Source organism: Magallana gigas, chromosome 4, assembly GCF_963853765.1.
Source record: "Magallana gigas chromosome 4, xbMagGiga1.1, whole genome shotgun sequence".
In the NCBI taxonomy this organism is placed as follows: Eukaryota; Metazoa; Mollusca; class Bivalvia; order Ostreida; family Ostreidae; genus Magallana; species Magallana gigas.
The window spans coordinates 14,145,191-14,289,369 of record NC_088856.1 but is presented as its reverse complement, the minus strand read 5'-3'; the positions used below and the strand labels follow the sequence as shown (position 1 = coordinate 14,289,369).

Below are 144,179 nucleotides of genomic sequence, written 5' to 3'. Positions count from 1 at the left end.
ATTGCAGTTATAGGGCCTATCAGCCACTGAAGCGGGCCAGTATCCCTTGAATTCACATAAAATATCGAGAATTATTTTGCCTCAGTCATGTTTTGACTAGAACCTTCAAAAACATGGAGTGAAAACTTCGATGTTTCCGAGCCCAACGTTTAACATCTCATTATAATAATGAATAGTGCCACTTGACTGTACTATAATTAAGGGCCATAATCCCAAAAACTAGAAAAGACCACATTACCATATTTTCATAATGGTAGTGGTATACCACTATTAGATGACCCTGAAAATTTCAGCCCCCACGGTGGGGGCCTCCATGTTTCCGAGCCCGATGTTTAAAATCCCATTATAATGATAGTGTACCATAAGTACGGTCTGAATCTCATAAACTAGAGATGGCCACATTTTCACACTGGTAGAGGTAGGCCATCGATGTTTCCGAGCCCGCTGTTTAAAATCCCATTACATTCTAATATGTTTTACGGTGTGACCGTTGGGGCGAGCGCAGAAGGAACCACACATCTGTCATCATTGTTAAATGCAACCCGTGGACTTGCCCTAACCAAAAAACTTTGGCTTTGTCTCGAAAACTTTTACCACCGCAAGGAACCCGAAGTTATCCAATGGCCCCTTCCTAGTCTTATACACTTAAACAAACTACCACTGAGCATTAATAAAATGTTAAACAGACTTACATTGTATTAAAATATTTTGATAAACACAACGCCGTTTTTTTATGTAGATACAATTATGTTTTATCTTTTCTTTACCTTTTAATAATGATCATTAAAATCAGTAAAAAATAAATTTTGTCTGTTATTTCTCATTTTGTTCCTTGTTGTAACCTGTGTTTTAATTATTTTCCCTCACCCCTTTCTTAGTGTGTGATATCCAATATTATTTGACCACATATGCAACTATATAACAAATACATGTACCGGTAGATATTTTAACAGTTTAATTCTTTTCTTTTATCTATTCATTACAAAATGACGTGGCTGCACGTAGATCTAATAATGATTAGACTTTTCTTTCTTAATAATTTTTTGTCACCTACCTAACGTATGCATATATGATTGGATCAATATGACAATAAATTTAGCATGGAACTTGCATGTGTATTTACTAAGCAAAAAAAAATCATCAAAACAAAACTAATTAGCCAAAGAGTCACCGTTAACACTGATACTGTGTACTTCCTACATGATCCAGTACATATGCTTGATCCACCTCTAAATGTATCGCGGGAAATTAAAACGCGAGATTTTTGTGACGTCATAGTTAACATTCTTTTGCGCTCGACAGTTTTCGTAAATTGTCGGACAAATTCGGAGAAGGAAATGACGTCATATAAAGTTCAGTTTTTTTTTACGTAAGCTTATTTGTTTACTGTAATGTTTTTAGAAGGATTTTTTTATTGTTAAATGAAAGTGATGTATGCGATGTAGAGGTAAGAATTTTCCGTAGAAACACTTCCTGTTCCACGATGTTGCTATGCACCGCAAAGGATCACTGGGATAGTAGAACGTTTTCACGCGGGTCCACAAAATTTTCTTTGAACAATGTGCAGATTTTAACTCGAATTTCCTCCGTTCGTACACGTTGTCTATGGAGCTCGCTATGCGAGCGGCGCTTCGCGCCGCCTCGCTGCGCTCGCTATAATGACTAATGAACTACAAGTAGGGACCCGAAACTCAAAAACTAGAGATGACCACACCACCATATTTCACAGTGGTACTGGTATACCACTAGTAGATGATTCTGAAAATTTCAGCCCCGAAATATTAATAATAAATTTTGATTATCAAACAGCGTTCTAGAAGGCAGATAACATTTGAATTTCGAATAACGAACTGCAAACTCCAAAAACCAATTGCCTCCAGGGCATGTTCTGGAGACTATTGTATTACATATGACTGTGTATTCATGTTTTCCTCAGAGATAATATGCTGACTTTCTTATTTTCAAAAAAAAGCTTAAATACTTTGTATAATTTCATTTGGGTTAAGAAATAGTAAAAAGGCAATCGCAGCTTCTCGTGTCTCTCCGTCAAGCGAAATGTATTGCGTCGGCAACCATGATAGCCCCCCTCTTTTCTTTAAATATAAAACTTGATATCATTGCAGAGCTCTTTTTCATGTGTTAAGATTTCAGTTAAACATTATTAGATTCAATGACATGTTCTAAAAATAACACAAACAAAGGCATAAAGTTTTCCTAGCCGATATTTAAATTGATGGAAAACAACTCCATTTTGTATAATAACATCCCAGGCAAAATTTTTGATCGGTAATTTTGACGAGCGGTCAGACGCGAGCACCCGCTTTGATTGACACGCCTCTGGATCCGGTTCTCAGTATAAATGATTTAAGTTTAAGTATTGATATGTGTAAAAGTGTGTGTTTCGCGAATGTAATTGATTCCTTATGCTCGCGTTTTTTTTTTGTATTCTCCCCCTATAACCCGGAATGTATTTGCCCCGATTGTGTAATAACGGCGGTAGATAGATGTACGAGGTGCTGAGATAAAAGAGATAAAACCCCGTGCACCTCTGAATAGACCTGACATTTCATTGATTTCTTAACACATTTTACCCATGTCAAAACATGAGTAAGTACTAGTAATTTGTTTTTATCCAAATCCATGTTAACTGAATTTTATTTGGCATATAAGTTAATTTCTTACACTTCATCAGAATGTTTTCATATATAGTTATATCACATACAATAGCAATTCAGTTTTCGAAAAGATTTTTCATGTTCTTTATTTGAATAAACTTAAACCAGTCCGACCCAAATTTAATTTGAAAATGTCATTATCTTTAAATCATTCAGATTTTTTAATCACATTACGAATGACTGTAATGTGAAACATGTAATACCTAAATTATTTTGGCAATAAATAACCTTTAATAATATGAAACTTTGTCATATTCATTGCTGTTTAGCTAAAAAGATATTAATGAACATAAAAGAAATGAATCTTATATTCATAATATATATGCTGATTTGAAAGCGTAAAGAGAGACAATAAAGTTGAGGTGAATATATAATCACACAACATGCATATAGGAAGGCTTTTGAGTCAAAAGTACATGCATACATTTACCAATGTATAGATAACGCAGATAGTGATATAAGAAAACTTACAATGATAATGCATCAAAGTAATACAACGTACCGGATTATGCGACTTTATTATTATCCTAAATGCAAAACATAAAGATATTTTATTTAAACATTGGCCATGAGATCAAGGGTACATTGTATATAATGTTCAGTTGTTATCAACAAATAAGTACTCTGATGCCACAGTTATCTTTTCTGAGAATGCTAAGTGCGTGGACCCTGAGTAAATATATAAGCGAGGTTAAACCGGATGCTATAGGGAAAATTCAGCCTGCGCATGTGCTAGCCTGGTTCCTGTGCGTAACGGATAGCTCAGGGAACCAGGCAAACAATCGCAACTTCTCGGGCCTTTCCGGCAAGCGCGGAAAAAACCTCGAATGTATTAACATCACCGGATGTTAGAATTTTATATAGAATGGAGTCGCTTCCCATTAAAATAACTATCGGCTAGACAGCCTTGTATGTCGCTTCTGTGTTCTATTTGAGGGTATATAGTTGACTTAAGGATATGTGAACCTGACAAAAACAAGTTCATTTCGCAACGTGGACTGTCGTCTGGCGATGAGCTGTCGTATTTCCACATCGACGGTTTATTTGCTTAATTTAAGGTTTAAAACAGTGATATAAAATGTGTTAGTTTATGAATATGCATAAACTATCATTTCTATCAACATTTACATCAAAAGGTTTTACTATTTTATTCATTTATAAACTTAAAGTTTACGACATACTTGCTCCGATTTCCGGTAATTTCCCAAATCTCGATGTAAACAACAAGTGGGAATGACAAAAACTGATTGATATATTATTAGTGTATGACGAATATTGCGAAAACAAACTGATGTCGGGTCTCATAAAAAGGGAATGGAAAAAAAGGACGAGACCATACACCAGTTCCCTGTGATCTAAACCTGTCATTTGCAAGCAGTAAGCATCGTAGGTGTCTTATCTGTTATCATGACATGTGCTATTGTATTATGTTAACGTTAACGTTAACGTAACGGGATGAGCGGAGGCTACTCCAAACAACAACAAGACATCTTAAATTTAACAAAATTTAATAACAAAAAAAATAAGAGAAAGAAAGAAAAGATAGAAATATAAACACTAAACCACACAAACACTCACACACCTTTCACTCAACAAGAAAAAAATATGATGTTTATACAAATGACCAAAAATAAATTAGAAGAGTGTCCGAATCTCCGGGGCTGTAGTCCTGGACCAACTACGGACAACCACAACTAGAGTAGTTTCGTCACCACAATCATCATCATCACCATCGCCATCATAATCATCGACACTATCGTCAACATCATCGCCTACAACACCATAATCATAAAAGACATCATCGTCATCACCATAATCATCTACTTCATAATCATCACCGACGTCACCATGAACGACATCATCTACATCATCATCATCGACATGACCATCATCATCGTCGTCATCACCATAACATCATCGTCGTCATCAACATGAACATCGCATCGTCATCGACTTCACCATGAACGACATCATCTACACCATCATCATCGACATGACCATCATCATCATCGTAGTCATCGACATCATAACATCATCGTCGTCATCAACATCAACAATATGACACTACAATAAGTGTACAAGTGACACCATAACACCATAATAAAAACAATATTGTATAATACATCATATAAGTATCTCACTGATAGTATCAAACTATGATAATGTATAAATAGTATTATATTAAAGGCAACATCTCAAAATATTGTAAGTATATGGTAACTAAGTTATTTGTTTACAGTAAACAATATGGCGTCTGAGACTTCCGGTGACGCACTTCCGCCCAAGTAGTTAGTGGAAAAAGTGACAATAAATTGTAAAACTAGACCTATTTTCGTCTCCAACAAAAAGGAAGGGCTTTTCGACAGCCCTTAAAATCCCTTATTTAAATTTATCATATTTTCTCTCAGAATCTGTATATTCAAAATGAGGAAAATATCATGAGCATATACCCACACGTTAACATTTAAGAAATTAAATGCCCAAAGAAAGACAACTTCAGAATTTTTTATCCAACTATATCGTTTGTTTCCTGAAATAAAAGTTCTAAAAATTCTTATATAAGAAAGTACGCATTTAAGATTCAAGAGTTTTGGTATGCCAAAAGCTCTAATGCTAATCATTCATTGAGCAAAGCGAGATAACTCTTGAATTTTAATTTTTTTAAAATGTGATAAAGTTATCATTTTCAGGCCCTTAAAACCCCTATAAGGAGTCAAAATTGGCCCTTTGCACCATAATTTTTAAATTGAACTCCTTATTTTAAACTAATAACTGAAAAGAGTTTGAAAATTGGGTGAATAATAAAAAAGTTATAGCTAAAGGGCTGTTTTTAATATTGACCCCTTCAGGTGCCTTATTTTTCAAAATTCTTTTCCTCAGACCTTTTCCAGTCTGCGCATTAGGTCCCTCATTACAAGTACAAAATATAAAAATTTTTGCTTAAAAACTGTTCGAGAAAACGTTACATGCGTGAATTCAATTTAACATAGAAACTCCCATAGACAATTTTCATCGGCTCATAAAACCGGAAGTACTCTATACCATCCAATGAAACTTTGAATATATCTTAATAACGTCTATTTAAACAATATCTATCCTAATCATTTATTGAGCAAAGCGAGATAACTCTTGAAATTGAATTGTGATAAAGTTATCAGTTTCAGACCCTTTAAACCCTTATAAGGAGTCAAAAAGTGCACCCTCGGACCATATTTTTTAAATTGTACTCTTTATTCTGAACTATAAACCGAAAAGATTTTGAAAATCGGATAAACAATAAAAAAGTTACAGCTGAAGAGCCGTTTTTAATATTGACCCCTTGAGCTCCCTTATTTTTCGGATTTTTTTTCCCAAGACCTTTTCCGGTCTGCGCATTAGGTCCTTAATTGCAAATACAAAATATAAAAATATTTGCTTGAAAACTGTTTGAGAACACGTTACATGCGTGAATTCAATTTAACATAGAAACTCCCATAGACAATTTTCATCGGCTCATAAAACCGGAAGTACTCATTACTATTCAATGAACGGAAGTCCAAAACCTTACATACTGGTGACATTTAAAAATGCTATAAGACTATTGTATAGTTATTTCTGAAATCCTTTCCGTTTTAAAAAAATCGATGACGGAAATTCTGTCGAGAAAAAGAATAATAATAATAATAATAATAATAATAATAATAATAAAACAACAGAATAACAATAGGTCTTTTCGACCGAAAGTCGAAAAGCCCTAATAAAATAACGCATAGAAAATAGCCCTTTAAATCACCGTTTCTTTATACAGCAATAGCAAAAACTGTACTATAGAAAAAGACGAATTCCATTTAAACACTCTCGCTAAAGTCACACATCAGTGAACACACAGGTAACTCTACAGTGAACAATGGTCAAGGTGACTTTATAGGACGACTGCGTAATACTAATAAAAAGGCAAAAATTTACAAATAAACTACACCAAACTAAATAAATACTTACCACGGTCAGCTATCCGTGTCCGCGTCAAATGCTGAACTTGTGAAACTAAAACATGCCACACAGGCTTCTAACACGATACCCCCTTCACACACTAAGCACGTCTTTATTGCTGGACAGCTCGGCCGGGTATAACTTAGCGCCTATTGTTAGCGTCGGCCAAGCACGTTGCAAAGAATTATGGGAAAAATAAAATCGGGTGTGTTCGATATGAACAGTGATTGTCACACACCTCCCCCCTTAAAAAATTGTCCTGCAATTTCAAATAAACAATCACTGAATTTTGAAAATTCTCACGTATTTACAATAAAACCTATATACATACCTGTACTGTCTACTATACATCTCACTGACGACTCAGGTAATCCGCACCCACATTGTCGCTTCCTTTGATTGCAATGATCCTAAAGCAGTATGGCTGAAGCTGCAAAGCCCAACGCATCAGTCTGGAGTTCTCTGTCTTTGCTTTGTTAAGGTAGGTCAGGGGTTGGTGATCAGTTTCAAGTAGAAACTCGCGTCCATAAAGGTACTGGTGGAACTTCTGTATTCCCCACACTACCGCCAAACACTCCTTCTCGATAACAGCGTATGCCTTTTCTCTTGGTTGAAGTTTCCTACTGGCGTACGCTACGGGTAGTTTCTCGTCATCCTCCATCTGTAACAGCACAGCACCTATCCCATCATCTGCAGCGTCCGTGCGTAAAATGAAGGTTTCATTAAATTCTGGCAACTTCAATATTGGCCTTTCTGATAACATGTGTTTCAATGTATCAAAAGCTCGTTGCTGACTTTCAGTCCAAATAACTTTATTTGGTTGGCCCTTCTTCGTAAGATCAGAAAGTGGAATGGCTATCGCAGAGAAATTCGGAATAAACTTTCTGTAGAATCCTGCTAAGCCTAGGAAGGCACGAACCTGTTTCTTGGTTTGTGGTATTGGCGCATTTCTGACTGCATCAATCTTGTCCTGTTCTGGTTCTAGAAACTTGTTGCCAACCATATGTCCCAAACAGTCAATCTTGTCAAATCCGATGAAACATTTTGTCGGTCTGGCCGCAAGTCCCGCATCTCTGAGTCGTTCGAACACAGTCTTCAGTATGTGTAGATGTTCTTCAAAGGTATCTGTAAAAACAATGACATCATCGATAAAGTTTTCTACGCCGTTCATACCTTGAAGTAGTTTTCTCATCATACGACTAAATGTTGCCGGCGCGTTTACAAGACCAAACGGCATTGTCCTGAATTGGTACAATCCGGATGGTGTGGAAAAGGCTGTAAGCGGCTTACTCTCGTCAGCCATCGGTACTTGCCAGTATCCTTTGCTTAAGTCTATCTTTGACACAAACTTCTTTCCGGTCATTTTGGAAAATATGCTTTCTGGACTGGGCATTGGTTCTGCATCAAATACCGTAGCACAGTTCAGTCGTCTATAATCAATGCAAAATCGATTCGTTCCATCTTTCTTCCGAGCTATGACAACTGGAGCTGAATAAGGGGAAGATGATGGCTCAATCCAATCAACTGTAGCATTTTCTGAACTTCTTCTGTAATTGTTTTCTCTGTACTGAACGGAATTGGATATGGTTTCACACGCACAGGTTCAGACGATGTCACAACAATCTTATGCTCCACTAAGTTCGTCATTCCAGGTATATCCGTAAATACATCTGAGAACGAATCACACAGTGATTTAGCAGTTTCCAACTGATCTGGTGTTAGTCTGTCTGCAAACTTTATGTCCTTTGCTGTTTCGGTTTGAGTAACAGGTGGCATAAGAATAGAGTCCTGTTGTTCATCATCATCTAGGTCACTAAAGTCTATGAGTGAAATTGCACATGTTGACAAAACACCACAGTTCAATGTATCTCGTTCAACATACTTCTTAAGAAGATTTGCGTGGAAAGTTTTCAGCTTGCCTCCCATATCGATTTTGTAGTCCATATGTCCTATCTTCTGTATTACACTATAAGGTCCCTTCCATTGCATGAGGAGTTTGTTTGACTTTGTCGGTAGAAGAACCAGTACTGTGTCTCCCTCTTTCATCTGACGACCTTGCGTTTTCCTGTTGTAGTACTTGCGCTGACGTTTTGAAGCTTTCTCCAAGTTTTGGCGAGCTATGTCACATGTTTCTTCCAATCGTGTGCGTAAGTCAAGTACGTATTGATACGTTGTCTTAACGTCCTCGTCAGGAATTTCCTTTGTCCAAAGTTCTTTAAGAATTGTCATCGGACCACGAACAGTACGTCCATAGAGAAGATCAAACGGCGAAAAACCAAGGCTCTCCTGTGGTACTTCACGGTATGCAAAGAGTAATGGGTTGATGTACTTATCCCAGTCTCTTGGTCGCTCAGCACACATCCTCTTTAGCATCTGTTTCAACGTACCATTGAACTTCTCGACGAGTCCATTACACATGGGGTGATACGGAGTAGTAGTAATCCGTTTAAATGACAACAGACGGCTCACTTCTTTCATTACGTCCGATGTGAATTGCGATCCTTGATCTGTTAGCATCTCGATCGGAACTCCTAATCTACTAAAGATGTCTACCAGTGCCTCCGCTACTCGCTCTGTCTCAATTCCAGGAAGTGGAATAGCCTCGGGATAACGGGTTGCGTAATCGACAAGCGTCAGAATGTAACGATTCCCTTTGTCGGTAACTGGTTGCAGAGGGCCTATAAGATCAACTGCTACTCGTTGAAACGCTTCTGTAATTAGCGGCATTTGTCCTAACGGTACTGCAGGTACTTTTCCTTTTGGAATAGTCCGCTGACACACGTCACATGATCTGCAAAACCGTCTAATGTCTGACTGAATACCTGGCCAGTAAAATTCGGACACTACTCTGTCGGTTGTTTTCTTTGATCCCAGATGACCACCCATCAGCGTTTCATGTGCTATCTTCATGACGATAGTTCTGTATTTCCGAGGAACGATTAACTGTCGGAAAAGTTTTCCACTGGACACTTTGGGACTGCAAAATTCTCTGAACAACATTTGCTTCCGTTCACACATTTTTGAAAATCCGCCGTCACTGAAATGTTTAAGCTGTCCACTCTCAGCTAAGCTCCATAACTTTTTTCAGTGTCTCGTCGTTTCGTTGTTCTTGTAAGATATCCTCCGGCGATACATCCCGTATTGCTTCCGGTACTTTCAATGGTTTGTATGGAGACTGTTTCTTTTTCAGTTGCGCACGCGTTTCAACAGCTGCTATGTTTTCAACGGAATGAATCCAGGCTGGATTTGGTTCATGTGGTTTCCTTACTCCACGAATATTACCAAGAATAAGATCGTACGAAGGCGAATCAAAGCACCAAGCATCAACACTTCCGGTAAAGTAAGGAGTATCGACATCAATTCTAGCCACATCTGAATCAATAATACGACCGTCTGCTAACTTGCATCGTTGAGATGTCCCTGTTAGTTGATCATCGTTTACCAGTTCTCTACGAATAACGGCACCACTACAACCTGTGTCTCTTAGCACAGTCACTAGTTTATTGCCAACACATCCCTTCACAACTGGCATTTCCGTTTCACAGAAAGCAACCAAATCACCAACACACGGTAAGTTTCCATGTTTCTCGACGACACTCGCGGCTCCTTGGCGACCTCTACCGCGTCCTGGATATCCATGGTTCCCATTATTGTACGACCCACGTTGAAAATCACTAGGGTAAGTATGTTTCGGTGTTGTTTCTTGTTTCTCGCTCGAATTAAACGGCCTGTTATTCGGACTTTTGCGGAAGTTGCAGTTAAAGGCTTTATGTCCTTGTCGTCCGCACTCATAACACTTCACTGCATTTCCAGATTGGTTTTGTTGCACGGAATCTTTGTACGGCGGTTGTCTATCGGACTGCTGTCGTCTGTCAAAGAGCGGTTTTTGCGTAAGTGAAGAAGATGTCACTGTTCTGGCCTCAGCAAACTGGTCCGCGTATCGCGCCATGTCTTGGATCGAAGTAGGAATCCTCTCCTTTAGGAATAAGGCAAGTTCTTTCGAGCAACACAATAAAAACTGTTCACGTAAGAACAAGTCCTTCAGATCATCGAATGTCTTGTTAGTCTTAGACAGCTGAATCCACCGCTCAAGGTAACTGTCCAGTCTGGCAGAAAATTGCATAAAAGTTTCACTTCCGTCTGGTTTTGAAAATCGGAACTTCTTGCGGAAACCGTCCTCCGTCATGTCAAATCGTTTCAACAGGGCGTTCTTCAACTCGTTGAAATCAAGTGCTGTTTCGGGTGAGAGTCTTGCGAACACATCCAGTGCCTTTCCTTTGAGTAATGCGCTAAGATGAGTCCCCCACGTGTCTTTATTCCATTTCTGCGTTGTTGCGTATATCTCAAATCTTTGAATGTACGCGTCAATGTTGTCTTTCGAATCCTCAAACGGAGGAAGTTTTGGTCCTTTTATCACTTGAGAAGTTTCTTTCTCCTCTTTAGTCACAACACTCGGATTCATGTGAGATCTCTCGAGTTGCAGTTTGTGATCAAGTTCCAGTTCTTCTAGTTTTTGCTGATGTCTCTTTTCTTCTATCAATCGGGCGTGCTCTCGCTCATCATGTTCTCTTGCGGCGCGCTCTTTCTCCATCTGTAGTTTGAAGTCGCGGTCTTTCTCCTCCATCTGTAGTTTGAAGTCGCGGTCTCTCTCCTCCTGTCTCTCGACTCTATGTTTCTCACGTTCGTCCCGCATTCTGGCCTGTTCGTCCTTCACGAATTGTTGAAGGTCTTCATCCTTCATCCCCATCTTGGTCCCCACTTCAAGTAGCTCCAGCATCTCCTTGACAGTAGACATGGTGCATTGACTGACAGACCAACTTACCTCAAAATTATCTCATAAAGGGACTAACTTCTCAACTTTTAACAAAACAATCTGCCTAACGTAATGTACTCACCAAGGGAAAAGGAAACAACGACCTACACTTGCTCTTACATGTACTACAAAAAAGATCAAAAAATGAAAAATAAAATAAACCTTGGCAACTGTTCACTTATAAAGATATCTTGTAGTATCTGGAGGAGTCAACTCATCCCACCGCTGCCACCAATTGTAACGGGATGAGCGGAGGCTACTCCAAACAACAACAAGACATCTTAAATTTAACAAAATTTAATAACAAAAAAAATAAGAGAAAGAAAGAAAAGATAGAAATATAAACACTAAACCACACAAACACTCACACACCTTTCACTCAACAAGAAAAAAATATGATGTTTATACAAATGACCAAAAATAAATTAGAAGAGTGTCCGAATCTCCGGGGCTGTAGTCCTGGACCAACTACGGACAACCACAACTAGAGTAGTTTCGTCACCACAATCATCATCATCACCATCGCCATCATAATCATCGACACTATCGTCAACATCATCGCCTACAACACCATAATCATAAAAGACATCATCGTCATCACCATAATCATCTACTTCATAATCATCACCGACGTCACCATGAACGACATCATCTACATCATCATCATCGACATGACCATCATCATCGTCGTCATCACCATAACATCATCGTCGTCATCAACATGAACATCGCATCGTCATCGACTTCACCATGAACGACATCATCTACACCATCATCATCGACATGACCATCATCATCATCGTAGTCATCGACATCATAACATCATCGTCGTCATCAACATCAACAATATGACACTACAATAAGTGTACAAGTGACACCATAACACCATAATAAAAACAATATTGTATAATACATCATATAAGTATCTCACTGATAGTATCAGACTATGATAATGTATAAATAGTATTATATTAAAGGCAACATCTCAAAATATTGTAAGTATATGGTAACTAAGTTATTTGTTTACAGTAAACAATATGGCGTCTGAGACTTCCGGTGACACACTTCCGCCCAAGTAGTTAGTGGAAAAAGTGACAATAAATTGTAAAATAAAATAACGCATAGAAAATAGCCCTTTAAATCACCGTTTCTTTATACAGCAATAGCAAAAACTGTACTGTAGAAAAAGACGAATTCCATTTAAACACTCTCGCTAAAGTCACACATCAGTGAACACACAGGTAACTCTACAGTGAACAATGGTCAAGGTGACTTTATAGGACGACTGCGTAATACTAATAAAAAGGCAAAAATTTACAAATAAACTACACCAAACTAAATAAATACTTACCACGGTCAGCTATCCGTGTCCGCGTCAAATGCTGAACTTGTGAAACTAAAACATGCCACACAGGCTTCTAACACGATACCCCCTTCACACACTAAGCACGTCTTTATTGCTGGACAGCTCGGCCGGGTATAACTTAGCGCCTATTGTTAGCGTCGGCCAAGCACGTTGCAAAGAATTATGGGAAAAATAAAATCGGGTGTGTTCGATATGAACAGTGATTGTCACAATTATGCTCGTATATTATCCACGTGAAAACAATATCCCCTAGCTTATATGCAGAATAGCTACACAATAATCCTAATTTGTTCAAACATAAAAATTATTCATTGTTAATTCAGTCAGTGTTTGTAATGAAAATAATCACAATTTTAGTTCGAATTTTCTCAAATGAAATTACCATGATAAAGGGTAAGGTTAACCGCATAGAGGGCCCTAAGTTAACACTCTAGCATATGACAAGCTTATTTACCAACATTTACTCACAAAATGATTTTTAGTGTAACACTTTCATGCACATTAGCTGGAACAGTATATTTGTAAGGAAATAGGTTATATGTATGTATTGATGATTTTTTTTCGCACATATAGTTCATAACATGAAGAATTAATCTTTTATTCACTATCAATAACTGATAATGTTGATTCTCTGTACTGTGAAAACATTTGAACAGCTGACTGATATTCACCTTTATTGAACTGTAAAAATCAAAGTACAGTTGAAAGAAAAATTAGTATATCATGGTTTATCAGTTGATATAATTGCTCACATCATATTTAGATTTCATGTGATGTGTTCATTATTATTACAAATTCTTATTTTCCCCCATTATTTTCAAATCATGAAAACGTAAGATTTCTAAATACACACAGTTATATAAGATATGAAATTGTCAAGTTAAGTTACATTAATTTGAATTTTCAAGATTAGAATAAAATGTTGACAAGTTTCACCTGATATCAAATTTTTATATAGAATAATCCATTTATATGAGGTTCTGTCTGTCTATGTTGCATACACTTTCATAATATGCCTATATGAATTTTATTTTTCTACATGTAGCTTCTTAAAATCATCCTTTCATATGAGTCCTTCTTATATGTTTTAAGTAATAGTACCAGTAATATCAGTGTTTTTTTTAATACAGACTTTTCAAACCTCCAAGAGATGAGAACATCACTGATATGTGTTAACGAGGTCATTCCTAATACAAGACACAATGTGGAAAATATATGACTAATGTAAAGAGCTGAAACCATGAGTGATGAAGAGAAGAGCTGATAATCAGATTATTGTTTCTCTTATGTTCATCCTGATAAAGCCTTACCCCATTGATGACCTGGATCGTTTTTTTGGTAATTTAATGGATGACAATATTTATTTGAACATTTATGATATAATATTAAGACAATTAATAAGCAACACAACATATCATAAGATATGAAACTGGACTAAACCAGTGATAATCTACCATTTATGATTTATTACATTTACTTGGATTTGAAAACCATTTCTGAAACTCCAAAAGTCATGAATAACTTGGACATATAATGCATACAATTAAGAATTAGTATTGTAAAAGAATATATATTATGATAATGCATATGCTATAAGAAATACAATTGATAGATATCAAAAGTTGTTTATACTGACCAAGCATAAACCAAGTATAATGAAATTTGTAATGACTATATACTGTTTACTGTTCATGTGTAGAAACTGGTTTTTAAAATATATGTCTTATGTTTAAAATTATGTTTAATTTGATGATTGCATAGTACATCAAATCATCATTTCTCTCTATTAGTGTCTGTCTATTTTGAGGTTCGCGGCTGTTAAGGCTGTCCGAAGCTAAATATATATCGAAAAATGATACTATTTTAATTATCGAAAAATGCTTTAACCGAGTGAGTTTCTTTAAACTTTTATTACATAAGTTAACAGTGGCATCCAACACTATATTTGATGTATTTTTGTGACGTCATATATTTTTCTTAAGCACGTGACGGATGTATTCTAACACGGTAAATAATCTATAAAAATCGCATCGGCACAAGTGAATAATGACATTAAATCAAAACTATTTTTATGAAAAATCCTTCGATAAGTAATGTATTTTGCAGTTCTTGCTGGGGGTTCATATAAATATTTCGTTTATTTGAAATATTGTCAAAACATTTCGCACCGCCATCGAAATTAGGCACATTTTTACCTTTTAGGCTCGATTTACACAAAATCGGGTCAATCGGTAGGTTTCCCCCAGCAAGATTCACAGTGGTACTTATTTTCTCTCCCGATTTTACGTAAAATATACTAAGATTGTTTTTATCTTTCACTTGTGCCAAGCCGTTTTTTATATGCACATACATATCACCATTCATTAGATTACACGTAGCAGGGGGAGTCTCAAAACCATTAGTTTATGAATAGTTATTTACCTATTACGAAGCTTTAAAACTTTTGATTTTTTTATACTCCGTATCGGTGATATTGAATTAAGTATCACTAGTATTTACAACAGTGTCTATGTAAAGAAATGAATCGGTTTTATTATGCACAATGAATATCACTTATTACGTTACGATACATTCCCTAAGAACGATCGAAAGGAATGCAGATCGTGACGTCAAAGTTAACTATGTTGAAGTTTCATGTATAGTTTCCGCAATGCGGAAACCATTATATCGATTCAGCAAGTATCCGTTAGGTTTCAGTCAGCAGAAACTTTAGTCTAAGATTCCTGATGGTTTCCGCAATACAGAAACTAAATTTGAATCGTGTGAATAGTTGTGTAAATTATTATGGAAATATCAATCTGTTTCAGAACATTTCCGCTAGGTTTCAGTATGCTGAAACTTTAAGTTAAGATTCCTGATGGTTTCCGCAATGCGGAAACTAAATTTGAATCATGTGAAAAGTTGTGTAAATTATTATGGAAATATCAATCAGTTTCAGAACATTTCCGCTAGGTTTCAGTATGCTGAAACTTTAAGTTAAGATTCCAAATGGTTTACGCATTGCTGAAACTATTACTAAAATTGATTTGAGTTTAATAGTGATATCATTTATTTTCAACAGGTTTAAGTTTAATTCTAGCCTAATGATAATGAATCCGTACATACTAAAATGTATAGTAAGGTTTCAGCGTGACTGAAACTATATGTATACATGTAACTATCTTCAAATGTGGCAAATAAGGCGTTAAGAACCTAACAAAATTAAAGTAGTTAATTGAATTTGAAAAGAAAAACTGATGTCTGATCTTGTTTAATGCATATGATGAAATCATTAATCTTAGGTACTCGGGCACGTGTATACATGTGTATACATTCTTTGTCCAGGTGACCTCCTCTGTGATTTTCCTGTATATTCTGTGTGGATTGCAGGGTTTTTTCTGTCAGGAGTGAACAAAAGACTGTTACATAACATATACACAGTACGAAGCGAGAGTGTATAACTGGAGCCCGGCGGGAATTTTTTTCCAATATGTGTGTACCTGAGTTAGTAAAACTGATAAGTAAATTATAATTATTTAATAAAATAAATTAATATACCTATTTTGTAAGACTCCTTCTTAAATCATTTAGTTATCATTTGAATGAACCTTGAGGTACATGTACAGTAACTAATTAAGCAAACAAACTAAGGTAAAGTCGTTGTAATTTTTTTCAAATCGTACCAAATATTCGTACAACCTGAAGTTTAGAGCTAATTCATTTCTTTTTTAGTACCACGCCAACACATGTACACAGGAATTTTTTTTTTTAAATTACTGCATGTATGACTGTATCATGATTCACTGGCGTCGGAAGCAAATTGAAAGTGGTGGGGGGGGGGGGGGCTAGACTAATCCTCAGAAATATTGAGGAAAACCCCTAAAAAACCCTAATTCCCAAAATCATGAAAATCCTAATCCGTGGGGGGGGGGGGGGGGGGGGGGGTGTATACCTATACTATATACTTCCGAAAATAAATTTCCCTACCCAAATTTTTTTCTCCCAAAATCATGAAATTCCTCATCCGTGTCGGGGGTGGGGGGGCTAGTATGCCTAATACTCCAACTTCTCAATCTTTCAAGGTAAATTTAGGAACAATTACATTTCCGGCGCCCCCCCCCCCCCCCCGGTTCGACGCCTATGTGATTCATGCATTTCTATACTTTGTATTTACTTTCTGTACTGTGAACACAGAAACACAGATATTGATACATGTTTATGAAACATGCACATGTTTCTGTTATAAGATATAATAAGCATTATTTATAATTTTACAGAAGTTATACGTTATATTACAAAATCAGTTAAAAATCCAGCACTAGCCATGTGGTGCACGTGATTTTAATCCCATATTTAAAATTTGATTATACATTCCTATACATTTGATGTAGAAAGTATACCAAATAATTAAAATTATATTTTGTTTATATATCAGTCCGACGTGTACGTCTTACTTCCCGGCTTGTTTAACGCGTTTGTATTTTAATTTCATAAGTATTCTTAACGTACTGTTCATCGCATGACCAATCAGTGCACATGTGTAACTGTAAAATAATTGCCATCAATTCATCGTAGTTGTAAATTCACCGCACGGGTGAACGCTGTTAACCGGACCGCGTTAATTGATCGGCATCTAATTATATTTGTGATTTCTGTGTGTTCATGCAGAACCTGCTCTGTGATGAACATAATATTTTCACACCTCTATATTTTGAATAAGAATATGACCGTGTCAAGACTAACTTGTCAGTAAACTATATATGGCTCTATCATGTTTAGTTTGGCAAAATCATCAGTACATGTAAATAAAATATAGTTAAAGACAAAATCTGATACATATGTCTCATTAAAACTTGTTTAATTTCATTAGACATTTGTAAACAAACGGTCGGCCATTTTTTTTTTTTTGGTTAATCACGTGTTACAAATACAATTGTAACAAACACACGCCAATACTTTGTCGTATTTAACCAGGAAATACTGACTCCGACAGTTCTTATTTAAATTAAATTTACATGTAAAAAGTATACTATTCGGTAAAAAATGATAATTCTGATTAAACATTATTCATTTTAAACTATCCCAAGATGCACTTTTCCAAGATTTAGCGGGTTCTGATTGGTCAGTATTGGCGCACTTTATGATTCCGAGCGAAGGTTAAAATGGACAAGAAGGTGCTGTTGTAAAATGGAGAATTGAGAAGCATTAATAGCCTCTACAACAAGGAGATAATGCAGGAACGAAGAACTCATGTCAGGGTAACTTAATTCACAATATAGATACTCCCAATAACATTTTCAAGGCTCTAATTTATCTCTCATTTGTAAACGAGATCTCGCGCCATCACTGAATCAAGATGGCGTCATTTTTTCAAACTTGGTTCGGCGTTTTAATTTTTATTACCGTATCTCTTTTAAATATACGTTTTGACCAAGTTAACCATTAACCAACTCTATATGCATGATAATCAAGATTATCCAGGGTATACACATATATAATTATATAAACGTCCCTAATATATGAATGCTTGGTTGGTAAACAAGACGAACAATGAATCTTTCGCACATTAAACAGTTTACAAACTCTAAATGTAACTGTAATGATGGTGTTATTGTAGACAGATTAAGACAACAACTCCAACGTAGGGTTCTTGATTATTACTTTATATTATATTATATCATAAGCTCTATGTGTGACGCAAAGCCTAATTGATCTGCATCTGCATGATCCTGATATATTCTTCAGGTATGGAATAGTCTATAGATTTCTTCTTGGTCTTAAGCTAAACACATCTGGTCAGTATGAAGATCAGATCAAAAAGGACAAAGCAAAGAGAGGGAATTTAAAGGACCAATGAAATTGAGAATTCAAAAATAGAATTGACCATGTGATATATAATTAACTAAAACAGGTTTACACTGACCATAATGACCATTGTGATGTCATACTATATAAATAACTATGTAGCTATTTACATACTGTTAGGTTGTACATAAAGTTGTTTATATTGACAACTTTTATAGTAAATACTGTAAACTTATAATTTATAGAACTATTAATTAATAATTTCATGATAATGAAATTATTACTTAATTAATATGAAATATCACCCTATCACATGCTTCCCCTCTTTGTGAAATGACGTCCTCGTCATTTATTACTTATCAAAACAAATATCTACGAGTAATTTGAATTACTTTTAAACCTTCATGACTGCAAGAAAACTGAAAATAAAATATCTTAAAAACTATAAAAACGCACTATATCTCTCTTCGTAATTCTATAGATTTTATCACTAATTTAGCTGATTGAACTGACTGGTTAATACTGATGTCGTTAAAATTGTAAATACTAATGTCTACCAGAAATGATCTGTAGTAGAGTCTTTTCTATTAGTTCTTTGCTATTTTCAGAGTGAAAAACATCACTAGAGACTAATGTCTGAAGGTAGTCTGCTCTTATCTTCCAATCTGGTTGTTTTGTTAATACCTGTTGATTTACTATATAATCGCCACTTGTAATCCATGATGTTGTTTTCTTTGCTCTCTGAGATCTCCTTGGTAATGATTCTGTCTGCTGTTCGTAAGCTGGATTTTCTCTAGAATTGGTATTATCCAAATCATTATCATCATCATCTTCTTCTGCATCATCTTCAGTATCATCATCAGCATCATTACCATCAATAGATGTATCTACTTCCTTTATCTGAGTATCTTCTTCAATATCTGTTGTAGCTGTAGCTCTAGCCATAGCTGCATCTGTAGCTCTAGTTGTATCTCTAGTTCTAGTTGCTGAAGCACCTGAGTCATGCATATCATCTTCAAGTAAAGGTGTACCGGTTTCACCTTCATCTTCAGCGCTATCTTCTTCATTGTTGTTATCTTCTTCATTGGCCAATGAATTCTCTATTCTCAAAGCAACAGTATCGTCGTTGCTATGTGCAATGGAATCTGCTTCATGCACCATTATCTCCTCACTGTTGGTATCTGAGTCAGAATCTTCATATTTTGAAGCATTCAATTGAGATCTTCTTTTCATTTTGATTGATTTCCTTGGTGCTGGCTTTGGTTTTTCTTCTAGCAAATCAACATGTCCAATTGGAAGTAGCAAATTTCTATGTAAAGTTCTTGATTTTGAAAAGTTATTTTCCTTTTTAACTATGTATACAGGAATGTCCTTGTTAGGTTGACTAATTACAATGTATGGGTCTTCTTCCCACTTGTCTGACAACTTATGTGGGCCATCGAAAGCAACTATCTTCACCAGTACTTTATCCCCGGGCTGAATGACAGCACCTCTTGCCTTGATATCATAGTTTTTCTTCTGCTTTTCCTGAGAAATTTTGATAGATTTCTTTGCCAAATTGTACGATTGTTCTAATTTAGATTTTAAAGATTTTATATAAGCGTTGAGATTTTCTGGTTGATTTTGTTCTTCTGTTCTGAACAGTAAATCTATTGGAAGTCTTGCTTCTCTGCCAAACATTAGAAAGAAAGGTGATTGACCTGTTGTCTCTTGCTTCATAGAATTATATGCATGGACTAAACTTGAAATATGTGACTTCCAGTCTTGTTTTTGTGAATTCTCAAGAGTTCCCAACATCTTTATTAAAGTCCGGTTAAAGCGTTCTGTCAATCCATTGCCCATTGGATGGTATGGCGTTGTTCTAGACTTGTTAATGCCCAATATATGACAGAGTTCCTGTATAATCTTAGACTCAAAATTGGCACCCTGATCACTATGAAGCCGCAAAGGTATTCCATAGTGGACTATGAAATGGTTAAACAATGCCTCGGCTGTAGTTTTGGCAGTTTGATTTCTCGTAGCTATAGCCTGAGCATAACGAGTGAAGTGATCAGTGATGACCAACACATTTTCATATCCTCCTTTTGATTTCTCTAGTTTTAAGTAGTCCACACATACAAGTTCCAAAGGCTGTGATGTTTTGATATTGGTAAGTGGAGCTCTTTCTGTAGTTGGTGTTTTTCTGAGAAGACATCTCTTGCAGTTGGATATGAAGTGTTCAATATCTTTCGTCATGCCATACCAGTAAAATCGATCTCTGATTAGACTGATAGTCTTCTCTCGGCCAGGGTGTCCCATGTCTGTATGAAGGTGGTACAGTACTGTTGGAATACAAGATCTCGGTATAATGATCTGTGTCTTCTTATTTTCATTGACAACTGTCTCTCTGATCAATACTCCATCTCGTAGTCTTAGCTTTTCAAAATTCTTGTGAAGTAAAGCATGGTACTGTACATTGTTGTATGGTAGATGATGTTTTTCTGGCTTATACCCATCTCTTACATATGGTATCCAGAATCTTAGAACTGGGTCATTGTACTGATGGCGACAAACATCAATCTCTGTTTGATCACTCAAATCTGGTTGGTTGTCAACTGCTGATGAAGATATGGATAAGCATTGTACATATGGATCATTGCTTCTAATTGAGTTGCATATGGTCTTTATGGAATCAGATGTAATGATTTCCTGGTTTGGTATTCTGCTTAATCCATCTGCATCTGCGTTAAGTTTTCCAGGTCGATATAGAATCTCAAAATTAAAGCTGGCTAGATCTGCGATCCATCTCTGGCTCGCTGCATCTAGTTTTGCTGATGTTAATACATAAGTGAGCGGATTGTTGTCTGTGTACACTTTAAATGTGCCTCCATATAGATAATCTCGGAATTTTTCACATGCAGCCCACTTTAATGCCAAAAACTCCAATTTATGAACAGGATAATTCTTTTCAGATTTTGACAAACTCCTGCTTGCATAAGCAATAACTCTCTTGAAATTATCTTGCGTCTGATATAATACAGCGCCAATGCTTGATGATGAGGCATCTGTATGTAACTCGAATGGTAATGAGTAATCTGGGAATCCTAAAATTGGATAAGTAGTGAGTTTCTCCTTTAGTTTTCTGAATGACTGTTCTTGTTCATCTCCCCATTTCCATTTGTCATCTACTTTTAATGTCCTAACACCTGTTCTTGTTTTCTTCTTAGTATTAGGAAGGAGGTCATTTAATGGACGAGCTATTGTTGAAAATCCCTCAATGAATCTTCGGTAGTATCCAACAAAACCCAAGAATTGGCGAACTTCATCTGAATTTCTTGGTTTCGGCCAATTCTGTACCTTGCTGATCTTATCTGGGTCTGGCTCTATCCCCTCCTCACTGACAATATTTCCTACATATTTGACTTTCTTTTTAAAGAATTCGCATTTCTTTGGTGAAAGCTTCAAATTTACTTCCCTAAGTCGCTGAAAAATCTTTTCCAAACGTTCTACATGCTCTTCATAGGTTTTGGAGAAAATTATCAAGTCATCAAGATAGATGAAACATATGTCTAGGTGAAGTCCATCAAAGCATTCTTCCATAAGCCTTTGATAAGTGGCAGGAGCATTGACAAGACCAAATGGCATGCGATGGTATTCATAAAAGCCTAGAGGTCCAACAGTAAATGCCGTTCTCTCTTTGTGCTTTTCATGTAACTCAACTTGATGGTAACCACTCTTCATGTCCAATATGGTAAAGAATCTATTTCCTGCCAATGCATCCAAAATTTCCTCTATACGTGGCAATGCGTAGGAATCTTTCTTTGTTCTCAAGTTCAGTTGTCGATAGTCTACGCACATGCGCAATTCATTATTCTTCTTTCGACAAAGGACAACATTACTCGACCATGGCGACTTAGATTTCTTTATAATTCCTCCTTCTAACAGCTTTCTTAAGTGATCTTTAACCTCTTCAAACATAGCAGGTGGAATACGTCTTGGACGTTGTTTGAATGGTGTGTCGTCATGAAGATCAATCCTATGTTTTACAATGCTAGTATGTCCAATATCTATATCTGACTTGGAAAAAACATCCTCATACTTCCTCAATAAATTCTCTGCTTGTTGTTTCTCTAAAGTTGTGAGTCCCTCATCTTCAATTGTAACTAAGCTCAGGACATCTTTTGCTTGTTGGAGATTAACACAAGGTATAGCTCTTTGTTCTGGTTCAAGTTTTACAGGCTGCAACTCACACAAGATAGATTTTGGTGGAACTTGTACTGTCCTGGTAGTGATATTATCAATGTCCACTCTTATCACATGATTTGCTGGATAGCAGTAGTCTGTAAGTGATGGTACAATATCCAGGTCTGATGGAATAACAGAGCGAGATGTAGCTTGTAGAACTGCTGTTGTAGATTGATATGGTATTGCTTTATCAATGTATCCAGATATTGAGACTGTTGAATTTGGTGGTATAGAAATACAAAAGTTTTCAGCTGATTTTACAATTCCAAGTCTATTGTTGTTGCGAGCAAGTTCTTTATCTCGTATGGTCATGCCTCTAAAAGCTAAATACCAAGGCGTAAACAATGCAGCTTCCTGCAGATATCTGTCTCCGTATTTGTCTTTGACAACATCTAGCATGTGTTGTAATATGTTGGTCCCAATAAGAAGTGGTACTTGGCTGTTGTAATTGCTGGTGGATACAACAAGTAATGGAAAATTAAGTGGCTGTTTCAGTGATTGTGGTATTCCAGTACTTTGGATATTAGCCTCGATGTAACCATAATATGGCAACTGTTGACCATCAGCGCATTCCACTTCTAAAAGTTCTCTTATTGGGTGGAGTTCTAAATGACGAAGGTGGTTTGTATAAAAATCATTGCTGACTGTTGAAACAGTAGATCCAGTGTCAATCAATGCTCGAACTAAGTGTCCTTCTATACTTGCTTCAACTTCAGAGGTATTTCCTACTAGTTCAACTGGTCTACTCTGATAAGGGCGTTTCTTGTAATGACCTATCGTCTGCCCCGCAACGAAGGTCTTCTGATGTTTAAATTTCTCCGGCTGTGATCCATACGCACAGTACATCTACGTGCTATATGGCCAGGTTGTTTGCATCTATAGCATATTGGTTGTCCATCTTCGGTCTCTTGTAGATTAGATTCTTGGTCACCATAGCCATACTCATATTGGCGGTAATATCCTTGATTATATCTTGGACTACGGCTATAGTTACCATATGAACTTCTGGATTGGTAGTTTCCTCTACGGTATTGTTGTTGCTGATCCTTATGATCCCAACTTGTTGGTTGTTGTTCGAATCTCTTGAACGTACTTCCTTGTTCAATAGCACTGACTTTGGTGGTAAGCTGTTGAATCATTCCTTTGAGTTCCTTGATCTCATCTTGTGTCTCAGGTTCACTCGATGTTACAGCCATGTTTGATTGTGCTCTTTTCGTTACATGTTCTTTTTCTACAAGTCTGATTTCCTTCCTAAGTTCATCAAAATTTGTGAGTGCATCAAACTTGTATCCTGTGATATCCTTAATCCATTGATGCAATCCATTCCAGAATTTGGATCTTAATTTCTCATTAGCATCTGCCTGTGTCGCAACTCCTTTAATGACCGCTTTTCTATAAATCTCTTCTAACCTACAACTCCAACTCATGCTATCCTCGTCTTTCTGTTGTCGAGCACTGTAAAATTGTTCCATAATGGTTTCTCCTCGTTCTATTGTTCCAAATACACTCTCCATCTTGTCCAGTATCTGAGTTACAGTGGCTCCAGAACCAAGTCTCATTGCAACTTTTCCAGCATCTCCTCTTAGTGATCTTCTAATTGATTGAGCGATAGATTCCTCTTTGTATTTCTCTTTAATTAAACAATCCACTTCATATCGCCAAAGATCATAAGTAGTGTCGTTCTTGCTGCCGTCTCCAGAAAAGCAAGAGATCTTTGGGATATAGGAGCTAGTGTTGCTTCCTGATGCTGCTGATTTAACAATTTCAGTTTGTTGTTCTGTTTTAACATTAACAAACTCCTCTTCATTCATTTGTGTGACATATTGAGTCATCCATTGTTTGAAATCTTGAGCAGAATCAGCTTTTGGTTTTACATTCAGTTCTTTAAAAACTGACGCAATTTGATTGAGTTCGTCTGGGGATAATTCTGCCATGCTGAATTGTTTATGTTTCGATTTCGGAACACGGTTTGCTAGCTATTTTCAAAGGATTAAATTCAGAATCGGTGTTTCGGATATTTATAACTTAATATTCTAAATTAAATTTCTAATTAAATATCTATGACTACTACTAACTGATAACTTAGCTAATAACTGAAAATAAACTATCTTAATAAAATCTTAATGTTAATTTAAGTGAATAACTAGATTAATAAATTGATTGACTTGTAATAAACCTTAATTGAATATACTGCTAAATAAATATTCTAGCTTATAAGAATAACTACTGGGTAATAATATCTAAATAAATACCTTAATGTACTAAATGATTATAAAATTATAAAAAAAAATGAAAAATATCTAGTACTGTAGTACTTAAATTAAATAAAAGATACAAAAATTTAATTTACTTTATAAAAAAATAATTACTTTCAATGAAAGATAACTCTCAAGAAAATGGCAATATTTGGCTTGTGCACTCAAGCGTGACAAAAATTTAAACAGGAAAATATTACTTGTATCTCAATATAGTTCTTAAATGATAGTGTTTTAAATAATTTCAATGCTCAAAAAGAAAATCTTTCAAATAGAAAAAATTATGATTACCAAATAAATAATGAATATGAAATGAAAAATGAAATGACAAATTTGCTGAAAATAAGTGCTAATTATAACACCTAAAAAATAACTGTGATGTTTATGAAAAAAATGAATATATATTACAAAGTAATCTAGTCTAAGTCTCTAAGATGACAAGAATCTAAATTAAATACCAATAAATACTTATTACAACTCAAGGGGAATTCAGACGTCTGAAACTAATTATAAGGTAGACAAAAAATGTGCTAAGTAATCTTAAAGATTAACTTAAAAAATGTTACATGCACCAAAAAATTCTACCTTACCGTGCTGGCAAATCTTGAAACAATGAAAAACACATGCAGTTCAATAAATTGACTGTCAGAGGTTCAATGGATAACACTGAAGTCACTATCTTCACAATGTGGATGATCCTGGTTCTTGACAGGAGTCCTAGTCCTGGGGTTGATCCTCAGTCCTGGTCCTGATAGGTCCCTCCTGGTCCAGTTGATGGCTCCTCCTGGGGTTCCTCCTGATCCGTCCTGGGGTTCCTCCTGATCCGTCCTGGGGCTCCTCCTGATCCGTCCTGGGGCTCCTCCTGGTCCGTCCTGGGGTCCTCCGAGTTACGCATCCATCGTAGGGCGCATCTGCTTCAGTATGTATGTCCAGCCAGTCCCAACGTGGGCGCCATTGTAATGATGGTGTTATTGTAGACAGATTAAGACAACAACTCCAACGTAGGGTTCTTGATTATTACTTTATATTATATTATATCATAAGCTCTATGTGTGACGCAAAGCCTAATTGATCTGCATCTGCATGATCCTGATATATTCTTCAGGTATGGAATAGTCTATAGATTTCTTCTTGGTCTTAAGCTAAACACATCTGGTCAGTATGAAGATCAGATCAAAAAGGACAAAGCAAAGAGAGGGAATTTAAAGGACCAATGAAATTGAGAATTCAAAAATAGAATTGACCATGTGATATATAATTAACTAAAACAGGTTTACACTGACCATAATGACCATTGTGATGTCATACTATATAAATAACTATGTAGCTATTTACATACTGTTAGGTTGTACATAAAGTTGTTTATATTGACAACTTTTATAGTAAATACTGTAAACTTATAATTTATAGAACTATTAATTAATAATTTCATGATAATGAAATTATTACTTAATTAATATGAAATATCACCCTATCACATAACGAAAAAAAATTATTAATTAAATCCGGAAAATGAAATCTTTCACGTTTTTCTTTTTCAGCATTGACAGCATACAAAGTCAATGTTTCCGGTGATTAGTTGCATCCTCTGTTCGGTGATTCGGGTGAGTGTTTTGACCAGCTGGACGATGTGAACGCAAGGTATTGCTTTGAAATTGATTATTTTCACCATTAACTTATACATGTGTTGGATGTTTATAATTTACTATAGAAATTTTTGGGAAATCCAGGTCTAAGTTCTTGAAAAGGAGGTTGATGGGGGGAAGGGGGGGGGGGGGGTGAAACACACTTATTGTTGATAAGTTTTTCCATTGTTCAACAAACAATAAATGAATCAAAATGAAAATAACGTAGCATCAAACATAAAATGAAACATTTTAGACCAGATACTACTGTAGTCATTATATGACATAGTTTAAACAGCAACTGGCAACTGCATAGTAGCTTCTGTATTCAGAATTTTATTCAGAATGCCTTTATTACATGTTAGGCTGAATGACTTATGTTTATTGTTTAAAAATCTAAATGAATTTTTATTATTTATGTTTAAGATAAATAGAACAGACATAAAGTACAGCACAGTGAAAGGAACAAGTTCTTCGCAAGAAGAAGAATTTTAATGCTACCACTGTCCAGAACTACTAAGTCTGCTGTAGCCATGATGTGATCATATGAGTGCTTCACCGGTCTGGACAATGCTCGAAAGTCCCCCAAAAAGGCCTATTTCCATAAACTACGACTCGGGTTACATCAACAACAGCCAAGGACACTCCTTATTGATTCGAATGGACACATCTCTATGACCCGACTAAACCTCTGCAGAACAAGACTTTTAAACTGTAAAGTATTCTCATTTCAAAAAACCTATAAACTATAAAAGTACTTTTTTTATATGATCAAATACCAGTATATTACAATGTCTGTCTGTAAGCTAGAATCTTAGAAAATCACATGGTTTTGACTTATTAAATGATTGATTAGACCTTGCAGGTATTAACTTTCATTTTCTTAAATAATTTGTTATACTTGCAAATATTGCATAAAATATTAGACTCCTTGTAACATATATCCTCACACCTCCAAGTTGATAAGTGTTAACTACTTTTTTTCCCATTTTCTTTGTTTAAACATTTATTGATAACTTAGTTTTTATTTGCAGCAATATATGAAAAATTAAGAAACCAATCTTAAATGTAAAAACACTGCATTAGGAGATGAATGCATGGGTCATAGAAATGATAAAATACACCAAACAATATTCAATTATGTCGTATATGAAAATATATAAAGACAACATATACCCCATGTATTACAATTTTTATATAACAAAATTACTTGGATGGAAAGCTGTTTCCATGTGGGTTTTATTTTAATCTGTGTTATGTAACTAATATATAATTGGAATTAGCTTTTATATCATAAGTAAAATGCTGGTATTGATGAGAATAGTAAGGTGAATGATCTTTGTGATACTTTCTATTTTATACATTCATGCTACAAAAAGCAAGTACATGTACATGTAGTAATACTTGTCATATATAAACAATGTATATTTTACTTCATGTCTTGGATTTAAAAATATTAATGTAGTGAAATGTAGGAAGGTAAACCGTGTGTAAAGAAGAATATTCATCAGGAATGAAGTGTGTTGCAATCAGCATAATTAATTAAATGTGTACATCATATTTTTGCACATGATTTGACAGACTGCTCCATTGTTAGCTTTTTATTGAACGACAAGCTTTTCATATCTCCCTCTGGGTCATCTATTAAATACTGACAGGCTTATGATATTAAAATCTGATCAGTTGGTACATCATGGGTGGAAATGAAAAGTTCACTTTGGACTTAATGGATTATCAAAAAAATGATATCAAATCCTGTTCTATTGTAAAACATTAGATTATATTACTAACAAAGAAAAGGTTTATCCCAACTTGTATGTGGGTCACTTTGACCTCATTTTGGAATTTATTGACATATTCAAATCAAATCTGGGTCATACCTCTATAGTCAACTACTATCTTGTAGTGTTGTTTTTTTTTTTTTTAAAGATGGATACTTTAACGGCTGAACTGAGGAAGAATCTGAGTGAACGAATCGAGTGTTGACATCCCCTGCACCATCTGCATGAGCACGTTTTTGAAAAAGTAAGTTTAGCAATAAAATTATATTCATTGAATGGCAGTTTAAACATGTTTGTTATAAGAATATAAACCGAAAGACTGCGATCTCCTATTATACCAATGGGTTTAACACTGTTTAAGAACTATCGGCGGATCTAGAATTTTTTTCCGGGGGGGGGGGGGGGGGGGGGGGTCCGACGGTTATTTGAGTTTGCCAGGGGAAGGGGGTCCGAGGCATATTTTTGGTAATTTTATAATGTCATTTAAAAAATTTTGAAGGGGGAGGGGGTCTGGACCCCCCTGACCCCCCCCCCCCCCCTTGAAACTGCTTAAAATCTGAAAACAATTGCCAATGTGCTTATATGAAATCCATTTATCTTCCCAGTAGGTCTGACCTGGGTTACACAGACCTGAAGAAAACCATGAAAAAGTCACCTTACTGATTAAATGAATGGTGCAACTGGCAACCAAAAAAGAACGATGACGTAATTTGTTTAAGATTATGGAGAGGAACATATACACAACAGTGCTGAATTCCAATGTGGATATTGTTGTGATATTCTGATAGCTGTTTTTGTGATTGTTTATGTGTGAAATCAGAATGCTCACGAGACTGTCAAAAAAGGACATTTGGAATGCCTAGGACTTGATCAATCGTAATACAGCAAGTGGTTGTGCAGGAATTGTGAACTATATGGTTTGAGCTTTGCTTACGGTAAACAGTGATCATGAACTTTTGTCCATATCCGTCTGTGCGCGTTGTGTCAATCCGTCTGTGCGCGTTGTGTCAATCAAACTGCAATACATGTTATTCTGCAGCAATAAATTGTCACTGATTGGCTGAGTACTTTTAGTCAAGTTTCATCATGATTTGTTCATCATATTTCTGTTTATTGTATTTATAAAATGTATTTAATTTACAGATTATTAATTTTAACTGGTGTCCTCTATAACCATGTTGAAATTCCAGTTTCAGGTCTCTAATATTATACATTAAATTTTTAATTCAATACTTATTTTGTGCATGTTACAATGAATAAAATATTTTTTTTACTTCTTTAATATTGTGTAATTACAAACTGTTTTTTATTTTTTTTATTTTTGAAAAAGTCCAAATTCAATGTAATGCAAAATGTTAGTCTTCTTGTAACCTTTTTGCATCTTTAAAAAAATAAAACTGTAATGGCAATTAAAGATTTTTTTCCTTTTGGTTGTAGATCATAAAATATACATGACTGCTTTACTGTATACATTTATAATTTATAAACATTGCATATATTGTACCATTTATGCCAGAGCACAGAAAATGCATTGAACCAAATTGAATATTTCTGCAATGTCATTTTTTTTATGCAAATGTATTGCCAGAAAGGTTAAAATATTATCACAACAGTATCCACATTTTTGCCGTAATACTTTTCTGGCAATACATGTATTGCTGCAATCTCAAGTATTGCCAGAAAGGTGTTGTTGCAACAATGTGTTGCAGCAAAACATTTGCGGCAACATCTTTCTGGCAATATTGCCGCAATCTCATTTGCATACGAAAAACGTTACTGCAGCAACATTGCCGCAAAGAATTGCCAGAAAGGTGTTGTGGCAACAATATGTTGCAGCAAAACTTTTGCGGCAACATCTTTCTGGCAATGTTGCCGCAATCTCATTTGCATACGAAAAACGTAACTGCAGCAACATTGCCGCAATGAATTGCCAGAAAGGTGTTGTGGCAACAATATGTTGCAGCAAAGCTTTTGCGGCAACATCTTTCTAGAATATTGCCTCAGTCTCATTTGCATACGAAAAACGTTACTGCAGCAACATTGCCGCAATGTATTGCCAGAAAGGTGTTGTCGCAACAATATGTTGCAGCCAAACTTTTGCGGCAACATCTTTCTAGCAATATTGCCGCAATCTCATTTGCATACGAAAAACGCTACTTCAGCAACATTGCCGCAATGTATTGCCAGAATGTTGCTGCAGTATTGCTGCAATGATGCCAGAATGAGTTTTTGAACGAGTTATGAATGTATGGTTGAGTAAAATTTTATTTTAAAATATTTTTTGAAACGATTTTTGTGAATAAGAATATTTTTGTTATATACAGGTATAGATAATTTATCTATATTTTTATCATTTTTGCATGAAAAAAAAAATACATATTTTATTAGGCCACACCAATATAATTTTTTGCTTGTCGGACATTAAGAGGAAAAGGGTACAAGCGGGCGAGCGATAAAATAATAATAATAAAACTAGAGCAAAGCTCGTTGCAAAGCAACGAGTGGGTTTTCCGCTAATGTCGAAAGCAACGCTAGAAGTACGTCTAAGAAGCAGAGTTCTTAATCTAGTAACAAAGAAACCTAAGTACAAAAAGATAAAGAAAACGAATGATTTTTGGTACAACTTAACATAATCCGAATGGTTTTAAGCACGACTTAACCAAAAACCCTTAACCATTTCAAGAACGACTTAACAAAAAAAACAATATGTTTAAGTACGACTTAACAAATTTGACTTCATTTTAGGTACAAGTTAACTTTACCTTGAACTAACATCTTTTTTCTTAACCCAGAATGCAAAATTATAATTTACGTAAAAAATCAATTTTGTTTAAAACATAATTCTGAGCAACTTTTCCTCTTCACTGCTTTTCAAAGGGTTGACCTTTCGTACTGTGTGCTCGTTGCGTCATTAATTGTCAGAAACTTATCGATGTAAAGTTTACTTTACTGTACCTCTGTGAATATTTTCTATGTAAAATTACTATGAACCAGACAACATTGAAATGGTGAACATTTCAAAGGGCCCCGCTTATGTTATTTCAGAGAATTTTGCTTTGACCTTGACCTTTAACTTGAAATTTTTCCAGCTGGCATAGAACTTTTAATTCAATTTCATTCCCCCTAACATACATGCATTTTTGTTCAATCTGACCAAGATTAAGCATATTTGGAAAATAATCTACTGTCTAAAACTAATTTTAAAAAGGTCTGCTATGACCTTCACATTGACAGACTTGGTTCAAGGTCACTGCAAGCCATTAACCAATAAACTCTGTAAAGGTAAAATATTAGCCAAATAGGGGCTAAAAGGAGAGTATATCTATGCTCTTAAAATATGGATTTTTGTGTGTTCTGATATGACCTTGACTCTTCATCTACAAATATCATTCGAGGTCATTGCATATATTTTGATCAAAGGCATCATGTGGGTGAAGTATGAGGCTGAATGGAGCAAAGGGAGAGAAGATATACTCCAGACAAGGATTTTTAAAAATAAAATTCTGCTATGACCTTCACAGTTTCTTTTCACTGAAAATAGGTTCAAGGTCACTACACACCCTTTACTCAAATGCTCTGCTTATGTGAAGTCTGAGCCAAATAGGGGTTAGTAGAAAGTATATATGCTCTCAAAAAAGGATTTTTGCATGATCCGATATGATCTTCACCCGTTACCTAGAAATTTCATGCAAGGTCACTGCACATCGTTTAACCATCGAGACACTCTGCGAGTATTAGCCAGATTGGACCAAAGGGAAAAAAGATATGCCTCAGACAAGGATTTTATATATATAATTCTGCTATGACCTTAACCTTATACCTAAAAACATGGTTCAAGGTCACTGCACATCCTTCAACCAAAGGAACCCTGTGGATGAGGTATGAGCCAGATTGGGCCAAGGGGAGAGAAGCTATGCTCCAGTCAAGCAATCTCGGATGGACAGACGGACAAATTGATCACTAGAAGGAGCCCGCATAAACATGCCTTTTTATCTAATTTAAAATAGTATCCATGCTATCTGCCCTTGGTGAATAGTCATCAAAACCATTCATCAGCAGAATTTGATTTCCCTCCTTTTTAAGGTGGTATGGGACATCTGTCGATATTAATTTGGATTAAAGTACTATATAATTGAAAAATTTTCAACGGTTTAGAATTTTCAAATTTTACAATATTTAACCAAAAAATAGCTTTTAAAAATATTTGAAAAGGTAAAAATTGTAAAAACCCCAGCGGGATTCGAACTCATGACTTACAGGTTCCTAATAAACCCTCTAACCCACTGCGTTAAGGAGTTAGGTGACCATTTTTGAAAAGAAACTACATGTACTTATATAATTACACTTTATTTTATTGTCTATTTCTATAAACAATACGTCACAACATGGTAGTGTCCCATATCACCTTAAACTCGGAACACCTCTGACCTAATAAGATCGCCGCATTAAATACAAAGTTTGATTTAACTCTTATTTGTTTATCATCAAGAAATTCTGCATCGCTGACAAATAAAGTTTTCTTCTGTATAATGAAATACCAATTAACTGACTATTCGGACAATAGCAAGTTTATTGTCCCACTCCACAGCAACTATTTCCCTTGGCTTTGCCTCATTAAATAGTTGCTGTCTTGGGGGACAATAAACTTGCTATTGTCCTCATACCCAGTAAATACTAAATAGGCATATAATATCCCATCCACCTACATTTCATGTTATATAACCTCCCGTTTGTAACCTTCAATTTCACTGTAAAGTCAACACATCTGTCATAGCCGCAAGTTTCACAATTTATTTCTGCTTCTCATGTACTTAAAATTAGGGGCCTTAATATTGCTTACCAATTCCAACAAGAGACATCCCTCTAACTATTGATAATCATTAAAATTCATTTCATGAATCTACGCAACAATGATAAACCTTCAAGTACAGTCACTCTCAATTTTACAAAAATATTGACGGTACTTTATCCGAAACTGTTCCTTGTATCTTTAACTTAGTACACTAACATTTTTATGAAAAGACAGTTTGTTTTAGAATAAAAAAGCTAATGCAATTCTGAGAAAAAGAATACCACATATTGCCAATTCCATTGAGGTTTAATAAAAATATGGCCATTTAAGTGAACCCACCATTTCCAATTTCCTTTAGTAAACACAGATTTACAGGGTTCTCCATAGTAAAACATCTTTATCTGACCTTTTAGAGGTCAACTTTTGTTCAACCACCTTTAAAAAGAAACCTTATTCAATACAACATATGCCTACATGATATAATCATGATAAAAGCTTCACATCACTTAGAAATACCCTTACATGTATACCCCCACCCCCCAATCTTTTGATTTTCATAAAAAGTCATGGTTTGAAATGTTTTACCTAATTTTATGAAACATGTGGCAATTTCCTTGAGTCATTTCTCGCACATATTTGAAAACAATCATCAATGATTCTAAAATGTGATCTTTATTTGTTTATTGTATGATTTGTACCATTTTAATTAACAAATAGACAGCTGTCCTGCTTGTGATTTCTTGTTTTCATGAAAAAAGTAAGCTAACAATCATATTTAGTGAATATCTAATCTATTCTGATTTCTAGTCTTCTTCTAACCATGCTAAAACAGTAAGTTACAACCTACAAGTTAGACATCTGCCTTAAATTAGAATTAAATTCAAACACACCCAGGTAGCTGGAGACAGAGTTGATTTCAATGAAAAATGTTCAAATTTGACATGTTTTTCTACTTTTTTATGCATATATACCTTAGAAAGGTAGAAATAGGTTGTTTCTTGTTCATTTCAAAAGTAATTATCATAGCAGATGTTATTTCAAAGTCAAATGTACATTTACATATCCTACATGTAATCTTAATGCAGACAATTAAATAGAGGGGGGGGGGGGGTTTCAATTATGTAAACACATCTAAATATCTTTATGAAATAAAAAATTAAGGAAACATAATTGTATACTTTTATTGAAAAACAAATTTTCACAGCAATTATGAATTTCTTTAAACAGCCTTCATTTTGTTTTCATAATTTCTTATCAAACACAAACCACAACATGGCATGATGCTTTCTTCAAGTTCCATTATTGTTCATGCATTATCGGATTTAATTTGAATTACCAGTAAATAGTCTGTAGAACACAAGGAATATGCATGTGGATAGAGGTGACAGGTTAATCTCAGGAGCTGACCCACAAGAATTAACAGGTACCGGTAAAAGCCATGTGGTAACAAGAGTCTGTTTTGAGCTGAAATAAATAAAAAAAATAATTAGCTGTGTTTACATACATGTACTAGTAATAGCTGTGTTTACATTAACATATGCATAGTATTTCTGTAAAAAATACACTGACCATGCAGTGTAATAAGTATGACATATCCGAATGCATGACATAACATTTAGGCAGTACAAGATCAAAAATTTGCATATCAAGTCATAATATAATATTAAAAAATTTTCATACGTATAAACACTTATCAAATTGAGAAAGAGAGAGAGTTTGAGAGAGAGAGAGTTTATTACCATACTTGTAGTGCAACAGTCAATATTTCAATTCGTAAATTACAAACGAATATTACCCACCGAACAGGGTCAAAGTACATGTACTGGTATTAGCTTCTGGTATACCATTTTTTATCAATTCTACTGTGTTTTTTTTGTTTGCAAATAAATTTAGCGAGGGTTTTTGTTTATTTTCTTATAAATTACATGTTTTAAAAACAATACTACGTGTAATAAGCATAAAACATGTATGAGTAAACTTAATGAAGAATTTTTATTAGATTATTTTTCAAAGAATGTGGTACATTACATGTATGTCAATCTTTATAAAACTAGCGTATATTTCGTGCGCCATAAATTGCAAGTTTTTTGTAAATATCATTTACTTGCATGATAGGTATATATGGTCTAACCAAAATTTTCTTCATAAAGCTACAGCTGTATGTACCACATATATGTTTTGTCACAAGTATACATTTTAAAAAAAAATACCCAAATTCCAACAGTTTAAACTAGAAAACTGACCAGTCAGGAAGGGCCCCGCTATGACAATTAATATAGAGAAGTGAAAAAAACTTTGAATTCCATCCTCTTTATATTAACAATGATGAGAAATAAATGCCCAGCATAAGATGTAAAGAACTGCAATATATAGGATCTCATGATTTGTAGTTGGATATGATTTTCATCCAACAATTAAAGTGTTTTTTTCTTGAGCCTTAGTGAGGGGATAAAACACACAAGTTGGATAAAAATTATATTATACTACAAATCATATGAGATTCTATTTATCCCATGTTTTATACACCACAATCAATGTTTACACTGTTTATTAAACTCCACATTATTTTACTTCATTATGCCTACGCAAATCCCGTTGTAAAGTCACAACTGTGGGATATCCAAAAAATATCCAATGAGTCATATCCATGGGATAAAGGAGGTTAACATGGGATGAAATAAAATTTGTTAGAAAAACAAAGAATTGATACCAATGCAATGATACCTAGGCTTTGCCTCAACTTCAAACATCACTTGCACACACATGTGTACGGTAATACATATAACAGATAAAGACAGACCTTAGATTTTCTGAAACAGGCAAGATAATTAATCTCAGGGGATTAATTATCCTGCTCTCATCCATTTATTGAATTTAATCAGGGCTTACAGAAGGAACATTTTCAGGTACTATTGTTAAGTTTCCTTTAATATAAACATAGCAACCAAAAACAACAACACCAAAACATCCATTAAAAAGAGAAGAAAAAAAAGAATCAAAAAACTGATATCTAATAAATTTTTTTTTTTTTAAATTTATGTAATTCATATATTTTTTTTCATTTTACAAAATATAAGTATTTGGACTAGAATGAAATATATTCTTTATCAAATACCATCCTTTAAACTGAGGGGTAAAAATATTAGGGTGCAGCTCATGGAATGAGAGTTGAATTTGCTTCAAAACAAACATCAGTGCAGACAAAGGTATTCATTAATTTGATATGACAGATAGATATAAGCCTCTAAATTTTCTGCAGCAGGCAAGATAATTAATCACAGGGGATTAATTGTTCTGCTCTCTCATCCTTTTCTTCTAAATTTACAATAAGATTTTTTTTTTCAGAAATGACAGAATGGGGTTATTATCTGATTACCTGTTAAAATTAACAGCATTAAGGCAGAAAAGAATAAAATAAATAATTAAAAAATGAAATAGTGTGGAAGGTTAATTAATCCCAAAGGACAAATATTGCACAGCCTTCCATGTATACAATGGTAACATTCTCAGCAGTTATCTCTCTTTGCCCATTCATTCTCAGCAGTTATCTCTCTTTGCCCATTCATTCTTATGCATAGTTAGGACTCTACCCCACCACCCCAGCTCCAAACCAGAAGACATAGAGAACCAAACTTAGCATCAAAATATGTATTTCTGCCTACTGAACTACCATACCAAATTTGAACTTGATTGGGCAACCACAAAAAAAGTTATAAGAAAAAAACACAAAATTTGTGGACGGAAGAGTGACAGACGGACGGACAGAAGGACGGACGGACAGAGTGATTACTATAGGGCACCCGCAAATCCTTGCGGGGCCCTAATAAACTCAACTCATTCTCTGATAAGTTCATTGTGTTTTGTGCGTGCATATCTTATTTGTCTGCTGCAACAGCAGCCAATCAGCGGTAAGCTGAAGCCACAAAAAGAAAGTTTGTGTTTTAGGAGTGGGTAAATTGTTTATGCGACACTGTCAAGAAAACCACACCAAATAATAACAAGAAACATAAATATTCACTTAAATGTATTCTGTTGTAAAGTAAAGGTTTTTAACACTTATTGCATCTTGCATAACATGTGATGACCTTAATCATCTGTCATATATCTGATATACATGTATATGTAAAAGATGGGAGAAATAACGACGGAACAAAGTGGGATTCGAACCTGGCCCTCTGAATCTTTAGTCAAGTGCTCTACCAACTGAGCTACATGTATCTGGCACCGGTATTCAAACCAGTCTGACCGTCACATTCCTCCCCCTTAAATGATCTTCACCCTCGAAGATCATCCCTGGCAGGATCGAGTTAACCTGTTAGTTCCAGGGGTTGGTCACAACACCAATATTGTAACAGGATGGGAGAAATAATGAAGGGATTTGAACCTGGGCCCCCTGAATCTCTAGTCAGGTGCTCTACCAACTGAGCTATCTGGCACTGGTATTCAAACCGGTCTGATCGTCACATATATAAAGAATTATTTTAAACAATGTTGTTCAATTAAAAATAACACTCGCAACCTTCAGTTTTTGTCTGTAATTAATCAATATTGGAGTGCGATCAGTTCTCGCCGAGTACCATTTCTCACCAGTGCATTGTTACGTCATTTTATCAACACATAAAATTATATACGAAAATATGATGTAACAGTGCACCAGCAAGAAATGGTCTTCGGCGAGAACTGCTCGCACCCCAGTACTGCCAGTAGTCAGATTAAAAAAAGAGAATAAAAAATTACATTTAAAACATTAACAAGGACAATTTAAGTACACATCATAACTGCTAAACAAGAAAAATTATGTGAACTGGTAGAATGGTGCGCATAGTTCTAACTTGTAACCTACATGTACAAGTACATGTACCGGGTACCCGTTGGTCTGCTATACCTCTTTTATGATACAATGATTGGCATCATAAAGATATTAAAGTCATGTTTTAACTCTGAAGTCTGAAGTATACAATTTTATTTACTTGAAGTTATGTCTACAGGGTATTCATGACTACATTTGGAGCCCTCTGCACAAGAATATATGATATGTTTCTAATTAGACCCTGCTTTGAATTTTGAGTTGAAAATTCACAATCTGTTATTTTTTTAAATAGATAAATTCAGTTACCCTTTCCAGTCCCCCATGAACATCGAGCGAGTCTAAACACCCATGAAACATGTAAAAATTACACGTTAGTAAACAAACACCCACACCATAACAAAAACATCTAACAGTGTGCACGTACTTACATACGTACATCTATACTATATACTAAATTTTAACCAGTTAACAAGAAACTTTAAAAGGAGTAAAAGACTCACCTTCTTCAGTAACATCCACATAAATCACACACTTTAATGTCCATCTTTTCTCCTTTATTACTCGTAGCTTATCAACGGCTGATCGTCGACAGAAGTGTTGCTGTCAGAATTTCCTCGTAAACGATTCACACGAGAAAAATATCCTCCTTAAACAAATATGTAGTATTGTTCCCTGTGCATGTTCATATGTTTCACAGCAAATTGAAAATGCTTGTGTACACCGAAAGAATACACAACTTCTCTTCTGCATTACGGCTCTCTTTTCTACAATGCCGTTCGTTACTGTTTACATTCGGCGCGCGCGCGCGGGGGTCACAAACAGGGGCGCCCCGACAAATAGTTGCACATAGAACGTTTAAATAATGTGTGTTCATTGAATTCATAAATGATATAGATGAAAAAAATGAAATTGAATCACAACAATTTATCTAAGACGCAACACAACGTAATGCAGTAAATGCCTGGGCCTTAATGTGGCATTTGTTCGCTTGTGTGTCTATGTAGACATATTAACTCGTTCATGTACGATTCTCACATATTTGTTTTATGAAATTTGAAAAAAAAATATAGGACAGAACTTGTTTAATTTGATACCAAATGACATTATTTAATATATTAACAATAACTAAATTAATTTTTTTTCATAAAATGATAACGATTTTTGCTATAAGAAAAATACGTGTATGAGCTGCTGACCCCTAATTATAGGGGCCAGCCCTTTTTTCTTAATTTTAAATGAAAGCTCTCGTTATTCTAAACAACTTTTGTTCTATATGTATTAACAAAATATTTTTAGTTTAAAGGTCATAATACAAAAAAAAATTTCAGCCCGAAAAAATCTTAAACTTTGGCGACAAATAGCTCAAAAACTAACAAAGAAATTACCAAAATTTTCATGCCAGCAAAATTATAAAATGTTACCGACAATTTCGCCAAATTTCATGCAACTATCATCTGTAGTTCCCGAGATCAACTCTGGACAAAAGACCCCCCAATTTTCAATTAAAGGGCAATAACTCATAACCGGAATTGAATTTTAAAAATTTGAAAAAAACGTCTAGAGATATTAATATCATCTACATACCCTGAAAGTTTCATAGCAATCAGATAAAAAATGTTCGAGAAATCTCGTGCACAAAATTTGCGGGAAAAAAAAAAAATAACTAGAGCAAAGCTCGTTGCAAAGCAACGAGTGGGTTTTCCGCTAATGTCGAAAGCAACGCTAGAAGTACGTCTAAGAAGCAGAGTTCTTTATCTAGTAACAAAGAAACCTAAGTACAAAAAGATAAAAAAAATCGAATGATTCTTGGTACAACTTAACATAATCCGAATGTTTTTAAGTACGACTTAACCAAAAACCCTTAACCATTTCAAGAACGACTTAACAAAAAAAAACCAATGTGTTTAAGTACGACTTAACAAATTTGACTTCATTTTAGGTACAAGTTTACTTTACCTTGAACTAACATCTTTTTTCTTAACCCAGAATGCAAAATTAAAATTTACGTAAAAAATCAATTTTGTTTAAAACATAATTCTGAGCAACTTTTTCTCTTCACTGCTTTTCAAAGGGTTGACCTTTCGTACTGTGTGCTCGTTGCGTCATTAATTGTCAGAAACTTATCGATGTTAAGTTTACTTTACTGTACCTCTGTGAATATTTTCTATGTAAAATTACTATGAACCAGACAACATTGAAATGGTGAACATTTCAAAGGGCCCCGCTTATGTAATTTCAGAGAATTCTGCTTTGACCTTGAGCTATAACTTGAAATTTTTCCAGCTGGCATAGAACTTTTAATTCAATTTCATTCCTCCTAACATACATGCATTTTTGTTCAATCTGACCAAGATTAAGCATATTTGGAAAATAATCTACTGTCTGAAACTAATTTTAAAAAGATCTGCTATGACCTTGAAGGGGCTTCACATTGACAGACTTGGTTCAAGGTCACTGCACGCCATTAACCAATAAACTCTGAAAAGGTAAAATATTAGCCAAATTGGGGCTAAAAGGAGAGTATATCTATGCTCTTAAAATATAGATTTTTGTGTGATCTGATATGACCTTGACTCTTCATCTACAAATATCATTCGAGGTCATTGCATATATTTTGATCAAAGGCATCATGTGGGTGAAGTATGAGGCTGAATGGAGCAAAGGGAGAGAAGATATACTCCGGACAAGGATTTTTAAAAATATAATTCTGCTATGACCTTCACAGTTTCTTTTCACTGAAAATAGGTTCAAGGTCACTACACACCCTTTCACCCTTTACTCAAACGCTCTGCTTATGTGAAGTCTGAGCCAAATAAGGGTTAGTAGAAATTATATATGCTCTCAAAAAAGGATTTTTGCATGATCCGATATGATCTTCACCCTTTACCTAGAAATTTCATGCAAGGTCACTGCACATCGTTTAACCATAGAGACACTCTGTGAGTATTAGCCAGATTGGACCAAAGGGAAAAAAGATATGCCCCAGACAAGGATTTTATATATATAATTCTGCTATGACCTTAACCTTATACCTAAAAACATGGTTCAAGGTCACTGCACATCCTTCAACCAAAGGAACCCTGTGGATGAGGTATGAGCCAGATTGGGCCAAGGGGAGAGAAGCTATGCTCCTGTCAAGCCATCTCGGATGGACAGACGGACAAATTGATCACTAGAAGGCGCCCGCATAAACATGCCTTTTTATCTAATTTAAAATAGTATCCATGCTATCTGCCCATGGTGAATAGTCATCAATATTTACAATATTTAACCAAAAAATAGCTTTTAAAAATATTTGAAAAGGTAAAAATTGTAAAAACCCCAGCGGGATTCGAACTCATGACTCACAGGTTCCTAGTAACCCTCTAACCCACTGTGCTAAGGAGTTATGTGACCATTTTTGAAAAGAAACTACATGTACTTATATAATTACACTTTATTTTATTGTTTATTTCGATAAACAATACGTCACAACATGGAAGTGTCCCATATCACCTTAAACTCGGAACACCTCTGACCTAATAAGATCGCATCATTAAATACAAAGTTTGATTTAACTCTAATTTGTTTATCATCAAGAAATTGTGCATCGCTGACAAATAAAGTTTTCTTCTGTATAATGAAATACCAATTAACTGACTATTCGGACAATAGCAAGTTTATTGTCCCACTCCACAGCAACTATTTCCCTTGGCTTTGCCTCATTAAATAGTTGCTGTCTTTGGGGACAATAAACTTGCTATTGTCCTCATACCCAGTAAATACTAAATAGGCATATAATATCCCATCCACCTACATTTCATGTTATATAACCTCCCGTTTGTAACCTTCAATTTCACTGTAAAGTCAACATATCTGTCATAGCCGCAAGTTTCACAATTTATTTCTGCTTCTCATGTACTTAAAATCAGGGGCCTTAATATTGCTTACCAATTCCAACAAGAGACATCCCTCTAACTATTGATAATCATTAAAATTCATTTCATGAATCTACGCAACAATGATAAACCTTCAAGTACAGTCACTCTCAATTTTACAAAAATATTGACGGTACTTTATCCGAAACTGTTCCTTGTACCTTTAACTTAGTACACTAACATTTTTATGAAAAGACTAAGAAAGCTAATGCAATTCTGAGAAAAAGAATACCACATATTGCCAATTCCATTGAGGTTTAATAAAAATATGGCCATTTAAGTGAACCCACCATTTCCAATTTCCTTTAGTAAACACAGATTTACAGGGTTCTCCATAGTAAAACATCTTTACCTGACCTTTTAGAGGTCAACTTTTGTTCAACCACCTTTAAAAAGAAACCTTATTCAATACAACATACCCCTACATGATATAATCATGATAAAAGCTTCACATCACTTAGAAATACCCTTACATGTATACCCCCCACCCCCCAATCTTTTGATTTTCATAAAAAGTCATGGTTTGAAATGTTTTACCTAATTTTATGAAACGTGTGGCAATTTCCTTGAGTAATTTCTCACACATATGAAAACAATCATCAATGATTCTAAAATTTGATCTTTATTTGTTTATTGTTCATTTCAAAAGTAATTATCATAGCAGATGTTATTTCAAAGTCAAATGTACATTTACATATCCTACATGTAATCTTAATGCAGACAATTAAATAGAGGGGGGGGGGGGATTTTTCAATTATGTAAACACATCTAAATATCTTTATGAAATAAAAAATAAAGGAAACATAATTGCATACTTTTATTGAAAAACAAATTTTCACAGCAATTATGAATTTCTTTATAAACAGCCTTAATTTTGTTTTCATAATTTCTTATCAAACACAAACCACAACATGGCATGATGCTTTCTTAAAGTTCCATTATTGTTTATGCATTATCGGATTTAATTTGAATTACCGGTAAATAGTCTGTAGAACACAAGGAATATGCATGTGGATAGAGGTGACAGGTTAATCTCAGGAGCTGACCCACAAGAATCAACAGGTACCGGTAAAGGCCATGTGGTAACAAGAGTCTGTTTTGAGCTGAAATAAAAAAAAAAAATAATTAGCTGTGTTTACATACATGTACTAGTAATAGCTGTGTTTACATTAACATATGCATAGTATTTCTGGAAAAAATACACTGACCATGCAGTGTAATAGGTTTGACATATCCCAATACATGACATAACATTTAGGCAGTACAAGATCAAAAATTTGCATATCAAGTCATAATATAATATTAAAAAATTTTCATAGGTATAAACACTTATCAAATTGAGAGAGAGAGAGTTTAAGAGAAAGAGAGAGAGAGTTTATTACCGTACTTGTAGTGCAACAGTCAATATTTCAATTCGTAAATTACAAACGAATATTACCCACCGAACAGCGTCAAAGTACATGTACTGGTATTAGCTTCTGGTATACCATTTTTTATCAATTCTACTGTGTTTTTTTTTTGCAAATAAATTTAGCAAGGGTTTTTGCTTATTTTCTTATAAATTACATGTTTTAAAAACAATACTATGTGTAATAAGCATAAAACATGTATGAGTAAACTTAATGAAGAATTTTTAATAGATTATTTTTCACAGAATGTGGTACATTACATGTATGTCAATCTTTATAAAACTAGCGTATATTTCGTGCGCCATAAATTGCAAGTTTTTTGTAAATATCATTTACTTGCATGATAGGTATATATGGTCTAACCAAAATTTTCTTCACAAAGCTACAGCTGTATGTACCACATATATGTTTTGTCACAAGTATACATTTAAAAAAAAACAACCCCAAATTCCAACAGTTGAAATAAACTCAACTCATTCTCTGATAAGTTCATTGTGTTTTGTGCGTGCATATCTTATTTGTCTGCTGCAACAGCAGCCAATCAGCGGTAAGCTGAATCCACAAAAAGAAAGTTTGTGTTTTAGGAGCGGGTAAATTGTTTATGCGACACTGTCAAGAAAACCACACCAAATAATAACAGGAAACATAAATATTCACTTATATGTATTGTGTTGTAAAGTAAAGGTTTTTAACACTTATTGCATCTTGCTAAACATGTGATGACCCTTAATCATCTGTCATATATCTGATATACATGTATATGTAAAAGATGGGAGAAATAACGACGGAACAAACTGTGATTCGAACCTGGCCCTCTGAATCTCTAGTCAAGTGCTCTACCAACTGAGCTACATGTATCTGGCACCGGTATTCAAACCAGTCTGACCGTCACATTCCTTCCCCCTTAAATGATCTTCACCCTCGAAGATCACCCCTGGCAGGAGTTAACCTGTTAGTTCCAGGGGTTGGTCACAACACCAATATTGTAACAGGATGGGAGAAATAATGAAGGACCAAACCGGGATTTGAACCTGGGCCCCCTGAATCTCTAGTCAGGTGCTCTACCAACTGAGCTATCTGGCACTGGTATTCAAACCGGTCTGATCATCACATATATAAAGAATTATTTTAAACAATGTTGTTCAATAAAAAATAACACGCGCAACCTTCAGTTTTTGTCTGTAATTAATCAATATTGGCGTGCGATCAGTTCTCGCCGAGTACCATTTCTCACCAGTGCATTGTTACGTCATTTTATCAACACATAAAATTATATACGAAAATATGATGTTACAGTGCACCAGCGAGAAATGGTCCTCGACGAGAACTGCTCGCAGGCCAGTACTGCCAGTAGTCAGATTAAAAAAAGAGAATAAAAAATTACATTTAAAACATTAACAAGGACAATTTAAGTACACATCATAACTGCTAAACAAGAAAAATTATGTGAACTGGTAGAATAGTACGCATAGTTCTAACTTGTAACCTACATGTACAAGTACATGTACCGGGTACCCGTTGGTCTGCTAAACCTTTCTAATGATACAATGATTGGCATCATAAAGATATTAAAGTCATGTTTTAACTCTGAAGTCTGAAGTATACAATTTTATTTACTTGAAGTTATGTCTACAGGATATTCATGACTACATTTGGAGTCTTCTGCACAAAAATATATGATATGTTTCTAATTAGACCCTGCTTTGAATTTTGAGTTGAAAATTCACAATCTGTTATTTTTTTAAATAGATAAATTCAGTTACCCTTTCCAGTCCCCCATGAACCTCGAGCGAGTCTAAACATCCATGAAACATGTAAAAATTACACGTTAGTAAACAAACACCCACACCATAACAAAAACATCTAACAGTGTGCACGTACTTACATCTATACTATATACTAAATTCTAACTTTAACTTTTTTAAACTTTAAAAGGAGTAAAAGCCTCACCTTCTTCAGTAACATCCACATAAATCACACACTTTAATGTCCATCTTTTCCCCTTTATTACTCGTAGCTTATCAACGGCTGATCGTCGACAGAAGTGTGGCTGTCAGAATTTCCTCGTAAACGATTCACACGAGAAAAATATCCTCCTTAAACAAATATGTAGTATTGTTCCCTGTGCATGTTCATATGTTTCACAGTCAATTGAAAATGCATTTGTACGTCGAAAGAATACACAACTTCTCTTCTGCATTACGGCTCTCTCTTTTCTACAATGCCGTTCGTTACTGTTTACATTCGGCGCGCGCGCGGGGGTTACAAACAGGGGCGCCCCGACAAATAGTTGCACATAGAACGTTAAAATAATGTGTGTTCATTGAATTCATAAATGATATAGATGAAAAAAATGAAATTGAATCACAACTATTTATCTAAGACGCAACACAACGTAATGCAGTATATGCCTTAAAGTGGCATTTGTTCGCTTGTGTGTCTATGTAGACAAATTAACTCGTTCATGTAACGTTACGATTCACACATATTTGTTTTATGAAATTTGAAAAAAAAATAGGGCACAGAACTTTTTAAATTTGATACCAAATGACATTATTTAATATATTAACAATAACTGAATTAATTTTTTTTCATAAAATGATAACGATTTTTGCTATCAGAAAAATACGTGTATGAGCTGCTGACCCCTAATTATAGGGGCCAGCCCTTTTTTCTTAATTTTAAATGAAAGCTCTCGTTATTCTAAACAACTTTTGTTCTATATGTATTAACAAAATATTTTTAGTTTAAAGGTTATAATACAAAAAGCAACAAAATTTCAGCCCCGAAAAAATCTTAAACTTTGGCGACAAATAGCTCAAAAACTAACAAAGAAATTACCAAAATTTTCATGCCAGCACAACTATAAAACGTTACCGACAATTTCGTCAAATTTCATGCATCTATCATCTGTAGTTCCCGAGATCAACTCTGGACAAAAGACCCCCCAATTTTCAATTAAAGGGCAATAACTCATAACCGGAAGTGAATTTTAAAAATTTGAAAAAAACGTCTAGAGATATTAATATCATCTACATACCCTGAAAGTTTCATAGCAATCATACAAAAAATGTTCGAGAAATCTCGTGCACAAAATTTGCGGGAAAAAAAAAAATAATAATAAGAAACAGTAGAATAACAGAAGGGTTTTCCGTTGAAAAACGGAAAACCCTAATAATAAGAAACAGTAGAATAACAGAAGGGTTTTCCGTTGAAAAACGGAAAACCCTAATGATTATTATATTTTGTAGCCAAAACTTTTAGGCGGTCCATAATGATATGATTTGTAAAGTTTTATTTAAACACGAGCATGCAGGATCCGATGAAATAGAAATTTAATTGGCGTGGCCTTCTACATTTTCTATTTTTTAGTTCAAATTGAGGCTGAACCATTGTAATATATTACCCTGCATAATCATTCTGATAAAATCTAAATCATACATTATAAATAGCATCAAGACCAATATGGGGACCAAGGAAGGGTTCAAAGTTCAAAGGAACTATAGGATTGCATACAATCATGTATATACATAAGGACAAATCATAATTTAATCATTTCAGTGTTGTTTACTCCAATCAGATAATATGATTTAAAGAATTTCATTTTATACCTTTAATCGTTTGAAAGATTCTCCTATTTTCCGACACCCATTTTAATGCATTACCTTGCAAATTAGACAAAACATTTAAAGATTGATAGAGGAAATTCAAATTAATTACAATCTCTACATGACTTTTACGAAACCTGTGATTTATTTGGTTTGATTGTATTTTAAATTTTTCAACAAAACATAATAAAGATCGTGTGTATTAAAGTTTTCATGCATGTTTTCTTTTTTTGTGTACAAAGACTAGAGTATCTTGATTATATCAGATGCACAACTATGACGTACAGTCTGTTAATTACCATTAAAATAAACTCTTTAGAAAGTGAAAAAAATGTTAAATTAAAGAATCATTTTCTCTTTATATGATTGGTTTTTAGAAATACAACCATTTATGGCAGTATTGACTTTAATGAAGCGCGCAGAGTGATTTTTTGTAAGAGTCAGATCAGAGGAAACTCGGATTTTCAGCCTTTTTTATTCAATTAATTGTAGTATTTGCAACACAACTCCATTAATTGTGTTCTACAAGAGCTTATGCAGGTTCATAGTATAACTAGTTGAAAGAAATTGCCATTTAAAACTGAATTATACGTCTTTTCTAACAGCATGTAGGGTTTGTAGCATCTATTTCAATAGAGGTCAGAGGAAATTCAGACGTTATTATCTTTTTTTCTAATTCACCAATATGCCAATTATTTATTATTAATTTTTTGCTATTTATCATTTCTTCAAAATAACATTAAAAAAATAAGAGTGTAATTATAGGAAATAGTATTTTTGCGATTTTTCTAGCTCTGGTCACGTCAAAAAATGTCACTTTTTTAGTGGTCAGAGGAATTCAAACTAAAATAGCGTATTAAATAAAAGGAATTCTTATAATCTATTTTCAGATAAATAGAGTATTTTATTAACCTTTTTAATATTTTGGTGAGAAAAGTTTTCTAGTTAATTGTAAATATGTCTTTTATGACAATTTTAATTTGCATTTAAGATTTTTTTTTCTCGTTCTAATTTTTTGAACATGGGTAAGTTTGAAGGTCGTTGCCATGGAAACGAACTCATTTACATATGCTTAGAATGTCTTTTTTGAAAAAAAAAATCCATTAGAGTCTGTTTAAACAATTTTTTCAATTATTCAATTAGTTTCATGTCAGGTACACATATCCTTAAATGAAGTATAGCTCACATCTAAACAGATCGTAAAATGTGTTGTATTTATATCAAGTTTTATGAAAAGGGGGGTTGTCATGGACGCCAAGGTAATACAGTTGAGGTGTTTTTCCGAGCTTGCGGGAAAGGCCCGAGAAGTTGCGATTGCCAGGCAAACACACGTTTATCTGAATTGGGATCGGGATTACATGCCATACATGTATGCAGACATAAGTTCAAAGGCGCTGTATTTGTAAACTTGTCGGTAAACAGTACAGAAACAAGTATTCCTTTCAAAGAAATGATCGGCATGTGATATGAACTGTCAGTATTATGAAATAAGTTAATGTTACCCTGAAACTACAACATGCATCAAATAGCATATTAGCAATGTTTTGTTGTTTTCCGAATACACATGTAAATTTATTTTTATAGTAAGCGAGGCTAGAGTACTTTCCAATTAAAATTGTTAAGCACTTAGGTATGATTGAATAATTATGTCACTGTATAAAAGTTTAAATCTCAAGAAAATGCATCAAAATATGAAATTAATTTACACAAAGCTGTCACTGCATAGTTAACAACAAGTATTCCTTTTAAAGGAATGATAGGCAATAATGATATAAAGATAGCTAGAAGCAATGAACATGATCAGTTTGATGTAAAATAATTAAAAAAGGTACTGTACTTTTACAAAATATAGAATATTTTGAATCTGTACACCATAATTTCATCATTATAAACCGTCAACAAATTTAATTTTGAAATAAATTTGTGGAAAGCCGTTCGTAAACTCCTTGTCTAGTTTTATATTTTTAACGTAATTATTAAATGTTAATGTATCTTCTTCATCATCTCCTTCTTCTTCTTCTTCTTCTTCTTCTTCTTCTTCTTCTTCTTCTTCTAGGTCAGTTCATGGAGCATTTTCTTATGATCAAGGTCAGATCATCGAGGTCAACTGCATTACTGAATGAATCTTTCGATCGAAATTCTTACGCGTGAGACAAAATGTGCATTCTTGAATTAACACAGGTCGAACTGTATTTAATGTATGTTTCCATCTCTTAAAGCTGACATGAATTCATAAATACGTATTATTTCCCTTTTATCTCCGACTACCACCATATTAGTTGTCGATTTCTATTGTTCTGCTCATCGCTACACACCCCCTATATAAGGCTGAGAGCACTATTCATGCTTCACCGCATTCAGGAATTTCCTACACCTGAACACGTTACCTTGGACGAAAAGACGTATAGAAACACGTTTTGAAGAAAAATAAAATGACAATCACTGCACTGGCAAGATATATCCTATCAACGACGGAACAAGACAGACTGAAATCCAGACACAGATACTTATAAAATTCCTCGATAAAAGTGGACCTTTTTCTGTGTATACTATAACATCGCACATGCGCAAACCACACACTGTGGCAGATCGAGCAATGTCAATGATAGCATGGGTTTTAAAAACGGAGTGATTTTGTAGGAACGGATGGAAACAATGTTATGTTGTTACTTTTTTTGATTTACTATCATTTATCTACTGTGTTGGATGTAGTGCCACCGGGGTTTTCAAACAAATGGAGACGTTATTCACTCTGGATGAACGACACACGTGCACGTGTTGTGCATGCGAAGTAAGGCATCACTTCACCCGCAGCAGGTACATGCTTAGTTCAAAATAACAAAGAAACCTGGGAAATCCTTTCAAAGAATAAATATACTTTGTATTTCATTGATTGTTGTTTTCTTTATTCTTTACTATAAACATTTTACTACAATATGTAATCCATGCATTTAGAAGTCCGTTCAACCTGAATGCCTCGATCGGAAAGCAACCGATCGTAACTTTTTCAACGTACCGGTATATATACCCCAGTAGCAGTAGAGGAGCGATCGAAACTAATATGGCGACCAAATGCTTTTATGAATTCATGTCAGCTTTAAGGTAAATGAATTGAAACAAAACTGAGTAAAATGTTATATAAATAGTAAACCAAAGCTTCAAGTTTTTAAAGAACTACTTATGCAAGCGTAATGTATGCGCACGTGGAAGCATTTGCCGGATGTCTCATATTGACACAACAGTGATCGGCCGAAGCCGATCACAAAAAGCTGCAAATCGTAATGTGTGCGCAAATACTGTAAACCTACTATAATTCACGACGACTTTATTTCGCGATTTACTTCTGATAAATTGGTTCGCTACTACTGATGTTCGCAGCCAAGTCTTCTCCATACCAGTCTTACTATAACAACCATACGACAACGAATGGTTTGCTGCGAGAAATATTCGCGACAACGAGGCCCTCACGAATCTCGCAAGCGAATAAAATTTGGTTACCAGTAGTAGAATTCGCCGAATGCCTGATACTATACATGCAAATTTCATTAGATATATCATAATTATCTTAGAAGTATGAACTCTTTAAATTCGGAGATAAAAATGTCAGGGCTATACATATACGTACATGTAATACAACATACAAATTTGGTGGCTAAAAGCAATGGGCTGGAGTGGGTGGAATCTCTGTTAATCTTAAGGCTTTCACGTTTTCGTTGGAAACACATGCAAATGGTCCAGGTATTGTTGTCATTTTTTAAAGGACAGCAACTTGTATTTATTCATATACGAGGTAAATAAATATGTCACTCAAACCTGTGATATTTCAACGTTTTATTCTAAAGTTGGCGCTGCAAAATACATGATTGTATAATAACAATGCTATGATAAGATATGCTTCGCATATGACACAAACTATGAAGATATAATTTTTTGCGAACAATGGGTCAATTCAAAACAATGGATGAATGTTTTATTAGTTCTAATGTACATATAATTCAATACAATTACAATTTGATGAACTCAATTACGTGAATTATGCTACGAATTTAAAAGTCATAAGTAGTATAGATATTTGTCAAAAAGATAAAGTAAAAGAAAGAGCACGATATCTATTTCCGTTCGTTTTCACAAAAACAGGCTGTATTTAAACGTTTCACACACACACACACACACACACACACACACACACACACACACACATACTGGTTTATATCACATAACGAGGTATAGATTTCCATGAAAACGTTCAGAGGTATATGCTTTCTACTGAAGTTACCGATAACTGCCATAGTAGATTTAGTTCGAATCAAACATTAAATTTCATCGATCATCCATAATTTTTAGAATTCTCAACGATAACCTTGCAATACAAATAGAAATTTTCTATACAACCCGAGGTATTCCTTTAATGGTCATGCCCAAATATGGTATATACCTCAGAATGTATATATTCTGTTTCTACTTTTTTTCACATTTACTCAAATTATTAAACGTTGTTTTAAATAAAAGGAAGATGCTGATGTTTTAATAGTCATGGTCGACTGATATAAATCCAACAACTATAACTCTCGCGAATTATTCTTTGATTTATTTACTTTGCATGCAATATTCGCAAAATTCACAAAAACGGCATTCATGATACTCTAAAACGCCTTCAAGCTGAAATTTGATAGCACTGAAGAATTATAAGGGCAGCAATTTTAATGTTTTGTTCAGAATGGGTTGTAGCAACGCGAAAAGTAATAGCGAAAAATGTAATAAATTCCCATTATTACATTTTGCGTTGAGATAAGCGCAAAATGTAATAAAGTTTGGGCTTTTTTTCCAGAGATACTAGTTTTCTATTTTCTATTTATAATACTATGCAATGTATTTATGAATCCATTTTGAAATGGGTATATTAGAGGTAACCACGAGTGCAATTATGTGTTGATATCGTAAAATAACAAAATATATCTGATTGGAGCTAGTCATCATTATATAGTAATGACCGCTGATTGAATGAAAATGGCAAGCAAAAGCTATTTTGATGGCATGTCAAAATTGCGATGTAACATGCACAGCAAATAAATTTTTTTTTGTTTGGTTTTTTTTTTTGCAAATATCATGATGAATAGGGCAATACCAAGGTTAATTTTGAGAACATGTCAGTTGTGATTTAAAGATCATCGTACAATAAAAGTTACACTGATATGGAGTAAATTCAAGACCTGAAACGTTTTCATCCTACAGTAAATGTTATTTTATTCCCTAAAATATATTCAAAATGAGTATACAGTATAAAGATGGATTCAATCAAGATCAGTATGCATTCACTAAGACCAAGAGTGACACATTCGCTGTTGATATCTCCTTTGGTATCTATGATCAACATTAGCTGTAACATTATATTGTTATATTTACAAATTACAAATTAAGCTATAGTTAGTCCACTTTCTATCATAAGATTTTGCGTTATTATATTTTGCATCGAGATCAACACAAAATGTAATATCGAAAAATGTAAATGGGGGGGGGGGGGGGGGTTGTTTATGTATCATCTCAATCTCTTACAGAAATCATATGTATGCTAATAAACAGTTTAAGTTTTTAACGACTTGATTAATCCTACGTCATTTATTTAATGAATAAGGGATCATTCCTTGAATACTATGAGGTAATAATTTCGGTCGGGGCGTGATCAAATCCAATAATGCCCGAAGGGCTTTATGATAAATTCGATCACGCCCCGACTGAAATTATCCCTTTTATAATATTCAAAGAATGAATCATTATTGCTTATAGTTATACATATATATATATAGTTATGCTTTTAGCCATTGTACGATTAAATATGTGAATATAAATTAGCAATGGCGCCTCAATTTGGCGTCATTGGAAGTTATATGGGTTATATAGTACAAATTCGATACGTAATGTTATAATAGGCAAAGACACTTGAGAATGTAAATATATACTGCAAGATGTTTACATGTAATTTATTGACCAGCGAGCCTAAATAGTACATATTTTTAAAGAGACTTTCTATCACAACCAGATGATAAATGGAGGATTTCCTGTCAAACTGCAAATGTAGACATGTCCTTTTTCATTACTAAGGTTCAGAAAAATCTCAATTGGAATATGATAATCATAAGAGTTGCTTTAATGAACTCTTTCTCTAATTTCTGCAATATTTGTCATTCTTTTTAGATTAAAAGTGCATTATTCAAATTAAAACAGAATCAGAATTTCATGTGAATATGCATTTTAACTTCCCAATAACTAAACATATCTGCGAATTAAAAACAATGATTCTAGAGATCTAAACACAAACTCCTTAAAAAGTAAAATAAACGACCAGGACTGATGGACTTTTTGATAGACAATAGTAAATCTTTTTACCCTGTAAATTCTTGCAAAAAGTATAAGGTCAAAAAATTGTCGAGAAGCAAGTATAACAATTCTTTTTTTTTTTTTTTCTTTATTAATTCATCAAAATGACTTTGTCATTATAAACAAAATACATACGTACAACGAAAAGAAAATCATCCAATATATTTTCACTTATTAATTAGTAAAATACAGCTTTGTTAAATGAATAAACAATATTTCAAAGGAATTAATTCCCGGTTTTTTTAATCTTTATTAGTTCATTGAAATTACTTTGTCGTTATTTAGAAAAAATACATACGTGCAAAGAAAAGAAAATTATCCAATGTATTTTCACTTATCAATAAGTAAAATACAGCTTTGTTAAATGAATAAACAATCTTTCAAAGGAATTAATTTCCAGTTTAAAAACAATCAATTTTTTGAAAATTTCAATAAATTTGAACAGTGATGTTTACACACTAAAAAAGCAAGGTGATTCTTCAAGTTCTAACACAAAATCACTTCTTTGTGTATAAAATTGAATTGTTTTTAAACCAAACAGGCCAACAGGCATTAACGGTCACCTGAGTAACTAGCCCAGACACAGACCTCAATAAAGGAATATCATATATGCATGTAATTAAACTACACTCTGGAGTAAAAAAAACTAATATAAAATTTACAACTGAATTCAGTTTTCTTTCAGATGTGTGGAAGTATAGATTTTCTTTTTAGCATTTTGGCCCTGCTGACCAAGGACACAGTGTGGAAGAGAAATGAAATTACCATTTATGTTCCCCTTACCCAAATTATACATCATATCGAAAGAATTTGGAAAAATTAGGCCATGTAGTTTGAAAGAAATTAAAATTATTTAATTGTCAGCACAAAATGAACACCACATGACGACAAACAAAAACCAATTGCAAAAAGTCCTAAAAAAAATGTTCCCACAATTCTTGCAAGGCTTCTTTATTGAATTTGCTTCCTCTTCCTCTCGACATACAGTTTTACCTTTAATGAAATGCAAAATCATTTTTGAATTCATTTATTCATTCAACAGTTAAAAAACAAATGAGTATAGGGTATAAGTTAAAAATGAATAGTGAGGCACTTGTGAAAAAGTTCATAAATAAATCCAATATATATGAATTTACATGTATCTCAATTTAAAAGTGTTTCTCAAATTAAACTTTTTTACTGATACCCAAATTAGCACTTTCAGCGATTCTTTAATAAATACACATATACTTCAATATGCATTATGGGTGTTTCCCAAATATAGACACACATATACCTCACTATGTATTAAGGGAATTTCCTAAATAGAGACACACATACCTCACTATGCATTATCAGTGTTTCCCAAATATATACACACATACATGTATACCTCACTATGCATTATGGATGTTTCCCCAATATAGACATATATACCTCACTATGCATTAGTGGTGTTTCCCCAATACACACACACATATACCTCACTATGCTTTGTGGGAATTTCACAAAAAGAGACACATATACCTCACTATGCATTATCAGTGTTTCCCCAATATATACACACATATACCTCACTATGCATTATGGATGTTTCCCCAATATAGACATATATACCTCACTATGCATTAGTGGTGTTTCCCTAATATACACACACATATACCTCACTATGTTTGTGGGAATTTCCCAAAAAGAGACACATATACCTCACTATGCATTATCAGTGTTTCCCCAATATATACACACATATACCTCACTATGCATTATGGATGTTTCCCTAATATATACATATATATACCTCACTATGCATTTTGAGTGTTTCCCCAATTTAAACACACATATACCTCACTACGCATTATGGATGTCTCTCCAATATAAACACACATATACCTCACTATGCACTATGGATGTTTCCCCAATATAGACAAACATATACCTCACTATGCATTATGGGACAGGGTGTTTCCAAATATAAACACACATATACCTCACTATGCATTATCAGTGTTTCCAAATATAGATACGCAGACACTGCATCAGTTTTTTATAGTATGCACACATACCTTCCTACAAATTATCAGTGATTTCTCATTATAGACACAGATGTAGACTACCTTAAATTTAAGTGTTCTTGAAACTGTTATATTTTTAATTCTCTACAAATTGGATGCCAATGAAAATGAATAAAACCACAGTTCTTGAATGAAACTACAGTTCTAAATATTCAAGTCATATCACAAGAGTCATACTTGGGAAATGTTAAAAAAAAATCAGCATTAGAATCTTTAAATTCATGGTGTTTGTATTGACATATGCTCTGAAAAAGGACACTTGCGCTTTTACCTGTTGGGAGTTTTGAAGGCTTAGGACCAGTTTTCTATTTTCTAGCTCGTTCTTTCCCAACATGATCATCCCCATCCTCATCATTATGATCATCATTGCCATCATGTTCATCACTCACATCTTTGTCTACAACATACAGCTACGAAATATAATTGTTTTCTATTCAAAATAAACTGATACTCCACCAAGCATTATTAGTTTTTCTTAAAAATAAATACACATATACCTCACTATGCATTATGAATAATTCCTCAAAATAGACACACATATACCTCAATATGCAATCTCAATGTTTCCCTAATATTGATACACATATACCTCACTATGCATTATGGATGTTTCCCTAATATAGACGGACATATATCTCAGTGTGTATTATAGGCGCTTCCCCAATATAAACACACATATATACCTCACTATGCATTTTGGGTGTTTCCCCAATAAAAACACATATACCTCACTATGCATTATGGGTGTTTCCCCAATATAATCACACATATACCTCACTATGCATTATCAGTATTTCCCTAAAATTAACACACATATACCTGACTACATGTATGTATTATGGATATTTCTCCAATAAAGACACACACATACCTCATTGTGGGTGTTTCCCTAATATAGACATATATACTTCACTATGCATTATGTTTGTTTCCCCCATTTGAATATAAACATAGATACCTCACTATGCATTGTGAGTGTTTCCCCAATATAAACACACATATATACCTCACTATGCATTATCAGCGTTTCCAAATATAGATACGCAGACACTGCCTCAGTGTTTTCTAGTATACACACATAGGCACCTTACTACAATTTATCAGTTATTTCTCAATTATAGACACACATGCAGACTACCTTTAATTTAAGTGTTCTTGAAGCTTTGTTTTACAATATTCTACAAAAACTGATGCCAATGACAATGAATAAAACCACAGTTCTTGAATGAAACTACAGTTCTAAACATTCCATTCATATCACAAAAATCATACTTTGAAAATGTAGAAAGTTTTTCAGCATAAGGATCTTCAAATTCATTGTGTTTGTATTGTGACATATGCTTTGAAAAAGGACTCTTGTGCTTTTACCTGTCGGGAGTTTTGAAGGCTTAGGTCCAGTTTTCTTTTTTCTGGCTCGTTCTTTTCCAACATCATCATCATCATCATTATCATCATCATCATTTGAATATATGTCTACAATTAAAAGAAACAAATGGAGTTATGTTAATAATATCAACAAAATACAGATACTAGGTTAAAGGAATTTTCAAATGACAGTTTTTGATCTTATTAGTCAACTCATTTTCTTATCTGCGACTTTTAATTTTAAAATAACATTTCTTTGTTATATTAGCCAACTAATTTTCTTATCTGACTATTATCTTTTAATTTAATTGCCTATTACAAGTTTACTTGCAATAAAAATATTAACCTTCACAGGCAATTTCATCTAAGGACTTTCCACTAAATTTAGAAATGTATCCATTGTCAAATGCAGTCAAAAATGTTCCCATTCTACATATATGTAGCAATATGTAGTGTTTCATTTGGCAGTCTATAAATAGATTTAAGATTTTGAATGTAGAACTAGCTTAAACATCACAGACCCATAAAATTAGCGATTTTGCATGACATCAACTTATACAAGATGGCAATACCTTCTTCTTATTGTGTCCTCCTATAATGTGGATTTAAACAAGTACATACTTTGAGAAATGAAATCCCATTAAATTACAAAAATATATACATGCATTGAATTCAGCTGCAGAGAAAAAGCAAAGAAAATTTTTTCCATTAATAAAAAGCTCCAACACATCAAGAGAAAAATCTGCACAGAAAGAACAAGATTCTGAATATTCAAAATCTGAATCAAATGCTAAAAGCCCAATTGGAAATTCATCATCCATGCTAGCTATATTTACTCATTATACATGGTTGCTCTTGATCATTTTATCTACAAAAAAGAAATTAAACCATCTGTTAAATGTTAAATATTATAACAATTAAAACATTTAAGTATGTATCAAATAAAATGTTACAAATGTGAGGTGCATAGCTCACTTCTCTTCAATAAAAATGGCTTTAATAAGAGGCAAATTTCAAATGTCTGCCTATCTACCATCAACAAACCTACATGTAGTACTTAACAAACAAAAGGTCCACAGGTCTTGACAGCCACATGAACACCATAGCCTTTAGATTGATCTGCCAGAGGGTCTAATATTTATGCATGTTAAATTTCATTTTGAATTCTAAAAGTCTTTGATGTTTGAAAAACATTTCCTAATCCTTAAAAAGGAGCGGGAAGTTGGAAGAATCTCAAACTATTCATATCCTAGCCAAAGACGCCAAAAATTGTAGACCTTTGGTACAAAGAGGCTTTTAATGGCCAATCTTTCTTATATTCAGTATTATTTCAATATACATGTTACATGCATTTTTTATTAACAATGCATTTAGTTTATTTCCAAAGACTGTAAAAGTAAAAAATAATATACCAGTACTTTGAAATTCAATGCATTTTCACTCTCTGGCCAATTAACATATGCTACAAAATGGAAGTTGAAAAAATCGCAATACATGACGGTGTTTTCGGATTCCGCCTGTTTAAGCTAACTTTGCATGCAAGTACAGTAAACTTAGAGAGGAAATTAAAAATATATATTATTGTTATAAAAGTTACAGCCTGATTATTTTGAACCAAATCTGAAAAGAATAATGAGAAAAAAAACTCTGTAGATATTGCATATTGTCACCCCATTAAGTTTTAAAATGGGAAAACACACTGGTCAACAAACAGGGACCGTGTTAGGGGGGAAGATACAGCCTAGTATATGTGTTTTGACATTTCTTTTAAACTTAGAAATACATAACTCTCTCTCTCTCTCTCAATCTCTCTCTCTCAATCTCTCAAAAATTCTTTGATGTTAGTTGATAATTGTCAAAATATCACTTAATTGACAAGGTAACATGTTGTGTGTAATTTTTGCTGAGCTGCGCTCGCCACAACGGTCCGTAAAACATATTATGCATCTAAATGCATTCGTCTATTAAAGCTTTGAAATGTGGGGAGGAGCTTAAAATCTACAGGGATCGAATGTAATCAGTAAAGTCGTACCATATATTATGCTGTGTATCTCTCAATAAGTAAGACTCCGCCACTACATTTTGGGGCTATCCCGTGATTTATTGTAAATAATTGTAATCCCGATCCCGTTTCAAAATAAAATAAAGACAATTTATCGGGAGGGGGGGGGGCTTATCATCTGAAACCTTGACAAGCTAAAAAAAATTATTTCCCAAAATCATGAAATCCTTAATCCGTGTGGGAGGGGGGGGGGGGGGTGTTGTATATCAATAACTCAAACAAATCTTACCTACAAAAACATTTTCACAAGATCATGAAATTCCTAATCCGGTAATTATTAATTTTTCCTTATATTCATTTCAATTCCTTACATTCTACCGGAAGCTTCCTGGTAATTTCTTTAAGAAAAATTATGTTTGCTGAGAGAAAAAAGTGGGGGAGGGGTTGGACTAGCCCCTCCTTGATGCAATGTGCGTTATGGTTAGATCTAACTTTGCAAAAACATTTAGTTACTTTTTTGTAATTTTTCAAATAGTGTCACACAAAAGAAAACCAGTCACCTTTTATATTTGCATTACAAGTGATTAGTACCAGGAATCTTAACAAGCAAAAAAAAAGGTATCCTTATGGTTCCGACGCCTATGGTTAAAACATCTTAATGACAAAATTTATGCCTTTTTCATACATCATCCGAATAATGAAAGTGTTCATTGTTATTTACATGTATCATTAACTTGATTTGATCAATATGAAGCATTTCCAAATGTAGGAATATACTATTATTTGTTTGCGACAAAATATTCTCTGGTTGAATTCACCTGGTAGGGATGATTTTGAGGTTTTTCACATTCCAACATTCTACTTACCACGCATTCATCGTTTGATAAAAATATCCCATATCTTCTAAAACCAGTTTAGCAACAATAAAGGAAACGTAACTTTCGAAAAGGATTAAAAATCCATTATCATAACTGTAAACATCACAACCATCAATAATATCAAAATCCTTTAAAACTAAAAAACACGATGATTGCAAAACGAATATACCAAACATGCACATCATTTGTTTGTGAATCTGAAAATTAATAGTTAAAAGGATGGAATTAGTTTTGTGAGCACTGTTTGCATTTGGTAGAGAGAGAGAGAGAGAGAGAGAGAGAGAGAGAGAGAGAGAGAGAGAGAGAGAGAGAGAGAGAGAGTTTGTAAAATATCAAAATCGTTAAAATGCCAGGAAAACTAAAGATATATCGAACTATATTCTATGTTGAAATACTCTTATCATATCCATGTAAATTCTTACTTCTTTCTTTTATATTCATATCTTTCCTTACAATATAATTATATAATTATACTTAATCATCACATGCATGGATCACTATCTGAGTCTCATGAGAGAGAGAGAGAGAGAGAGAGAGAGAGAGAGAGAGAGAGAGAGAGAGAGAGAGAGAGTAAGCTGCCTTGCAATTTTGTTAAATTCTATCATTATGTTGCTGGGTTTTTTGCTGTTGTTATCTTCAATTTAACACAATATCTGCTGATATATATCCTCGCTTGATAATTTAAACTTCATTTCTGCATTGTAGAACAACTTATAAAGTAATTTTGGTTATTCACAACTTAAGTTGAATTTATCAAACTTAAGATTTTTTTTAAAATCAAAATGAATCAATTAAAAACTCACAGCCATGTCCATTTTCATCAATAATGTTTTTGTTTCATTGTATGCAATGACTGTTTAGTACTGTGAATGTCATCTGCGTTCATTAGTTGAAAAAGCACGTTTATATATTTATCATGAGAAGAAAATCGCTTTCATGATGCAAGTTAAATCAATTTCATGTAGAGGCAATTCGAATTTTCTCATACGCGCAATTCATGAAAACTACTATATATTGTAATGTATAGAACTATATATCTTGAAAACTTTAAAATTGAACCAATTTTTCATAAATTCATATTGCTTTAACCCCTTTTTGTAATGAAGAACATGAAATCTGTTTTAAATCTTACCTAAGTTTTAACAACGGACATGATAGAGAAATAGACGTGTTTGTTGCTTTTCAAAAATCGTTCCTGTTTTATTTTAATTATCTTATAGCATTTTGCACCTAAGCATGTTTAACAGTAAATACGTTTCTTGTTAGAAAAAGAATAAGAGATAGAATCTTTCACATGTACTTACCTATTTATCTGAATTTGTGCCACGATGTAATCCAATCAAAATGTCCGAGACTCTCGAATGTAATGTTTTGATTTCCGAGTAATGTTAAACAGCCAATCAAATTTTCAGCCAATCAGAGGCCTTGTTTGACAAAGTGTGTGCTCAAAGTTGAAAATGACAAAATACGACCCGATGTTGATAGAACACACACCTACCAACCATTTGACGTCCTACCGAGGTTATTGCTTAATTTAAACCACGTAATCCCTGCATGCTGTACACGCATAAAATGAGGTATACATTCCGAGGTTACGGGAAAAGTACCTCGGTATTTAACACATACCTCAATACGTTGGTGTGTAAACAGAAACAATACCTCGGAAGTGTACATAGACAAACACACACACACACACACACACACACACACACACACACACACACACACACACACACACACACACACACACACACACACACACACACACACACACACACACACACACACACACACACACACACACACACACACACACACACACACACACACACACACACACACACACACACACACACACTATATATATATATATATGGAATCCCAAGTCCGATTTTTGGAGTACCATCACACTTTGGAGTCCTACATATAATGAATAATGTACACAAATTTTGACTTTAGGTATACCAAAGAGTTAGAGGCTTTTTCCAAGGGTTTATAGTCTCCTCAGAATTTGATCACAAAAACTTATAGATAGTAATGCTCCTTTTAAATGGGAATAACCTTTTATTCAAAAATCACATAAAATTAATGCCACTGCAAATAAACAAATATTTATTTGTATTATTTATTACATAATAATTTTTCACAAAAGCAATAATCAGTCAGCGTTTTGAAACAAAATAGGCAAAAGCAAAAATCAACCGCAAATGGAATATCATAAAATGATACGTTCTTATAAAAACTTTCAAAAACTTATTCTAAATTTAAAAATATATATATACGAACAGCATAAAAGGAAATGGACACACGTTTTGAAAATGTAATAAAACACGGAAAATATTTGAAAACATCAGAACAAAATGGTATGATTTCTAATCTATTGTACAACAGCCATTGTTCGAGTTATCGTGGTTTGGCTGACAACGCACTAGAAACGCCACGGGAGCTCGGTACAAACGCTAATAAACGCAGAAGAAACGTCAAGAGAGCGCGATGAACGCGGCAACAGGTCTTTGGGGTCGCTGTGTGAACGCAGCCAAAAGATAAACAACTTGTTCGAACAGTATTAATGCGCAGTGAGAGAGCAATAGAGACGCAGTGATATCCCAAAGGACTCCGAGAGGTCTCTGTGCAAGCGCAATTGACCAACATGTATATTTCTTCAGCGGGCCAACGGAGTTGTTGGAGACCTTACGGCGCTGTCACGGCAACGTCACTCCGTTTCTACTACGTGTTAATCAGAACGCAGAGCCATGCCGCAAACTTTGTGCATGTTCGAAGTACGCGCCGTAGCTTGGCGTTCTGTAATTTTCGAAGCGATTACAACGCGACAAATGAAGATACCGTTGCAATGTTACGACGCTGTAGGAGACTTTCTGCGTGTATCTTGGCGTTTAGCTTTATCTAAGGTCTTAGCAGGGTCGCCACGAGGACGCAGCGCCGGTGTGACAGAGGTTTTACATTCAAATCTTTCAGAATTTCTGTCAGATATTCAAAAACAGTTATCTACAAAACGTATAATCAAATCCTAAATGATTTAAATTAAAATAAACTTTGTAGTCAAATTATTATTTCTTAAAACGAAAGTTTTGCTTACTGAGTGAGGTGGTTGAGTCTTAAAATTTCTTCATTGAAATAGGTCTCTATGAGTGACGAAAATATGTTTTAGCGGCTGATATCTGCTTCAAAAATTAATACATGTACATATGTAGTCATATATTTACGTTTGATATTAAAGTCAATTTTCATTTTAACTTATATTTGTTAAGTTTTTATCAAAGCAAGCAAAATGCTTTTTTGGAATGTAATTTGGTCTCTATAGGCATACATGTATGTCCCAATTCCTTTGAAAAACAAATTCTTCGGTATGAAAATGCTAAATTACAATATATAAAATCCCACAAAAGGAATTTTTGTTTCATGAGGGAAAAGATATTTTTATAAAAAAAAATCGTTTCCCTTTGTTTCTATAGTAAAATAAGCAACTTAAGTCAAAAATACAAAATGATCTCTCTTTGTTTAACCAAATCATTTATATTTAATAAAAATATTCATATATGTTAACAATATTAAACAAAAAATATATAATAAAGACAGTTATCAAAAAATGACTTTTAGTTAGACGACTGGGCAATGCTACCGTTTGTTCAAAATTTTGGAAGAGGCCTCTTCCTCATCAAAACTATGTATTTAATTTATCGGATTAATACCCAGGAACAGAAGAGAATATTTTAAAAAAAACTGCATTCATTTAGAGCCCCACCCTTACACCAGAACCTCTGACACAGGGGCCATGAACTTCACAATTTCGAAAGAGGCACTCTTTTATAATAGAACTGTGTACCTATAGTTCATCTGCTTCATATTCACGTGCAAAGAATATTTTCGAAGGAATAATGCATTTTCACTATATAATCGTTAGAGCCTAACCCTAACACAAGAGCCCCTGATCCAATGGGCCACGAAATTCGCAATTTCGGAAGATGCATTCTTCCTCATCATAACAATGTATTTAATTCATGAGCTTAATACCGAGGAACAGAGGAGAAAATTCTCCAAAAAAGAAATCTATTTTCACCTAATAATCATTAGAACCACACTACATCAAAATTTATATATAACACATTTATATCACAAAAATGATCAAAAATCGCATATAATTATCACAAATACAGATATAAATTACACAGTGTTTTGAACTATTCAATTTTTTTAGTGGCATCATTATACGACTACTGCATATTATCGCTAATGAAATTAAAAATTTATAAAATATAACGTTAAAACCAGTTTAAACACAATATAAAAGTTCAAAAATTTTCACTTCAAGAAATATATAATCCTGCATATTTTTTTTAAACAAGAAATTATCTTGTGTTTGTTCTTTTGAACAAAACGAACAATACAGTCAGTGGCGTTGAAGCAAAATTTGTATACAATATGTATCCATTGATTCATTTCTTCTCATTGCAAAACGTAAGCTCTTCACGATAGATGTTTTACAAGACGTTCCATAGTTGTGAGCCCCGGACTTGTGTGTGAAAAATATCCTTATTGTTCAGTGCAACTTTGGTATAAGAATGAAATTACGAAATATTTGATTTCATCTAAATGCGTTAAATAAAGCGAATTCCGAAATTTAACTTTTCAGACATACCGGGTAATTTTTAAAATTAAAAACGAGGCTTGTCCAAATACCTATGCAGAAGTTCCAACATTTTTGGGTGTTCATTGCCAGTCTCCCACGGATTATTTGCATCTGGAATATTTAACATATCTCGGTGGTTCTTAAAGAGATATTCAGCGAATTCACAGACATTGTATTTGATTGCTAAGGTCAGGACTGAGTTTCCACGCTTGCTGAGATGCATAACTTCCACTGGGTTTTTATTATTTATAAGCATTTTAAATATTTCAATTTCGTGACCCTTGCTGTTTCCCCTTCCAGCAACATAATGTGCAGTTGTCCATCCGTTTGATGTGCGTTTTTTATTGAGATCATGGTATGTATCTAATATATACTTACACATTTCAATGTGGTCATGTAAACAAGCCATATGAAGTATGTTCATCCCTGTTGTAGTTTCCATAATCATACGTTTATTTGTCGTTAATTCGAGATATTGCAAAAGTTTCAAATTGCCACTTCTAGCAGCAAAATGGACAGGATATCTCCCTTTATGATCAGATGACGACAACAAAGAAGGGCATGCTTCCGATAAAAATGTGCATGTTTCTAAATGACCATTGTCACATGCAATATGTAACGCATTCCTTTCACTCACAGAGATTTGTTTAAGACTGTCTTCTTTCGTAAATTTAAGAAATTCTAAGAAGTCTTTATTACCATTTTTTGCTGCGTGCAAGGCTGCAGTCCAACCATCGTTTGTTTCTGCATCCACGAGATCATCATATTTATCAAAAATAAATTTACACATTTCCAACTGATTATAAATGCAAGCGATATGAAAGATGTTCAAGTTGTTGTTAGTTACTGCCTTTTCGTCAATACGGTTATCAACCAGTAGTTTAAGTATTTCGCGGGAGCCCGCCTCTGCTGCGTAATGACACGCATTTTTTCCTTCTGAAGACTTTTCGCACACAAGATCCTTGAAATCTTTATTCTCTAAAATATAGTTGCATATGTCATAGTGGCCACATTTAGAAGCTATATGAAGAACTGTCATTTGGGAGTGTGTTTTTTGGCATATGTTAAGTTTATCGGAGACCAATTTACAGAAGATCGTTCGATTGCCACCTTTCGCTGCTACGTGCAATACATTCCATCCATTTTTATCTGATCTCATCAGTAAATGATGCCTTGTTCCAATTTCCTTTTCCAGATGGTAGTTAAAGTGTTCTATGTTTCCTTCAAGACACGCCTCTATGATTTGTTTTATCGAAACCATTCCTTCGTCTGTTTTTTCATTGGCCTCAGAAGTATATTGAGAGTCTGTAATATAACAAAACAAATATCCAGGCATATTTTGAAAACACACACACACACACACACACACCCACCCACCCACCCACCCATATATCAAAATGAAAGAGAAATGTATAGCGAATGTAATACAAAAAAGTAAATTATAATAATAATGAAAATGTAAAGTAAAGAAAATCATTCATTAAATATGAATATTTTAGTATACCGTCTTCTTTATATTTCTATGTCATCGAAATATATTAAAACAAGGATAATGAAATATATAGATATTTTAAATAAAACTAGACTTTGACCCGTGCTTGCATGGGTTGTCATGGCATATGATATCGGACATTTACGAAATAGATACATTAACACACCGTATTGTTGACATTTACATAACCAAGCTTTAAGCTTTCAATAATACTATTAATTTCACTACACTCTGCTTAGTTAGAATTATCTAACTGTGTATCGGGACAGGCCATCGCCACAGTTAAAATGCCTCCCATATACCCGTAATGTAGCAAAAATTGCAGAATCGCTCCGAAACGATTTTGGAAAAAATTAATGAAGCTGCATTGAAAATAACAGTTAAATTATTACTAACAAACCTATTCGAGGCTGTATATATCTTTCATCTAAAAATTTGATTTGTATTAATGAAGAATTCAACACTTTTTCACAAACGCTTTTTATTTGCTTCGAATTTACACACCATGTTGACATTCGAAACTCCCTGGATTTTTCATATGAAATGCACTGAGATAAAGTTATCCCCCGTAATTATTCCTTTGATGATCAGAATATATCACAAATATTCAATGAAAATTTACACGTATTTGTGATATCGTTTCGGAGTTTATCCATGCAAATGTGATATTGTAGAAACATAAATTAAAGAGCCTCTAATGATTTAGCGTGAATGTAAAGCGCATGCGCAAGATTGTAAAATCCAAAAAAAATCTGGATGATTTCTGGATTTTTTAAAGGAATGTTCGTTGAATAATTATTAGCGAAGTTTGATTGAGAAAATAGAAAATCAAATTTGTGATCTTCAAGCACCAATGATATTTAAAATGTATGAAACAAAAGACAGTACTCTTCCGATATCTCGGTATTAAAGTCAAAACATTCAAGTCTATTATTCTAATAAAGTAGTATAGATATTTAGTACTATCGAGTTACATTTAAAAATTTATTGTCGCATGGTTTCACTCTAATGATTGCAAATTTCTATTTAAGTTACCGTGTCCTGTACGTGTTTGTTTTAGTGAAAAGTGTTAACTGATTAATCATTGGATCAATCGCCCAGGTCAGCTATGAGAGGATGTGTGACGAACGGATTTTTAAAGTAAAAAAATGACTTACAACAGTTCATAGTGATTCATTGAAATCAACTGTAGAATGACAATGGACGAAAAAAAGTGAAATTTTCATTCCATCATTTTTAATTCATAAACAAAAAGTGAATATATATATATATACAGGGTTGCCTCGTCAAGCTGTGAAACAACCTTTACATATTTTTTTTTTTGGTATTGAAACAGAAAACAGATTTCCAAAATTGTGATACATATAAAAGGATTGCAAATGAGCTAAAAGCAAGTGCTTAGATGTGGTAAAATTATCATTTCATTTCAATTTCATATAATAGGTGGTCACACCATTTATTCCAATGAGTCATAAGTGTTAACATTAATTTTTTTAAATGTTTTATTTTTTTTTAGTCACCCCCAAACAAAAAAGAATCCAAAACAAACATAAACCCAAGTTTTAAGAATCCAAATAAAAAATAAAATGTAAATATAAAATGTAAAATTGTATCTAAAAGTAGTTCCTTGTTTTGATTTTTTCATACATGTATGTACCTACGATAATATTTTAACGTCTCCAGAGACCCAGTATCTGTTTTTGGGTCATATCTTGAAAATATAATTTAAACAATATTTTCGTACTTAAAGTCGGGTACCTCTTTGGACCCATATTGGTATAAAAGTCATCTTTGTACATGTCACAATTAAGATTTACTATATTGCTTAGTTAAATCATATATCACAGAATTGCAGTTCTAAAGAATATACTTTTTTCATATATATTTCGATATCAAATTTTCAATTCTGGGACTAAATTTGAACAATTGAGAATCGACAATAAATCAGGATGCTTTGATATATTAAGTTATTATATACAGTAAAACTTGTTTAGTACGAACACGGATATAGCGAATTCTCGAATATTGCGAAGTGTTCTTGAGTAAAATTCTCAACAAATCATGACGGTTGTAACGAATTCGGATAAAACGAATTTACGGATATAGCGAACGGATTTTTGGTCTCGTTAATGTGAATATAAATGAAAGGACTATATATGATCAGGGCCTAAAATGGCCCCCTAAAATGAACATCATCATTTTACTGTAATTCTTTGTTTTCTTTGTACAGATATATATGTGATGTTTATGCATTGTGTTCATTTTGATTTAAGTGCTTACAATTTAGAAATATGGTATCATGAAGACAGCCTTTTCCCGCCATATTTGCATTTTTAGCATAAAACAGCTTGTTTTCAAGCAGTTTTTTTCCAGAAAACATTGAGCGCATGCTTGAACAAACAAAATATTTTAATCAGAGATGTAACTCGCCAAGATTAATAACTGACAAAAAAAGTTTCCTTGTTCAAGCATGCGCTCTATGTTTCCCATTTGTTTCAAGGTAAGAAAAATGTCAATTTTTGACCGATTTTGATTGAATTATAGAAACAGCGTCACTTCTGACGTCATATACTGCAAGTGAGTGCAAAAAAATCAAATAAATAGGTGAAAAATATATTTTATATCAACTCCTCTAAAAAATAACATAACATTTTAATATTCCCGAAACACTTTAAAAAATGGCGAATTATGGGGGCCAAATTCAACTCTTATCATATATTGTTCTTTAACACTTTTATGACGAATTTCTTAACAGTTTAAACAAGTTTGCATTACGATTTAACATTATAGTTTGAATGAATGTATTTTCATTGCAATCCGATCAATAAAGATATCAAACCAATGGATTTTTAAGTTAAGCCTCAATTAGCAAAAATTATAGTCTGGTGAAAGAAAACAGGTTTATAGTGAATTTGCTATAGTTATTATTACAGATTCTTTATATGGTTTTAACGAATTACGGATATAAGGATGTAAATTCATTGGTCCCTAGGACTTCGCTATAACCGAGTTTCACTGTAGATCATAACATTTGTGTCTTGAATTTTTTTTAGAAATATTGTAAAGAAATTAAACTCTCCCATGTGGCCCCATTCTATACAAGAAGATCACGATTTGAACAATCTTGAATATATTCTACCTAATTATCATCTTATACCCCAAAACAAATTTAACCAGTGGAAACATGATTATTTTACTACATATGTATTTGAGGATTTTATGCAATTATTTTGTTTTCTGACTTTAATACATTTTACTATATGATGATATTGGCCCAACCCTAGATCCCAGGGGCCATGAATTTCAGAAATTTGGTAGAGAGCTTTGTGGACATCCTAAACATGTATTCAGTATTTTCCTCACACATCTTGAAACGAAGAAGATATTTAAACATTTGTTTGTTTGTTTGTTTTTTTCATATTTGGCCTTGTCTGTAACGGCCCGGGAATTGTAGAGCCATAAATCTCACAATTTATATTTTTATGCCTCACACCAAAATTTGTAACAAATGGCCATGTAGTTTTCAAGAAGAAGTTAAAAATGTAAAATGTTTAACGCATGATGCACACCGCACGACGGAGGACGCACGAAGACGGATAAAGACCGATGGCAATAGGTCACCTGAGTGACTCAGGTGACCTTCAGGTGACTCAGGTGACCTAAAAACTGTTTTTGTTTCAAATAAAAAACATATTTTATTACTTTTTTTAATCATACAACTTATTGTTTACATTATATTCATGATTAATTACTAAATATGAACAAGCAAAGGAAGATAATTTCAGCATGAAGAAGGAAAGGAAGATTACTCCATTAACTGTCATATTTCTCTTGCTTGAACTCTTCTCAAATGCTTTTACATTGTGAATTTACTCATTTCTTTAATTGAAAGTCCCGTCAATGAGCAAAATAAAATAATATGGCACATATATACAATCCCTTCCCTCTTCCTCCAATAACTCTTGCCTTTTATGCAGGTGACATAAAATGTTATTAGAGATGACAGCTTCATATTTTATTTTCTTAATGTGCAGTTACTTTTAATACTGTATGTGTCAGTGGACGTTTTTTAAAATGATTTTATAAACATTAACATTATGTGACCATTTTGGCCACACCCTGCATTAAGAACCCTTACCCTATACACTTGTTGAGTGCTTTGGCCCCTCGTTAGATTCAAATCTCATGAAATTTAAAAATTTGAGATATGGCTTTATTTTCTTTTTTTTACATGCTGTTAGTTTTCATTCAGTATCAAAAAAAGTAAAGAAGATAAATTTTTAAACATTAAATGCATTACCACAAAATGACTTTTCAGTCGCCACTCTAGAGTCGGAAACTTTACCTCCGCGGACATGAAATGGAGTTCTTCATATAGCTTCTAAATTTGGCCACTATGACATATGCAAATCTACTTTAGAGAATAAAGGTTTCAAGGATCTTGTGTGCGAAAAAAATTCGTATCAATACATTATAAACTAAATCATGTAATTTCTAAAATTACGATAACAGCGTGTCTTGTAATAGGCGCTGTTGAGTGCAAAAAATGACTTGAAGCACAAACTTAAACACGTTATTTAGATAGATTAATTAAAAAAAATAATACTGAAAAGAAAAACCAGTCAAAAGCCTGACAGGGGATGACAGGGGCGTACAGGGGTGGACAAGGGCTTACAGTGGCGCACAGGGGATGACAGGGTATACAGGGGCTCTCTACAGGGGCACACAGGGGATGTACAGGGGATGACAGTGAAACACAGGATGTGACAGGGGAAGACAGGGGATTTTCATACGGACTGAAGTTTAAGAGTCAGTAGTGTAACCATGTATTCAGTTTCATTTAAATATATGTAGGAGTAGAGACGAGAATTCTATTAGTTTTAATACAATTTACTGCATGGCATAAATGACCCCACTCTATAGCCTGAACCCTGAACCAGGGACCATAATTTCAAAATTTGATTAATGGGCTTCATGGACTTTGCAACCATGCTTTCAGTTTTTTCCTCACATGTGTTGGAGTAGAGAAGACGAGTTTTGAACATTTGTCTTTTTGTGCATATTTTGTCTCGCCTGTGACGCCCCAAGGGTGGAAGAGCAAGGAATTTTACAATTTAGATTCCTCTAACTTTAGAGATGCTTCACATCAAAAATCGCAACAATTGACGATGTAGTTTAAAAAAGAAGTTAAAAATGTAAAATGGTTAACGCTTAAATCACACCACACAATGCGCGACGACGGACGAAGACAAATTCCAATAGGTCACATAATGAGTGACTCAGGTTGACCTAAAAATAGTAAATGGTTGTAATTTGTAATTGAGTCTGTGATCGATTGTAAATTAATTAAAGGTATTTAAATACATGGCAAATACACACAAATATCATGTACTTTCAATAACATTTTAATAACTTTGTTTCCGGCCTAAAGTTTAAAAAGATGTCTTATACTGATGTGTAAATGTGCATACCTATATGACCTGTGCATATGTAAGTGCAATAAATTGGTCTCTCTTAATGTTTGCTTGTTATTTATACAGCATGACACTCAACCAGGGCAATATGTGAAGGTCTAATTTTGTTAAATTGTGAACTTCCAATAACCAAGGAAAAAAATACTCAGTAAAAGGTTACAAAAAAGCAAACATGAACTAAATTAAAACTTCAGTAATTGAATTGTATTACATTTGCCATATTTTAGAGTAATTAATTACATTTTGAAAAGTATTTGAAACTAGATACGATCTTCCTTGCGATTTTTGTTTTAAATGATACCATGAATAATCGATACAATTTCAGAATTACCCCCCCCCCCCCCCCCCCCGTCAGATAATTCATAAAAATCCTTTCTTTTTGGGAGTTGATTTTAATCAACTCTCCTATGCAGTTACGCAGACAAACCGAAAGTGAAACAGTGTTTGGACCTCAGCACAAATCATTGCTGCTGACAAGACTTAGTTCTTGAAAATAATTGATAAATTCGATGTAATGTAGGCCTATGCCAAAGCATTGTTTTTGAAGGAAACTTATTTATAAATACCTTGAAAATAGTCAGATTTTAAATGGTACGAACAATTTAAATATTTTTTGTAGTCGTATATATTCCTACGCCAGAGTTCAATATAGTCTCGTTCAACTCGACGCTCGGCTGTCTCCGTAAATCCTTGTCGGAGATTATCGGTGTCAGCCGAGCGTTTGGTTGAACAAGACTAGAGTTCAATATTGCTTGGATCCATACAATTTTCGAGAAATATTTCTATTACTGATACATAGTTTGATTGAATTAATTTTATTATGATTCATATGGGGGTTTCTCGACATATTCTTGTCGAAAAAGTCCAACAATTCATATTATAAAAATGTGCGTAATTCAAATTAGAAACTACATGTACTGGTCATGCAAAATAACATATCATTGATTTTAAAATAAATAAACATCGACAAAATCAACTCCCGTCAGTTCTTCAGTACTTTGATTAATAAATAGGTGTGGCAATGAGTTTTACTGATATCAAATGTAAATATAAGAAGAAAACAGCAATGTTAACAAGTTCACCTGAATATAAACGTAGTTGGTATGTAATCAAATCAAAACTGATATTGCTACGATCAACAACTTTGCATCTATAATACATTAGAAAATCTTGATCATTTTTAAGTTATTTGTAATAGAGTGTCCTTGCAACTAAATAAAGGAGCAAGTCCCTTTTTCTTGATTTTGTTGGAAAGAACTTTTGATTATTTACCAATTTGCTATATATGTCTTATCAAAATATCAACTGATAAAAAGAATCAGATCAAAACGTATGAAATTTTCGTGCCTAGGCGAGCTCCAAGAAATTGCGCCACTGGCGTAAAACAAGATAATGGTGCAAAACTTCAAGCTATAGACTACCTATCCTGAACATTTCATAGTCAAATATCCGATAGTTTCTGATATCAGCTCTGCACAAAATAGGTCGTAAAAACTAGCCATTTGTCGGGACCGAAAGTGACGACAGAAAACTCTTCAAAAATGTATTAAATTAACATTAAGTCCAATCATCTGTGGAAAAATGATTGAAATCGGTTAAGTAGTTTTCTAGAAATCGCACGCACAAAATTTGGATAAAAATTATAGGAAACAGTACGAAAACAATTAAATACGTTCTTGCACCACTAGTGCAAAACAACTGAATAGTGCACAACTTCAAACTATAGACTACATATTCTAAAAATTATAGAATCATATCTCTGATAGTTTCTGAGATCAGCTCTGCACAAAATAGGTCGTAAAAAATCACAAAATCGACCGTAAATCAGGACTGGAAGTGACGACAACACAAAGTTCAAAAATGTATAAAATTCAGATAATGTCCCATCATCTGTCAAAAAAATTCATGAGATCGGTCGAATAGTTTTCGATAAATCGCGTACGCAAAATTTGGGGAAGAAAAAAATAAACAGTGCGAAAACAATCAGGTCTTCCGCTGGAAACGGAAGACCTTAATAAGTTCTTACGCTGGAAACGGAAGACCTTAATGATTATTAATGCGTTTTTAATATCTGAAAATCGTTTTCTAAATGCATACAAAGACTTACTAATTTCAATTCAGAGCTTAAAGAGAAGTTGCGTTTACAAACTGATCATTTCTATATCTACAGTACTGATTAGACCCAACCTAACAGAAAGTAAACCCAAACTAATCCCTTGGTTTACTTTCTTGGTTTTCTATAGAAAACACACAACGAGCATAGTTTATTTAAGACATGACAACAATTTTAAAAGTTAACCGGGATATGAACTTGGATAGTCACGTGATCGAGTCCATCAAAGCCCGAAGGGCTTTTCTGAAGATTGGATCACAAATCAAATAAGTTTATATTCCGGTGAACTTGTTAACAATGCTGTTTTATACTTATATTTACATTTGGTAAAGGCAAATTGTTTGCAATTGTTAAAATTACCGAGCTTTTATGTTTAAAACAAATCACGACAAACGATAAGCGCGTGCTATGATCATTGTGACGTCATGAAAGAGTTTATACATAACTGAACGTTTTCGCTACTCTATAGGTTCATATGAGGAAACATATTTTTAAATGTAAATAAAATGTATACCATCGCAAATCATGAAAAGTCTTTACCACGTCTTTTGTAAAACCCCAATCTTTTCTTTAAAACTATAGTTTTGAGATGCAAAACATATATACTGCAAGAAGTCAGCAACAACTTCACGCATGAAAAAAGAAGTTCTATAAAGATTAACAAACAAAGTTATATTTTCAAAAATATTTTTATCAATTAATGAAACAATATAACCGAATTGAATGCTTTACATTTAATGCTGATGGATGTGACCGGCAGAGGATGGCCACTCTTCCATGGCACCTGATCCTACCTCTAAGTTATTAGAGGTCTGTGTTAGCTCTTTTTCTTTTTTGTATTTTTCCTTTGGACTTTTCATTTTAAGCACTGTTCGTTAACACTTGTAATTTACATTCTTTCATTATTTATTTATTTTTTTACTTTTTCATTCTACGTCGATCAACCGCCTTAACCAACGTAATGTTTATTGATGACGTCACGTTGGGTAACAATACATAGTGTAATATAAAAAAAATATTAATTGAGTAATATCCATAGTATATCGAGTTGACAATTTAAAAGTGTTATACTATCAATAATTTTTGATATGCGATAATTCATATGATTGCATTTTCCTCTGCAAAAATCTTACGGTTCCCGAGATACATGTACAGTAAAATTCGGTTATAGCAACGTCTTGGGGACCAGTGGATTTACTTCGTTATATCCATACGTTCTTAATTCCGTATAAGGAATTCGTCATAATAACTAAACCGAATTCATTTAATTTCTGTTTTCTTTCACTAGACTACAAACTTTTGCTACTTGAGGCTTAGAATGAAAATAAATTCTTTTGATGCCTTTATAAATCGGATTGTGAATTTATGTGAAAATACATTCATTCAAACGTGTAAAATGTTAAATGCTAATGCAAATTTTTAAAACATAAAAAAATCGCTAAAAGAGTGTTAAATTTTGTTATTGTTCACATCTACGGGACTTGTTATATCCAAATGTGTTATATCCATAAAATTTTGCAAAGATTTGTTACTATGTTAACGGGGACTCAAAAATGTTCGCTTGATCGGAGATTTCCCTATACCTGTGTTCGTACTAAACAAGTTTTACTTTACAATGATTTCATAACAAAATGTTTTATACAGCAATATTGCAAAACTTTTTCACTTCAGGATACCAACTTCTTTTAAAAAAAAATGAAGATAGACCAATCGATAAAGTTCCACAGAGGAGTATCACACGTATCGTCATTCCAAAACATATAACTAAAGATTTCCTTTAAAAACTGTGGAAGATTCACGTCTAAATTCCGTGTAATGTTCTCACATTTTAATATTGAAATGTGCAACTTAAAACGTACATGTATTTGGTTAGGTAATACCACTTTGCTCGTATGTTTGTTAAGAATGATTTATGTAGTGTTATCATATACTGTAATAATTGCCTCAGATGTCGCACTATACCTTTAAATTTTGTTTATTTCAAATCTGCATTTCTAAGACGAATTGTTATGTAAGAAAACAAATAACTAGCAACTGTTCCTTTGACGCTTGTTTTTTCCCTCATTTCTGAAACGGTCAAAACGCACTGCGTGTAGAATACGTTTAAGTGGCGTAGGGGATACATTGAACTCTGTGTTTTCTAAAAGCCAAAGGTTGTTGACAGCTGTGTGGACTACAAACCCTAGCTTTTGATGCTTAAGTTTGAAAAAGGTAAAATAGATCTTAGGAAATTAATTACCTTCGTTTTTCTGCCTTTCTGTCGGTATCTAAAAAAAACAACAAAGTTTTCTTATATTACATTGCATTTGTACCCTGAAATTTCGAATAGTGCATTGCGTATCACGATTTATGTTTCATATGTACTGTATACCAATTTTTATTCGCAACGACTTTAAAGTAAGGTTTGCAGCTGTCATATTTTAGATATTGTTCCAAAGTTATCTTCCCTTTGTTACCTAAACTAAATACCCTTTTTTAATAAAATTTAAATCATTTTGCTGGACCTGTTTTATAACTACGAAAGGCATGTCCATGATTTTAAACTATCATTATGATGAAATGTGATTAATTAGGTGAAAATATGTACAGGTAATATGTAACTATAATTGGTATTATTCATTCTGAAAATAATTTTAAAAAATGTTACAATTTATTTCATGATTCGTATCTATCATTTTGTAATGAACTATTTAAAAATAGAATATACTGCAAGAAAAGTCAAAAGCATCGACTTTTATAATGTAAACGAAAATATCTTATTTGAAACCTTTCCGAGTACTGCGATTTCAGGAAAAACTTATCCTACTGTAAGAGTAATTTGGTGTTCTTAAAACATTATTTGAAACCACATGTTGCGGTCATCCTTTTTTGGGAATTGATAATATGCTTGTGACCTGTTACTTTTTTCAATTTAAACTACTAAACCCAGCGAAATAAAAAAAAAGTGTAATCAGTTATTACGTCATATAAATTTTGACGTTACATATGAAATAAGGAAAGTCATATTTTATTAGTAATATATTTTATGTCCAATACATATTTTTTTCGTTCTAGTCAACATCACGATGTATACAATATTGATACAATATCGATTTTACATTGTCAAAAGTGCTTTCTTTCTTTACCGTTAACATCGTCGACATTGTCGACTCTGCAACGGTGACGATGTTGAATCGATATTGAGTTTACATCGTCGACATTACGAAGTTGACTCGATGTCGATCAACATTGCGATGTCGACGATGTCGACGATGTCGACGATGTAAACAGAAAAGAAGGCACACGATGTATACTCCATGTCCATTCGATGTCTACTCGATATCTATTAACATTGTGATTCGACGATGTAAACAGGAAACGATGTAAACACAATGTTTCCTTGGTATTGGTCAACATTGCGATGTCGACAATATCGACGATATAAACAAGAAATTAAAGGTACGATGTAGACACTATGTCTACTCGATATCGATTAACATTGCGATTCGACGATGTAAACAGGAAATAAGGCACACGATGTAACACAATGTCTACTCGATGCTGGTCAACATTGCGATATCGACAATGTCGACGATGTAAACAGAATATAAAAGGTACGATGTAGACACGATGTCGACTTGATGTCGATCAGCATTGCAATTTTGACGATGTAGACGATGTAAACAAGAGACACAATGTCGACTCACTGTTGGTCAGCATTACGATATCGGTATCTAAACAGGATATTGTACGCTGTAAATGCTAATTTAATAATTATTTTAATATGAAACTAACACTATGTCGATTCGATGTTGGTCATCATATTGCGGTGTCGACAATATCTATAAAACATCGTGCATTAGACATACCTCCAGTTCTTTTTTTATTTTTCGGGGTTATGTAGTTTACATTGAAAAAGTAACAGATCACAAGCATTTTATCAATTTCCACAAAACAGAAGTCCACAACATTTAGTTTCAAATAGTATTTTAGGAACACCAAATCACTCTTTTACTAGAGGTAAGTCCACCGATTTCAGGAAAAACTTATACTACAATAAGAGTAATTTGGTGCTCTAAAAACGTTTACAGTACCATGAATTAATCATTATAAAAACGGGAGAAGAATTTAAATCCTTTACCTACCCAGCATATTTGGTTGTCGACATCATGCTGTTTTTCATCTATGCACTTGTCGCAAGTAAGTCTCGAGAAAGGAAACATTTTTAATGCAATAAATGAATTGTCGTTTTCGGTATTTAGCTTTCCGTTTTGGCATTTATAACCAATTTCGTATTCATACTTTCCATACTCTTTAAGTTCTTGCATTTTTGCTTCGATTGATTGCTGTACTTCTCCAAGAGTATTTGAGTCAATATTTTTATTTGCTTTAACCCAGACCTGAACCTGTATCTGAAATTTGCAAAGGCATACTGCCACAGTATGATCCTTAAATGATAAACATGCGGCATTTTCATACAAGCAAAACCTTTGTCTTACTTTTTGTGTAGACCACATGTCTATATGCATGCATTTCAGAACTAATCCATAGAACAGAAAAACTGGCAGTTGACCGCTTTCATTAAACTGGAAACAGAGAATCGACGACCTTTTTACATCCTTGTGAATTTCAGTGTCTTCAAATTTCGTTCTATTCATGCTTGGGATATAATAACAGAGTTCTTTGTCAAGTAAATATCTTGTTAACAATCCTAACCGCTCCATGTGTAATAAGATATTCTCCTTATGAAATAAATACAACTTGTTTTCCTCCATGTTCCATATTTCTGTTAGTTTGTTGTCATTTATCACTCCAGTTCTTTTAAACTTTTCGCGACTGATGTCATTTTCACGTATACTTACAGGGAAATTAATGATGGACTTGAATGCATTGATAAACCACTGAATATCAAGAATAATTGTTTCATATAAGTTCTTTTCTTTAAAATATATCAGAATCCCAACCCTGTGAAAGAAACACAACATGTTTGTTACTTCTTCTTCATCTATCTTTAACTCTTCATTTAAATGACGAATTATTTTTGATAATGATATCCGAGAGATTATCTTTTGTGTTTTCCTCCTGTGCAAAATTCTTTCAAATAATGCCCACACCGGTCGTATTAGTTCTTCATTATAGATAGGGTCACGAACAAGCTTTGCAATACATTTCTTTATATCAGCTAAATTTTCTAATTCTGATCCATCTTCAGGAAATCCGATTGCAAATGCTCGATCGTGACACAAGTGCCTCCTTAGGTACGGATATTCATCGTCAAATAAGCTTATAAAAGCTTGGAAAAACTTTACACTCTCCTGAAAAAGTCGTAATACAAAATTTCAAGATTTAAAATCTCATTATTCAGAGTATTTTTATATACCCTGTAGTTTTGAATTGAAATTAGAATTGGGTGAATATTTACTTATACATATATTTTCAACAACAACAAATATTATCTTAAATATATAGCATGCAAAACACATTTTAAGCAAATAACTGTAAACTCTTGGAGATTTAAATGCGCATCGTAGATGCTAGCCAGTCCCTTCAATAGGACCCCTATTATGAATGTAGTTTATTTGCTATTTTCTTCAGGCTAGCTACTACATGTAGTGAGCCTGCCCATGGCCGTCTTAGCCTTATTCCTTTTGAGGGTTAACTTGTCGTTCCCAAGGCTTCATTTTGATCAACCCTGAAGTCTTGAAAATAAACCAAATCTTTGAATATTAACATAATAATTATATCATTTAAAATTTGTTTTTTACACCGGTCTAGTTATGCGTAGAAATAATCTTGTAAACCTTATGCCTTAAGAAAGTCAACAATTCTTTGTCAGATCGCCAAACAGGCGAAATATTAAAGCTTCTAAATGAGACCCTGGATGTGAGCCAGCCCTTGAATATATGCACTTGTATAACTGTACAATATGAAATTTGCTATTTTTACCAGGAAAGAACTATATATGATATGAGTTGAATTTGGTCCCTATAATTTACCATCTTTTGAAGTGATTTGGAAACAATAAAATGCTATGTTATATTTTAGAAAAGTTGATGTAAAATATATTTTTCACCTATTTATTTGATTCATTTGCACTCATTGGCAGTATATGACGTCACAAGTGAGGCTATTTCTTTAATTCAATCAAAATCAGTTAAAAATTGCCTTTTTTTTTTAAAAAATCTTTGTTATGAATTGGAAATATAGAGCGCATGCTTGAACAAGGGATTTTTTTCATTTATTAGCCTTGGCTAGATACATCTCTGATTAAATATTTTGTCTGTTCAATGTTCAAACATGCGCTCTATGTTTTCTGAAAGAAAAACTGGTTGTAAACAAGCTGTTTTATGCTAAAAATACGAAAATGGCGGGAAAAGGTTGTCTTTACGATGTCATATATGTTAAAATTGTGGGCATTTGAATCAATATATATATATATATATATATATATATATATATATATATATATATATATATATATATATATATATATATATATATATATATATATATATATACCAAGAAAACAGAAAATTACAGTAAAATAATGTTCATTTTAGGGGCCATTTTAGGGCCATATTATATATAGTCCTTAATGCTTGTTATTGGTCGTATAAACCCGTTATAAATATGTAGGCTTAAACATGAAATGCTAGATATTGGCAGTCTCTTGAATAATTTTTTTTAATTAGGGTCTTCCGTATTCAACAGAATACCTTATTGTTATTTCTTTGTTTCTTTTTCACTATTATTATTATAAAAGTCCTCTGTTATCATCGAAAGACCATTGCTTTGTTTCTCTTTCACTATTTTGTTTTTGGGGTTTTTCTGTCATGTTTTCTCAAAAACGGTCCAGCCGATATAGATGAAACTTTTAGACCTTATAAATGACAAAATTTGTAAGAAAATCATAATTCACTTTTTTTGTCAGTTCCTGTCCCGTGAAATTAAAGATTTTATGATTTTGCTTGTATTAAAGATAAAACTTTCAAATTTTCAGGGTTGGTAAAGAATCTTCACCCCTATTGCATATTTGAATGTCCGCCGTCGCTTCCGGTTGTCACCGAAAGAAAACAAAAGGATTTATGTTTCAACGCTTTTTGTTTTGAAATTTTTGATGATTTTTCGATAGAGAGGCATGAATAACTTCAAAATATGAAATTTGTTTTGTTAATAAATCCACCTATTCTCAAGAATTTTGGCTCCAAAATCCTAAAGCGAGAGTCAGCGTATATCAGAAATATCAATAAAAGAGCCTTTCTTAAGTCCAAGGGAAGCTCGTTTTAAAATACCGTCTATCTTTCAACTTTTTTGTTTCTACATATTTTTCAGTTTTCTTTGAAGTGACGATTGGCTTTTTGAAATGTATACAGGTAATCACATGGAAGACCCTTTGTTGCTCGTTACAATATCTAGTTGGTTTTTTATCTCTCGCGTTTTTTCAAAATGCTTCAGCCGATTTTGATGAAATTTTCAGATTTTACTCATGACAGAATGTGTTAGAAAATTTTGTTTTGGTTGTGGGGAAACCACAGAAGTTGTACTCATTTTGGCAGTAGATTATGTATTACTTAAGTTAGCTACTTATTACAATGGTCAGTTTATTTCTGCCAGTGATAATTTTTACTTTTTAACAGCACTGTTTCGGAAATAATTGGAAGCTTAAGTGGATTTCGATTTTACGTCTATAAGAATACTTATGGTAACTTTAATAATATTCGGTAATCTATAAGTTTATGTAAATAGCTTAAAATTACCCCAACTTTGCCCCCAAAACAAAATACCCTGAGCAAAAAAAAATTAATTTCATTATAATTTTTTTTGACATGCAACAATTCTTCTTACATGGTTATAAAATGTATCTGTTAGAAAACTTGAAAAGAATTTATTTACCTTATTTTAACATTTTTATTAAAATTGCGGCACACGAATTTTTAATTTATTAAAATTCACTAATTATTATTTATGAAAACCATATAACAAGTCTAGTTGTTTAAATTACAAAGAAAAGGTTAAAAGATTGCCTGGGCGTGTCAAGTTTGGTCCTGTCACTTTCTTGTCAGTTTCAGCTGCTGTAGATTTCGACCAATCAATAAACGGGGCGTGTAGATTTCAATCTGGCTGTTTCTATAGAGCTATGAATTAACTATAAGTTTCCGTAAGAAATAGAGGGAATAATACTTGGTAGAGGTAAATATTAACTTATGAATGAATAATATCTATCAATTGAAGTTCCTAAGCAAAGCAATATATTGTTTTTTTCCCCAATGTAAGTAGAAACGCTATAGTCGTATTCTGTTTACAGCAGTAAACTAGATATGCAAAAAAGTCCTTTAAGTGCTAGGTAGTTGGTTGTGCATTTTATAAATTTTGATTTCTCTATACATGTCAAACATATCATAGAAAATGACGGGATATCAAATATAATAATATGCATAATTACTATCGAACGAATACCAAAGAATAAAATATGCTTAATGACTTATTGAGTGTCTTACTTGTTTCGATATTTTGTCGGCGTGTGTTCCCACTAATATCACTGGCGTTTCGTGATCACCGTAACTATCAATAGAACTGAGCCAGAACTTGTAGTAATCTAAAAATACAGTTTTAAATACAATTTAAAAAAACATTTTTACATTTAAAACAGGCATCCAAATGTGATTCTGAATTATCAACAAACACGCCGAATCACATAAGTTTAAACAATTCTTCTTTTCAGATACTTATCTTTACCACTCAAATTCAATGAAAAAATAGATAATGTTTTCGGATGTAAATCTTCATAAGACATTCAAATGAAGAAAACGTCTACAACCAACAGAAACATTAACAAAACGTACCTTTAATTATCTGATAATTCATATTAAACATTTATTAAGAATTCTTAGCGTTTGTAACATTCATTACAAGTCCTAACGGATTTCGAGCTATGGGGTACAGTTGCAATGATATTTTGCTTTAAGAAAATTGTTGATTACAATGCACAATAACATCAATATACGATTCGATTTTGGTCACATATTTACCTGCATTTGAAAATACCCAATTTTGTACTGTCAATTTTAATATCCATCATTTACACTGAAAATCGTATATTTGGACATATTGGATATATGATTGCATGCGCATCTTGTTTAACAAAGCAAGTTTGAATAGTAACAGTGTAATTACCTTGATATCTCCAGGACTTGAATCTACTACAATTTATTTCATCCATACCAGGTTCATGTACTTTCTCATCGGGACGCTTTGTCATATCCACAACAAAGATATAATATGTTTTAGGACTTAAATATATCTGGTGAAAAGCATAATATAAACTCTGTCCTCCAAAATCTAAAAATGTAATTCTTGGACGTATACAATGTTTTTCTTTCGACAACCTTTCGACATCTTCTTTTACTTTTGAGATTGCATAGCTTTCATCATCATTTTCATTTTCATAATTGTTAGTTTCGCCACATTCGTTATCTTCCCCATGTTTTCTTTTTTGCAAAGAATGACTCCATTCACTGTTTTGTGACTTCGTGCCAGAAAAGTAAGGCGCTGATTTGCTACTTTCCTCTTCTAGGAGAAAAAATTGATAGCATCATTATAAATAAAGATAATCAAATGTCATTTAAATCATACATAAATTATAGATAATAATTGCTTGTAAGTTTCCTTATCAGTAAGTCGGTACAGTAGAAAACGGTAATTCAAAATAAGTACAATATGAGCAATATATATATATACTGCACGAAAGGTTGCAACAAAACTTTCCAAGAAAGCTTTATATATATATATATATATATATATATATATATATATATATATATATATATATATATATATATAGCTTTCTTGGAAAGTTTGTTGCAACCTTTCGCGCAGTAAATCAATTTACTGTCATAGTGTTTATCACCATACACTAAAATCATAGAAATAAACCTGCCTGTTCATATAACACTGTATATTTATTAACCAAAACTAGTATTTCATTATTAAATCATTTTAAATATATAAAGAAAAGTAATTAATGAGGAAACATTCATATAAATTTTATCTTGAAATATTTTTTCTTTTAAATATTCATATTTGTAGGATTAAATAAAACGCTCAATTTTACATAACGAATTAAAAATGTTCTTTTGAAAAATAATTATTAAATTATAACGACTCCTTAATAAAAATGATTTTTCAGAATTCAGAAAGTTTCTAGCACTATTTTTTAAGTCGCGGATGCAAACTTAAAATTTTAATATGGATGTTCCATGTATGTTTTTTATCCCTGACTGAGAAAGTATATAATAGCTTTTCAGCGACAAAAACAAGACAATAACATACATTGAAATAGACATCAATATAAATTTAAATATACGCATTCAATGATATTTTTGGATGTTATCGGTCCTGTAACACACAAAGCGGTGCAGACAAATTATCATACTGTGCGTCACACAAACAACTGTTATTTTAGCTATGATGTCAAACCTTATATGAAGTCATAATTGACTCCAGGTATTTTTATTTCCTTGGGTTTTGTAATTTCATTACAATTCTTTCCTACGTAAACAATTTTCGTGCCATGATTTTATTTGCATTGGCCTAATATACCAGAAAAAGTTCTTTTTCAAGCTGATTTTTCTATCTGCTCATTTGTTATGAACATTAATAAACAGTTCCTAGCGTTTGTCATATTTATTTTAGGTCTATACATGGGGTTTTCTTATCAACATTCAAAATGGAATCAGAAACCTTGTTTAGATAACAAAGATTTGTCAGCCCTGTATCTCGCTTGTAACTCGACTATTGACACTAAAGGTTGTGTGTGTGTGTGTGTGTGTGTGTGTGTGTGTGTGTGTGTGTGTGTGTGTGTGTGTGTGTGTGTGTGAGTGTGTGTGTGTGTGCGCGCGCGCGCGCGCGCGTGCGTGCGTGCGTGCGTGATATAATATATATATATATATATATATATATATATATATATATATATATATATATATATATATATATATATGGCGGTTCCGCTCTATAAGTTTTATAGCGACAACGTAGTTGGAAGGAGAGAAAAAGAAAAACATTTTATACAAACTCTCAAACCATCTTTGAATAGTGATTTAGCCAAAAATAAAATGTATCTGTATTAACTTTCCTTTACTATGCAATAAGATGAACGTTATAAACTGTTTCCTTATACTATATTGTGACGTCATAGTATTGTTTGTATAACGTCATTGATTTTTAACGTCACGTCTGAGGAAGAAATGAAAGCACTTACGTTTTGAAAATAGCGTTATTATTATTTTTTTTAATATATATTACTAGACAATGGACTTTTTATTTTGTTTGGATATATATATATATATATATATATATATATATATATATATATATATATATATATATATATATATATATATATATATATATATATATTTATATATATATATATATATATATATATATATATATATATATATATATATATATATATATATATACATATTTCCCCGAGTACCCAAACTCCGTCACCATAAGCAGAAAACCTCCCGCGTTTCTCTGTAAATCATTTTTTGTGGTTTTTATCATTTGCAATCACTAAATATAATCTGAAACAATATAATTTATAAAATTATTAACAAAAATATTTTTATTTTTATTCAAATAAGCCCTCTGAATACGACGTTTATCACGCGTGCTTATTATATCTTATGAACCTAACTCCGTCACCCACATGCTCTATGATATGGCAGGGAATGAAGACACATTAACAATTTAGTTAAAACTCCATTTGTATCTAGGCCAAGTTATAATAAGTAAAAATGGTGCATACAATTTAATTGTATTTAATTTCATCGAAATGAAATGACCGCCAGAATAAAATATGGGTCCATGTAATAACAATCACAATGGCCTTTTTAGAATGTATGGATGCCGTTTGATTTTTGTCCTTACTTATTTCAAATATTTTATATCATTAATTTATATATTACTTATTATATTATTTATCTATTACATTTTTAGAAATATATCATATTCTAAATAGCGATATACCGGATATATCTATAACCCTGTATAAGGCAAAAGGTACGGCACGAGCGATTTGACGTTATCATCAAGAATAGTGCATAAAGGCTATTGCGGATTGAAAAAATGTGTTAATTACCTTAATCAAAAATGTATTACATGTGATATGTTTCATCTTGACATCTCTATAAATGGCTGACCACCGTAAATGATTGAATTGGCCCGCATGTCAGAAATATCGATATTTTAGTGCACCCGTGAAAAAGTTTTAGCTGATTTCACACAATTAATGGTGTAGAAAATGAACAAGGTTTAATTCTGTTATTTTTTGACACATTCTTAAATTTAACCGTTGCAAATTGTTGCCATTTGATTAAAGATTGTTGACATGTCAAAAATGACGTCATAATCGTACTTAATTTCAAACGGCGAGGAGTTTCCCGAAAGTGACGGAGTTAGGGTAGTGACGGAGTTAAGGGGCTATGCGATATATATATATATATATATATATATATATATATATATATATATATATATATATATATATATATATATATATATATATATATACACACAGTACCCGCAACGTTATTTTTTTATTTAAACGATACATGTAAACGAAAGGATAAGATTCACGCACGATAAGAAAGGATTTAACGCACGATAGGAAAGGATTAACGCACGAAAGGATGTGATAAACGCACAATAGAAAAGTATACATGCACGATAGGAAAGGATTGATACACGATAGGAAAGGATAAACGATGTTTATGATAAACGTATCATCGTTTTTAACGATCTTCACGAATAAATTGATAATGGCAGAATTTGAGAAAGAACTCGCACGAATAAAGATTTAGGTGAAATTTCTTTTTAGTTACAATAACGGAGTTGTTAATCATCGCTGCATCATTTATAGAATGTATAAAAATGACCAGTTAATTCCTGTTTAACCAAAATTATGAGCTTAAATGATCAATAAATTGTCTATATTATTAACTTTTTTTCATTACCGAACACCTTAGCCGATCGCCGCGAATTGTTCAGCCCTAGATCAAATCACACGGAAAATGGCGGGTTCAATTATAAAAATCCAACTCTTGTATAAGTAAATAAACAATCTATCATAAATACATTTCTTTCTGTATAAGAAAATGATGCATTAAAAACGAATTAAAATACACACAAGTCAAATAAATATTTGCGCAGATACACATTCCGCGTACAATTTGTTAACAATGTTTTCATAACCACACATCCTAGCCGATTGTCGAGGACATTTTAGACCGAAGTCAAATATATCACAGAAAATAACGGGTTCATTTAATATAAAACTCTGGTTTTAATTAAATATAAATAAAACTATAAAATACTATTGTTTGTGTAAAATATGTTGCATAAAAATTTATATTGCATAAAAAATTATTGTTTACGAAATGTACACACCGCGAACGATTAAATATATTCGATTTAGAGGTAAATATGTTATCTTGTTCCTAGGAACTTCGATAGTTTAGACTAATTTTTCATTTTCAATGTTAACAGATATGATTTACATGTATTATTGATTAATTGTTATCTAAAATATTAAGAAATTAGTATAATGATAGAATTCTGGATAGATTTTACAATTCTTGTTCGATAAATTTTCATATACGGCGCAGTGTATGCCTTGTACCTTTTAAATAAATTATTTGCTTATGAAAAGGCACGAAACGATTAATCCGATAGGATAAAAGGAAATTAAAGAAATTTCATTCTTTACTCTTTACTCCACCCTTCCCACACAAAACGCAATATTCCGTTTAACTTAGCACGGAGAATTTGTACAATTATCACAGACAAAACCTTACGATCTAAACGTCTGGAAGAATTAAAAATATTTCTGCAACGACAGAGATACCCGAAAAATTTAATCAACGCTGGAGTAAAAAGAGCGACACAAATTCCATTACATGTTCTACGTAATCCTCGCCGGTCTTCTAATAATCGCAACAACGACGGGAAACTTGCTTTTGTTGTGACCCACAATCCAAGGAACAGAAATATTTTAACAGACGCAAAACGACTTTACCCTATATTAGAACAGTCAGAAAATATGAAGAAATTATTACAATCCGAGGACATAATCAGTAGCCGACGACAAGCACCCAATCTTAAACACATATTGACCAAGGTCCGCTTTACAATGCAGGAGGATATTCCATCCGTGAAAAAATGCGGCGACCCGAGATGTGGTACATGTGCCTACATAGAAGAAGGAAATACAATTCTACTAAAATCTGAGATGGAAATTCGCGCCAATTCGTCGATGAACTGTAAATTGGAAAACGTTATTTATTGTGCTATTTGCCCAACATGCAAAGAATTTTATATTGGACAGACGGGGAAACTAAACGCGCGTGTTCGTGTCCACAAGCAACAGATTAAAGACCCGAGTGTTCGTAATACTCCATGCTGTGAACATTTTGCTGAATGCGGCGAGGGAAAGTTTACCCTATTCCCATTTTATAAACTTCCAAATGAAAATGAAATACTGCGCTTAGCCAAGGAAGACCACTTTATTAAATTATTTAAACCAATCTTAATCGCACTCAGTGAAAAATTTATTATATGCATGTTATATAATTGAATCATTTGTAATATTTGCGATTATTATTTTTTTAGCGCCTTTTTGCTCTGTGACTCTAACTTTCCGCTACTTTAACGTTATTATGACGTCACAATGAACTTTTGCTTATTGACGTTACTACGTTACATATTAGTCATTTGTACATGACTGCCTGATGAGCCAGGAATGGCGAAAACGTTTGCGGTTAATAGGATCAATTTGTGATTTAATCTGGATATTTATCATTTTCAAATTATATATATATATATATATATATATATATATATATATATATATATATATATATATATATATATATATATATATATATAGGGGTAAGTAATAATGTAGTGGATAATATAAAAATTTCAACAAAGGAGAATAAACGATTACTAAAAAAAATGCTCACTAAAACATTCATTTTAATATGCAAACGCTAATACTAAAACATCTTTTTTACCGGTGATTACTCTTAGGAATTTTTATACATAAATATCTTATGAATAATTGCATTATTACCGTATTCACCCTCTTCATCGGAATCTTCTGTACGTTCTTTTAAATCGATGTTCTTCCTTGTTTCAAAGTTCTTGTAATGATTGTCACTTTCTTTACATATCTTTGATTTGTTGTGTGAGGGCTCTTTTTGCGTAGTTTTGTTTTTATTTTTAATCTCATTTGCAGAAAAAATTACTGTAGGTAATTCGCTTTTTTTATCAATACCTAAAAGAGAATTGAATCATGTATTGTTATTATATAAAACCGGAATAGACAAAACTTAAAATGTAATCACTGATGCTTATATGGACGCGAACAGTAAATGTCAAAGATCTTAATTTTTTTTATCAAATAGAACAATATTTACTTTGAATTGTTTCTTTTTCTTCCAACACCTCAAAACTGTTGGCCTGGACGTCAACCAGTTCCGTTGATTTTATGCCCTGAAGTTTTTCGAAGGTTACATTTTCCAGTCTTCTGAGAAGAGTTGTTTTTCCAGCGCCTGTGCATCCAGCTATAATGCATCTTACATGATTAACTGTCAACTCTCCTTTTCCAAGAAATTCTCGAAGTTTTTGTTCATCTACTTTTACCTCTTCAATTACCTTTGTACCATCCACGTGAATCTCTTTTACAAAAGTATCATCGTCTTGTTTCTGTTCACCTTCTAGCATCTCATTCTCTAGTCTATCTTTAGTCATTCCCCTTTCATCTACGTAAATCTCATTCGCTGCACTGTCTTTCTTACGCTCTGTTTGATCCACTGGTGTCTCTTCTTTAATATTCTTATCATCTACCTCTTTTGCTGTAGCATCATCTATAATTCTCATTTCCTTTTCATCTAAAGGGGTTTCAATCATAGTCTTTTCCATAAGTTTTGGTTCATTTTTTGGTATTGGTTGTGCTATTATCTCTTCATCCACGTTAAATTTGTCTGTTTGGGCGTCATTAACAATTTTTTGATTTTGTTTATCTGCTAGCATATTTTCTGTTTCTTCCGCATGTGAACGAAGGTTTTTATCTAGAAAGATATATAGAAAAAATTATGAAATGAATATCTAAAGCATAGCTGAAAGTGTATGCTTAAGTATTCGCACGCATAAGAATAAAAAATAACTAGCAAATAAACCAGATAAAAATCTTCAATTTAGTAAACTTAAATTAGATCAAAAGATTACATTGTTAAAATGAAAAAGCTTTGCCACTCTACTAATTTACAAATATTTTCAGTTAGTTATTTAATTAGTTTTATTATGTGATGGTAGAACGTTTAATCAAATGCCATATACTTCATTGTTATGTGAACAAATCTAAGTCTTATATTTGTTAACAAATGATGAAAAGTTTTTTCCGCGAAACGGATTATTAAAAAACGTTAATAGCTCCAACCCCGGTTATACGAGTATAACTTGGGTAGACATTGGGTTTATTCCTTATAAATTATTTTTCTGTTACTTACGGTAAAAATTAAGTGCGTTTTACATTTAAAAATGATATTTATCTGTTCAAAATTCAAAAGTAACGTCAGGCGGATTAGTACGTTTTTGACGTGATTGCATTGTGACGTGTCCTGTGACGTGCAAACAAGGTTATACAAATTTCATGAATTTTTTTTATCCAATCAGAAGCCGCGTAATATATATATATATATTTATATATAGATATAGATATATATATATATATATATACATATATATATATATATATATATATATATATATATATATATATATATATATGTGTGTGTGTGTGTGTGTGTGTGTGTGTGTGTGTGTGTGTGTGTGGGCAATTGAGGAAACAAATACGTGCTCATTTTGATGTTGTTATATATGTGAATTATCCATTTACTACGATCGCGACAATCGGTCGACCCGTTTTTTTCGACTAGGCCATCAAAGGATAAGTCTATAAAAATGTAGAATATTTTAATGCAATTTTTTTATAATGACGAAATGATATATTTGCTGGGAATCATTATACTTAGTTTAACTAAGCTGAAATATCAGGCCAGCTTTTTGAATCACTTTTTGTCCGCTGTTCGTGTTTATATGTCTTTCTGTCCGTCCTTTTGTTAACTTTAACATATTAGAATTCTTTTCTAGAACCGCTGGGTCCATTCCAACCATACTTTGCAATTAAGGAGAAAGAAATATAAGTTTGATAAAATATATCGCAATCCTTCTTTAAAGTGGATATAATTAAGAATGATTTAAAACTTGTTGGTAATGTTTCATTCAGCAGAAATGCTGTTATATGTGTGAAAATATTCAAATCTAATCAAATTATGATTCCCAAGTCATGAAGGGGCTACAAATTTATAATAGATTTGTACGATTCCAGCACCCTCATTGACCATATCTATGTGTCCGAACCTATATGTGCAAATCCGGCGTAATACGTATGGGTGTATTGACCACCATTTAGTTTATGCGGTACGAAGGAAACTAAATTTTGGTACAAATTGTCATGTTAATATAAAATTTCGCAGTTTACGGAATTAAGATGAGGACAGATTCCGTAAAGATCTCCTTGCGGTAGAGTGGAATGAAATTAAGAAATTGAGTGACGTAAATCAAATGTGGAACGATTTTACGACAACATTTTTCAAAGTAGTAGACAAACATCTACCCTTTAAAGAACGGAAAATAAATGTCAATTCAGAGGAAACTTTAAAAAGCCAGCAAAAATCGTGTCACCATCAAGATCAGAGTAGCAAAACGGGACGTTGTTGAAGAAGCAATCGATCAGTGTTATAATCGTCCAAAAGACATGTGGTCGCGGATTTTTAAACGTAATGTTTTTAATTCTTTTTATGAATATTTATCCATAAATAATTTAATTAACAAAAGTCAATCTGGTTTTCGACCAAGTCATTCATGTGAAACTACGCTTAATTGTCTCACAGATAAATGGTTCAATAATATGGATGATGGTAAACTTACTTGAGTGTTGTTCATTGACCTGCACAAGGCTTTTGATACAGTCATTCATAATGTGCTTTTACACATTTTGACAAATTCCAAAAGAAGCAATTCTTTTGGAATTTGTCAAAATACTTTTAATTGGTTCCAGTCTTATCTTACAAATCGAAAGCAATTTGTTAGTTGGAGAGGTGTGTTATCTCATGAAAAAGATATATCTTTAGGAGTCCTTCATGGGTCAATTTTAGGACCATTATTTTTTATTCTACATGTATATATAAATGAATATTCGAAATTTTTCCAACACTCTTCGGTTACAATGTACGCAGACAACACACCACAGGTCGTAAGTGACAAATATTTAGATACGATAGAAAAAAAACCCAAGAAGACCTCGAGCTAGCTAGATACGGAATGGATGATTAAGAATAAACTTAGTATAAATCTTCAAAGACGCAATGTATGCTTATTAACACATCCAAAAGGTTGCAAATATGTAAAAATTTGAACAAAAAATTTTAGTGGTTCGCAAATTGAATTTGTGAAACAGGCTAAATTATTGGGGGTTTATATAAATAATACCTTATCCTGGAATGCTCACATCGATTTTATTTCAAAGAAAATTTTAGGAAAACTTGCTGTGTTAAGGAGAGTGAGCTATTTTATGCCACCAAATGCATTATTATTTTTTTTTCTTACAAATTTTGTGCAGGCGATTTTTCGGAAATGGCTTAGCCGATTTACGTGAAACTTTCAGATCTAATAGTTATTAATCCGAACTTAATAAACAATTTTTTATTTTGATGACGTGGATTTTGTTTTTGAGAAAATGACGTTTTAGCGACTTTTAGAGGGTCCAGGGATCTCCTCCTAAACGGTAAAAGATGTTGAGTTCAAACTTTCAGGGATTGTAGACAAGAGACTGTAGATGTGTAATTTGGCATTCATATGTATCATGCTCAAAAGGCGTTAACGCTCGCCTGGTCCCAAAAATCGAGACTTAAAAAACGTCGTATTTTTTCATGGTTTTCTTAGTTTATCTCTTTTTTGAAAAAATATTTTGTAAACACGTGTAATGCAAAAAAAGTTTATATTTACAAGACCTTTCATTTGATATAAAAAAAAAGTGCTGGCCCCTCAAATTAGGGGACTAAAGAGCTCTAAAGTCTTTCATGTGTAGCCCTTTACTGAGGGATATTTAGTGACCAGTTATAGAAGCAAATATATTTATTTTACAGTTATGTATCCAAGCAATGTAATGATTTTATCATTTGCTACGTAATTAGGGGTTTTTAGGGGCCAAAATTCCAGAATTTTTATTTCATATATCTCAGAAAGGAAAAATATTTTGAAAAGCAGAATAGAAGAAAAGATGGTCAGAAAGATGTATTAAATCATATGCAATTTTCAAAATTTCGTTAAACGGCCCCTATAAGGAGTTAAGGGATTGGTCCCTAAAATGTTCTTTCCCATATATCTCAAGAACGGTAACGAATTTCTAAACAGTTGTTGAACAAAGTGAGTTGAAATTTAAATGATCTTTTATTTGATATCAAAAAAGGGGCTCGCCCCTCAAATTAGGGGACCAAATGGGCTCTAAAGTCTTTTATCTGTAGCCCTTTAATGAGGGATATTTTGTGAACGGTTATAGAAGCAAATATGTTTATCTTAAAGTTATGTATCCAAGCAATGTAATGATTTTATTATGTGTTACATAATAAGGGGTTTTTAGGGGCCAAAATTCTAGAATTTCGATCACCAATATCTCAGAAAGGAAAAATATTTTGAAATGCAGTATCGAAGAAAAGATACTCAGAATGATGTACTAAATAATATGCAATTTTCAAAATTTCGTAAACGGCCCCTATAAGGAGTTAAGGGATCAGCCTCTAAAACATTCTTCCCCATATATCATAAGAACGGGAACGAATTTCTAAATTGTGTTGAACAAAATGTGTTGTGATTTAAATGACTTTTTTTTTAATTTGATATCAAGAAAAAGGGGCTGGCCCCTCAAAATGGGGAACTAAAGGGATCTAAAATCTTTCATCTGTAGCTCTTTGTTGAGGGAAATTAAATGAAGGCTATAGAAGCAAATATGTTTAGCTTACAGTTATGTATCCAAGTAATGTAATGATTTATTCATGTGTTATGTAATAAGGATTTGTTAGGGTCAAGAGTCCATAAACTATAACCACCTATATCTCAAAAAGGAAAATATTTTGTAATGCAGTATAGAAGAAAAGATCCCAAAAATGATGTACTTTACAAAATGCAACCTTCAAAATTTGGTTCAGCGGCTCCAATAAGGAGATACGGGACTCGCCCCTAAAACTTATTCTTCTCAGATATCTCAAGAACGGTGACGAATTTCTAAACACTTGTTGAACAAAGCTCTTATCCCTGAAACAAAATTTTATCTGGCCCTTAGAATGTAGACCCTGTTTTTTTTAATTCTAAATCATGTTTAGCTGTTACATAGCAAAATCAAGATTGAACATAAATCTCAAGTTCTAAAATCAGGCGGAAGACCTCCTCGTTGCTCGCAACGAGATCGTGTCTAGTTATTATTTTTTTCCAGAAATTTTGTGCACGCGATATCTCGAAAACTTTTCGGCCGATTTCGACCAATTTTTTTTTCTACAGATGATTGCCAGTGGTCATAATTCTAGAAGCTTTTTGAAATCGTCACTTCTGGTTCCGATTTACAGCCAATTATGTAAGTTTTTACGACCAATTTGTGCAGACATACTCAGAGACTATCAGGGATATAAAAATAAAATTTTCAGGATAGGTAGACCATGGTTTGAAGATGTGCAGAATGCAAGAAAAAGGGACTGGCCCTTTTATTTAGGGGTTCAGACACTTGTAAACTCTATTACAAATAACTTTAAAATGATAAAGCTTATGTTATGCATTGTAGAAGCAAAGTTGTTGATCGTAACAATATCTATCAGGTAAGATCATTGCCACGTCCATTTTTAAACTTTGACGCAATATATCTAGAGAAGGAGACATATTTTGTTAAGCTATGTAGAAGAGAAAATGTCTGTATTGATGATTTTAATCGATTCAATCAATCAAAACACCAATGTCTGTCCCCATTAAGGATCTCGAGGACTTACACGTAAAATATTCAATCATTTGTATTTAAAAAATGATTAACAATTCTAGATACATGTAGGTGTAAGAACAAAAAATGTTAGTATTTGTGAGACCTTTCGAATGAACTCAGGAGAAGGGGGCTGGCCACTTAAATTAGTGACCAAGACACTCGTAAACTCTATTACAGATTGCTTACAAACAAAAGGTTTTGCAATGCATTATAAAAGCAAAGTTGTTGATCGTAACAATATCTATCAGGTAAGATCATTAACACGCCCATTTATTACGTAATTAGGTATTTTGGGGACCAACGTACTTAAACTTTGACGCAATATATCTAGAGAAAGAGACATATTTTGTAAGCATTGTAGAAGAGAATATGTCTGCATTGATAATTTTAATCGATTTCATTAACCAAAACAAAAAAGTATCTCCGCATTAAGGATCTAGAGAGCTTACCTTTAAAATATTCAATCATTTGTATCTTACAAATGATTAACAATTTTAGATGGGTGTAAAAACAGAAAATGTTAGTATCGGTGAGATTTTTCGAATAATCTCAAGAAAATGGGCTGGCCCCTTTAAATAGGGACCAAAACACTCGATCGTAAAGTCTTTTAAAGTCTTTTACAAATACCTTAAAAACGATCAAGATTTTGTAATGCATTAAAGAAACAAAGTTGTTGATCGTAACAATATCAATTTGTAAAACTAATTGCCACACCCATTGATGACGTAATTAGGGATTTTAGGGGACTTAAATCTTAAATCTCTAATGTGCAGTATGTGAAAAAGCAAAATACTTTACTTATCATTTTAAAGGATATTGACAATCGTATACATTATCTGAAAGAGAGTGGATGAGGGGGGATTCTGAAATTTCATTAATATTTAAATCGTATCGTTTAAAAATTGAACAGAAGACCTACTCGTAACTCTTAACGAGATCGTATCTAGTTATTATTATTACGGTCTTCCGTTTTGAACGGAAGACCTTATAGTGATTGTAATGTTTCTTTTTGTTATAGTGATTGTAGTGTTTTTTCTTTCTCTCTTTCTTTTTTACCCTTTTTTATCGAAAGAATTTCTCAGAAATGGCTCGATAAATTTTCGTGAAATTTTCAGGACTTATAGAAAAAGGTAATATCTCCAGGAGTTTTTTTTCTCATTTTTTAAAATTTATTTCCGGTCTTCCGTTTTCTGTCCCGCATCAAAAAACCTTGTTCCCTCGAGATCTTAGAACTATGTGGGATGATAGACCTGTGTATGTAGATGTGTTTAAACTATTTTGTTTTGTTCGTCGTAATTTCCGGTCGTCACCGGAAGCACTTCAAAAATAATTATTGTTCGGCATTAAATTCCTTTTCCATAAAATAAATATATAAATATAAATCTATACAAAGGTCAACTATGCGATGTCAAATCAACAAAAAAATTCTACTTCTGGTGAGATATCTCAATTATCTCAGGTAGCTTTTTTAAACACATGTTGTACCCGTGGGATCTCCGAAACTATAAGCGATCAAGACAGGAAACTTTAATTGAAGATATACATTTGTTTGAAAATGTGTTTAATTGGTTTCATTTCATCTTCCGTCACTTCCGGTCCACACCGGAAGAGTTCAAACAATTCGAGCTGTTTATCATTTGAACTGTTTTCCTTTGATATTTTATGTTAGATAAATGAACAATAATGTAAACTTAGCAAGTATACAATAAATATTAAATATAATTTACATTGAGCACTTCCGTTTTTCCGTTTCCTGTCCCGAGACAAAAAAACCTTATTTCAACGAAATCTCCAAAACGGTAACGACTTGAACAACCAAACTTTGTGGGATGATAGACATATGTATGTACATGTGTTAACATTATTTTGTTTTATTCGGCGTGACTTCCGGTCGTCACAGGATGTACATTCAATTTAGTCTTTTTAATATATTTTGGTTATTTAGCATGGAAGTAACATTTTAGCAATAGAAATACGAAAGGTCATCTACACATGGTAAAAAAAGAAAAAAATGATCTACTTCCGGTAAGACATCTCAAAAATCTCAAGTAGCTTTCTTTTATAAAAACAAAGTACCAACAAGATCTCAGAACATGTGAAAGATCAAAACACAAAATTTATGTGGATAATTGACATTTGATTAAACATGTCTTTTAAGTGTTTTATTTGATCGTACTTCACTTCTGGTTTTCATTTTTTAACTTTATATTTTAAAACATTTTTTTTTTCAATTTGATGAACAGTATCGAACCGTAGGTAAATGCACTTAAATATCTACTTTTAATTTCTTAAATTACTTCCGTTTGTTCATTTTCGGTCCCGAGACAAAAACCTTTTCTTAACAAGATATTATAACTAACAAAAACGTGAACATCCTAACGTTGAAGAAAGACAAAATAATGTATAAAGATAGTTTACTATGTTCTGTATGATCCGGCAAAACTTCCGGTCGTCAAAGAAAGTACTCAGAAACTGACTTTTTGTCTTTTTCTTTTGTTATTTCTTGAGAATTCCTGTACAGTATATATTATATCCATTTTCTGTTTACAAGAGAAATGGTTTTTTGTACAGATTTAAACATGAGGAACGGAAGACCTTTTTGTTGCTATACCAACAAGAGTCTAGTTATTATTATAATTATTATTATTATTATTATTATTATTATTATTATTATTATTAAGGAATATACAGAGAAAATCTTTAAAATCATTTTCTTAATAATTTAATATTGTTGGTAATGTTTCAGAATTTTTTTGTGAAAAACCATTTAGCCATTCAGCAAAAATGCTGAACTGTGTGTTAAAATATTCAAATTTATTCATTTTATGATTCCCAAGTTATGACGGGGCTATAATTTTAATATAAGTTTGTACAAAGGAATATACAGAGAAAAATCTTGAGGATCCGCGCATGTAGAGGACACACTATAATTTCCTTATAGCTCTGCGGAGCTGTTCTGTGTGTACACGTGAATAATGAATATATGGACATGCAAGATAGATATGACAACATATGCAACATAACTATGTTGACCTGCAGAAAAATTGCAATCAGATAAGAATTGTAAAACAAATCTCAAAAATATCTAATGTCGCTCACATGCTAAATGCCACTTATTTATATTGACATGCAACTTATCCATGTTGACTTGCAACTTATTGAAGTTGACATGTAAATTACTTATGTTTAACATGCTAGTTAAATATTTTGACATCTAACTTACTTATGTTAAGAGGATATACTTGGACATACCGATCTCAAATATCAATGTAACAATGTTGCATGCAAACATAAAAAAGTTGCATGTTAACATAAGTAACTTACATGATGACTATTTTTTTTTCGCATGTCAACATAACTAAGTTGCTTGTTGACATAAATTGGTTGCATGTCAAAATAAATTAGTTGCGTGTCGACAAAAATACCTTTCATGACAACATATATTTTTCGGCATGTCAACTTACCTAAATAGCATCTACCATGCTGGAAGTCACATGTGGGCGCAACTTGATAATTTTTAAAGATTTTTTTAATGATTTTGATCTAATTGCAATTTTCTTGCATGTCAACATAGTTATGCTGCATGATGACATAATTAAATTGCACGTTAACCTATAAATCCGCATGCCGATAAACACCAATATCTTGCAGCTTAGCTGGATAACTGGCTCAAAGTGTTAATGCTAACAAAGCATTTCAGAATGCACTGATACATGTACCTTAGAGTATTTTCCACTCATTGAACCTGCAAATGATCATGGTATGGAGGCTATGCCACTAGAAACAAACACCACCACTGAACACTAGCCCCCTTAATTTGTTTTTCTCGAAACTTTGAGTGTTTTTCTAGCTGGAAGAATCTGGTTTTTGCAATAACATCGTTTTAACACTTATATCGATCCCGATAAGATAGCTATCAAGACACCAAACCAATCAGCCAGTGTGACACTCTCATAAAGAAGAAAATTATGAAGAAAACTCAGCAAGAACACTTTACTAGAGACATTAAACCTGGCCAGTGATACATATCTATCAAAGAACAGCAGTACATTGGTACCGCGACTATTTAAACTTTTATATTGGAACAGGATTTATCATGCAGCCGGATAAAAACATGCAAGAGAGGTCAATTCAGTTATTTTACTAGTTTCTAAATGTGCCACAGATGTAACTTACTTATTTGCAACTTTTATGAATCCTATCAAGCATCGGGGAAGACTTATTTCAGGAGCTCTCCGTATAAGAGAGTATTGGCTCATTGTCGCCAATCAATTGATTTCTTCTTTTATAGTAAGACGAAGTTTAGAAACTTAAAAATGTCTGATGTGTCACGGATAGGAAAACATTAGGAATCCCTTTTACTTATGTCGGCATTTTTTCTTTTGGCCCTGTCAAGTGTCTACACACAACACTCGTGGAGATGTCACTAAAAGCACAACATGTGGAATCATCTTTACATGCTTCACCTGAAGGTCAGTGCACATGTAAAGTATAGAGGAGATGACAGGTTGTTCATTCACAAACGCCGTCGGTCGTTTCTTAGCAATCCGTGGCCCTGTGAAGTTGATACACTCAGGAAGGGTTTCTAATTTTTATTGGTTTTGTCGGTTGAATGAGAAATTGCGTATCTCTGAAATTGCTTGGGTATTCAATGTTCCTCATGCTTCACATATTTCACTGGATGAAATTTGGGAAAGAATGATAGGGATGACCAAAAAGACGCCATGCTACTTGAATCAAGATCCAAACCCCTCAAACATAAAATTATTGCTACCTTTTAATTAGAAGTGTAATTGCAACAAATATTTTTCCAATATTATGCATATGATTAGCCCTTCCATGCTTCTGAAGGAAAAGTGGATTTCTTTCCCGTTATTCTCGATTCCTTCAATCTCAATCTTCCAGACATATATCGAGTATGTGCAGTCGTCCGCTGATCAAGTATCTTTTGGCGTCATTGGAGGAGGGAATATCGGAACACCTGCCCTGTAGTAAATGAAAGCACGAACAACTTGAATCCTGATGATGTTTACTTATTTGAGATTTGTCATGCGCAACAATTGGCCTGTTGGCATTGTCGAGAGAGTTCTCAGAAGTGAGGATGAGATTAGAACCATCCGCAACGGGAAACCTACTTTCTTTACCAGAACTGTGCAAGAGCTGTTGTAATAAGATTAACCATTGGGTAACTGGATTGAGATGATAATTGATTTCTAATATATTTTTGTGATCGGCTTCGGTCGATCACTGTTGTGTCTATATGAGACATCCGGCAAATGCTTCCACGTGCACACACATTCCGCTTGCATAAGTAGTTCTTATAAAAACTTAAAGTTTGGTTTAGTATTTATATAACATTTTGCTCAGTTTTATTTCAATTCCTTTACCTTAAGAGATGCAAACATACATAAAACACAGTTCGACCTGCTAAATCAAGAATGCACATTTTGTCTCACGTGTAAGAATTTCGATCGAAAGATTCATTCAGTAATGCAGTTGACCTCGATGAACTGACCTCAATCATAAGAAGATGCTCCATGAACTGACCTCGATCTATTGATGTTGCATAATAGTAGCTAGGAAGACAGCTTGATTTATAAACAAGGTTACGTTATAATGCGGCCTCAATAGCAAGTTATGACGACATTCAATGTGTTTCAGTCGCATTAAATTATTTTAATACAACGCTTTCTTTGTATACGTGTTAATGCTCTTTGAAGAGCCCTACTCAGTATTCTGAAGGAGAAGATACATTAAAATTTAATAATTACGTTAAAAATATAAAACTAGACAATGAGTTTACGAACGGCTTTCCCCAAATTTATTTCAAAATTAAATTTGTTGACGGTTTATAATGATGAAATTATGGTGTACATATTCAAAACATTTTATATTTTGTAAAAATACAGTACTTTTTTTTAAATATTTTACATCAAACCGATCATGTTGATTGCTTTTAGCTATCAATATATCATTATTGCCGATCATTCCTTTAAAAGGAATACTTGTTAATACCTAGTCGAACCATTATTTTACCGATTTGTTTGATGTAACTACATAACTACATTCCTATTTTAATGTTTTCCAAAAGGGAACTTACAGTTATCTTGAAAATTCCATATGGTGAATCAGAACGGAAACTAAAAAAAACACATTAAGACTCCTCTGGATTCCTTACAAAGAAAAACATAAGAAAAGCGAAGAGGTCGAATTTTTATATATGAAGCGAATGAGGTTAAGCTATACAAGGTACATGTATAATTTGCATCGATTATGAATGACGATGAAAACGTTTGTGTTAATTTACCGTCATGCTGTTAACTACTTTCCTGCCAGGAAAGTAATGCCTCCTTTTGAATATCAATATATTATGTGACACCGACTGCTATTCCTAAAGCAATCTACTAAAACGAGTGAAGAGTAAACAGCTTCATCATTGCATTTGTTTCAAAAGTGGAAGAATATAATTTCTTAAATTACAAATGTAACTCTATATTTGAGTATTATAGTACAGTGTATGAGCCATTAGGGACGTGTATACTTCCTGAAACAATATTGTAAACTTTGTGTTTTCACCTAATGGCTATTTTTAGATCGTGCGACGGTTATCCTTTTTAAAACAAGCAAGAACAAAGGTATCAAAGGTATCGTGAATGAAAAAACCGTATAACGTTAATACATGAGTATATTTCAAATCAACAACCTCTAAGTATTTACGCATCTGGGGCGTATATAATTATATATAATTTAGCGAACGATAACAGCCAAACAACTAAAGGATTTCAATCGGACATGCACAGTGAAGTTAATTTCCATCTTCAGCCATTAGAAAGGCATGGAATTACAAACTACAAATATTACTAATTTCTTTTTTTATAAAAAGAATTTACTTTGAAGTACTTTGTGGAGAGTATTCTCTCATAATATTTTAACTATTACGCTTTTTTATTTGAGAGCAAAAAAAAATCGCATTTTTATCGCTTGTACAGCTTTAAATGAGTTAAGAACTTTACACTGATAAGAGAACTAATTATTATCAGAATACATACCTTTTTGTTTTTTTCGGTATTTGTAAACGATTATTATTACCACTATTGTCAGCATAACAATCACTAACATGACAACAATTAAGACTAATGGATTGAATTCTTCTGAATTTATTTCGTTTGTTCCATTTTCTTTCGTGTATGCATCAGTAGTAGCAGAATATCTACAAGAAACAGATATTTTACACATATTAAATTGCTTGGAATGCAAACCCTCACACAAGAAGACAAGTCAAGAATACTGCATTAACATAAAAAGTAAAACAGACTGTCAACCGGTAATCAGTAATGCTTTAATGAACCTTGAACATATTCTGATCCTTTCATAATTTGCTTTCTGTTTAAGGAGGTGTTGTCCTTTATTGAATTTTTGTTAATTCTTTTTTGGGAGTTGATTTTAATCAACTCTCCTATGCAGTTACTCTGGCAAACCAAAAGTGAAACAGTGTTTGGACCTAAGCACAAATCATCACCGCTGACAAGAATTAGTTCTTTAAAATAAAAGAAAAATTCGATGAAATGTATGCTGAAGCATTGTTTTTAAAGGAAATTTATCTATAAACACTTTGAAAATAGTCAAATTTTATATTATACGAACAATTCAGATATTGTTGTAGTCTCATGTATTCCTACGCCAGAGTTTAATAAAGTCTCGCTCAACCAGACGCTCGGCTGTCTCCGTTAATCTCCGACAAGCAGAGAGGCTCTCTTGCTTGTCGGAAATTAACGGAGACAGATGAGCGTCTGGTTGAACGAGACTAGAGATCGATATCAATAGTGCCTGGATCCATAGGATTTTTAGAATTGTTTCGATTACTAATACATAGTTTGAATTCTATCTTTAAATATTACACAACATGATTCATATGGGGTTTCTCGAAATTCTTGTCAGAAAAGTCTATAAATTCATAAAATAAAAAAAGCGTAATTCAAATACAGACAAGAAACTAATTGCCATGCAAGATAAGTTGATTTTAAAATAAATGATAATCGATAAAATCAGCTCCCGTCAGTACTTCAGTACTTTGATTTTTAACGGTTCGTATTTATTTACATGTAATTGAACGTGTTTCAATGGATATAGAGAAAATTAAAATGCCGACAATTACGCCAAACTAAGTTTGATCACCAAAACTGATCACTTATTTGAGCCTTCCGCCCAGTTGAGCTATAATAAGACGTAGTAGACAATATTCAAAAAAAGTTTGACTACTCTGTATTGTTTTCTCTTTGTTTTGAATATATTATATAATTCCTAATATAAATACCTTTCCAGGCAATCTTTTTCAGCAACAAAGCACCTGCGATCACTGTTAATTGATAAGCAAGCAGGATCTGTGATAATTAATAAAACATTAAAACATGGTCTGTTAACCAAAAAACCTAAGATATATATATATATATATATATATATATATATATATATATATATATATATATATATATATATATATATATATTATAGCTCATAAAATATATGAAATTCGTTGTTTCTAACTTACAACTTATAATTAATCATCAAAGCTGAAGAACGATATTTCTATATTGTCGAACCTATGTAATTAATGCACTGTTTATTATCAAAACACACCAGAAACATGAATATATACCCCACTTTTAACCGTGTAAACAATAAAGTTAACACTTTTACTGATGCACGCAGACGACCTGGTTATTTATTCTCAGTCTGCTGCTGACTTACAGTCAATTTGAATACTTTATAAAAATTATACAGAGAAATGGTCGTTAACGGTTAATGTAAACAAAACAAAAATAATGGTTTTCAGAAATAGAGGAATTTTACGAACAGAAGATGTGTGGTTTTATAAGTGTGAACAAATTGAAGTAGTGAACATTTTTTGTTATCTCGGACTTTTGTTGAACTATAATGGCAAATTTCATATTACGCAAAAACAATTGTCATTACAGTGTATGAACTAAGCCGCTTTTTGCACTGAAGAGGAAATGTTGTGTTATGAGTCTTAATTTTACCACGCTTTTTGTCCCTTTTTGACACTTATATAAGAAGCATTGCTTACTACGGTTGTGAAGTATGGGGCTTTAATGCTGCCTAAGATATAGAAAAATTCATCTTAATTATTGTAAAAACATACTTAATGTTAAAAGGGGTACATTTTATGCAGTTATTTATTGTGAATTAGGCAGAATGCCTCTGCAATGTATCAGAATAATAGGTATTTTGAGATACTCGATGAAACTTATATCATCAAAAAATTGCATTTTGGATTCATGTTATGTTAATATGTATAATGAAACTTTAGGTAAATATTAATGTAAAATCCGGGCTGCAGAGATTAAGAACATGTTAACAAGTATTGGGTAAATGAACTTATGGAAAAATCAATTTTTTGAAAAGCCAGAAATTATTTTAACAATCGCCAAGCAACGCATTTTTGATAATTTTAAACAGTCTCTACTAGCTGACATTGATGCCTCTTCCAAATGTACTATCTATACATATTTAGTTGATCATTAAACCTTGCAGTCATATCTAACAAAAAGAATTCCTTTACAATATAAGAAACATATTAAAATTAAGATTATCATATCATTGTCTTACCATCAAAACTGGCAGATATAACAATGTTCCATTACAAAGACGTTTATGTCCTCTATGTACTTTAGATATAGAAGATGAATATCATTTTATATTGAAATGTCCCTATTACTGTAATTTAAGAGAAAAATTCTATAAGAAGTTTTAATATTAAACCCTCTGTCTTAAAATTAATTCTATTATTGTCAATACAAAATGTAAAGGATTTGTGCAATTTAGGTAAATATATTAAGAATGCTTTTGTTATCAGAAAATTTCATGTATAAACTTGCCTATTTCAAGTGACCAGTATATGTATTGTAACATGTGTATATTAATTTTATATGTCTATGAGCTGTACAGTTGTTGACCAATAAACAATACAAATAACACTTCACCACTCCATTGAACAAAATCGCCGTTAACATCGCCGCATACATGAATCAAGATCGCCGTTATTCAATTTCAATTCAGTTTCTTTTTTAATTCATTTTTTAGACAAAATTATTTGGGCGGCGACCGCTTTCGCCGCCCCCGTTCCAACACCCTTGAAATATCAGTGACTAGTACATGTATAACATTTAGGTCCTATCATTTGAAGGAAAAACGACATTCAAGGAATGGCCAGGGTGGCTTGATCACAGATCCTCTCCCCCTTTATTATCTACATTATTGCCAGATCAGATAATGTTATAAATTACTCATCAAAATTCTGTTTTTGTATCCAAATATAACTTATTCGACCGGACAAATATGTAATTCGTTCGAACAAATCCTAATTTGTCCGAACAAATTGAATTCGTCCGAACAAATCGTAATTCGTCCGAACAAATAACTTATTTGTCTGAACAAATAGCTTATTCGTCCGAACAAATCCTAATTCGTCTGAACAAATAAGATTTTTTTTTTTCATCTGGCCCTTCCACGCCGCCGTACTATTCAGTGTCTGTAGACGTAAAGAAGTTAATCAAACATTATATATACATTAGCATATACTGTAATTTATTTGGCCAACACCTGCAGTAAGAACCTCTACCCAAGGGTCATGAAATTTATAATTTTCGTAGATTGTTATATAGTCTATCTAAATATGCAATCAGTTTCGATTCGGTTTAAGCAGAGGTAAAGAAAAATAAATTAAACATTATACGTGTTAACATTAAATGACCATTTTGGCCCCGCCCTAGATTCCCGGGAATGAAAATTTTGAGCAGAATATTTTAGCAATATTATATTGGCACTGTTCCAGTTATCGGCCAAAATAAAACGTTTTCTTTTAGCATTTTCTAATTTCTTGATATTTTTGGATAAAACTTGACATACTTTAAATGGTTAAATCCTTTTTTATCCATTTGTTAAATTATACCATTATTAAGATCTCAAAACATCTGGTTTTGTGCTTTTTAGCACAACCCAATTTGCTGATTTTTACAATTTACTGTACGAGTTATCGACTTCGCGATAATAACATAGAAAATATAGGTACAGGTTGATTTGATACTCTGCAAAATGTAATTTGAATTATGAAAGAAGGTATATAATAATTTTTTTCTATGTTTAGCGTCCGCGGATGGATTGGTTTTAAGATGTAAAATAAAAAAAAACCCACCAAAATTAGATCACTTTTTCATATGTCGGATCGGGGTCGCATTTTTAATTAGAATAGAAAATCAAATAATTATAACATTCAAATTTGAAACGTTGGTGTTGTCTACAAATTTTTAACTTCATTAATGCAGTTTTCTGGTTTATATGTTCGGTACTGGTGAAGGGTAGTATAAGAATGAAAACCTCATTAAAGCTGAACACCGCTCGTAAATAGGCACTGTCCGCCATATTTCTCTTTCAGCACCGCTCTTCCTACACCCCTATATAAGCCATAGACCTCTTAACAGTTCAAAGTATATCGCTGTAGAGGTCTCACCTGTGTGGACGTACATCTTGCCTCACCATGTTACTCGGTCGCGATGAAATTGTCAAGTTTTACGCATTTTTTCAAACCAGGAGAGTACTAACATCAAATGAACTGGTCATTGCATTATTTACAGACATAATGTGCACATAAATAACAATTAAATGCATAAAAATCCAAAGACAACGAAAGGAACACTACACGTCGGCCACGAGTTTCAGATGTGCAATCGGGTGTAACGAAATCGAAGGGTTTATATACCAGGTACCTGTGTGACGGTTCCTATTTACGAGCGGTGTTCAGCTTTAACCAGTAAGATATGTGCAGTTCGTGACGTTTGAAAAATGACTTTATTACTAAGAACCTGAAGGTACGTTTTGGTTTTATAAATGGAGAAGAGAGCACCATTGGATGAACAATTACAAATGATGTCTGTGACTGCTTGTTTTATATATTTCCTCATTTCAAATCATTTCAGGCAAGTTCTATCACTCTTCATTCTCTGTTTGATGTGTTTTATAACAAAGAATGATTAAACTAATGTTGCAATGACAGAACAAAATATTTAATAAATTTTATTTTGTTGAACGTTTAGAGTTGTGTGTCTTGTCCAAGGTTTGTGTTTTTTTCCTGATAGAAAGATAGGTTTTAGAGTTTTGGATGGACTCTAAACAAAATTAAAAATTGCAACAATTATGGCCTAACATATCACAAAGAAATAATACTCTATTTTTAACTTATTACGTCACTTCCCCCACTGCTGAAAGTGCAAATATGTATATCAGTAGTAAACAATGATCGTTTAAGCTTATGGTTAAATCATATTCAAAAAAGTTTTAAGCAAACTTACTTTTCATTATTCGAAACAGACGACTGAATGAAACAATATTGGATAGTCGCTTGCTATAAACCCGAACTCTCAGTTTAGCCAATAACTGGTCATAGCCGATAACTGGAACAGTACCAGAAGAATACGAATGTTGGGGTATAATAGATCTATAATTTTTGATTCATTCATGAGTAGTATGTGGAGTCCACATGATATTGTCCAATTTGCAAATTTCAAAATTTTTACATAAAAACAAGTTGAATTGTTGTTTTAAAATCCGGGTACAGAGCGTGTAGATAGCTTCAGATTTTAATGAAAAAGGGATAATAATTGGCTTGTTTCCCCCAGTTCATTATTTGGAAAATGCAGTTTACATTTGTTTGAAACCAAATTGCGAGTCACTTTAATAGTCCCACAATGCCCCTTCTTATTTTTGGCCTCTAATGTTGGATGAGCATAATGAAACCAGGCCTTTTGATGAGGTTTTGGAATTTCATAAAATTATAAACTTCTGCTTCACAAGTTCTTTCTCCTCTCCTTCAGTCCCCCTTACCATTGTTTAGATGCAGTGTTTATTTCTTTTTTAGTATAAGGTGTGAAATATTATGCGTGCCCAACCCTGTGCTGCATTTTTTTTTTTAAAAAGGTACAAATTTAAAAAGGAATACAGTCTCATAATTTAATGTCAATTTTCACTTTAACTTCACCTGGCATTTTAAATAATTTAAAGCTTATGTTATAAATATTTTTGCGTTTTCTAATTTTTCAGTTGATTTCACTTCCGAGCTCAATGAGCTTGACTCTGCTGGTTTTTTATTAAACACACACACACACACACACACACACACACACACACACACACACACACACACACACACACACACACACACACACACATATATAGTATATATATATATATATATATATATATATATATATATATATATATATATATATATATATATATATATATATATATATATATATATATGGGTATTTGCTAATGAGGTTATTTGTAAAATTAAGAAGTTAATGAAGACATGTAGGCATGGATCGAAATCTTTAACATTAAGTTGTATTATATAAATTCCCTTGGAAACACAATTTGCAGTGTTTTCGGTTATAATCAATATACAATATAATAGAAACTTAGAAAAACAAAACCATCCACAAAAACTTTATCGTATAAAATATACTGTTATTTTTAGGAAATAGAAATGTCAGGAATTCCAAAAGTTTTTAGAAAAGTATTTCTGTATGATTTGTTGCAAACTGAGAAAGAGAATGCTGAAACAGATGTTCACTTCATCAAATATTCGTAGAATATTTATGTTTTGTTCGTACACGTCCTATACCTCCTAATACTGATGTTTATCCTAACCTACGAAAGCCAAGAAGGCTCATTCGAGATTCAATATCTAAATTAACTAATCAAAGCAAGGATCTCAAAACCTGAATCCTAGTGACATCAAACTTTTCTATGAATAAAAATCATCTGTGCATCAAGATAAATGCTGTTAATTCCTAATTAAACGCTAGAAATTTATATCTCTCGTTGATTTTAAAACCTCGCCATTTTTTTCTGAGAGTTTGGAACTATAAGAAATATGGACAAATGTTCCGCGTTTTCGATTTTTTTTTTATTGAACTTTCACATATTCACATACCATAGTATAAGTATTGCACATAAACATATATATATATATATATATATATATATATATATATATATATATATATATATATATATATATATATATATATATATATATATATATATATATATATATGTTTATATATATAAAGACGGGGATATATATATATATATATATATATATATATATATATATATATATATATATATATATATATATATATATATATATATATATATAGACAGACGGGGAAACTAAACGCGCGTGTTCGTGTCCACAAGCAACAGATTAAATACCCTAGTGTTCGTAATACTCCATGCTGTGAACATTTTGCTGAATGCGGCCAGGAAAAATTTACCCTATTCCCATTTTATAAACTTCCAAATGAAAATGAAATACTGCGCTTAGCCAAGGAAGACCACTTTCTTAAATTATTTAAACCAAAACTTAATCGCACTCAGTGAAAAATTTATTATATATGCATGTGATATAATTGAATCATTTGTAATATTTGCGATTATTATTTTTTTAGCGCCTTTTTGCTCTGTGACTCTAACTTTCCGCTACTTTAACGTTATTATGACGCCACAATGAACTTTTGCTTATTGACGTTACTACGTTACATATTAGTCATTTGTACATAACTGCCAGGAATGGCGAAAACGTTTGCGGTTAATAGGATCAATTTGTGATTTTATTCTGAATATTTATTATTTTTAAATTATTTAAAACTGTGCCGATTAATTTTTGTTGTATTGGGAAATTATATATATATGTATATATATATATATATATATATATATATATATATATATATATATATATATATATATATATATATATATATATATATATATATATGTTGCAATGTATAAATATACATTTATCGTATTTGTTTGGTAGATATATTCAATATTTTGATACAAGGTATATGTACATATATGTATTACTTCTCAGAATAGTTGCAATATAATTTGAACAAGCTGTGGGATATAAATATATGTGAAAAATGGATTTCTTTTTAGAAAAAAAAAAGAAAAGGAAAAATTCAAAGATACAGAACAAAAAAAAAAGAAACAGAGACATTAAGGAGAGAATATAGATGGTGATGAATGTTCCAAACGTTGAAATATATCTTTCTAATAAATATCAAACAAATGATAATTACAATTTTTCAGACGCAAAAGTTTTTCTATAAACAGTCTTCTGGTTATAGATTTCTTAATGCTTTTTACATTTAGCCTTGATGTTTTCGTTTTAGTTTGCAGAATGCATTGTTTTGTGAAAAGAATGATTAAATTTTCCAACCTATGAATATCTCTATTATTAAATTTTCCAAAAAGGATTGAATATTTGTCAAAATTTGTTTGTAAACCAAAGATATCTGTCATCCATTTCTCCAAATCAATCCAAATTTCTTTCACTACATAACAGTCAACAAAATACGTTTGCGATTTTATATTCTCGCGATTTAATACAAAACAGCGGGATCGCGGAATTAAGTACTCGCGTAATATTAAGAATTTACAGTAAGATGTTCTACTTAACTAAATATTAATTTGTATCTACAGAGAATATATATAATTGGACTAGTAATTATGTAGTATGTTTCGCGGATCTAATTGATTTTGTTTGCCCTGTGTGCATTCCCACTGGGTGTGTTTGAACCCGGGGATATTTCACTATCTATAGTTTAAACCCGGGGTCTATCCCATGTTGTGTTTAAATAGGGTTATATTAGAGAGTTTCATAAGCGGATCCATGGGGTGGGAGCTAGGCCTACATGTATATTCAATAATTTTACTATGTAAATTCGATAAGCTTCAATTTTCCCGAAGAAGGTAGGGAGTGTCCAGACCCCCTGACCCCTTCCCTTTAGATCCGTTCATGAAGATCATTATCTAAAACATGTTTTAATACATATTACTGGTCAACGTACATGTAATTCTAAATTTTTAGGAGGTGGACGCATCAGATGGGGGTCCAGTGAATCGGTTAAATTACAGTGAAATTGGAAACTTTTATATCATATCAATCTTGTCGGTATTTTTTTCTTTACTGGTACTGTACCAGTTATCGGCTAAGACCAGTTATCGGCTAAACTGAGAGTTCGGGTTTATAGCACGCGACAATCCAAGATTTTTTAATTCAGTCGTCTTTTTCGAATAAACAAAAGTAAGTTTGCTTGAACATTTTCTTGAATATGTTTTATACATGAGCTTAAACGATCATTGTTTACCGCTGATTTTACATCTTTGCACTTTCAGCAGTGGGGGAAGTGACGTAATAAGTTAAAAATAGAATATTACCTCTTTGTGATACGTTATAATATCCCTTCTTTGATCTGACATATAAAATCAATACATTTAACATGTATAAACAAAAGGAATTCACGAATTTCCGAGAGATTCGTAGCGCGATTGAACGCCTGATTGCACAATAATGTATTGAATAGTATACAATTTAGTGAATTACCGTATGATTATAAACGAATTATTTTATGAGTTTTGTTTATAATGTATCATGACCCCGAATACTTTAGTCTGACCTCACAAGGGGCATAATTCAAACTACATTTAGCAGAGTATAAAATCAACATGAACACGGATTTTTACTATGTTATTAGAGAGGTTGAGATTTCAAACGTGTACGGGTACGTGTACGTGAACTAGGGGAATCACCTAAATTCTTCGCGTATTACGTCATCAGTTTTTGTGACGACATGGTTTCTACACGTTCTCTAAACTTGTAGAGTGTCGTCTACACGTAAGTACAAACGTGTAGCTTTTTACAACAAATAAAATCTTATTGATGAGTGAATGTATTCTTGTGATACATTATATAGATTTTTAAACTTCATTTGCATGAAAATTGATAAGAAATTTACCACTTATTTGGAATTAACTAGATAAATTCATGTCACAAAACTGCGTCGATTTACGTACACATTTATATCTTACAAGATAAGAAATCTCAACTGATAAATTACAAAAACGTGTACGTGTACGTGTAGTTTTAACACACGTACGAGTACCCGTACACGTTTAAAATCTCAACCTCTCTAATATCACGAAGCCGATAACTGGTACAGTAAATCGTAAAAACTCGGCAAATGCGGGGCGTGCTTAAAAGCACAAAACAAGATGTTTTGGGTTCTAAATAATTATATAAACTAACAGATTGATAAATAAGGAGTTCACTTTTTAAAGTATGTCAAGTTTTATCCAAAAATATCAAGAAATAAGGAATTACGAAAAGAAAACGTTAAATTTTAGCCGATAACTGGTACAGTGCCAGTACATGTCTGGACAAAAATTTGGATCAAGATTTTTTCTAAAGGACAAACGTGATACGTTATGAAAATGAGTTGTTTTAAATTAATTTCATCGTCATTTTAGGTTCATTTGGGTCTAAATGGGTAAATAGATGAACAACTTTAAATAATTAACAACTTTAAAACCATGAATAAAAAATTTACGCAAGTCGAACTTTATGATTGCTTATTGCTGTGTTGAATGAATGGTACAGTAGGAGCTGCGCCAAAAAAGTCTCGTCTTCTATTTTCTTACCTTTATTTATTGAAACACTTAATAACTAAGAGTCAGAGTCATTAGAGTCAGATATGAAATTAGTACGTACATGTAAATACCGTATAACTGTTGAAAAGAAAAAACATGAAAAACGAAGGAAAACGAAGTGGGGACAGAAAATCTGACAAATCGGAATGAGCACTATCTCAAATGTGCAAAATTAATTTATTTTAATGCGGCTGACTTCGGTCTGAATAGATCGTTTATATATTTCAAATTAACTTTCTTCAGATTAAATGATTTTTGAATACAGGTTGAAAAAACTAGCCGTCTATAAATCAAAACCAGATAAAACACATCAGCATGTTTACCAAACTTCTCTTTCAGCAGCCATGACAGTTCGCGCGTGATTTTATGGAGTTTACGCTTGGAGTTTTGTTGGGCTTGATAACGTGAATATCAGTGTAAATAAGTGATCTTACCTCATTCTATCACTAAAACATCATTTAAAATTCCAACTGACTGTCCGAAAATAAGACCGAGAAAGGTCAGTTAATTAAACATGGCGGACAAATTCAACTTGCGTTGTTGACATACACAAATGATAACCGATATATGGACTATACTTGATGTTTTTATATTATATATTTTATAATTTATGTCATACACAACTACAACGTTTGAGTTCAGGTAAGAAATGCAAATGTTACTGTTATTTACAGGTATATACGATTTGAGCCGAAATCCTTGCACTCCCGCACTTGTACTATTACGGAGATCCTATGGAGTTTTAGCCCTCTCCTAAAAAATGGGAGATGGCTACATTATTGCAGCTAGTACAACCCATCCGCAAACAATTTTCAGAATATTTGATTTAATTAAAAAATGTTACATTATCATTATCGCTAGCCTTTGTATATCAAAAATTTGTACATCACAAATACCCCCAAAACCTCCCTCACGGAAAAGAAAATGCGTCGCCGCAACCACGGTGAATATACAAAATTAAGCTTCTTCAAAATAGTTGATGAGAGAGAGAGAGAGAGAGAGAGAGAGAGAGAGAGAGAGAGAGAGAGAGAGAGAGAGAGAGAGAGAGAGTGTGTGTGTGTGTCGATGCAAAATTCGCTTGTATAGGTTTGCCCTACCCTAGCTATCTCCTCTCTTTTCGCCTTTAAAAGGCTTAAACATCGTCTACATACATTCGAACTAGTATTTCAATCTAAATTGAATTTTACACCACGAATATCTCTCTCTCTCTCTCTCTCTCTCTGTATTCTCAACAAAACACTATTCGTATCTGGATTGTTGTTGTTGAGGTTGAAAATCATTATCTTCTACGGTTTTTAAACTTGTTAAACCTATATTTTGAATATTTTAGATTAAACATATCTTTCTTTGCAAACCGATTTGCACAAAGTTGCGGCGAATACACAACGGGTTAAAATGTATTGGGGAGAATACATACACGGCAAAGAATCACTTAGATTTGCAAAGCACCCGGTTTTATCACTAATTTAATTGCTTATACTGTGTGGTGTTAATACACCAAAGTTATTTTAAACAATATATAGCCACTATATAAGAGTTATTAAGACATTTATTTGTAGGTAAGAACATGTACGAATGATCTTTATTTAAAACAGTTTGATGTCGGTTTACAGGTTACAGGTTTCAGATCAATGATTTGATTGGTTAATTTAGACACTGAATCTCGAATTTCTAATCTTGAATCTCGTATTTTGAATCTTTCTTAAATTGTGTGCGGATTGGTTGTACTCAACGATCTGTTTTCAGTATATAAATTTCAAGGGGGGGGGGGGGGGGGAGGGGGGATTGAAGCTTATTAAATTTACGTAGTAAAATTATTGAAAAATGGCCTAGGACCCCCCCCCCCCCCCACCAAAAATAATTGGCTCCGCTTATGAATCTCTCTACCTCATTTAATTAGTCAGCTATTATGTCCCCACTTCATTTTTTCTTCGTTTTCCAGGCTTTTTTTTTTCGTTTTGCTCGGCAAACTAATTTCAAATTTTTTGTGTAGCTCCATAACGATGCACTACAGATAAATTTTGAGTAGTTTTACTTTTGAGAAACAGGTATATATCCGTACTTAATTTTAAATTTGACTCTTATAATCGGATTTAGTGTTCCAATAAATATAGGTTAGGAAAGAGAAGACCGGACTTTTTTGCGCATATCCTACTGTACCATTCATTCAACACAGCTATTAGCACTCATCGAGTTCGACTTGCGTTCCTTTTTTTATCCACTGGTTTTAAAGCTACGCGGGGGTGTTAAGGAAGCATATGGGCAATAAGCCGTCTTATTTTGACTGTTGTATTCAAAATCGTAAAATTAAATAATTATTTTGAATAAGATCAAAAACTTAGTATCATCCTTTAAAATAGATGTCAGTGCAATAAACTCGGGTAGTACATCACTGCCACATTGGTGCATTATCACATGACAACTATAAATAGCTTACGTATATTCCTTAACATAAAATGAGATAGAACAACACTACCCCGCGGTTTCCAAAATAAAATAAACATACCAAGTGAGGGCAAAACATCTCAGTTTAATCAAAACCGCTGCTAGAATCCTATGTTTTTCCTTATTAAAAAGTTATTCATCCGGTTCTCGTAAAACCTTCCCAACTTTTATAAAGTTTGCACGGAAAACGGCAAATTGCATTAAAACAACACACAACATGGGATTCTAGCAGCACTTTTCAATTTAAGCATTTTCTTTTAGCGAATGATTGATAAAACTAACATATCCCCCAGTATTCTTATGTCCAATTCTCAATAAATCACACCACAATACTTTATTAGAGTTCTTAGATTAGTTATATTTTGAATATGTTTACAATGCTTTCCGATCAAATTCACACACAGGGGCTCGTCACGAAGTTTTTTCAACCTTTTATATATACCACCTCTATACTATAAAATACACAAGGGAGGAATCAAAACTCGAAAAAATCGCTACCTCCCGATTTCGGTCGCCTCGTATTAATTCTTCTCGGACGTAAAACCCTGCACTCTAGGTATCATTAGATCGGGAAAGGACCATAGTTTTTAGGAATACCTGCAAAATTTAAACATCGGCAACAATTTTAGAAGTTTTCACTCATTTTCTTCCAGTTTACTCTCCGGTGACACTTTCTTCGATCAGATGTCGCGCTCTCATTGGTCAATTCAATGTTGCTCAAGATAACTCGTACCCGACTTGTATTTTAGAGGGATTTTCAAACGATATATCAAACTTGCTTTGATGCAAGAAATACATAGTCACGTCCTACCGAATGTCCGAGGTATGGTTAAAATATTTCTACATAAATATGAAAATTAATACATATACTCACCACGTAATAAGAACTTTCACTCATCATTTGAATATCCCTCTGAAATACGAGTCAACGTACGATTTATCTTGATCAACAAAATTAACCAATGAGAGCGCATGAATAAATTTGGTGCGCAACATCTGATCGAAGAAAGTGTCACCGGAGAGTAAACTGGAAGAAAATGCGTGAAAACTTCTAAAATTGTTGCCGATGTTTAAATTTTGCAGGAATTCCTAAAAACTATGGTCCTTTCCCGATCTAATGATACCTAGAGTGCAGGGTTTAACGTCCGAGAAGAATTAATACGAGGCGACCGAAATCGGGAGGTAGCGATTTTTTCGAGTTTTGATTCCTCCCTTGTGTATTTTATAGTATAGAGGTGGTATATATAAAAGGTTGAAAAAACTTCGTGACGAGCCCCTGTGATTCACACGACATTCAACCTTAAGTCATGACGTCATCAATGTGTAAATCTACGTAATACAAACTAGTTTCTGGCAAAAATTGTCTTTGAAGTATTTTTTATTTGTTTTTGGTCTACGTTTCGTTGCTTATATATTTGATTATGTACATAATAACTAAGATTTTGATTTCACGGAATTACATGTAACTCAGATTCCATATGCTTCCTTAACACCCCCGCGTATTAATTTTTGAAAATATTTCGATTTATGGCCTGATTATATATAAATTAGAGCTGCGTGGTGCATCTATTTACCCACATGGACAGAAATATACTCGAATGGACCTAAAAATTATGACTAATTTTTCATTACTAATCGGGTATGTCCTTTAGAAAAATCTTGAACCAGTTTTTCTTCACACATGTTTAGCAAATAAAACGCCAATTGTTTCATTTTTTGATGGTGAGGGGGTGGTACCGGTAAAGGACATCAATTGCTTGTGCTATACTCTCAGTTGTTATAATTGTTAATACATATTGATATAAAATGAAAGTTTCCAATTACACTGTACATAGCTTCTATCATGCATTTTGAACAAAACAATTTTCAAAGCATTTTAGATTATTGTAATTCAACCGATCATTTTTGGAATTTATTTTTCTGGATCCCCGCCTGATACGTCCGCCCCCTTGCACATTAGAATTACATGTGCGTTGACCATATGTACACATTAACTTAATCGGCATGTGACGATAACATTTTTTATCAATGTATTTGCTGGATAGGTAACAAATAAAAGCCTATTTGTTGATTTTTGCACTGAATATTTGAGATAATTTGCCGCCATCTTCTTTGTATTCCCCACATCACACACAGTTTTTTTTATTTGGTGTTCTGTGTGTATGGCGACAAATTAGTAAATTTGCACCACTCGGTCCTTGTAGCTTCACCCTGATTACATTTTATCTGGCTAAATGTAATGTTGTAGTATATTAAATACACACATCTTTGCAGTGCTTATTTACATCTTTAGAGAGTTACTTACATACAAAGTAAACATTTGAATGATTTATATGCAATTATTGTCAATTTTGGTGGGGGGGGGGGGGGGTAGGAAACTACAGAGAAACTCAACTTAGGTGTGATACATATGCCTGTCTATACCTTCTATTCTTTCTTGTTGATATATCAATGAATGAATTATAACAAACTACAACAATAAATTTTGAAAAATTCATGCACAATCAAGTTTTTAAAGTTTTACTGTTCTCTGCATAAGAAATCGGCAATGTTAACAAATTGGCGCCCTATTATCCCTACCTTTAATTGTACAGAATGGTATCTTTCTATATTGAAATCAATGCCGAAAGTAAGACTCATAATAAGTTGTTTACTCAAGAAAAGGGGAAAAAATTGTATTGATTAATAATTCCGTATGATGTGATAATATCTCAATTATTAGTTTATAATCATAGTACTAGTATATGCATGTATACATAAAAAACAATAAGTAATGCTTATATTTATCGGTGAAACCGAATTGATCATTTATATTTAGATTAAAACATATTTTAGATACTAATCTTCATGCGCAAATCTAAAAAGGAGGGGGGGGGGGGGGGGGGCAGGGGGTCTGGACCCCCTCCTCGGGAAAATTGAAGCTTATTAAATTTACGTAGTAAAATTATTGAAAATTGGCCTAGGACCCCCCCCCCCCCCCCCAACAAAAAAATTGGCTCCGCTTATGAATCTCTCTACCATAATCGCATTTTTACACAAAAGGGGTGAATAAACCCAGGGTTTAAACTATTGGTGGTGAAATACCCCAGGGTTCGAATGCATCAGGCGGAAATGCACCAGGGCAAACAAAATCACTTGTATCCGCGAAACACATTGCATTATTACTAATCTACTTGTGTAAAAATACATACAAATAATTATTAAGTTCGCTAGGTAGAAGTGAACATTGCATTTATTTGTATATAAGAGCATGTACGAATGATCTTTATTTAGAACAGATTGATGTCGCTAGGATACATGTTTTCAGATCCTTGATATGATTGGTTAATTTAGATTGAATTGAATCTCGAATTTCGAATCTTGAATCTCGTATTTAGAATCTCGTATTTTGAATCTCGAAACTCGAATGAGCCTTCTCGGTTTTTATACGAATGAGCTTTCAGGGCTTTCGTACTAACCAGACCAAAACTAGCTCAAATTTTTGTGCGCCTTAAATTCCAACTAGTTAACACGTACGGAACTGTAGCTTTTCGGTCGATCATCCAAATCTTTATCATCCGAATTTTTACAGACTGGGCAATACAGATCTGCAGCTATCACAAACGTAGCTATCTCTGACAAACGTAATACATGCGTAGCTATTTTGAAACAAAAGTTAACTTACATGTATAGATTTCCTCGTCATAATAAGGCGTCGTTGGACAACCACGGGTGAATTTATCAACACATTTATAATGGTTCAGGAAGCCTGAATCCTCAAGTTTTAAACAATTATCTGACAGAAAGGAACGACATTCAAACATTTTTTCATAAAATATGACAACAGCCAAGAAAAAAATTCTTTACATTTATTCATAAAGATATTGCTTATAAAATTGAGATCTTTCTCCTCTGAAAATAAAAGTTGGAAACAATTTCAATTTGAAATTTTAAAAGAAAATTAAAAGAATAATCAAGATGTTTGCTATATATATTATTCATCAAGCAAAAAGTTGGTGTGTCTACTATATGTCCGGATGATATGTAGATGCTGTTGGATCAATTTTCATTGAATAAGAACCAGAGTTATTTTGGCCACAGAGATCACGAGTTGTTTTGGAAGAAGACACATAATCATCATAAATACTATAATTTGCTTGGCATAAAGGTAGAAAGGCGTCTTCCTTTTTAAAAATCAATACGCCCCGCGCTAACTTCGAGAACTTGGAACACTAGAGGTCAGAAACTTTAGAAATGTCTACTAGATGTTAAAGAAAAGAAAGAGGATTATAAGAAGTATTTTATTTTCTCCATTTGATCAATATCAACCTGACCATAAATTGAAACTAAAACTCATGTGGAATAGAAACTTAGAGCAATCAAACCTTTTCCGTAAAGAGATCTCTTTTCTTGGTCCGTGCAGAATTCTATCAGAGATGTCAAGTTTATATCTGGAGCACACAGATATCGTGTTTTTCCGGTACAATTTCTTCTTCTTGCTGCTGTCTCAAACTCTGTTTTGTTCATAGGGCATTCATTCACAGGATAAACATTAAATCGGTAGGAATATTCCTAAAATTAAATGATATATAAAGTACATGCATGAGTCCATCAAATTACAAACACGTAAATTTCTAATTCACTATGTACATCAATGATCAACATTTCTTTTTGAAACAAATACAAGCCCCAGGTAACATATTGGTAAGCTAGAAAAAAACCGTTCAAAGGTCGTGTCACGGGAGAAAAAAATATGTATACTGTGTTATTAGTGAAGCGGCTTAGGTCAATAATTCAGCAAGATATTCACTTGTGGAGACAAGCACCAAATTTTGCATGAAGGTTCCTTGAACATTACTTAATCAAAAAATATCGTTGGCCATTCAAGTTTTGGTCATTTTCAAGATGGCCGCCTCTTATTTCAAAATGGCGTCTTTTTTTCATCATGTTTTCATGATATTTTAAATATTTCTGGGTAATGTTTTTATTTTCTGTGAAATTATGAAGAAGTATTTGTTGTATGATATAATTTGATGTTCATTTCATATATGAACACTCTGCGCATGCGTTTAAAAACATGCTGCAGCTCATTTTTGAATGTACATGATCTAATCGTCTAAGCAGTTGCACTGCAAAGAGCAGTGCAAAATAATTCGGACCTGAAACATTTGCATTCCCCAGAACAACTAATATAACATCAACATTTCAGTAGTTTTTGACATGAAGCCGCTTTTGATGGTCAGGATGTCCCGTGTGAAACCGATAAACCGCAATCTTATCCCAACCCTATCTGGAAGGAGATGCTGTGGTTTTTTACTTACATAGTAACTGACCCAATGTATGTTTAGCTTGCAATACAGATCTCTTAATATGCTCTACAAGAGCAGCTCCTGAGGGATCCAGGGATGCCATTGATGTATTGATGTATACGCTGATGGTAATAGAACGGATTAACAAATGCGTCTAAACCAATCAGATTTCAGTATTTAACATGAAAGTATAATAAAACATATAATCAATCTGTACACATCATGTACGTTCGGACAAGCACTACCAATAGAGTAAATGACACGCGCCTTGATCTCATTGCCCGTAAGCAGCGTCCGTACAATGGCATCCCTCGATCCCTCAGAAGCTGCTCTTGTAGAGCATATTAAGAGATTTGTATTGCAAGCTAAACATACACTGGGTCAGTCACTATATAAATGACAAAACTCGCCATCCCCTTCCAGATGGGATTGGGATAAAGATTACGGTTTTCGGATTTCACACTGGACATCCTTACCACCAATGGCGGCTTCATGTTAATAACTACTGAAATGTTGATGTTATATTAGTTATTCTGGGGAATGCAAATGTTTCAAGTCCAAATTATTTTGAAATGAACATCAAACTATATCATAAACAAATTCTTCTTCATAGTTTCACAGAAAATAAAATCATTACCCAGAAATATTTAAAATATCATGAAAACATGATGAAAAAAAGACGCCATTTTGAAATATGAGACGGCCATCATGAAAATGACCAAAAACTTGAATGGCCAACGATATTTTTTGATCAAGTAATGTTCAAGAAACCTTCATGCAAAATTTGGTGCTTGTCTCCACAAGTGAAATATTTCATCCACTATTCGCTACACTATATGTAAATACACGAAAGATGACCTTTAGAAAATTACTTCCCATGGGCTTTGCTTTTAGACTCCTTTTTAACATAAAATTCATGGCCACTGGGTCAGGGGTTCAGGCCCTCGGGTGGGGCCAAATGGCCACATACGGAAAATATTTTGATTAGAATAAGTATTATTTTCTTCTGTACTAAGTAAGTAAGCTTATTTATTATAGTGACACGTGTTTCAATTGAGAATATACACATATTGAAATATAACATATATTGTCAAACCCGGCAAATCGGACCTATATGTCACTATTTTAAATTTTAATACACATATAAAAGCAGCGTGAATGTTTGGTTTGTTTCATGCCAAAAGCTTTAAATATGATTTGAGTTCATTGTCGGGGAAAGTTACAGAGTAATGTTTTAAATAAATCGTTGTCATTAAAATTAACGGAGCCTAAAGTGGTTTCTATACTAGAGTTGCGTAAGTCGTTATATAATAAACATTTAAAAAGAAAGTGTTCTTGAGTTTCGATTTTGTTTAAGTCACAGAAGATGAAAATTCTATCGTCGAGAGAGGTTCACCACGAAACCGCCAAGTCTCCACCCTGGAATGGGGGGGGGGGGGGGGGGGGTAGTTGCGCCCTAGTGGATATCAGATTTTTTTAATGCCATCAGCACATAGTTTTCAGTGGTGACGTGTTGTTTTATTAGCCGGTATGTTCTACTTTTCGCAGAGTTTTCGAGATTTGATAGCCATGTGTTGCCCATAATTGAATTTTGAATGACAATTTTCAGATGTCGCAGATCGTTGTGTTTTGGTATATATTAATCATATTCGTCGACTGGAAGATAGATTTCAGCTAATGGTTCCAACTTCTCTCGTTATTTTAAATTTAATCTCAAATGAAAACTTGTTTTATAATTCTGTTGTTATCCAATTTTATTAACCTATTTCAGAGACGAATTATATTTGGTTTGGGTACTGGCAGGTGCCCATCTACATTCTCCTTGAATAGCTAATAACGGTGCTAATCTGCGAGTACCAAAGAAATATCGTATAGTGCGATCCTGAGCTTGGTCCATTGAGAGAAAATTCTGATAACCTAACACCCCACTACAGTCATTGGGGACTGGTGCAACGCAGCTGTAAAAAAAGTTTTCTGAAAAAATAAAATCTCATATCTTTCAACTTATGAATTTTTTATATTAACGATCCTAAAGCTCGTCCTTCTGCTTTGGATAAATTTTCAGCGTTACTTTTGAAAACTCTGTTTTTGTTGAATAAAACACCAAAATATTTGTAGAATGAAACATATATATTCTAAGCTGGTGTTGCCCACAAGAAATGTAAATGTACTTCGTGTCATGTTTCTCTTTCGGAAATGTAGAATTTTTGAGTAGGCCAAATTGATTTGTAGGTGACATTTTGTACACCACTTCGTCACGACGTTAAAAAATTCCTGCATATCTTGTTCATTTCTAGTAATGAGTAATTATGTCATCCGTATAAAGAAGGATTTTGATTGACAGAAATTGACACGTGCTGAAAACTACAAGATCTTCGTCCGACTTCGGTCATCATGGTATACGAGATAAAAGGAACTCTCTAAACGGAACACATCATCACTTTTCGATAATTAATTAATGGTTTGCCAATTTTGGTTTATTTTAAAATAAATAGACAAAAATGTGTCAAATAACCCCTCAGGGGGCCTCACGTACAAAAATGAATTTAAGTTAAAGCAACTCCTGTGATAAACACGCAAAATACATGCTTACAAACTAATAATTGTGGTTAATTTAAAGACTTTGATCAATTATTGCATGGGAGAAGCATAGGAAAGCCATATTTCTATCAACAAATTACGTCCAGGAGAATATTCGCAAGTCCTGCATGAGTTTTGTTTACAGTAAATACGCATGCGTAATAGTATAGAAGACTGAACCCCGTAACACGTTGCGATGTAAATATGTATGGGTTTTACGTAATTATTAAGTTTAATGAAATAATTAGATTTATTTCATGGAGACTTAGAGATTTGTATTTCTTTGAAAGTTTATACATTTGTAGTACGGACTGCATATTATGTATTATGTACCCCGTACTGAGCCCCTGTATGTTTTTCGTGTTGTGCCCCTTATGTGTATGTCTGTGAGGAAGACGAAGACTCCATTCCTGTGTGTAAGCACTAAAACCACTTTGTTGTACTTTAACCTGCTGTGTTCGGTCTGAAACTGCTGTGTGCGACTCACCTTGTCGGATACTCGCTGCTGTGTGCGCCAGTCGTCGTATCATAGATTGTTTTGTGTACTTTGTGTATTTTTGGTAATAAATGCCATTACAACATTGGCGACGAGGTTAAAACGGCGTGGAACATCCGGCCATGTGTTTTTAGGAAATTATCGATCGCAGTTATCTTCTAAATATCGCTATAAATCCTAGATTTTCTTTTGAATGCAATTAAATTAGATAGTTTGTGTATATTTCAGTGAATATATAAGTGGTTAGGTGCTTTTTACAATAAATTATCAATCGTTCAAATTTCCTCCATATTGGAGGGGGGTGGTATAATCTTTTAAATGCAGGAGATAATATGCATTAGGCTATCTTCTCGCTTACTTATACAGCCTTTCCATCCTTGACTTAACACTCTGATGTACTAACAGTTTTGTATATTGGTTTGAATTAAATTGAAAATGCCTATACGTATCCAAACAGCTCTAAAGATGAACTCCAGACTTTAGATAACATTGGAGAAAAGAAAGCTCGAAACATATTTCAGCTCACAGATATCCTGGATCTCCCCATCTCCGTTAAACTATTGACGTATGCTTCAAGAATTAGGGAAGATGTATGGGAGCAGTGAACAATGATGGCCTGATTGCAATAGATGATAATACCAGACCCATGAGTGATTCTATGGAAAATGATGATCTTGCAAATGAACTGAGAAGCGTTACCAAAAACTAGAGGTATGCTATAGGGAAAAGGAGGAGTTGCATCAAAGATTTACAATGCAGCAAGGCAGATTACAGAGGCAAAAGGCAGAACTCCATAAGACTTATCCTAAAAGATAAAGAGGGTCAAATTTCCGAACTTCAACGAGAATTAATTAGAGAGACGAACACCAGTACAAATGCCAAGCATGCTGCAACAGTACCTTCCTACACCCTAAGTAGAACAGGAATTTAATAAGAACCCGGAACACCATCTGCTTCATGGTATACAACGTCGGGGGTCTCGGTTTTATGAAGTGGGGGCACGCTGACTGGAGTTGGGTCACACCTGCCTTTGGAGACTAGACCAATACAGTTATTTACTGTATTTCCTTCTTCAGGAGTCCCTCCGTTTCACTTCTCAACCCGTAGCAGTTTAGGTAGAACAAGCATGCATTCTGAATTTGGCAGTCAGAGTTCACCTCGAGGAGATAAGTACACCAGAATTGACCATAGGAAGCACGACATAGACGCATTACGGCCACTATATACAGCTTACTCACCAACTTAGAAGATTCCAGTGAGTGTGATGACTCCTATCTCTTATCAAGAAGAAAAGCTCATAGCAGGTAGTCACGAGGAAGCCCTACATTACCGAAATTGCCTCTACGTCGTGGTGACAAAAACTGGGGTTCCGTTATATTTCAGTTTAAAAGGCAAGTAAATCACTAATGCTGGAGTGCAGGACAAGGTACTAGATTTTGCTCGTAAGCTGACAATGTGCAACTACCTGGACCTTTTGAAGACGTCAAGGCGATTCAGTATTAAGGAGGCACCTATGTCTGCCAGACGCCGATTACAGTTTGTACAACAGAGAGAGGAAGGAATTTTTGAGGAGTTTTCAAAGAGGATGCATTTCCTAGCAATGGAGTGGCTCCCAGAAGCCAATGGCAGTACTTTTGACCAAATGGCAGTGGAAACATTACTGATGGGATGTAACGACAAAGAGACGGCCCATCTAGCAATGGAAAAGAACTCCAAAAGTATCTACAAGACACTGAAGTATGTCAAAGCTGCTGTGAACAATCGCAAGGCACTGTTTGGCTCAAGAGCGAATTATCATACTCGCCGTGTCATTTCCCACGATGAGTTTGTTGGGCCTACGACATAAGATTCGTTTACCCGCACCCTTCAAGAATCAAAACAAGACTCTTCTGTGAAGTTTGAAGGCCTAATCATTAAAATTATAGGGCTAATGGAAAAAAGAGATCGACCCAGATCTAGATCTCCTTCACCACCATCAAGTCCTCAAAGGCTTTATGCAAGGAAAATGGCCACTTATAAAAGGATTGCATACAAGCTAAAGGTCAACGGAGAAGCCTAAGCCCAAGCAGGAGGGATGTAAATTTGAACGGACTGAGCGGGTCGACCAACACTCAGTCCAATCAGTAAGTTGTGGCCATACATTACTGATGGATAAGAGTTTAGATAAGAGTTATGAACGTTGTCATGAAGACCTAGGGGACACTCTGGACGCATCTTTTGTGTCTGATGATGAGCTCGGTAACACCGAATTTATTTTAATGAAATGAATGTAAAAGAAGTATTAGTGAAGGGGATTACCGTTGCTCGCTTGGTGATTCCTGTCCAAATACAGTTTAAAAGAGTTTCTGCCATTGTAGATACTGCTGCACAAGTGTCTGTAATAAACCTTTCACTAGCTTCCCAGAGAATTAGGACTTCATGTTGACATCCAGTTCATATACCTTAGGGGCGGTGATAAGAGATATTCCCATCTGCTTAGGTAAAACCTACTTTAATGACCTGTGTGCAGCAGATATAGCAAACAGTATCTTGCTTTGATTAGATTTCCTCCTAAAACACAAATGCCTTGTGGACCGCAAGGATAACACTTTACAATTTGGAAGCTGCACCATTTCAGTAATTGCAAAGAGGGCTTAGGATGGCAACAACAGTGACATTAGAAATCAAAGTACTGAAAGTACTGAAAAGCGCTAAGTCGGGAAGAAAGTGTTAAAATATATCGATTGATATGAAAATACATGTAAAGAATCATATTGTAAGTAACTGAGAAAAATGCACTTACTCAGAATTCTGAAATGATGTAGAATTTGGATATGTCTCGGTTATAGAATGCGTAATTTTTTTTAATGATTAATGTATGCTGTCGTGTTACAGTGAAAACAAAACGCTGATGACTTTTTGAAAAATCATAATAAACATGATAAAAGCATTTCGCAATAAATGTAAGTGTATCTTTATTTTGAAGCATATAATGATTTATCCATTTGACTGTAAAGTCAAAATTTACAATTTACAATATAACAATCTGCCTTAAAACATGTTTGAAAATGCTTGATATTAAACTTTTAGCAATTTCTGGAAATCGATATCATTTGTTTTTTTAAATTTAATACTGGTAGAACAAATGCATCTGCATGCAGGATAACTTGAAGATAATTAAGTTCTCCCTACTGCATAGTTATGATATGTCCAGAGTACCACTTCTCCATGATACGACTTCTCCAGCATCCGCCAGTAGGTGGCGGTATATAGGAAACGCGAAAACGAAAGTGAAAGTATGTTTAGAAATCTGGCGACAAAAAAAGCGCTGCAGCTATGCTTAGCGCTTTAAAAACTGTGTGCAGAAAAGGACAGTTATCCCTGCAAATACAGATATTTGTGCAAATTCAAAATTTGTCATGGCAGCGACCGTTATTGATCCAGGCAATGTGACTGCAGTCAACATTTTGAATCCCACAAATGGTACCATTGTTATAAAGCCTGGAAAGAACATGGCAATGCAGTAGACCTGGGCGAAGACTTAAAGACAGTAGGACACTTTGACATAAGAGGATCTGTACCTGTTTACAATGTGACCACACCAGAGGATCCGGATTTGTCAACTCACATGTGCGACTTGTACTTTGAATGCAGAGGAGTCGGCAAAAGTAAAGACACTTCTTGTGAAATACAAAGATGTCTTTGCAAAACATGACATGGATTTCGGGTGTTTTTCTGAGATAAAGCATCAGATTTACACAGGATCTGCCTCTCCAGTGCGACAAAAGTGCGTAGAACTCTCTTTAGATTTGAGAAGGAAGAAGAGGCTCACTTACAAAAGATGTTAGATGCCAACGTTATACAGCCCTCGACTACATAATGGTCATCTGCGCCTTTGTCAGTACGGAAGAAGGACGGGTCAGTCAGATGGTGCATTGGCTACCGCCAGCTAAACCAAAAGACAGTCAAGGACTCCGACCCCCTCCCGAACATAGAAGACTGTCTCTGTACACTGTCAGTCTCAATATATTTTAGTACGCTGGACATGGTCCAATTGACCAAGCTGATCGAAAAAAGACAGCATTCATTACCATGTTTGGATAATTTGAGCATGTTCGCCTTGGGTTTGGGCTTTGTAATGCGCCTGCCACGTTCCAGAGAGTTATACAGATGATGTTAATGTCTTGGTTTTTCGTTCGAGGAACATTTTCGGAATCTTAGCAAGGTGCTGGAACGCTTCCAACGATATAACCTGAAACTCAAGCCCAGGAAATGTTTCTTGTCCCAGACAGAATGCTAGTTCCTGGGCAAGAGAATCAGTCTAGATGGGGTGAGCATTTCACCAGCCAAGTTGGATGCTGTGAAGTCGTGGCCAGTTCTTACAAATAAGAGGGAAGTTGGATCATTCCTTGTGTATGGTATTTACCATCGGGAGCATGTACAGGGCTATGCAGGGATTTAAAAGTATCTGTATGAGCTAACAGGCTCTAAGGCTAAGCAATTTCAGTGGACCCCAGATCATCAAACAGCATTTGATTGCTTAAAGAGAGCCTTGTCTTTAGCCCCATGTCTTGCGTACCCAACGCATACTGACGAGTTCATCTTATACAGTGATTCATCAGACTCTACAATAGGGGCTGAATAAAGTTACAAAAAGGAAAGGAGAAGACTATCGCATATGCTAGCCATGTCCTTTTGCCAGCGCAACGCAAATACTGCACCACACGCAAGGTCCTCTTGGCGGTTGTGAAGTTTTGTCGCCATTTTTTGCATTATTTTTTGGGACGACGTTTCACTATCCGGACGGATCATAACAGCTTAGTTGTTTCGAATAACAACTATCTCGATGGTTAGAAGAACTTTCTCAGTTTGACATGCAAATTGTTCATTGTAGTGGCAATATGTATTAAAATGCAGATGGCCTGTCACGTATACCGGCTAAATTAGAGCCATGTGATTCTTACCATGCATGTGTTAGTTTAAAATTCCTTCCTTGTGGAGGAGCATGCCAACAATGGGAGAGGTTTTCAGAGGATGTTGACAATGTAGTACCATAACCATCAAAACTCATGAGCCCCAAGGCAATGTTGTTGCAATACTTATTGCAGATAAAGCTATACCGACAGGTGATCTCACTTGTGAAATTAATTGGGCAGAAACATTGCCAAAGGGAGGAATTAAATTGCAGCATGAGGATGCTTATCTTTCAGTGGTGTTCCAATGGCTAGAGGGACCACCTACACCACATTATTTCTTATTGAGTAGCCCAGCATCAAGGTCATACTGGATGTGCAAGAATCAATTGATAGTAAGAGATTGACTAATATTTTATGCCTGGCTGAATGGTTCACAAAGAAGACTTTGCCTGTTTGTCCATAAGACCATGCAACAAGAGGTCTTGCACTGTTGTCATGACATGAAGTCATCAGCCCACCTCGGCCATGATAATACTTGCTGCGAGCTAAGCTGTATTACATGTGGTACCGAATGTCCCAAGACTGTCGGGAGTATGTTCAATCATGTTCCGTGTGCAACAAGAATAAGAAGTCGTCTGTCAAGTCCAAGGCCTCGCTCCAGCGTCACCATGCGGGATCTCCAATGGAGCATGTGTACCTAAATATTTTTAGCCCATTTTCACCTAATGAACATGGAAATGTAAAAGTCCTTGCTGTGATAGATCAATTCACGAAATGGATAGAGTGCGCAACATTGCCAAACCAGACTGCACTCTTGATAGCTAAGGAATTTCTTCTCCATTTCATTGTGACATTTGGGTGTTCGCGATCGATTGAGTAAAAATTCCTCTGATCGATATGGCGTAACAATAAGCAGCATGATGTCATATTTTAATTAAAAACACGTCAATTTATACATTATCTCATCATAAAAATCACACGCGTAAAATTTCACAAGAAACTCTTCTCACTTAATTTATCTTCGATTTCTTTGTATTACGTATATTAAGTTTTATATTAAGCTAATATTTAACTTTATATTAAGTTTATTAAGTATATGAAATAGTATTGCCTTTTTCCAAAAAGATGGTATTTTGTAACTTTCAAAAAAAAAGTTAAATAGCTTTTGCAGAGTTTTAATTACCGTTTTATTCTTTAACATACATTCTCTGTAAATACCAAAAATACGTGGCCACGCACTATCATAGAATTGAATTTTATCTCTCTGACTTGAAAGAGTGTTCCATATGAAGACCCTCTGTGGGTATATTTTTGACAGTTCATACTCAGTTTCCATAGCAACGACATTGGAACATTTTGCTTCTGGCCAAAATAACATACAGAGTACCATTATATAAATAACTCGTATGCTCCCTAAATACATGAAGGTTTGATCATGACATTGGTTTAATTTTATAAGCAAGTAATCGATGTACTTGTACACATAAATTGATTTAAGTGAAATGTACAGATAACAATACCATCGGTTTTTGTTTCATAGATTTAGCTTATAAAATAGTGAAAAACAGGCACATTAAATAATATCAATTTAATTTTAAGCATGCAGTTGAAACCGGGAATAAACATTTTTGTAAAAAGATAAGACCTTGGTCTAATAAATACAATCAAAATTGGCTTGGGTATATTCACTTGCTTTAACATACAACTAACTAGTTGAAGTTACCGCTTTTCCACAAAATCCAACTTAAAGTTACTTCCCTTTGTTGACTCTTCTGTATTGAAGTACAAAAAAAAGACGTCACAACAACATGGCAAAAGCAGACGTTGGAAAAAACATAGATCAAATGGGGTGGAGAAAGCATGTGATTTAAGTTTTAGTGTATTTAGAGTTAGTCTCTAATGAATTTGGTGAATAGGAAATGAACCCAAACGCTATTGGGATTTAGCTTAATTACTGATCTGTGCTGTATTCAAACCTTTTGTAAACACGTGACTGTCTTGTACAAAATGATCAAGTGAACAGGACAGCGATTTCCTCTACATAAGTTTCGGTAATCTGACATACGAATCCAGCACTCAACCAAGGAAACTAATGAGCTACCAACCTGCAACACTTATATAGAAATGCAATACAATTAAACACCCCCACCCCGAACTGATGGTGTGGTCCAAGATGGAAAGACTCGCAGTGTGTACTCTTCTAGAGTGTCAACCCATGGCGAGCATAGTTCTGAGGTACCCACAGCGATTACAGAAATCCATCATTGCCATGCATTTTATGTGAAAGTCAGATTTGATATCAGTGATGTGGTTAGATTAAATTAACCCAAAATCTCTGGAATATATATGTTTAAAAACCTCATGAGCAAGCGAAGAAATGGGATCATAAAAAGGCAGTCTATGGAGATAAGATGCAGTCCTTATTCCATCTGGTCAAGGTATGTATATTCACATCCAAATCAAATAACTTTCAACCAATCGTCTGTTCAAGCTTCCATTGCTTGTTGATTTTCTCAACGAATACATCTCAGGTCTACATGTTATTGTACAGAGTAAATTTTAAAAATCAGGCATCAGATTCCCCTGGCAAACACAAATATCCCTCTCCAATTATTAATAGTGTGACGGTCAGACCGGTTCGAATACCGGCGCTAGATAGCTCAGTTGGTAGAGCACCTGACTAGAGATTCAGGAGGCCCGGGTTCGAATCCCGGTCTGGTCCGTCATTATTTCTCCCGTTACATTTGGTGCCGTGACCAACCCCTGGAACTGACAGGTGAACTCCTGCCAGGGAAAGAGCCTGGGGTGATCTTCGAGGGCGAAGATCATTTAAGGGGGAGGAATGTGACGGTCAGACCGGTTCGAATACCGGTGCCAGATAGCTCAGTTGGTAGACTGACTAGAGATTCAGAATCCCGGTCTGGTCCATCATCATTCCTCCCATCCCGTTACAAGAGTATCACCCAGGTTCTTCATGTTATTCACAATATGAAATTTCAGTGGTTATTATTTTGTTTTAATTGATAATTTTAGGTTTTCTGTATATTATTACATAAAGTAATAGAAAATACAAATACTCCCCCCCCCCCCCCCAAAAAAAAAATAAAAATGTTTTTCACTTTTTTGATTTATGTTCTTCTTTCGCATCATGTTATATTTCATACCTAAGTTGTTTTTGGGTTGGATTTTTTTTTTGCTGATTTGAGCCATCTTAATTAAGCAAACAGTGGTGGAAATAGAACTACTTAATTTACAGACTACTTAATTTAGATTATAAATGTACATGTAAAGTTAACAGCATTAAAGTAATGTAAAGGTAAAAATAATTTGGGAATTTGTTTAAAATGATTCATTTTGTTATAAATTTGCTGTGAATATATTAAAATACAATTGTAGGATTATGTGTATGCTGCAGAAATAAATGAATTTGGCTCTTACCATTACAACAGAATCTGTCAAAAGGGAGACATAGAACAGAAAATGTGAGTTGATGATATTAAACAAAATTAATCAAAAAGTGATGTAACATGTAGATATTCAAATCAGCTGATAGTATATTATCTATCATGCAGGGATCAACAGTTACACTTGTCCAGTTGCTGTGTCCAGCTGATCTTTGTATTTGGACAAACACTTGCCTGGTTTACAATTCATTTTTCTCGAACAATTATGATATGATGATAGATCTCATAAAATGTCATGAAAAATTAAATGGAACAGATCAAACTTTAAGTATAAGAAAAAAGAAACATGAAATTTTAGTGAAGGTTGAAAAACCTATATCCAAACTATTTATAGTAGCTTAGTTACTGAAATAAATGTTCTAAATCTTCATGTCAGTGTAATTTCACTAGAACGCACCAGCAGATTGATTAAAATATTCTTCTCTTGAGTGATATTATATATAACAATAAGGATAATTTTTAATGAAATATTTTGTGACAGTAAATAACGTGGAGACCAACCATACTCTTATCAATTTCTATAATTTTTTTTTATATGCCATTCATAATTTTTCCATACTTTTCAATGACAAATTACAATTTATAATAGCATTTACACAAGTAAGCAACTTGCCCGAAGAACAGGTTAATATTTTAGTTAATGGTGAGCCCTGTTATGCAATTCAATTCAGTTGCAGCTATTAAAGGGACTTGGACACGATTTGACTTAAAATTTTCAAATTTTATTTTTCCTTTTTCAATGTTTATACTGATAAATATAGAAGTTTATAATGCAATGTCAAAACTTGAAAGTCAAATATCAAGTTGCAAGCAAGTTACAGAGTTCATAATTATTTGTTTATTAACAAATTTTGTAAGTAAAATAAACAAAAACGAAAAAGATACCCGCTCTAGTTTTTATAAATAATATTCTATATAAATATGATGTTTTAAAATTTGCAATTGATTTATTTTTTCGTTGCCTGCAATTTTTGAGAGACTTTCAAAATTACAGGGTGAAAATTGAAATATCAAAATTTAGAAATTTTGGCCATCTTTGAGCAACCAGCTTTAAAATGAACAAGGACATTGAGAATTTCTTTCTCTTGCATCATGTACATCTATATTTGTACTATGTATAGTATGTGTGAAATATCTTGAAAATGTATGAATAAGCCTGTCCTGTGACTTTGAGTTTACTTTATTTTCCAACTTAAAAACTGTGTATTTGGGCCCTAAATGAATGAAATTGGTTGCCATGGCAATTAATAAATTGCTGATAAAGACTGTTTAATATTTTTGTTTGCTGTTGATTTGTAAATAATTAAAAGCAGACGCGAAACGCGGGGCGAGTCAAAATCAATATCTAATTCCCTGACAACCGTAACGGCTTTGGATTAAACATATAGTAATATTGATAAATATTAAGTAATTTTTTTTTTAGAAATCATCTCCATAATAATAATATTTATCTTCATCGTAAATCAGTATTTTGTAATGTCGTGTATTGTAGAAAAATTTAGTTTAATTACCATGTAATGGAACCATTTTAATTAAACATCTTCCATTTAATTCAAATGTCTCCGTTACAGTAAGACAGCGGGGCGTTTAAACATTTGTTTACGTGCACTCTACAAAGGCAGGCACTGTCGTCTGGGCGACGGCCTTTACACAGCTATCGACTCTATTATCGATCGATTACCCGAGTTTCGGAATGCACCGAAATATAGAGAGGAGCAAGATTTTGAAAAAAAACCCAACTAAAATAAAGTCAAACAGGTTCATTTTTATGAAACGAAAATGTACATATAAATTAAAACGTTTGGGAATTTTTGTTGAATCATCTTTAACGCTACATGTATCAGTTATTGCATAACAAGAACCCATTTTCATGTCGTCATGTACATTCACACCCCCACGGAAAATGGAGCGACCCGGCTGAAATTGTTTCTGTAGAAACTGCCTAATATATTACACAAATATCAAATTCAATACTAGGGATGGAATCAAAATTAATTTCTCAACAACTTTAGTTCAATAATGCATTAGACATTTTTCTTCCTTTATAAGTTATTGACAAAAGACTTTTGAAGCCTCTAACTCCCCGTTTTCTTCTTACCAAATGAAAGGTCCGGTGAGACCCACAATTTGTGAAATACATCTTATAACAACTTATCAGGTAGAAAACTAAAACGGAAAATACACGAATTTTGGGGCAAATTTTTCTAATCTCTGTTTCAACACCTACGGAGTATACCACTCTTTTTATTTGCATTAAATAAAAACTGAAACGTGTCTTGCACCGTTTCAATGTATCTGCTTCTAAATCAGGTGGTTGTTCAGTTTTAGGTGACATATATACCAATTCTTTAAAAATAAAACTCTTTTCATTAAATACTGAAAGCTACAAGTAATTAAATATACTTTCAGGTAAGATACTAAAGTCTGATGATTGAGGCGCAGTTTTTATTTCTTTCTATTACACTCAGCGTTAGCAAAACACTTTGCAACGGGTAACACAACGAGTTATTACATGTGCGTTAATTATGGTTCGCCGTGGAAATCACGTTATTCCTATATGAAAGAAGTAAATATTTCGTTAAAATAAAGACATTCAGAATAATAAAATAAATAGTGCCTGTTTGGGAAAGGGGGGGGGGGAGGAACAGTTGAAATAAACACCCCTAAAAAACCATTCTCAACCTCCGCTTTGCGTAGGTTGAAAATGGTTTTCTCGGAGTGTCAATTTCAACTGTTACCCTCCCAAACAGGCACTATTTTTATAATGCCTACCTGTAAATTATGCTGAAGTAATGGTTTTCATAACATGGTACATGTACTTACCGAAGTTTCAGAAACAATTACAAGTGTGTTGAAGACTAGAAGTATGAGGAACAACTGATGTCCCATTTTCAGTCTATTGTTTCTCCCTGTAATATATGAATACATGCAAGATATTTATTATTAAAATTGCAAACAACAATTTCTTTCACTAATCGAGCATTTTGGGGATAAAGAACTACAGTAGCAAGGATATGGTAAGTTTCGTTATCTTGATATGATCTTGATATGATTTGATTGCTTTACAACATGGCCAAAAATTAGTGTCATAGTTAAATAACGCATATGTACTGAAATTGCAAAATGTTTGCTGAAATTGCAAGAATAATTACATTAAATTTTATGCATACACATACACAGTACATAAAACAAAACAAAAATTCGTTTATTCTCCAGAGTTTTAAAAACTGTCAAAGCATTATAAAAACTTAAAATGCGTTGGTTCAATCGTTCCTCACGGACATATTTCAGAAATCTCAGTCATTGTAAAATTGGTGTCATGATGTCATCTTTCTTTAAACATTGAGTTGATACATTTAAATTGTTAGTGTTTTGTTTTGTTTTTACATAAAAATGTCAAAACTTGAAGATATTATCAACGCGACACAATATTGCGCTTATCTCTCTCTCTCTCTATAATTATATATTAAAGAAGATGAAATATTTTACTTACCTAATATGCATCGGATGGCCTTTTAGACAATCTTTAATGCGCATTTAAAATACAAACCGAAAGAGGAACAAGCGGAAAACCCCACTGTGTTGATCAAAACAGTTGATTACGTCAGATCTGGTTTAGAATATGAGGGTTTTTTAGTTTATTGATTTATACACCATTTTACACATCCAAATTTTTATATGGTCATACCCGCTTATTATTTACCCAATAAGCTAACAAACCTGCAAAGCAGCACTTTTATTATTTTCATCAAAACGAGAGTTGTTTACTTGTTTTAAAAATAGACAAACTGAAGAGCCTTTTATCTACACAACAAGTACAATGTTGAAAGTTGAAATGCTTGTGAAAGCTTTTAAATGCCAAACTTTTCAAATGCAGTTATCTAGTAATGATACTATTAATAAAACATAAGTAGGGATGTCAAATTTATTTAGTTGGCGTAATCGATTTATTGGATCCTTAAGTAGAGCGATAGTTGAGTACTCGTTGATATATTTTAAACAATATGTCCTTTTCACCTCAAAACATTCTTATGTCACATACACCGTATATCAAACTAGAAAAAATAAAACTTTTGAAAATACGGACTAAATGTATTTGATTTCAAATAAGTTAAAAGGTTTTTAAGTTTTTAGTTGAGGAAAATCCCTATCCGGTTTTGAGTTATTTCCCTTTTAGTAAAATTTAACGACTTCTTTTGTCCAGGGGGTTTAGCTTTAACGGTGACTGGCAGAGTCTCAAAGATGGGCTGGTTTGGAAGCTAATACATTGAATTTGTGCGAGATATATTTTATTTATTATTTGAATGCAAAAAAAAGGGTGGTATAGATGTTGAAACAAAGGTAAGAAAAAAAATCAATAAAATTCGCGCATTTTCCGTGTTAGTTTTCTACCTGATAAAAATTTGTTATAACATGTATTTTAAAAGTTATTGGTCTTACCCAGACCTTTCATTCGGTATACCGAAAAAGGGGCTGGCCCTTATAATTAGGGAGTTAGAGGCGTCCAAAGTTTCTTGTCAATAACTTAAAAAGGAATAAACATTTTTAATGCATTATTAAGCAAAGTTGTAAAGAAATTAATTTTGAATCCTTCTATAGTATTCAATTTAATGTTTTCGTAATTCATAGTCAGTATTTGCAGAAACAATTGTTGTCAGTTCGGTCCATTTTTTGTGGGGGTGCGCACGTTTATGAGGTTATGAAAGGTCTTCTTGTAATGCACTAACTGATACATGTAGCGCGCAAAAATAATTCCACATAAAATTCCCAAATGTTTTTATACATATGTACATTTTCATTTCATATAGATAAACCTCTTTGACCTTATTTTTGTTGTTTGTTTCATAAATGTGCCCCTGTCTATATTTAGATGCATTACGAGACTCAGGTAACCGATCGATAGGAGAGTCGCTAGCTGTATTCAGGCCGTCGCCTAGACGACAGTGCATGTGCTTGTAGAGCTGGACGTACACGATTAACGCCCCACTGTGTAACTGTAACAGAGACATTTTGAATTCGCGGGTAGGTTAAGGCAACTCCGAGTTTAATGACCGTCAAAATTATGATCAATTTAAAAACTGTTCATTTTTATAAAACCAGTGCTGAATATGAATACCAAGTGAATGTGTTCCCAAAGATATCATTTTTCTACTTCGGAATCGACTCGATCTTTGAAGCTGCCGAGCCATGGTATCACGTGACAGTTAAAAATAGATCACTTTTTTACCTTAACAAAAAATGAAAAAGTGTAACACTACCCCGACGTTTATTGGTATGTTTGCTACTATAATTCGATCGGCAATTAGTTCATGTTTAGTGGTATTACTGCTAGATCCTATTGTTAATCGCATAATAAAGATATTGTAAATATTTATCGGAAACCCTCTCAACTTCTATAATTTCATTGAAAATACTACGTATTTTTCATTTAAAACAACGAAGCACATTATTCTAGCAGCACTTTTCTAGTAGTTTAGGTCTTATACCGTTGATAATTACCAAAGTCATATTTCATAATATCCGGTGTAGTGTTACACTTTTGCCTTTCTTTGTACACATTGACAGAGGAAAGGATGGTCAAGCCATATAAATGTCGATCTGCTTCTCTTAAAACACTCGCTGATAAAACAAAATATCCATGCATGTATTATCCTGATTATATCCTAACTGACACTCATCTAAATCTGATCTGATCTATTGATTTTTGGTATATTGCTCTATGTAAAATCAAACACCATCCTGACGGTTCTCAGTACCAAAAATTTACGCAATATGTGACGTCAGCGGGAACGAGACTCGAGTAAAAAGTGAATGACAGAGGTAAGAAACATAGGCCTAAATGACATTTTTATGTATTATCGGAAGATCTCTGCTTCCCGTTTTGATAAATAAAAACCATCATTCGAAATTTTTGCAAATTATTATAAAGAATTCGTTACAATTATTTATAACTGCAGTGTATTGTGATGATGAACAGAGCAAACTTTGCTTGTATCCTTAGCGTAATGTCATGGGCTTATGCAATAAAATATCTGATATCTTTTCCATTGAAGCATGACAAAAACATCCCTACACGGATATGGAGTTGGTACTATTTGGATGGAGGTGTGAACATGATGACATGCCTGTTGGCTGTATAAAAGGTGAGGATAAATCAAAGTACTAAATATACTGAGATTCTATACTCGAGCCAATCCTGAAAATTGTTCATTACATATGCTTGTTTTCTTCCAAAAGTCAAAAGAAGAGAAGAAAAGATCCTTCCATATTTTTCCAGAGTGTCTTTCCACCATTAATAGCAGGTTCGTAATTGAGTAAGCACAACAACTTACATGTAGTTTTGTTAAGAATTTGTGTAGGAGATGTGAAAAATATTAAATAAGAAATCCATTAATGAATATCAAGATTACCATAGCTGTATTACTTAATCATATCTAGATATTTATAAGATCAAACAGGAATGAAATCATTTAATAATTATACAACAATAATATTTGCAGAGAACCTTAAGTTTGCACATGCAGATTTGCAAAGACTCTTTGGAAAATATTTTAACAGCATGACAACCAACAACATTCCGGAAGAATTCATGGATACAGTGGTAAGTAATACTTCTTCTATTTAAGAATTGTATAATAATTTGGATCAATGTTTAACATTGAAGCTCATTTAAGTGATTCAAACAAACGGCTTGAGCGAAAAGTTCATGTGTTGATCACTATTGTCTGTCTTAATTCTGTGTCAGGACAGTCTCAATCCCTCTGTAAACTTTTGACATTTTCTCCTTCTCCAGAACAGTTGAGCCAATTTTAATCAAACTTGACACAAAACATTATAAGGTGAAAGGGAATTCCAGTTTGTTAATTTAACAATGAAAAGTCACACCTTCTTTTAGTGAAATTAGAATGATAAAAAAATCTTAAAAGCCTTTGGTCCAAATAGCTGAAACTTGTATGCAAGCATTTTGAGGTATTGTAGATTCAAATTTGTTCATATACATGTAATGGTTCCTAGGGTTGGGCCACAATAGAAATTGTTTTTGACATTTAGAAATATTTTCCTAAATAATTGAAACAACAAAAGGGGCTTGATGATTATATGAGGAAAAATTTGAAAATCCTCTTAAACAAAATGAACAGTACTCTTCCAAGTTGTCCAAATGTTTTGTATTTGGCAGCATAAAGTAGATTTGATAAGTTATGGCTATTGATGCTCAGGTGAGAGATTTGGCTTATGTAATAAACTCACAAACTGAAAGCATAAAATAACAACAAGGACATGGATCAGAGTGATATTTTAAAGTGAGAATGGTAGTATTCGGATATGACAATCAGAAATTTATTGTATCTGATCAAATCTGCTTTAACGAGCATTTATCATGTTATCAACTGCATGTCATATATCAATGAATTTAGTTTTTATCTGCCAATATTAATAATTCACATTCAAAATGGATACCGGTATGCCATTCAGTAATAGGAAAATTTCAAGAACACTGCATTATGTAAATTTTCTTGTAGATTGATGAAGAAACAAGCCTTTTCGAGAAGTGGAAGAAGAAGAAATTTGAATTATGTTCTTATCTAAATAAAAAAGATTTTCCTAAGAAGATTATTGTCATTGTTTTCTGTTAATGTTAATTCTGTATAAAGCAAATTAATTAGGACTTCAGTTTTCTTTTCAAAATATAACAGATTATATTCTCAAATTTAGATAAAAAGAGATCAAGATTTCAAGATTATTGAATTAAGCTGCATAGTATTTTGTATGAAAATTGCATGATATTTGCATGATATTCGCATGAAACAACAGTGAAACATAATATTTACATTTTCGCATGAATATCGTGCGAAATTTTTATCATATGATATTCGCATGAAAATTATGTCAAAATCGCTTGAAGTTTTGGCATGAAATTCATGCGTATATTTAGTACTTTGATTTATCCTCACTTTTTATACAGCCAACAGGCATGTCATCATGTTCACACCTCCATCCAAATAGTACCAACTCCATATCCGTAGGGATGTTTTTGTCATGCTTCAATGGAAAAGATATCAGATATTTTATTGCATAAGCCCATAACATTACGCTAAGGATATATGCAAAGTTTGCTCTGTTCATCATCACAATACATCTTTATTATGCAGTTATAAATAATTGTAACGAATTCTTTATAATAATTTGCAAAAATTTCGAATGATGGTTTTTATTTATCAAAACGGGAAGCAGAGATCTTCCGATAATACATAAAAATGTCATTTAGGCCTATGTTTCTTACCTCTGTCATTCACTTTGTACTCGAGTCTCGTTCCCGCTGACGTCACATATTGCGTAAATTTTTGGTACTGAGAACCGTCAGGATGGTGTTTGATTTTACATAGAGCAATATACCAAAAATCAAGAGATCAGATCAGATTTTGTAATTAAGATATGATTAGAATAATTATTATTAAAAATTTCAAGCACTACAGGTTGATGTGCATCTTTTTTGTAAGCCCTTGCAAACATTTTTTTCGTTTCCGAAATCCCGTTCGAGTTATCTCCCGCGATAACTCATATGCAGACAGACTGAATTTTCTCTAGCTGCAAAGTTATGTACATCGGCTCTGGCTGATCAGTGATGCAAGCCATCAGAAACTTTACATCAACATCATCAAGATGTGTCCGATCTATCTTACGATTATATACTCAGCGATTGAAAAGTTCGTGATCCTGGATAGGAGAAGAGCGGATCGTCAACATGCAGGTACGTACCTAGAACTAGATGTTTCAAGTGTGTGCATATTCTATGTTTACATGTTATATGTTAACTAACGTTTCCAGATACGTGTTTAAACACTAAAAAATCTACTGTTATTATTTAACTTAGATGCAGGTCTTTACATGTAACTATACAATATACGGGGAAATTCGGGTTGACAGAGGGTCTGTCAATTTTCTCCAAAGAGCTTTGGATAAGAGCTTCGGATAAATTTCTATCTATTGTGTATTTCTTATACAAGAATGAATGAACACAGTGTAACCGTAATGAATACGAAATAAATCTGCAGATATATATTTTAAACATGCGGTTGCAAGCACGCAATTTGATTTCAAGCGCGGATCCAGAAAAAAAATTCGGACCGGGGGGGTGGGGGGGGGGGTGATTGATTGAGTAACAAGGTTGAAAGGGGGAGTAAGCCATATTTTTATGAATTTTATAATATAAATTTAAAGAGTTTTTTAGGGGGTCTGGATCCCCTTGACCCCTCCTAGATCCGGTCTACATGTATAATTTTTGTGCATATTGTCACTGTGAATCCATTTATAGCAGTATAAATGCAGTTTGAAAATGTTCATAACATTTTAATTTTTTTCCTACAGGGTTGTTTTAAGATCCGAAGCAATGTTACACAGACAGAAGAATATGTGAATGCTGCTCCAGTATATGTTGTATATATGATGGCTATAACAATAACATACATGTATATCATTCGGGAAATCATGCACATCAAACTGTCCATATGATGATACCATGTAAGTATTTATTTGGTGAAATATGCCTTGCGTTTTGAATATTTCTAAAGTTTGTAATTACATGTATATAAAATCAGACATGGATTAACATATTTTTGATAAAAGAGGTTGGACATATACCTCTTGATCTCATTTGCTTTTGATCAATAAAACATACTGTAAGTTATTTCAATACAGAGATACATTATGATTGTTTTGTTTTTTTTAATTTTATCTGAGTGTATAAATCTTGTGCTTCTACGCTGTTATACATGTACTCAATACATGTACATTTGTTTGCATGTTTTATTATGAATTATATTTTGTCTTGCATATACACAAGGTTGACAAAGATATTTAAATATGGAGAGGGATAAAGAGACATACTACAGAAAAAGGAAGATAAAGGCACATGATACAGACACCAGAGTGGTTACACCAACATCAGTCCAATAACATTGGTACACACTGAAACTTGAGACCACAAAGGCCTGGATTCTTTTGAAATATACTGTCATCTGTGCAATATCACTTGGAATCATGGAAAACTTGTATCACAGTGTTAACAATTTTCAGTGAAATTTCATTGTCTAGCATAGAAATAATTAATTTTATGTTTGAATATATAGCTGGAAATTTTCCTATATGTAATTCACTTACTGCGTTCAACAGGTTTGGTACACACAGACTCATAAATTGTATCTCAAAAACATAAGACTTAAAGTATGTACCGGTATCCTAAATAATGACCAATGCAATCAGCACAGTATTACACATGTAATAAAATCTTAATGTATACTGACCTTCTAAGAAGAGAGATATAACTCTCAGTTGGTGTGAATGACTATTGTAAAGGCAAAGTTTTACATGTTTACATGAACAAAGACTTTAAAAGTTTTAAAAACATTTATATTTTGATAAAATGTAAACTCCATTCTAATTTTTATTTATACATGTATTAATTCCAACACATGTAGAAATTGTTTAGTTGTCTTAATGTCAAATTTGTTAACAAAAAGGCCACTAGTATGTCAACATATGAATGAAAGAATGTTTTTAAAGTGTTATAAATTGATTTGTCATAATTAAATTTTTATATGAAAAACATGCAATTTTCATGTGAATTTTGCATGAATTTTATATGAATATGACACAAATATCTAATCGCATGAAAAACACACGAAAAATTATTCGCATGAAAATTGTACATTTTTCATGCGAATATCATGTGAACATATTCGCATGATATTTGCATGAGAAACTATTCATGTGATTTTCGCATGATTAGCGCATGATTTTCATGCGAAAAGGAAATCGCATGAAAATTATGCGAGCCACTTTTTCCCGTGTAGACCATAAAATTGTAAAATGCTAACATTAAAAATTGTTCCCGATTTCTTTCTTTTTTTCTAAGGTAAAACTTTATCGATTTAAAAAATGATTCTTTGAGACAAACAAATTGACATAATCAATAAGAGTTTGACAATCTCTAACTGCAGGTCTGTAGCTTTTAGTCAGAAAAAGAATCGGATGGACGACCTAGGACACAGATCGTCCATCCGAATTTCTTGAAAATAGCCATTATTTTTGTACGCAGACGCAATGCTCACCGAGACTTAATGGTTCGTATCTTAAGTTTTAAGATTTAACTGCTTTGAAAGGTAATATTGGTTTTCTGATAATTATGAACATGAATAATTAAATAAAAATGGTTAAAATTACAGTAAAATTACCGGCATCGGTCTTCTCCGTGCGCGGATCTAGAAGAGAAAGGGTTCCAGACCCCCCCCCCCCCCCCCAGCGAAATTTCTTTTAATTACGTGTACATTATAAACTTACCAAATATGCCTTGGACATCCCTTGGCAAACTCAAATAACCGTCTGACTTTTCAACCCCCACCCCGGAAAAATTTTCTGATCCGCGCATGTTCCCCCTCCTCGAAATACCAAATTATTCTTTAAAACCCCTTGTAAAACTTCATTGGCGCTTGCGTTCGATAAAAATGCGTGTAAAACGTTTGCCAATGGTCTTTTTACCTTCGTACCGGGCATAACCACAGTCCCACTCTGTGAATAAAATGCGGCGAATTAAACAAGAGACAACGTGTTAAGATCTGTATTTGCTTATAAACATGTGGTATCATCGTGCAAAATGCACTCTTCAATTATATTTTTTTTTTACTTTACTTGTAAAATTCAACATCTGTTTCGTAATTTTTTCTCACAGTTTATTTCTTACATAGTTACTTTTTTTATTTAGTGTTTGACACTTTTCAGACTTTATATGTGATTTCAAAGAGACAGAGTGTCATGTCTCAAGGACTGTTAATCTCTTAAAACAACATTGTGCAATTATCAGATTTTCATTTCGTGGACATCAAAGACTCATTGAGTTTATTTAATCATTTTATATATGTGAACCTTTCACTCAGCTTACTTATATCATTACCTGTCAATTGCAATTTATACTCATTAAATAGTTATGTACAATTGTCAATGCGCAGTCTGGAATACGGCGGCCAGCCTCGGCCACGTCCGACTCTCCCAGAGTCTTGAGTCCGGAGGCCACTTCTGGCTATATCCGACTTGTTTGTAACATGTCTGTCTGTTAAATTGTTATAATGTTGCCATCGTTGAGTCTCGTCCAATAATGTGGAATCCTGCATCAATTGCCTGTTTATTTCTCTGGAACTGTATACTGGTGGACCTTCGGGAATACGGCAAACCTACCCTTCGTTTTAGCTTACGGCCCACAGCGCGCCCCAACCCTTTACCTTATACACTTTACGCCAACATTCCCTCACCCGGTTCGTACTGCACACGACCGATGCAGATCCAGACGAATTCTCTATCACCGTAAAATCTACGCATTTACAGAAATATAATACTTTGTTTCTCAGTGTTTACACATCTAATATTGTACTATGGTCAGCTATCAATTTTTTGTAATACGTCACAAGTATGACGCAGCTACGACGGAAAACCTTATCGTTGCTTGCAACGAGCTCGTCTCTAGTTTATCTAAATATCCTTTAGCAAATGACCTAGTTTTTCCTTTTTCTTGCGACGCTTACACATAATTGAGCTCCATATCATCTTAGGCAAATCAAGTATGACCAGTTTCATGTTTAGTCATTGTCCCGTGCCGAGCTTAATAAACAATTAGAATTAATGATTTTAAAAAGAAACACATTGAGATGATATGATTAAATTTTCAATATTAACCTATACTCCAATATATAACTGATAAGAAGAACAAGAAAGTGATCTCTTCAACTACATGTTTACGTAAGTACCTCTTTTCAAAACAATAATTTGATCTACAAATTCAAAAGAGATCAATTTTAGCCACTTAAAAATATGATAGGGATACTCGT

The 144,179-nt window shown here is 33.4% G+C and overlaps 3 protein-coding genes, 4 long non-coding RNA genes and 1 other non-coding gene across 9 annotated transcripts; 4 read left to right on the top strand and 4 right to left on the bottom strand.

Annotated features, from left to right (window-relative positions):
• Window positions 1-8,424: 8,424 nt before the first annotated feature.
• On the bottom strand, window positions 8,425-13,045 carry LOC117681962 (intersectin-1-like). Its single transcript, XM_066081393.1, has 2 exons — window positions 12,809-13,045; window positions 8,425-12,311 (listed from the first exon to the last, which is right to left on the bottom strand). The coding sequence occupies exon 2, from the start codon at window positions 11,437-11,439 to the stop codon at window positions 9,706-9,708; it is 1,734 nt and encodes a 577-aa protein (XP_065937465.1). The 5' UTR covers window positions 11,440-12,311; window positions 12,809-13,045; the 3' UTR covers window positions 8,425-9,705.
• A 4,526-nt stretch (window positions 13,046-17,571) lies between these two features.
• Window positions 17,572-28,601, top strand: LOC136274486 (uncharacterized). Its single transcript, XR_010712846.1, has 3 exons — window positions 17,572-18,060; window positions 26,628-26,727; window positions 27,138-28,601. It is a non-coding gene; the product is annotated as an uncharacterized lncRNA (long non-coding RNA).
• A 5,850-nt stretch (window positions 28,602-34,451) lies between these two features.
• On the bottom strand, window positions 34,452-39,225 carry LOC136274485 (uncharacterized). Its single transcript, XR_010712845.1, has 2 exons — window positions 38,595-39,225; window positions 34,452-34,748 (listed from the first exon to the last, which is right to left on the bottom strand). It is a non-coding gene; the product is annotated as an uncharacterized lncRNA (long non-coding RNA).
• Window positions 39,226-53,682: 14,457 nt separating this feature from the next.
• Window positions 53,683-61,411, bottom strand: LOC105338757 (DNA-directed RNA polymerase I subunit RPA1-like). 2 transcript variants are annotated; one of them, XM_066081416.1, is made up of 5 exons: window positions 61,004-61,411; window positions 57,166-57,288; window positions 56,823-56,927; window positions 55,726-55,851; window positions 53,683-54,396 (listed from the first exon to the last, which is right to left on the bottom strand). In XM_066081416.1, the coding sequence occupies exons 2-4, from the start codon at window positions 57,278-57,280 to the stop codon at window positions 55,760-55,762; spliced, it is 312 nt and encodes a 103-aa protein (XP_065937488.1). In that variant the 5' UTR covers window positions 57,281-57,288; window positions 61,004-61,411; the 3' UTR covers window positions 53,683-54,396; window positions 55,726-55,759. The 2 variants fall into 2 exon arrangements, with proteins under 2 accessions (XP_065937488.1, XP_034305206.1); XM_034449315.2 differs by lacking the exon at window positions 61,004-61,411 and adding an exon at window positions 57,656-58,348.
• Window positions 61,412-61,670: 259 nt separating this feature from the next.
• LOC109617183 (uncharacterized) lies at window positions 61,671-134,869 on the bottom strand. Its single transcript, XM_034448766.2, has 13 exons — window positions 134,798-134,869; window positions 134,128-134,213; window positions 118,946-119,132; window positions 118,246-118,356; window positions 102,874-102,940; window positions 101,609-101,769; window positions 88,891-89,544; window positions 88,545-88,748; window positions 82,580-82,975; window positions 81,904-82,001; window positions 77,551-78,720; window positions 75,666-75,693; window positions 61,671-65,652 (listed from the first exon to the last, which is right to left on the bottom strand). The coding sequence occupies exons 2-13, from the start codon at window positions 134,191-134,193 to the stop codon at window positions 64,373-64,375; spliced, it is 4,422 nt and encodes a 1,473-aa protein (XP_034304657.1). The 5' UTR covers window positions 134,194-134,213; window positions 134,798-134,869; the 3' UTR covers window positions 61,671-64,372.
• Trnas-aga (transfer RNA serine (anticodon AGA)) lies at window positions 130,490-130,564 on the top strand. Its single transcript has one exon. It is a non-coding gene; the product is annotated as a tRNA-Ser (tRNA).
• Window positions 134,870-136,990: 2,121 nt separating the features above from the next.
• LOC105348826 (uncharacterized) lies at window positions 136,991-138,981 on the top strand. Its single transcript, XR_002198333.3, has 5 exons — window positions 136,991-137,124; window positions 137,358-137,447; window positions 137,542-137,606; window positions 137,805-137,905; window positions 138,825-138,981. It is a non-coding gene; the product is annotated as an uncharacterized lncRNA (long non-coding RNA).
• Window positions 138,982-139,809: 828 nt separating this feature from the next.
• LOC105348824 (uncharacterized) lies at window positions 139,810-141,836 on the top strand. Its single transcript, XR_903668.4, has 3 exons — window positions 139,810-140,053; window positions 140,671-140,823; window positions 141,146-141,836. It is a non-coding gene; the product is annotated as an uncharacterized lncRNA (long non-coding RNA).
• Window positions 141,837-144,179: the final 2,343 nt, after the last annotated feature.

Bases quoted from the DNA above. Each gene is read 5' to 3' on its own strand.
- LOC117681962 (XM_066081393.1), bottom strand. From the start codon at position 11,439: ATGTCTACTGTCAAGGAGATGCTGGAGCTACTTGAAGTGGGGACCAAG.
- LOC105338757 (XM_034449315.2), bottom strand. The intron at 56,928-57,165 runs GTTAATATTTTT...TTTTAATTGTAG, and splicing joins AGATGAAATTGCCTGTGAAG to ACATATATTCAAATGATGAT. The intron at 55,852-56,822 runs GTAAAAGCACAA...TGTATGTTGTAG, and splicing joins GCCTTCAAAACTCCCGACAG to ACAAAGATGTGAGTGATGAA.
- LOC109617183 (XM_034448766.2), bottom strand. From the start codon at position 134,193: ATGGGACATCAGTTGTTCCTCATACTTCTAGTCTTCAACACACTTGTA. The intron at 119,133-134,127 runs GTAAGTACATGT...ATTTAATTTTAG, and splicing joins TAATTGTTTCTGAAACTTCG to GAATATTCCTACCGATTTAA. The intron at 82,002-82,579 runs GTAATTACACTG...CTGTATTTTTAG, and splicing joins CAAGTCCTGGAGATATCAAG to ATTACTACAAGTTCTGGCTC.